The following is a 144,179-nucleotide window of genomic DNA, read 5'->3' as shown; positions in this document are numbered from 1 at the left end:
TGTATTTACAGCCATATATACACACATATAAACACATACAATATATATATACACATATATAAATATATACGAGTGCATTGGAGCCCTTTGCAGTTAAGTAGATGAAAACATGTAAAAGAATATTTATGCAATATTCTTTTTAAATAAAGGATTATACTCACCAAGATTATGAGTTTTGTGTTAGAGGCTATGCGGTGCTAACGAGCAGTTTTGTCTCACCGCTCACTTACCTGCAGCGCTGGTATTATGAGTTTTTTAGAAACCCGGCGTTAAAAGACAAGTGAGCGTTGAGCAAAATTTTGCTCATTACCGCACTCCAATACCAGCGCTGCTTAAGTCAGCGGTGAGCTGGTCATACGTGCTCGTGCACGATTTCTCCATAGGAATCAACGGGGAGAGCCGGCTGAGAAAAAGTCTAACACCTGCCAAAAAGCAGCGTAAAGCTCAGTAACGCAGCCCCATTGATTCCTATGTGGAAATAAAAGTTATGTCTACACCTAACACACTAACATGAACCCCGAGTCTAAACACCCCTAATCTTACACTTATTAACCCCTAATCTGCCGCCCCCGACATCGCCGACACCTGCATTATACTTATTAACCCCTAATCTGCCGTTCCGGACACCGCCGCCACCTACATTATACTTATGAACCCCTAATCTGCTGCCCCCAACATCGCCGCTACCTACATTATATTTATTAACTCCTAATCTGCCGCCCCCAATGTCGCGCAACCTACCTACATTTATTAAACCCTAATCTGACGCCCCCAACGTCGCCGCCACTATAATAAACATATTAACCCCTAAACCGCCGCACTCCCGCCTCGCAAACATTAGTTAAATATTATTAACCCCTAAACTGCCGTCCCTAACATCGCCGCCACCTACCTACATTTATTAACCCCTAATCTGCTGCCCCCAACGTCGCCTTCAATATATTAAAGTTATTAACCCCTAAATCTGAGTCTAACCCTAACACCCCCTAACTTAAATATAATTTAAATAAATCTAAAGAAAATTACTATCATTAACTAAATTATTCCTATTTAAAACTAAATACTTACCTATAAAATAAACCCTAAGCTAGCTGCAATATAACTAATAGTTACATTGTAGCTATCATACAGCTAGATTTGGAGTTTGGCGGTAGATGGGTTGTTAACGCTACGCAGGCTTTTTTCTGGCCGCACCATAAAAATAACTCTGGTATCGAGAGTCCAAAAAAATGCTGCGTTAGGCTCCAAAAAAGGAGCGTAGAGCATTTTTACCGCAAATGCAACTCTCGATACCAGAGTTGCTTACGGACGCAGCCAGCCTCAAAAACGTGCTCGTGCACGATTCCCCCATAGGAAACAATGGGGCTGTTTGAGCTGAAAAAAAACCTAACACCTGCAAAAAAGCAGCGTTCAGCTCCTAACGCAGCCCCATTGTTTCCTATGGGGAAACACTTCCTACGTCTGCACCTAACACTCTAACATGTACCCCGAGTCTAAACACCCCTAACCTTACACTTATTAACCCCTATTCTGCCGCCCCCGCTATCGCTGACCCCTGCATTATATTATTAACCCCTAATCTTCCGCTCCGTAAACCGCCGCAACTTACATTATCCCTATGTACCCCTAATCTGCTGCCCCTAACACCGCCGACCCCTATATTATATTTATTAACCCCTAATCTGCCCCCCTCAACGTCGCCTCCACCTGCCTACACTTATTAACCCCTAATCTGCCGACCGGACCTGAGCGCTACTATAATAAAGTTATTAACCCCTAATCCGCCTCACTAACCCTATCATAAATAGTATTAACCCCTAATCTGCCCTCCCTAACATCGCCGACACCTAACTTCAATTATTAACCCCTAATCTGACGACCGGAGCTCACCGCTACTATAATAAATGGATTAACCCCTAAAGCTAAGTCTAACCCTAACACTAACACCCCCCTAACTTAAATATAATTTACATCTAACGAAATTAATTAACTCTTATTAAATAAATTATTCCTATTTAAAGCTAAATACTTACCTGTAAAATACATCCTAATATAGCTACAATATAAATTATAATTACATTGTAGCTATTTTAGGATTAATATTTATTTTACAGGCAACTTTGTAATTATTTTAACCAGGTACAATAGCTATTAAATAGTTAAGAACTATTTAATAGTTACCTAGTTAAAATAATAACAAAATTACCTGTAAAATAAATCCTACCCTAAGTTATAATTAAACCTAACACTACCCTATCAATAAATTAATTAAATAAAATACCTACAATTACCTACAATAAAACCTAACACTACACTATCAATAAATAAATTAAATACAATTCCTACAAATAACTACAATTACATAAACTAACTAAAGTACAAAAAATAAAAAAGAACTAAGTTACAAAAAATAAAAAAATATTTACAAACATAAGAAAAATATTACAACAATTTTAAACTAATTACACCTACTCTAAGCCCCCTAATAAAATAACAAAGACCCCCAAAATAAAAAAAATGCCCTACCCTATTCTAAATTAATAAAGTTAAAAGCTCTTTTACCTTACCAGCCCTGAACAGGGCCCTTTGCGGGGCATGCCCCAAGAAAATCAGCTCTTTTGCCTGTAAAAAAAAACATACAATACCCCCCCCAACATTACAACCCACCACCCACATACCCCTAATCTAACCCAAACCCCCCTTAAATAAACCTAACACTAAGCCCCTGAATATCTTCCTACCTTGTCTTCACCTCAACAGGTATCACCGATCCGTCCTGGCATCCAGTGCTGAAGAGGTCCAGAAGAGGCTCCAAAGTCTTCCTCCTATCCGGCAAGAAGAGGACATCCGGACCGGCAAACATCTTCATCCAAGTGCATCTTCGATCTTCTTCCATCCGGTGCGGAGCGGGTCCATGTTGAAGCAGCCGACGCGGATCCATCCTCTTCTTTCGGCGTCTCCCGACGAATGACGGTTCCTTTAAGGGACGTCATCCAAGATGGCGTCCCTCGAATTCCGATTGGCTGATAGGATTCTATCAGCCAATCGGAATTAAGGTAGGAATATTCTGATTGACTGATGGAATCAGCCAATCAGAATCAAGTTCAATCCGATTGGCTGATCCAATCAGCCAATCAGATTGAGCTCGCATTCTATTGGCTGTTCCGATCAGCCAATAGAATGCGAGCTCAATTTGATTGGCTGATTGGATCAGCCAATCGGATTGAACTTGATTCTGATTGGCTGATTCCATCAGCCAATCAGAATATTCCTACCTTAATTCCGATTGGCTGATAGAATCCTATCAGCCAATCGGAATTCGAGGGACGCCATCTTGGATGACGTCCCTTAAAGGAACCGTCATTCGTCGGGAGACGCCGAAAGAAGAGGATGGATCCGCGTCGGCTGCTTCAACATGGACCCGCTCCGCACCGGATGGAAGAAGATCGAAGATGCCGCTTGGATGAAGATGTTTGCCAGTCCGGATGTCCTCTTCTTGCCGGATAGGAGGAAGACTTTGGAGCCTCTTCTGGACCTCTTCAGCACCGGATGCCAAGACGGATCGGTGATACCTGTTGAGGTGAAGACAAGGTAGGAAGATCTTCAGGGGCTTAGTGTTAGGTTTATTTAAGGGGGGTTTGGGTTAGATTAGGGGTATGTGGGTGGTGGGTTGTAATGTTGGGGGGGGTATTGTATGTTTTTTTTTACAGGCAAAAGAGCTGATTTTCTTGGGGCATGCCCCGCAAAGGGCCCTGTTCAGGGCTGGTAAGGTAAAAGAGCTTTTAACTTTATTAATTTAGAATAGGGTAGGGCATTTTTTTATTTTGGGGGTCTTTGTTATTTTATTAGGGGGCTTATAGTAGGTGTAATTAGTTTAAAATTGTTGTAATATTTTTCTTATGTTTGTAAATATTTTTTTATTTTTTGTAACTTAGTTCTTTTTTATTTTTTGTACTTTAGTTAGTTTATGTAATTGTAGTTATTTGTAGGAATTGTATTTAATTTATTTATTGATAGTGTAGTGTTAGGTTTTATTGTAGGTAATTGTAGGTATTTTATTTAATTAATTTATTGATAGGGTAGTGTTAGGTTTAATTATAACTTAGGTTAGGATTTATTTTACAGGTAATTTTGTTATTATTTTAACTAGGTAACTATTAAATAGTTCTTAACTATTTAATAGCTATTGTACCTGGTTAAAATAATTACAAAGTTGCCTGTAAAATAAATATTAATCCTAAAATAGCTACAATGTAATTATAATTTATATTGTAGCTATATTAGGATGTATTTTACAGGTAAGTATTTAGCTTTAAATAGGAATAATTTATTTAATAAGAGTTAATTAATTTCGTTAGATGTAAATTATATTTAAGTTAGGGGGGTGTTAGTGTTAGGGTTAGACTTAGCTTTAGGGGTTAATCCATTTATTATAGTAGCGGTGAGCTCCGGTCGTCAGATTAGGGGTTAATAATTGAAGTTAGGTGTCGGCGATGTTAGGGAGGGCAGATTAGGGGTTAATACTATTTATTATAGGGTTAGTGAGGCGGATTAGGGGTTAATAACTTTATTATAGTAGCGCTCAGGTCCGCTCGGCAGATTAGGGGTTAATAAGTGTAGGCAGGTGTCGGCGACGTTGTGGGGGGCAGATTAGGGGTTAATAAATATAATACAGGGGTCGGCGGGGTTAGGGGCAGCAGATTAGGGGTACATAAGTATAACGTAGGTGGCGGTCGGCAGATTAGGGGTTAAAAAAATGAAATCGAGTTGCGGCGATGTGGGGGGACCTCAGTTTAGGGGTACATAGGTAGTTTATGGGTGTTAGTGTACTTTAGGGTACAGTAGTTAAGAGCTTTATGAACCGGCGTTAGCCCAGAAAGCTCTTAACTACTGACTTTTTTTCTGCGGCTGGAGTTTTGTCGTTAGAGCTCTAACGCTCACTTCAGAAACGACTCTAAATACCGGCGTTAGGAAGATCCCATTGAAAAGATAGGATACGCAATTGACGTAAGGGGATCTGCGGTATGGAAAAGTCGCGGCTGAAAAGTGAGCGTTAGACCCTATTTTGAGTGACTCCAAATACCGGCGGTAGCCTAAAACCAGCGTTAGGAGCCTCTAACGCTGGTTTTCACGGCTACCGCCAAACTCTAAATCTAGGCCATAGGATTTATTTTTATTTTACAGGCAAGTTTGTATATATTTTAACTAGGTAGAATAGTTATTAAATAGTTATTAACTATTTAATAACTACCTAGCAAAAATAAATTCAAAAGTACCTGTAAAATAAAACCTAACCTAAATTACAATTACACCTAACACTACACTATAATGAAATAATTTAACTAAATTAAATACAATTACCTAAATTAAATTAAATTAGCTGAAGTACAAAAACAAACAAACACTAAATTACAGAAAATAAAAAACAAATTACAGATATTTAAACTAATTACACCTAATCTAATAGCCCTATCAAAATAAAAAAAAGCCCCCCAAAATAAAAAAAAACCCTAGCCTAAACTAAACTACCAATAGCCCTTAAAAGGGCCTTTTGCGGGACATTGCCCCAAAGTAATCAGCTCTTTTACCTGTAAAAAAAAATTGCAAACAATCCCCCAACAATAAAACCCACCACCCACACAACCAACCCCCCAAATAAAATACTATAAAAAAAAACTAAGTTCCCCATTGCCCTGAAAAGGGCATTTGGATGGGCATTGTCCTTAAAAGGGCAGTTAGCTCTTTTACAGGCCCAAACCCTAACCCAAAAATAAAAGCCACCCAATACACCCTTAAAAAAAACTAACACTAACCCCCTGAAGATCGACTGATTGGAACAGCCAATAGAATGCAAGCTCAATCCTATTGGCTGATTGGATCAGCCAATAGGATTGAACTTCAATCCTATTGGCTGATTGCTTCAGCCAATAGGATTTTTTCTACCTTAATTCCGATTGGCTGATAGAATTATATCAGCCAATCAGAATCTAAGGGATGCCATCTTGGATGCCGTCACTTAAAGGTACCTTCATTCATCTTTACTCGTCGGATGAAGAGGATGCTCCGCGTCGGATGTCTCGAAGATGGACCCGCTCCGCGCGGGATGGATGAAGATAGAAGATGCCGTCTGGATGAAGACTTCTGCACGTCTGGAGGACCACTTTTGCCCGGCTTGGATGAAGACTTCTTCCAGCTTCGCTGAGAACTTCGACAGGCTTGGATGAAGACTTCTCCTGGTAAGTCGATCTTCAGGGGGTTACTGTTAGGTTTTTTTAAGGGTTTATTGGGTGGGTTTAATTTTTAGGTTAGGGTTTGGGCCTGAAAAAGAGCTAACTGCCCTTTTAAGTGCAATGCCCATCCAAATGTCCTTTTTAGGGCAATGGGGAGCTTAGGTTTTTTTATATAGTATTTTATTTGGGGAGTTGGTTGTGTGGGTGGTGGGTTTTACTGTTGGGGGGTTGTTTGTATTTTTTTTTACAGGTAAAAGAGCTGATTACTTTCGGGCAATGCCCCAAAAAAGGCCCTTTTAAGGGCTATTGGTAGTTTTGTTTAGGCTAGGGTTTTTTTTTTATTTTGATAGGGCTATTAGATTAGGTTTAATTAGTTTAAATATCTGTAATTTGTTTATTATTTTCTGTAATTTAGTGTTTGTTTTTTTGTACTTTAGCTAATTTAATTTAGGTAATTGTATTTAATTTAGTTAATTTATTTAATTATAGTGTAGTGTTAGGTGTTAGTGTAACTTAGGTTAGGTTTTATTTTACAGGTACTTTTGTATTTATTTTAGCTACCTAGATATTAAATAGTTAATAACTATTTAATAACTATTCTACCTAGTTAAAATAAATACAAACTTGCCTGTAAAATAAAAATACACCCTAAGATAGATACAATGTAACTATTAGTTATATTGCAGCTAGCTTAGGGTTTACGTATTTAGTTTTAAATAGGAATAATTTAGTTAATGATAGTAATTTTCTTTAGATTTATTTAAATTATATTTAAGTTAGGGGGTGTTAGGGTTAGACTTAGATTTAGGGGTTAATAACTTTAATATAGTGGCCGCGACGTTGGGGACGGCAGATTAGGGGTTCATAAATGTAGGTAGGTGGCGGTGATGTTAGGGACGGCAGATTAGGGGTTAATAATATTTAACTAATGTTTGCGAGGCGGGAGTGCGGTGGTTTAGGGGTTAATATGTTTATTATAGTGGCAGCGACGTTGGGGATGGCAGATTAGGGGTTAATAAGTGTAGGTAGGTTGCGGCGACATTGGGGGCGGCAGATTAGGGGTTAATAACTATAATGTAGGTGTCGGCGATGTGGGGGGCAGCAGATTAGGGGTTCATAAATATAATGTAGGTGACGGCGGTGTCCGGAGCGACAGATTAGGGGTTAAAAATGTTATTATAGTGTTTGCAATGCGGGAGGGCCTCGGTTTAGGGTTTAATAGGTAGCTTATGGGTTTTAGTGTACTTTTTAGCACTTTAGTTATACGTTTTATGTTACGGCGTTGTACCATTAAACTCATATAACTACTGACTTTTAAATGTGTTAAGACTCTTGGAGGAAGAGGGTGTACCGCTCACTTTTTTGCCTCCCAGGACAGACTCGTAATACCGGCGCTATGAAAGTCCCATAGAAAAAAGACTTTACAAAGTTTACATAAGTCGTTTTGCGGTAAGGCCAAAGAATGTGTGCGGTGAGCCTAAACCTTTAAGACTCATAATACCAGCGGGCATAAAAAAGCAGCGTTAGGACCTCTTAACGCTGCTTTTTTACCTAATGCACAACTCGTAATCTAGCCGACTGTTTTTGCTGTAAATATTTCACATTCCAATGTTCTGCACATGGCAGAATATGTTCTATGTATTTGTAAATAAATATTCATATGTATATATATATATATATATATATATATATATATAATATATATATATATATAATATCTATACCTATGTATAATCATTGATATATATACTGTAGGTACAAATATATATTTATGCAAAAAAAATGTTTTGCTACATTTTGTAATTGTAATATTGTAATTGTAAGTTCGTCCTTTTACGCACATCAGGTTAGCGTGCAAGAAAAAATAGTTTTCTTTAAACTCATAATACAAGCGCAACCCGATGCGTGCAAAAAGCTTACTTCCAGAGGTGTAAAACATTCGAATGTGAGCATTAAACAGTGCCCCATTTCTAATCCGGCCTTCATTTTTTAACAATAAAATTATAATGCTATGAAATGCCAACAATTGAAAGATTCAGTGCTAACTGTGACATGAGAACATACAGGAACTAGAACACTTTTTACAAGGAAAATTCAAAATTGAAATGAAAAGAATATGTAATAACAATCATTCACTAGTAATACACTTTTCCCACGACCCTATTGTCTCTTCCCTTCTAACCTTTCACTTCCCACCACTACAACCTTTCTGTACCATCTTATTTTTTTTTCCAACTCACTCATTCTTTTTCAAATCCCTTAGGCTAAAGTACCCAGATTCCTCACACACCTGCTCCATACAAGTTTGTAGTTATTAGTTATCCTTGGAGACTAAGGCCTCTATTTATCAAGCTGTCAACCGCAAATACGCTGGAATTCCGCAGCGTATTTGTGGCGAGCCTGATTTGCCGTAGTTATCAAACCCTACAGACTGGCAAAAGTAGAATTTAGTGACGTAACATACGATCCGCCGGACTCAGTCCGACACAGATCGATGCTTACGTCACTACAGATGTTCCGAACGTAAGTTCGGCACAATCTGACTACTTTTGGTAGTTATCAAAAAACTAGCAGGTACGCTCGCCACTATTCCGGCCCAGCATACCTGGTTTTCAATCCACCGTCCTGGAGGTGGCAGATGCCATAGGAATCAATGGGAGTCTGAAAGCAGCGAAAGCTTATGTTCGCTGCTGCCCGATATCCCATTGATTCCTATGGGAACGTTTACACCTAACACCCTAACATGTATCCTGAGTCTAAACACCCCTAATCTGCCCCCCCTACACTGCCGCCACCTACATTATACTTATCAACCCCTAATCTGCCGCCCCGCCACCGCCGCCACCTTATTACCCCTAAACCGCCGCTCCTGGACCCCGCCGCAACTAAATAAATTGTTTAAACCCTAAACCGCTGCTCCCGGAGCCCACCGCCACCTACTTTATATTTATTAACCCCTAATCTGCCCCCCTACACCGCCGCCACTATATTAAATTTATTAACCCCTAAATGTAAGTCTAACTCTAGCCCTAACACCCCCTGACTTAAATATAATTTAAATAAATCTAAATAAAAATCCTATTAACTAAATTATTCCTATTTAAAACTAAATACTTACCTGTAAAATAAACCCTAAACTAGCTACAATATAACTAATCGTTACATTTGTATCTAGCTTAGGGATTATTTTTATTTTACAGGCAACTTTGTATTTATTTTAACTAGGTACAATAGTTATTAAATAGATCTTAACTATTTAATAACTACCTAGCTAAAATAAATACAAATTTACCTATAAAATAAATCCTAACCTAAGTTACAATTACACCTAACACTACACTATAATTAAATTAATTAAATAAATAAACTACAATGAAATACAATTAATTAAAGTTAAATAAAATTAACTAAAGTACAAAAAACCCCACTAAAAAAAGCCCCGCAAAATAATAAAAATCCCTACCCTATACTAAATTACAAATAGCCCTTAAAAGGGCTTTTTGTGGGGCATTGCCCCAAAGTAATCAGCTCTTTTACCTGTAAAAAAAATTACAATACCCCCCAACATTACAACCCACCACCCACACACCCAACCCTACTCTAAAACCCACCCAATCCCACCTTAATAAAACCTAAAACTAACCCCTTGAAGATAACCCTACCTGGAGACGTCTTCACCCAACCGGGCCTAAGTCCTCAACGAAGCCGGGCGAAGTCTTCATCCAACCGGGCAGAAGAGGTCCTCCAGATGGGCAGAAGTCTTAGAGCATCCATCCAGACTGACGACTACCTGATGAATGACAGTTTCTTTAAATGACATCATCCAAGATGGCGTCCCTTGAATTCTATCAGCCAATCGGAATTAAGGTAGGAAAATTCCTATTGGCTGATGCAATCAGTAAATAGGATTGAAGTTCAATCCTATTGGCTGTTCCAATCAGCCAATAGGATTGAAGTTCAATCCTATTGGCTGATCCAATCAGCCAATAGTATTGAGCTGACATTCTATTGGCTGTTCCAATAAGCCAATATAATGCGAGCTGAATCCTATTGGATGCCAATAGGCCGCCCTAGCAAGTGCAGGTCCCTAGGCAGAATGATAGCGCGGGCCTCTACACAGAACAAAAAATACTTAAAAGAAATGGGGCAATGCACTGTACCACACAAACACAGTGCACAGATATAATACAAACACAGAGATACTTATATAGACATACATCCACAAACACAGACACATACACAGCTGCACAGATATACATACACACAGATACACACACACACACAGACACACACACAGACAGCCAACACACACACACACACACTCAGATAGCCCCCCCACACACAGCCCACACACACAGATATCCCCCCCACACACACACAGAAACCCCACACACACACAGATAGCCCACACACACACACAGCCCACACACACACACACACACACACACACACAGATAGCCCCCTCCACACACACACAGATAGCCCCCCACACACACATACAGACAGCCCATACACATGCTCTCTCTCAAACACATTCTCTCACACACTTTTGCTTTCTTACATACACACAAACATTCTGTCTCACACAAACACACTTTCACTTTGCACACAATGCATTTCAGTGGTGGACACATTTTAGTCAAGGTCTAATTGTCAAATTGAGATCGATAAGTATATAAAAGTAAATTTAATTTATCACAAGAGTGGGATGTATTATTTTTGGATGTCACAGAAATCAAAGCACTTGCCATACTACAAATTAATCGTCCATGCCACAAATGTATCACAAGAAATACAGAAAAAACAGCTTCATTAGCATCAGAAACTCTTTAAACACATATACTGTGTCCCCCCCAAATTACCTTATACAAATTTACTTGAAGATATTGCCAAGATGACATCACAGAGTGCATGCTTGTATTACCCACCTTCTAGTTTTGCATATGTGTATGTATATATACACACATTATATATATACAGTATATATATACAGTATATATATATATATATATATATATATATATATACACACACACACAGTGTATATATATATATATATATATATATATATATAACGTCCACAAAATGCAGGCACTCACTGGTCTTAGTAAAATATAACAATTTTATTTAGAAATCATTAAAATGACATATATAGTATATGTGTGTGTGTGTACTGTAGATGTGTTATAACTAGTGATGTCGGGAACTTAAAGTTTTCCGTTCGTGAACAGCGAACGCGAACGTCCACAAATGTTCACAAACGGGCGAACCGCCATAGACTTCAATAGGCAGGCGAACTTTAAAACCAACAGGGACTCTTTCTGGCCACAATAGTGATGGAAAAGTTGTTTCAAGGGTACTAACATCTGGACTATGGCATGCCGGAGGGGGATCCATGGCAAAACTCCCACGGAAAATTACATAATGCAAAAAAGATATTCCAGAACGAGGTGGTAGAAAAAAATAGTAGATTTTATTCCTTAAAACTGTATGTTTCAGCATACAACAACATGAGGTTAGTGAAGACAAGAAAACTTCTAACCTTATTACCTGGAAAATTACATAGTTGATGCAGAGTCTGGTTTTAATCCATAAAGGGCAGAAATCACCTAACATCCCTAAATTGTTTGGAATAACGTGCTTTAAAACATCAGGTATGATGTTGTATCGATCAGGTAGTGTAAGGGTTACGCCCTCTTCACAGTGACAGACCAAACTCCCCGTTTAACGCACCGCAAACAACTGAAAACAGTCCATTTGCACAACCGCAAACTCCCCATTTGCACAAGGTTGGATACCAAGCTAGCCATGTCCCGTTCCTTGTCCTCACTGATGTCATTGAAGGTCTCTTCCTCCACCCAATAACAAAAATCAATAGTAGTTTGGGAGCGCTAGAAGCTAAATGAGAAAGTCTGGAGACTGAAGGACAATTTAGCAAAAATATTTATTAAAACAATATAAAACAAGTATATAGCTTTTAGAATAGATTGTGGGACGTCTCCCTTTGTAATTTAAGAACAAGTAAAATTTATTGCATAAAAAGAGCACTTTGGTATATTTCTCTAAAAGATTCCACCTAGGTTTTTTCTTTAAATCATTTATCTTTGATTTCCACCTTAATTCTGATTCTGAGTGGCCGCAAGAGATTTCTCAGATATTTTATCGGTTTCAACTTTTATACTGTTACTTTGTATCAGAAGGAAGCAATTTACATATCATAGTCCAATATATTGTTGTTATATACAGTTTAGGTTGTAAACTTTTTGTAGCAATGTCTTTTGGTATGTAATATATATACAAAGTTGGCTGTACTCAGTAAAAATTTATATTTTTTGGTAGGGCTTACCGGCTCTTCTGACACATCTGTGTCTGATGGTATCTCGGTCTCTCTTACCGTTTTTTTTCCTTTTGTGTCTCTCCTTCTTGTATGATGTAGGTATCTCCGATGTCGAGAATGAAAACCTAGACCACGCTCCTGCGTGTATGTTTTTTTTCTCTCTATCGGTTTGAAGCGACTTTGGCCCCTAGGTCAGGATCTCGTTTTCCCGGGCAGCTTCTTGATATAGGTGCACGCCCCAGCGTGTAGATATAATCGTGGACTTGAAATACAAACGGCCGTTTGTTTTTTTGAACTTTCTTTTCCCTCTGTTCCTTTCAATAGGGGATAGGTAAAGTTGTTTGTCCAATAATTAGAAAGCAGGTAACAGCAGGTAACGTCTACGCGTTTCGCCAGCAGGCTTTGTCAAGACGGATACCCAGCCATGTACAACACCAAGGGTCCCCGAAAGGTGACAACAAGCCCCTTGGGACGCCTGCTGTGTTTGGTCTTCCACCTCCTCAAAGCCACCTTCTTCCTCTGACTCCTCTTCTTCAGACTCCTCTCTCTGTATTGCCTCTCTCTGCATTATTATAAGGTGTGTTAAGTAGCACTATTCCTATCAGTTTAATCCCTGTTACGTCCCCTATCAGGGGACGTGTATATGGCATCGATTTTAGGAACCAGGAGATGAAAAAAGATTCTTGGTCGGTCCTCCTACTTCAAATTTGAAGCGTGCAATCATGGCCGGACTTTTAGCCGACGGACATTTGGCAGACCGACATTTGGCCAACGGACGAAACACAAGTGGAAGTCAGATAACAGTCTGGCCAGGAGATAGATAGATTTGATAGATAGATAGATAGATAGATAGATACATAGATTAGATAGATCAATAGATGCAATAAATACATTTGATAGATACGATAGACAGATAGATAGATTTGATAGATAAATAGATAGATTTGATAGATAGATAATTTCCCAGACAGAGAATTACAAGACGTGTGGACTGGGACCCATGGTAAGGTTACTTCCTTTTGCACAATCGAGTACAGGTTGGGGATTGCCTTTTGTGCATTGAAATTTTGGCCGGGTACCTTCCACTGCGGTGTCCCCTATCAGGGGACATGTATATGGCATGGATTTTAGGAACCGGGAGATGGAAAAAGATGCTTGGTCGGTCCTCCTACTTCAAATTTGGTGCACTGCGCGTGCAATCTACTGTGCCACCAGATATGAGTGGTGTGTTAAGTAGTACTATTCTTATCAGTTTAATCCCTGTTACATCCCCTATCAGGGGACGTGTATATGGCATGGATTTTAGGAACCGGGAGATGGAAAAAGATGCTTGGTCGGTCCGGCCATGAGATAGATTTGATAGATACATAGATTAGATAGATCAATAGATGCAATAGATACATTTGATAGATATGATAGATAGATTTGATAGATAGATAAATAGATAGATTTGATAGATAATTTCCCAGACAGAGAATTACAAGACGTGCGTACTGGGAACCATGGTAAGGTTACTTCCTTTTGCACAATCGAGTACAGGTTGGGGATTGCCTTTTGTGCATTGAAATTTTGGCTGGGTACCTTCCACTGCGGTGTCCCCTATCAGGGGACATGTATATGGGATGGATTTTAGGAACCGGGAGATGGAAAAAGATGCTTGGTCAGTCCTTCCACTTCAAATTTGGGGCACTGCGCGTGCAATCTACTGTGCCACCAGATATGAGTGGTGTGTTAAGTAGTACTATTCTTATCAGTTTAATCCCTGTTACGTCCCCTATCAGGGGACGTGTATATGGCATGGATTTTAGGAACCGGGAGATGGAGAAAGATGCTTGGTCGGTCCGGCCACGAGATAGATAGATTTGATAGATAGATAGATAGATAGATAGATAGATACATAGATTAGATAGATAGATAGATAGATCAATAGATGCAATAGATACATTTGATAGATACGATAGATAGATAGATTTGATAGATAAATAGATAGATTTTATAGATAGATAATTTCGCAGACAGAGAATTATAAGACGTGCGGTCTGGGACCCATGGTAAGGTTACTTCCTTTTGCACAATCGAGTACAGGTTGGGGATTGCCTTTTGTGCATTGAAATATCGGCCGGGTACCTTCCACTGCGGTGTCCCCTATCAGGGGACGTGTATATGGCATGAATTTTAGGAACCGGCAGATGGAAAAAGATGCTTGGTCGGTCCGGCCACGAGATAGATAGATTTGATAGATAGATACATAGATTAGATAGATAGATCAATAGATGCAATAGATACATTTGATAGATACGATAGATAGATAGATAGATAGATAGATTTGATAGATAAATAGATAGATTTGATAGATAATTTCCCAGACAGAGAATTACAAGACGTGCGTTCTGGGACCCATGGTAAGGTTCCCAGAGGCAGTTGCGGCGCTAGGGGATGTGTATATGGCATGGATTTTAGGAACCGGGAGATGGAAAATGATGCTTGGTTGGTCCTCCTACTTCAAATTTCGGGCACTGCGCCTGCAATCTAATGCGCCACCAGATAGGAGTAGTGTGTTAAGTAGTACTATTCCTATCAGTTTAATCCCTGTTACGTGCCTTTTTTTTTGGTTTGATTTTTGAAGCCACAGTGCAGCACCAGAGGCCAGAAAAATTTGGCATGTACACAGAAAATTGGATTTTTGTTTCCCAGGCAGAAAGTGCCCTAAAACATTGCGGCTTGAACCCTAGTTGGTGGCAGATAAGTCACGCAAGTCATCCGGCATTCGAAGATAAAATACAGCACCGTGTGGACCATTTTTAGCCCAAGGCAGCTCATCTCATCAGGTCTTTTTTACTCAAATGTATCGCCCAATGTCAGTCCCTTCGGGATCCATCCCTCATTCATCTTAATAAAGGTGAGGTAATCTAGACTTTTTTGACCTAGGCGACTTCTCTTCTCAGTGACAATATCTCCTGCTGCACTGAAGGTCCTTTCTGACAGGACACTTGAAGCGGGGCAGGCCAGAAGTTCTATTGCAAATTGGGATAGCTCAGGCCACAGGTCAAGCTTGCACACCCGATAGTCAAGGGGTTCATCACTCTTCAGAGTGTCGAGATCTGCAGTTAAGGCAAGGTAGTCTGCTACCTGTCAGTCGAGTCGTTCTCTGAGGGTGGACGCAGAAGGGCTGTGGCGATGCATAGGAGTTAAAAAGCTCCGCATGTCCTCCATCAACAACATGTCTGTAAAGCATCCTGTCCTTGCCGGTGTGGTCATGGGAGTCAGAGGATTACGTTCACCTTTTCCCCTGTTAGATTCCCGTTGTGCTGTGACATCACCCTTATACACTGTGTAAAGCATACTTTTTAATTTATTTTGGAACTGCTGCATCCTTTCCGACTTGTGGTAATTCGGTAACATTTCAGGCACTTTATGCTTATACCGGGGGTCTAGTAGCGTGGACACCCAGTACAGGTCGTTCTCCTTCAGCTTTTTTATACAAGGGTCACTCAACAGGCACGACAGCATGAAAGACCCCATTTGCACAAGGTTGGATGCTGAGCTACTCATGTCCCGTTCCTCGTCCTCAGTGATCTCACTGAAGGTATCTTCTTCCCCCCAGCCACGTACAACACCACGGGTACCAGATAGGTGACAACGAGCACCCTGGGATACAAATGGTATGATGGTGCCTTCAGTGCGACTGACTAGGTTTGTCACCTCCTCAAAAGGACGCATGAGCTTACAGGCATTGCGCATGAGCGTCCAGTAACGTGGCAAAAGAATTCCCAGCTCCGCAAAGGCTGTCCTAGCACCCTGGTCATACAAATACTCGTTAACGGCTTTTTCTTGTTGGAGCAGGCGGTCAAACATTAGGAGTGTTGAATTTCAACGTGTCGGGCTGTCGCAAATCAAGCGCCTCACTGGCATGTTTTTTTGCCGCTGGATATCGGAAAAGTGCGCCATGGCCGTGTAGGAACGCCTCAAATGGCCACACACCTTCCTGGCCTGCTTCAGGATATCCTGTAAGCCTGGGTACTTATGCACGGCACATGTGTCAACTTGCCCAATTTCAATACCGCCACCAAATTAGTTCCATTGTCAGAAACCACTTTGCCGATCTCCAGTTGGTGCGGAGTCAGCCACTGATCCACCTGTGCGTTCAGGGCAGACAGGAGTGCTGGTCCTGTCTCTCTGCTTTCAGGCAAGACAACCCCAAGACGGCGTGACACTGCCGTATCCGGGATGTGGAATAGTACCTGCGGAGCTGGGGGGTGCCGTTGATGTGGAGCAAGACGCAGCAGCAGAAGAGGACTCAGCCGAGGAGGTTATGGAAGAGGATGGAGTATGAGGAGTAGAGGAGGTGGCAGCAGGCCTACCTGCAAGTTGTGGCGGTGTCACCAACTCCTCCTCTGCAGAGCCACGCATTCCATGCTTGGCAGTCGTCAGCAGGTTTAACCAATGCGCAGTGTAGGTGATATACCTGCCCTGACCATGCTTTGCAGACCAGCTATCAGTGGTCATATGGACCCTTGCCCCAACACTGTGTGCCAGGCATGCCATTACTTCCTTTTGCACAATCGAGTACAGGTTGGGGATTGCCTTTTGTGCAAAGAAATTTCAGCTGGGTATCTTCCACTGTGGTGTCCCAATTGCTACAAATTTTTTGAACGCCTCAGACTCCACCAGCTTGTATGGTAAAAGCTGGTGGGCTAAGAGTTCAGACAAGCCAGCTGTCAGACGCTGGGCAAGGGGGTGACTTTGTGACATTGGCTTCTTACGCTCAAACATGTCCTTGACAGACACCTGACTGTGGGCAGATGAGCAGGAACTGCTCCGGAAGAGAGACGGAGTGGCGGATGGTTGAGAGGGGGCAAGGAGGACAGCAGTGGCTGAAGTAGCTGGACCAGGAGGAGGATGGCAGCTTTGAGTTTATGTGCTGCTTCTACTCATGTGTTGATCCCATAGGCGTTTCTGATGTGCGATCATGTGCCTTCACAAAGCAGTTGTACCTAGGTGGGTGTTGGACTTCCCACGACGAGTTTCTTTTGGCACAGGTTACAAATGGCATCGCTGTTGTCAGAGGCATACACACAAAAAAAATGCCACACTGCTAAGCTCTGTGATGACGGCATTCTGGTGGTGGCAACAGCATGCGTTGATTGGCGTGCTGTCTGGCTGACCCCGGGTGCCGATGCATACTGTCTGACAGTGCTACTAGCTCCTTGTGACGACCTCCCCCTGCTTCCAACTCGCCTCCTCCTCTCTGTCTCCCCATCTGAACTTTCCCCCTGTTCTTCTTCTCTTCTAGCGGGCACCCACGTGACATCCACGGACGCATCGTCATCATCAACCGCTTCACTTGTATCTGACAAATCAACAAAGGAAGCAGCAGCGGTTACAACATCATCATAATCATCATCACACCGTAGGTCCATGTCTGTAATGCTGCCTGACTGAGACATATCACTGTTATCTACATCCTCTGTCAATGATGGTTGCACATCACTCATTTCTTCCAACTGATGTGTAAAAAACTCCTCTGACAGATCAAGTGAAGTGGCTGTGGTGCTATTGTTGGTGGTGGCGGCAGGCGGGCGAGTGGTAACTTGAGAGGTGCCCGAAGATAAGCTGGAGGAGGATGGTGTGTCAAGGTTCGGAGCGGAAGCTATAGAAGATTGGGTGTCCTGTGTTATAAAGTCAACTATTTCCTCAGAACTTTTCGAGTTCATGGGACGTGGCCTCTGAACACTGGGCATTATTCTAGGGCCAAAGGGAATCACAGCACCACGACCACGACGGCACCTGCGGAGTGACCTGCCTCTGCCTGTCATTTTTTTTTAAATGTACACTTACACTACTATTAAACAAGATATGAGTGGTGGCACTGGGCAAGTGGGCACAGTATACGCTGTGAGCCTGACACAAAAAAGGAGACTGATGTTTCACAGTCCAAAAAGTTTTTTTTGTTTTTAAATGTACACTTACACTGCTATTAAACAAGATATGAGTGGTGGCACTGGGCAAGTGGGCACATTATACGCTGTGAGCATGACACAAAAAAAGCAGACTGATGTTTCACAGTCCAAAAAGTTTTTATTTTTTTAAATGTACACTTACACTACTATTAAACAAGATATGAGTTGTGGCACTGGTCAAGTGGGCACAGTATACGCTGTGAGCCTGACACAAAAAAGCAGACTGATGTTTCACAGTCCAAAAAGTTTTTTTTGTTTTAAATGTACACTTACACTGCTATTAAACAAGATATGAGTGGTGGCACTGGGCAAGTGGGCACATTATACGCTGTGAGCATGACACAAAAAAGCAGACTGATGTTTCACAGTCCAAAAAGTTTTTATTTTTTTAAATGTACACTTACACTACTATTAAACAAGATATGAGTGGTGGTACTGGGCAAGTGGGCATAGTATACGCTGTGAGCCTGACACAAAAAAGCAGACTGATGTTTCACAGTCCAAAAAGTTTTTATTTTTTTAAATGTATACTTACACTACTATTAAACAAGATATGAGTGGTGGCACTGGGCAAGTGGGCCCAGTATAAGCTGTGAGCCTGAAACAAAAAAGCAGACTGATGTTTCACAGTCCAAAAAGTTTTTTTTGTTTTTAAATGTACACTTACACTACTATTAAACAAGATATGAGTGGTGGCACTGGACAAGTGGGCCCAGTATAAGCTGTGAGCCTGAAACAAAAAAGCAGACTGATGTTTCACAGTCAAAAAAGTTTTTATTTTTTTAAATGTACACTTACACTACTATTAAACAAGATATGAGTGGTGGCACTGGGCAAGTGGGCCCAGTATCAGCTGTGAGCCTGAAACAAAAAAGCAGACTGATGTTTCACAGTCCAAAAAGTTTTTTGTTTTTAAATTTACACTACTGTTACACCATATATGAGTGGTGGCACTGGGCAAGTGGGCACATTATACGCTGTGAGCCTGGCACACACGTTGGCAGGCAGGCAACTGCAATTAGATTACACAAGCAGACTGATGTTTCACAGTCAAAAAAGTTTTTTTTTTAAGTTTACACTACTGTTACACCAGATATGAGTGGGGGCACTGGGCAAGTGGGCACAGTATACGCTGTGAGCCTGGCACACACGCTGGCAGGCAGGCAACTGCAATTAGATTACACTAGCACACTGATGTTTCACAGTCGAAAAAGTTTTTTTTTTTTTAAATTTACACTTCTTTTACACCAGATATGAGTGGTGGCACTGGGCAAGTGGGCCTGGCACACTTGCTGGCAGGCAGGCAACTGCAATTAGATTACACTAGCAGACTGATGTTTCACAGTCAATTTTTTTTTTTTTAAATTTACACTACTGTTACACCAGATATGAGTGGTGGCACAGGGCAAGTAGGCCTGGCACACACGCTGGCAGGCAGGCAACTGCAATTAGATTACACAAGCAGACTGATGTTTCACAGTCAAAAAAGTTTTTTTTTTTTAAATTTACACTACTGTTACACCAGATATGAGTGGGGTACTGGGCAAGTGGGCCTGGCACACACGCTGGCAGGCAGGCAACTGCAATTAGATTACACTAGCAGACTGATGTTTCACAGTCAAAAAAGTTTTTTTTTTTTAAATTTACACTACTGTTACACCAGATATGTGTGGGGGCACTGGGCAAGTGGGCCTGGCACACACGCTGGCAGGCAGGCAACTGCAATTAGATTACACTAGCAGACTGATGTTTCACAGTCAAAAAAGTTTTTTTTTTTTTTTTTAATTTACACTACTGTTACACCAGATATGAGTGGTGTGGCACTTGGCAAGTGGGCCTGGCACACATGCTGGCAGGCAGGCAACTGCAATTAGATTACACTAGCAGACTGATGTTTTACAGTCAAATTTTTTTTTTAAATTTACACTACTGTTACACCAGATATGAGTGGGGTACTGTGTCTGCAGACTGTGAGATACAGAGTCAAATTTTACTCAATGATGACGAATAGGGGGCGGATCGAACATTGCATATGTTCGCCCGCCGTGGCGAACGCGAACATGCTATGTTCGCCGGGAACTATTCGCCGGCGAACTATTCGTGACATCACTAGTTATAACAAATAAACATCAAAGCTGTACGCAGAGTTTAATAAATTATGTAAATCAATCTGATGTTTTAAAATTCATCTAAGTGCTTTGTTTTCTCAGTTTAAGTAGGAGGTGCTGTTCTCTCATTCAATCTGCTGCACTGCTATGTCACTATCTGCTGCACATAATCTGCTGCTCACCACATGTATTTAGCACTGCTATGTCACTATATTCTGCACAAGGTACAATACTCTCTCCAGTGTGATGCTCACCACATGTATTTAGCACTGCTATGTCACTATCTGCTGCACATAATCTGCTGCTCACCACATGTTTTTAGCACTGCTATGTCACTATCTGCTGCACAAGGTACAATACTCTCTCCAGTGTGATGCTCACCAATTGTATTTAGCACTGCTATGTCACTATCTGCTGCACAAGGTACAATACTCTCTCCAGTGTGATGCTCACCAATTGTATTTAGTACTGCTATGTCACTATCTGCTGCACATAATGTGCTGCTCACCACATGTATTTAGCACTGCTATGTCACTATCGGCTGCACATAATCTGCTGCTCACCACATGTATTTAGAACTGCTATGTCACTATCTGCTGCACAGTGTACAATACTCTCTTCAATCTGCTGCTCACAACATGTATTTAGCACTGCTATGTCACTATCTGCTGCACAATGTACAATACTTTCTCCAGTGTGCTGCTCACCACATGAATTTAGCACTGCTATGTCAGTATATGCTGCACAATGTACAATACTCTCTCCAGTGTGATGCTCACCACATGTATTTAGCACTGCTATGACACTATCTGCTGCACATAATCTGCTGCTCACCACATGTTTTTAGCACTGCTATGTCACTATCTGCTGCACAAGGTACAATACTCTCTCCAGTGTGATGCTCACCAATTGTATTTAGTACTGCTATGTCACTATCTGCTGCACATAATGTGCTGCTCACCACATGTATTTAGCACTGCTATGTCACTATCGGCTGCACATAATCTGCTGCTCACCACATGTATTTAGAACTGCTATGTCACTATCTGCTGCACAGTGTACAATACTCTCTTCAATCTGCTGCTCACAACATGTATTTAGCACTGCTATGTCACTATTTGCTGCACAATGTACAATACTCTCTCCAGTGTGCTGCTCGCCACATGTATTTAGCACTGCTATGTCAGTATATGCTGCACAATGTACAATACTCTCTTCAATCTTATGCTCACCACTTGTATTTATCGCTTCCATATCACTATCGGCTGCACAATGTACAATACTCTCTCCAGTGTTTGTCACCTCCTCAAAAGGACGCATGAGCTTACAGACATTGCGCATGAGCATCCAGTAACGTGGCAAAAGAATTCCCAGCTCCGCAAAGGCTGTCCTAGCACCCTGGTCATACAAATACTCGTTAACGGCTTTTTCTTGTTGGAGCAGGCGGTCAAACATTAGGAGTGTGGAATTTCAACGTGTCGGGCTGTCGCAAATCAAGCGCCTCACTGGCATGTTGTTTCGCCGCTGGATATCGGAAAAGTGCGCCATGGCCGTGTAGGAACGCCTCAAATGGCCACACACCTTCCTGGCCTGCTTCAGGATATCCTGTAAGCCTGGGTACTTATGCACGGCACATGTGTCAACTTGCCCAATTTCAATGCCGCCACCAAATTAGTTCCATTATCAGAAACCACTTTGCCGATCTCCAGTTGGTGCAGAGTCAGCCACTGATCCACCTGTGTGTTCAGGGCAGACAGGAGTGCTGGTCCTGTCTCTCTGCTTTCAGGCAAGACAACTCCAAGACGGCGTGACACTGCCGTATCCGGGATGTGGAATAGTACCTGCGGAGCTGGGGGGTGCCGTTGATGTGGAGCAAGACGCAGCAGCAGAAGAGGACTCAGCCGAGGAGGTTATGGAAGAGGATGGAGTAGGAGGAGTAGAGGAGGTGGCAGCAGGCCTACCTGCAAGTTGTGGCGGTGTCACCAACTCCTCCTCAGCAGAGCCACGCATTCCATGCTTGGCAGTCGTCAGCAGGTTTAACCAATGCGCAGTGTAGGTGATATACCTGCCCTGACCATGCTTTGCAGACCAGCTATCAGTGGTCATATGGACCCTTGCCCCAACACTGTGTGCCAGGCATGCCATTACTTCCTTTCGCACAATCGAGTACAGGTTGGGGATTGCCTTTTGTGCAAAGAAATTTCAGCTGGGTATCTTCCACTGTGGTGTCCCAATTGCTACAAATTTTTTGAACGCCTCAGACTCCACCAGCTTATATGGTAAAAGCTGGTGGGCTAAGAGTTCAGACAAGCCAGCTGTCAGACGCCGGGCAAGGGGATGACTTTGTGACATTGGCTTCTTACGCTCAAACATGTCCTTGACAGACACCTGACTGTGGGCAGATGAGCAGGAACTGTTCCGGAAGAGAGACGGAGTGGCGGATGGTTGAGAGGGGGCAAGGAGGACAGCAGTGGCTGAAGATGCTGGACCAGGAGGAGGATGGCAGCTTTGAGTTTATGTGCTGCTTCTACTCATGTGTTGATCCCATAGGCGTTTCTGATGTGCGATCATGTGCCTTCGCAAAGCAGTTGTACCTAGGTGGGTGTTGGACTTCCCACGACTCAGTTTCTTTTGGCACAGGTTACAAATGGCATCGCTGTTGTCAGGGGCAGACACACAAAAAAATGCCACACTGCTAAGCTCTGTGATGACGGCATTCTGGTGGTGGCAACAGCATGCGTTGATTGGCGTGCTGTCTGGCTGACCCCGGGTGCCGATGGATACTGTCTGACTGTGCTACTAGCTCCTTGTGACGACCTCCCCCTGCTTCCAACTCACCTCCTCCTCTCTGTCTCCCCATCTGAACTTTCCCCCTGTTCTTCTTCTCTTCTAGCGGGCACCCACGTGACATCCACGGACGCATCGTCATCATCAACCGCTTCACTTGTATCTGACAAATCAACAAAGGAAGCAGCAGCGGGTACAACATCATCATCATCATCATCACACCGTAGGTCCATGTCTGTAATGCTGCCTGACTGAGACATATCACTGTTATCTACATCCTCTGTCAATGATGGTTGCACATCACTCATTTCTTCCAACTGATGTGTAAAAAACTCCTCTGGCAGCTTTGAGTTTATGTGCTGCTTCTACTCATGTGTTGATCCCATAGGCGTTTCTGATGTGCGATCATGTGCCTTCACAAAGCAGTTGTACCTAGGTGGGTGTTGGACTTCCCACAACGAGTTTCTTTTGGCACAGGTTACAAATGGCATCGCTGTTGTCAGAGGCATACACACAAAAAAAATGCCACACTGCTAAGCTCTGTGATGACGGCATTCTGGTGGTGGCAACAGCATGCGTTGATTGGCGTGCTGTCTGGCTGACCCCGGGTGCCGATGCATACTGTCTGACAGTGCTACTAGCTCCTTGTGACGACCTCCCCCTGCTTCCAACTCGCCTCCTCCTCTCTGTCTCCCCATCTGAACTTTCCCCCTGTTCTTCTTCTCTTCTAGCGGGCACCCACGTGACATCCACGGACGCATTGTCATCATCAACCGCTTCACTTGTATCTGACAAATCAACAAAGGAAGCAGCAGCGGGTACAACATCATCATAATCATCATCACACCGTAGGTCCATGTCTGTAATGCTGCCTGACTGAGACATATCACTGTTATCTACATCCTCTGTCAATGATGGTTGCACATCACTCATTTCTTCCAACTGATGTGTAAAAAACTCCTCTGACAGATCAAGTGAAGTGGCTGTGGTGCTATTGTTGGTGGTGGCGGCAGGCGGGCGAGTGGTAACTTGAGAGGTGCACGAAGACAAGCTGGAGGAGGATGGTGTGTCAAGGTTCGGAGCGGAAGCTATAGAAGATTGGGTATCCTGTGTTATAAAGTCAACTATTTCCTCAGAACTTTTCGAGTTCATGGGACGTGGCCTCTGAACACTGGGCATTATTCTAGGGCCAAAGGGAATCACAGCACCACGACCACGACGGCACCTGCGGAGTGACCTGCCTCTGCCTGTCATTTTTTTTTAAATGTACACTTACACTACTCTTAAACAAGATATGAGTGGTGACACTGGGCAAGTGGGCACAGTATACGCTGTGAGCCTGACACAAAAAAAGCAGACTGATGTTTCACAGTCCAAAAAGTTTTTTTTGTTTTTAAATGTACACTTACACTGCTATTAAACAAGATATGAGTGGTGGCACTGGGCAAGTGGGCACATTATACGCTGTGAGCATGACACAAAAAAGCAGACTGATGTTTCACAGTCCAAAAAGTTTTTATTTTTTTAAATGTATACTTACACTACTATTAAACAAGATATGAGTGGTGGCACTGGGCAAGTGGGCCCAGTATAAGCTGTGAGTCTGAAACAAAAAAGCAGACTGATGTTTCACAGTCCAAAAAGTTTTTTTTGTTTTTAAATGTACACTTACACTACTATTAAACAAGATGTGAGTGGTGGCACTGGACAAGTGGGCCCAGTATAAGCTGTGAGCCTGAAACAAAAAAGCAGACTGATGTTCCACAGTCAAAAAAGTTTTTATTTTTTTAAATGTACACTTACACTACTATTAAACAAGATATGAGTGGTGGCACTGGGCAAGTGGGCCCAGTATAAGCTGTGAGCCTGAAACAAAAAAGCAGACTGATGTTTCACAGTCCAAAAAGTTTTTTGTTTTTAAATTTACACTACTGTTACACCATATATGAGTGGTGGCACTGGGCAAGTGGGCACAGTACACGCTGTGAGCCTGGCACACACGCTGGCAGGCAGGCAACTGCAATTAGATTACACAAGCAGACTGATGTTTCACAGTCAAAAAAGTTTTTTTTTTTAAATTTACACTACTGTTACACCAGATATGAGTGGGGGCACTGGGCAAGTGGGCACAGTATACGCTGTGAGCCTGGCACACACGCTGGAAGGCAGGCAACTGCAATTAGATTACACAAGCAGACTGATGTTTCACAGTCAAAAAAGTTTTTTTTTTAAATTTACACTACTGTTACACCAGATATGAGTGGGGGCACTGGGCAAGTGGGCACAGTATACGCTGTGAGCCTGGCACACACGCTGGCAGGCAGGCAACTGCAATTAGATTACACTAGCAGACTGATGTTTCACAGTCAAAAAAGTTTTTTTTTTTTTAAATTTACACTACTGTTACACCAGATATGTGTGGGGGCACTGGGCAAGTGGGCCTGGCACAGACGCTGGCAGGCAGGCAACTGCAATTAGATTACACTAGCAGACTGATGTTTCACAGTCAAAAAAGTGTTTTTTTTTTAAATTTACACTACTATTACACCAGATATGAGTGGTGTGGCACTTGGCAAGTGGGCCTGGCACACATGCTGGCAGGCAGGCAACTGCAATTAGATTACACTAGCAGACTGATGTTTTACAGTCAAATTTTTTTTTTTTTAAATTTACACTACTGTTACACCAGATATGAGTGGGGTACTGTGTCTGCAGACTGTGAGATACAGAGTCAAATTTTACTCAATGATGACGAATAGGGGGCGGATCGAACAAATAAACATCAAAGCTGTACGCAGAGTTTAATAAATTATGTAAATCACTCTGATGTTTTAAAATTCATCTAAGTGCTTTGTTTTCTCAGTTTAAGTAGGAGGTGCTGTTCTCTCATTCAATCTGCTGCACTGCTATGTCACTATCTGCTGCACATAATCTGCTGCTCACCACATGTATTTAGCACTGCTATGTCACTATATTCTGCACAAGGTACAATACTCTCTCCAGTGTGATGCTCACCACATGTATTTAGCACTGCTATGTCACTATCTGCTGCACATAATCTGCTGCTCACCACATGTTTTCAGAACTGCTATGTCACTATCTGCTGCATAAGGTACAATACTCTCTCCAGTGTGATGCTCACCAATTGTATTTAGCACTGCTATGTCACTATCTGCTGCACAAGGTACAATACTTTCTCCAGTGTGATGCTCACCACATGTATTTAGCACTGCTATGTCACTATCTGCTGCACATAATCTGCTGCTCACCACATGTTTTTAGCACTGCTATGTCACTATATTCTGCACAAGGTACAATACTCTCTCCAGTGTGATGCTCACCACATGTATTTAGCACTGCTATGTCACTATCTGCTGCACATAATCTGCTGCTCACCACATGTTTTTAGCACTGCTATGTCACTATCTGCTGCACAAGGTACAATACTCTCTCCAGTGTGATGCTCACCAATTGTATTTAGTACTGCTATGTCACTATCTGCTGCACATAATGTGCTGCTCACCACATGTATTTAGCACTGCTATGTCACTATCGGCTGCACATAATCTGCTGCTCACGACATGTATTTAGAACTGCTATGTCACTATCTGCTGCACAGTGTACAATACTCTCTTCAATCTGCTGCTCACAACATGTATTTAGCACTGCTATGTCACTATCTGCTGCACAATGTACAATACTCTCTCCAGTGTGCTGCTCGCCACATGAATTTAGCACTGCTATGTCAGTATATGCTGCACAATGTACAATACTCTCTTCAATCTTATGCTCACCACTTGTATTTATCGCTGCCATATCACTATCGGCTGCACAATGTACAATACTCTCTCCAGTGTGATGCTCACCACTTGTATTTAGCACTGCTATGTCCCTTTCTGCTGCACAATATACAATACTCTCTCCAGTGTGATGCTCACCACTTGTATTTAGCACTGCTATGCCACTATCTGCTGCACAAAGTATAATACTCTCTCCAGTGTGATGCTCACCACGGGGTCCTTCCGATAAAAATCGTCGCCCGCAAAAGCCGGCGACGCCAATATTTGCGCGGGTTTGGTATCCTATATACGGCGTAACCTAGAAGTTACGCGCGTATATTTCTGCCGTCGCCCGTAGTTTTTTGGGCTATAGGCAGGTATACCAAACCAGCGCAGTTTGGTATCCAATATGCAGCGTAAGGACTTACGTGGCGAAAATGGAGAAAACTTACTCCATTTTCACCTCGCCACAAAAAGCAGCCGTAAGAAGCCTTACGCTGACTATTGGAGCCCCGTAACTCCCTAAACTGGCTGCTAAAATAAACCTAACACCTGACGCATGCGCAATGTCTATCTCCCTGTCAACCGCGATCTTCTAAAATAAACCTAACACCTAACGCATGCGCAATGTCTATCTCCCTGTCAACCGCGATCTTCTAAAATAAACCTAACACCTAACACATGCGCAATGTCTATCTACCTGTCAACCGCGATCCCCCCCCAGAAATCCCTAATAAAGTTATTAACCCCTAAACCGCCGCTCCCGGACCCCGCCGCCATCTACATAAACTTACCCCCTACTGTGAGCCCCTAAAACCGCCACCATCTACCTTATCTATCCCCTAATTAGAACCCCTTACACCGCTGTCATCTACCTTATCTATCCCCTAATCTGACCCCTTACACCGCCGCCACCTATATAAAAATTATTAACCCCTATTCTAATCCCCCTATACCGCCGCCAGCTATATTAATATTATTAACCCCTAATGTAAGCCCCTTACACCGCCGCCATCTCTATTAAAATGATTAACCCCTAATTTAATCTACCTACCCCGCCGCCAGCTATATTATCTATATTAACCCTAAGTATATTATAGTTAATATAGGTATTACATTATATATATTAACTATATTAACCCTAATTATATTAGGGTTAATATAGTTACTATAGTATTTATATTAACTATATTAACTCTATCTAACCCTAACACCCCTAACTAAATTTATATTAAATTAATCTAATTCATTTATAAACTAAAATATTCCTATTTAAATCTAAATACTTACCTATAAAATAAACCCTAAGATAGCTACAATATAATTAACGACCTGATTCGTCGTTCAGTCGTCGGCCGGGATGGATGCTCCGCGGCGGCGGAGCGAAGAAAGAAGATTGAAGATGCCGCCGGAAGAATGAAGACTTTGCTGCCGCTTGGAGGAAGACGTCGCCGGAGGAAGAAATCTTCTTTGCCGCTTGGAGGAAGACATTGCCCGGATCGGATCAGGAGTTCGGCCCGGTGTGGTGAAGACAAGGTAGGGAGATCTTCAGGGGGGTAGTGTTAGGCTTTTTTAAGGGGGGTTTGGGTGGTTTTAGAATAGGGGTATGTGGGTGGTGGGTTGTAATGGGGGGGGTATTGTATTTGTATGCAAAAGAGCTGAATTCTTTGGGGCATGCCCCACAAAAGGCCCTTTTAAGGGCTGGTAAGGTAAAGAGCTTTGAAATTTTATTAATTTAGAATAGGGCAGGGAATTTTTTTTATTTTGGGGGTTTATTATTTTATTAGGGGGCTTAGAATAGGTGTAATTAGCTTAAAAATCTTGTAATCTTTTTTTTATTTTTTGTAATTTAGTGTTTGTTTTTTTTGTAATTTAGTTTAGTTAATTTAATTGTATTTTTAGATAGATGTTTATAGTTTATTTAATTTATTGATAGTGTATGTGTATTTGTAACTTAGGTTAGGATTTATTTTACAGGTAATTGGGTAATTATTTTAACTAGGTAGATATTAAATAGTTAACTATTTAATAGCTATTATACCTAGTTAAAATAATTAACAATTTACCTGTAAAATAAATATTAACCCTAACATAGCTACAATGTAATTATTAATTATATTGTAGCTATCTTAGGGTTTATTTTATAGGTAAGTATTTAGATTTAAATAGGAATATTTTAGTTTATAAATGAATTAGATTAATTTAATATAAATTTAGTTAGGGGTGTTAGGGTTAGATAGAGTTTATATAGTTAATATAAATACTATAGTAACTATATTAACTATATTAACCCTAATATAATTAGGGTTAATATAGTTAATATATATAATGTAATACCTATATTAACTATAATATACTTAGGGTTAATATAGATAATATAGCTGGCGGCGGGGTAGGTAGATTAAATTAGGGGTTAATCATTTTAATAGAGATGGCGGCGGTGTTAGGGGCTTACATTAGGGGTTAATAAATTTAATATAGATGGCGGCGGTGTTAGGGGCTCACTTTAGGGGGTTATAGATATAATATAGCTGGCGGCGGGGTACGGGAGCGACGGTTTAGGGGTTAATAACTTTATTAGGTTGTGGCGGGGTACGGGAGCGGCGGTTTAGGGGTTAATAGCTTTTTTATTGTTAGGATAGTGAGGGGGGATAGCGGATAGAGGGTTAGACGTGTCGGGCTATGTTAGGGAGGCGTGTTAGACGTGTCGGGCTATGTTTAGGAGGCGTGTTAGACAGTGCGGGTGATTTAGACTTAAGTCAGGTTTTATAGGCGCCGGCAGTTTCTAACGTGGCGCAAGTCACTGGCGACTCCAAAAATCTGTACTTACGCAGATTTCTGGACATCGCTGGTTTGTGAGACTTGCGCCACTTTAGCAAGTGACGGCGCCGCATATTGGATGGCTCGAGTTGCGAACTGAAACTGCGGGTGACGTGGGTTCCCTCGCTTGCGCCGCAAACTGCGATCTATATCGGATCGCGCCCCACATGTATTTAGCACTGCTATGTCACTATCTGCTGCAAAAGGTACACCACTCTCTCCAGTGTGATGCTCGACACTTGTATTTAGCACTGCTATGTCATTATATTGTGGAAAAGCCTGTTTGCCGATTGGACTGTTTTGAAGTGGTTTTGATGCCACAAGAGAAAAAGCATATTTCACCAATACAAAAAGGTTTAAAACTACTGACAGATAGTAGTCTTAAACCATTTTGTATTGGTGAAATATGCTTTTCCTCTTGTGGCATCAAAACCACTTCAAAACAGTCCAATAGGCAAACAGGCTTTCCCACAATTTAGCCATATAGCTTGCCTGCATGCATGTAAAATTGGTGCTGCAAAGAAGAATATTAGATTAGAAAAAAATATCTTGCAGCCCTGCCCAATTAGATTGTTTTTTTAATGCAATTTAACACTACTACGCAATATAATTAATAACCCGTCTGGCCCGTCTTAAACTCCCACAGCCAGCCCCACACTCCCACAAGAACTCAAATCAAGAGTAGCACTAGCTCCCTCCAAGGCAGTGCTCCCACTAGTCAGACTCTCTCTGTGACCGGTGACGGTCTCCAACCCCACACCCCATGCACTGCACACTAAACTGGGCCACAGGTACAGGCAGGGCTCCTAACCAGAATCCACTGCGATGGTCTGCTGCCTGCTGCTCACTGACTGAAGTCGGACTCGTGACAGGCAGGCTTGCTCCGCCCTCTGGTGCCATGCTCCACCTCCTCCCCTGACCCTCTCAGTAACAGCACCGAATGATTGGAGAATAAAAGTTTATATCCTCCAATCATTCAGATGCTGTCACCTGGCTGTGCCGTGTGCTCACTGCTACCTACTGTCTGTCTCGTGGCCTCCCTCTCTACCCTGCCTAAAAAAAAGAAAAATAATCTGACTAAACTTGCGCAAAAAAATAAAAATATAATTTAAAAAAAATATTAAACTTTGGGGGGAAAAAATATACAATTTAAAAAAAACATGAAACTTTGGAAAAAAATATTAAACTTTTGGGAAACAATTTTTTTAAAAATTTTTTTTAAATTACTGGGGCCCGAGACGGCTGACTCGCTCGCCTTGCCCAAAGGCAGGCCCTGCACCCATTGTAATTTAAAATGCAACAACTTTCTTTCATGTAATTGGCAAGAGTCCATGAGTTAGTGACGTATGGGATATACAAGCCTACCAGGAGGGACAAAGTTTCCCAAACCTTCCAGAAATAGATCTGATGGCTTCCCATTTAAACAAGAAACTTCCCAGGTACTTGTCCAGGTCCAGGGATCCTCAGGCGGAGTCGGTGGATGCGTTAGCAGTTACTTGATTTTACTATCCTGTTTATATCTTCCCGCCTTTAGTTCTTCTTCCAAGAGTGATCTCCAAGATCATCATAAAACAATTGTTTGTGCTTCTGGTAGCACCAGCATGGCCTCACAGTTTCTGGTATGCGAATCTTGTCCGGATGTCCAGTTGCCAACCTTGGCCACTTCCTTTAAGACCAGACCTTCTGTCTCAAGGACCGTTTTTCCATCAGGATCTCAAATCGTTAAATTTGAAGGTACGGAAATTGAACGTTTAATGTTTAGTCATAAAGGTTTCTCTGACTCAGTGATTGATACTATGTTACAGGCTCGTAAATCTGTTTCTAGGAAGATTTATTATTGAGTTTGGAAGACTTATATTTCATGGTGCTCTTCTCATAAATTCTCCTGGCATTCTTTTAGAATTCCTAGAATTTTACAGTTTCTTCAGGATGGCTTGGATAAAGGTTTATCTGCAAGTTCCTTGAAGGGACAAATCTCTGCTCTTTCTGTTTTATTTCACAGAAAGATTGCTAAGCTTCCTGATATTCACTGTTTTGTGCAGGCTTTGGTCCATATCAAGCCTGTCATTAAATCAGTCTCTCCTACTTGGAGTCTTAATTTGGTTTTGAAGGCTTTACAGGCTCCTCCTTTTGAGCCTATGCATTCTTTGGATATTAAACTACGTTCTTGGAAAGTGTTGTTCCTTTTGGCTATCTCTTCTGCTAGAAGAGTTTCCGAATTATCTGCTCTTTCTTGTGAGTCTCCTTTTCTGATTTTCCATCAGGATAAGGCAGTTTTGCGGACTTCATTTAAGTTTTTACCTAAAGTTGTGAATTCGAACAACATTAATAGGGAAATTGTTGTTCCTTCTTTGTGTCCTAATCCTAAGAATTCTTTGGTGAGATCCTTACATTCTCTGGATATTGTAAGAGCTTTACATTATTATGTTGAAGCTACTAAAGATTTCAGGAAGACTTCTAGTCTATTTGCTGTCTTTTCTGGTCCTAGGAAAGGTAAGAAAGCTTCTGCCATTTCCTTGGCATCCTGGTTAAAGCTTTTGATTCATCAGGCTAATTTGGAGTCGGGTCAGGCCCCGCCTCAGAGAATCACAGCTTATTTTACTAGATCAGTTTCCCCTTTGTGGGCTTTTAAGAATGGAGCTTCAGTTGATCAGATTTGCAAAGCAGCAACTTCATTGCATACATTTACTAAATTCTACCGTTTTGATGTATTTACCTCTTCGGAAGCAGTTTTTGGTAGAAACTTTGTTCAGGCAGCTGTTTCAGTTTGATTCCTCTGCTTATGTTTTAAGTTTTTTCTTTTCAATTATGAGAAAAACTTATTTTTTTGGATGTGGATTTATTTTGTTCAGCAGAAAATTGCTGTTTTTATTTTTATCCCTCCCTCTCTAGTGACTCTTCTGTGGAGTACCACATCTTGGGTATTACTATCCCATACGTCACTAGCTCATGGACTCTTGCCAATTGCATGAAAGAAAACATAATTTATGTACGAACTTCCCTGATAAATTCATTTCTTTCATATTGGCAAGAGTCCATGAGACCTACCCTTTTTATGGTGGTTATGTTTTTTTTGTATAAAGCACAATTATATTTCCAGTTCCTTTTTTTATGCTTTTTACTCCTTTTTCTATCACCCCACTACTTGGCAATTCGTTAAACTGAATTGTGGGTGTGGTGAGGGGTGGATTTATAGGCATTTTGAGGTTTGAGAAACTTTGCCCTTCCTGGTAGAGTTGTATATCTCATACGTCACTAGCTCATGGACTCTTGCCAATATGAGAGAAATAAATTTATCAGGTAAGTTATTACATAAATTATGTTTTTTAATACTAAACAATTATAGAAAAATGATAAATTTCTGCTCTGAAGAGTAAAACAATTAATAATACTGTAATGTGCTGTTAAATTGTGATTTACTTACTGTAAAGAAAAAAACTGAAAAATTAAAACTTTTTTTCTTTTTTATATTCTCAATACATATATAAATATAATTATATCTAATAATAATCTTTGCCTATATGTACAGCATATATGTATGATAATGGTATATACATCTTTGACCTATATAAAACATATAATTATATTGGATTTGTTTGTAAATCTATATGTTCTAGCAAAATAATAGAATCAAATATTTATGTTATGTCACTTTAAATTAAAGGGATATTCTATTCACAATTATACATTCAGGGATCCGATAAAGCATCCAATTCCTATCAACTTACATATGTACTCATATTATATATAATATATACTCATTAAATGTTCAGCACCTGTGTTGCACTTGCTGATTATTGGCTACATTTACCCAATAATCATCAAGCACTCCCCTTGTACAGAATCAAAATGGGTAGATTCCTAAGTACATTCCTGCTTTACAAAATTACAGATGATAATGAAGTTAAATTGTTAATATGAGTACATATTTAAGTATATTAATACTGCATGCTCTGATTCATGAATATAATTTTGAACAGACTATCCCTTTAAGAAATATGTAAAATCCTCATTTTAAAGAGACAAATACAGATATAATAAATAAACATACATTATCAATACATACAATCCCCTGAGATTGCATGCTTGAATTGCATGGTTACTTGATATATAGAAAAATAAGTCAAAGGAAATAATTTGTTTATCATGAAGATGAGTTTTATTATTACAGATTTACCCTCATTCATATGTAATTTTCAATGTAAAAATCATTGAACATATTCAATACAAAAACGATGACACATTAAAGTATAGTGTGGCATAATACTAATATTTATAAAATATGTTATATCATGTCTGCTAAAGCAGAGAATACATTTGCAATATTTAGAATATTAACCAAAATATATAAGTGCTAAATATTACATACAAATTTTAAGTATTGTCTTTAACATGGAGTTAGTTATAGAAACAATTTAAAAGTGCATTGTGCATTGGTTCAAGGGAGAGTCTGTGTCTGTTCAAACGTCAATTAAAATGGATTAATCACCTCTATATTATGGCAATCACATATATGTTGTGCATACATCAGTGCTTAAATATCATAGAAATGCATTTCTCTAATTAGTCTAAATATGTAATAATATTCTTGACAAAAGGAGTGCATTAGTCATAATAGGTATAGTTTTCAGATATTACATTCCACTCATGAAAATATTGGCGAACAGACTTAAGACAATAATACCACAACTAGTTCATCCCAATCAGGTGGGGTTTGTCACCGATAGAGAAGCCCCGGACAATGTTAGAAGGATGGTGGTACTGGCGGATTATCTGGTGGGAATGGGGACGCCTTCTCTGCTTCTGTCTCTGGATGCGGAGAAGGTGTTCGACAGAGTGGATTGGAGATACATGATTAGAGTGTTGGAGGGAATGGGATTTGAGGGGTCCTTCATGAGAGCTATTAGGGGACTATACTCAACACCGACTGCTACGATTGGGGTGGCGGACTTTCAATCTAGATCCATAGATATTCTCAACGGGACGCGACAAGGGTGTCCGTTATCCCCATTGCTATTTGCTCTATGTATAGAACCTCTGGCCTCCTGTATCAGAGAGTCGCCGGACATATCAGGAGTAATCATAAAAGATGCTGAGTTTAAGCTATCTCTATTCGCTGATGATGTGTTATTGACACTTACTAAGCCCTTAATCTCCCTCCCTAATTTATATAGGATTTTACAAGAATTCTCAGACATATCGGGATACAAAATTAATCACGAGAAATGCGAGGCTTTACCTCTAGCTATTCCTCCACACACGAAGAAGCTTATAGAAGCTAATTTCGAGTTTGCTTGGGCAAAACAATCCCTAACATATTTAGGAGTTAAACTGGCAGACTCTTTTACAAAACTTTATAGTTTGAACTATCTCCCTCTGTATAAGACAATTAGGCGAGACCTCAAAAATTGGAAGAGGGGCTCGTTCTCTTGGTACGGGCGCCTATCAGCTATAAAAATGAATGTATTACCTAGAATCCTTTATCTTTTTAGAGAACTCCCACTCAAAGTCCCTGCTTCAGATTTGCAGAAATTGCAATCGGAACTACATTCCTTTCTGAGGGGGGATACAAAGGCGAGAATAGCTTCTCATATATTGACAGTTGGGGGGAGTGGGGGTACCCAACCTTACAGCTTACTACCATGCAGCTAGATTAGCCCAGGCCACATTGCTAACTAAACCAGCTCACTATGTTATATGGGCAAAAATAGAGACTGATCTAAAGCATAATGACAGACCAGAAGACATACTTTGGACAAAGGGACTCAAGAGGGAAGCACCGCTCTACAAATCTCCTGTCACTATAGAAACTATACACATCTGGAAATCCCTAGTAGAACAAAAAAATGTAATACCTACTAATACCAAAATTAGACCCATAAGCTCCATCATACCTCCGGAATTGCATAGACTAATAGGTAAATCGGAAAATAAAGGACTCTATAGAGTAGCAGACTTTACTGAAAGGGGACGACTAATGACCTTCACACAACTGCAAACCAAAATACAACCACTGAAACTACAATGGTTCCTTTACCTTCAATTGACATCGGCGATTCACAAATATGGAATAAATTTCGACACAGCCCCATACACCGCATTGAAACATATGTGTAAATCCCTAGGCAGAGGCAAGCGTACTATAGCTACATTATATTTATTGATACAGGATATCAAATACAAGTCCAAGTCAAGCTTGAATGAAAAATGGGAAGCGGATCTGGAAGTGCTTCTCCCAAAGAAGGAATGGGATCAGATCCTATATGAAGCTGGTAAGGGTTTAATTAGTGCTGACCTCAGGGAAAACTGCATTAAAACCACATTTAGGTGGTACCTGACTCCCATAAGGACCTCTCACTTCACACCAGCCGGTACAAACCTGTGCTATAGGGGATGTGGGAACGTACTTACATATGTGGTGGGAGTGTTCTGGGGTCCGAGATATCTGGGTTCAGCTATCTGACTTTATAGGTAAACTACTTAATTAGCCTGTCTCACTCTCGGCATCTCAGGCCCTTCTCAATCAAAAAAATTCAAAGTATAATACTCAGATTAATAGGTTCATTAAAATATTATGCACAGCGACCAGAGTCTGCATTGCCAGGCACTGGAAAGAGGGAACCCTAAACTGGAAGGAAATTCTAGATAAAATACAACATATCTATAACATGACAGATATTATAGCTTGGACTAAAGGCACCACTGATGAATTCCACAAAACTTGGTTCTACTGGATAGCAAATGGGAATATTTGAGGGAGACCAGGGGATTCTACGGGGATTCTATAGAGGGTGGAGCAGGTACCCCTACTAAATCTCCCATATAGATGGACTTGACACTTAGTTGTAAATTGGAGACCCTTCTCGGCCAGGTGACATATGGAAATCGAGACTTTATTCTATGACCATGGAATTTTTTTTTTTTTTGTGTTTTTTTTTTTGTTTTTTAATTGTTTTTTGAGTTAATTTATTTAGTTCATTGAAGATGTTGTTCAATTTAACATTTTGGTGTTTACGTAAAAGGTTAAAAATATTTGGTTTCACTCTTACATCAGTGATCTAACAGGGCGTTTAAGATCAGTGTTGGCATGAGCCAGTAAGGTTGCTCTACAAATGAATAGATATACTGGACTATATCCCACAAAGATACTTGGAAACGAATGCTGAATTAATACTCTTGATTTGTTAATACATGGGATATCAACACAAGAAATGGGTGGAGCCGTAAAATATGATAGATTTTAATTGTGAGACTTAACACATGACCAACTTTATGTTTAAAATATCCAAATGTAATCTGTGAGATTTACTGTTCTATGCTATTGCCATCATGGTATTGTTGTAACCAATAAAAATGATTTTATCATAAACAGTTATTAACTATTTAAGAGCTACCTAGTTAAAATAATTACAAAATTACATGTAAAATAAATCCTAACCTAAGTTACAATTAAATCTAACACTACACTATCACTACACTAAATTAATTAAATAAGTTACCTACAATTAGCTAAACTAAAAAACAATTAAATAAACTAATCTATAATACAAAAACAAACAAACACTAAATTACAAAAAATAAAAAAATATTACAAGAATTTTAATCTAATTACACCTAATTTAAGCCCCCCATTAAAATAAAAAAGCCCCCCAAAATAAAAAAATTCCATACCCTATTCTAAATTACAAAAGTAATCAGCTCTATTACCAGCCCTTAAAAGGGCTTTTTGCAGGGCATTGCCCCAAAGTAATCAGCTGTTTTACCTGTAAAAGAAAATACAATACCCCCCCAACATTACAACCCACCACCCACATACCCCTACTCTAAGCCACCCAAACCCCCTTAAAAAAACCACTAACCCCCTGAAGATCTCCCTACCTTGAGCCGTCTTCACTCAGCCGAGCCAAAGGCTTCATTCAATCCGGGCGATGTGGTCCTCCATCCGGTAAAAGACTTGATCCAAGCTGCAAAGAAGAGGTCTTCCATCCGGGCGATGTCTTCTTCCAAGCGGCACCTTCTATCTTCTGTCTTCCGGATCCATCTTCATCCCGCCGACGCGGAACATCCTCCTTCCCAGAATGAAGGTTCCTTTAAGGGACATCATCCAAGATGGCGTCCCTCGAATTCGATTGGCTAATAGGATTCTATCAGTCAATTGGAATTAAGGTAGGAAAAATCTGATTGGCTGATTTAATCAGCCAATCAGATTGAAGTTCAATCTGATTGGCTGATCCAATCAGCCAATCAGATTGAGCTCGCATTCTATTGGCTGTTCCGATCAGCCAATAGAATGCAAGCTCAATCTGATTGGCTGATTGAATCAGCCAATCAGATTTTTCCTACCTTAATTCCGATTGGCTGATAGAATCCTATCAGCCAATCGGAATTCGAGGGACGCCATCTTGGATGACGTCCCTTAAAGGAACCTTCATTCGTCGTTAATCCGTCGGGGAAGGCGGATGTTCCGCGTCAGCGGGATGAAGATGGATCCGGGAGACAGAAGATAGAAGATGCGCTTGGAAAAAGACATCACCCAGATGAAAGACCTCTTCTTTGCCGCTTGGATCAAGACTTCAACCCGATGGAGGACCTCTTCTTTGCCGCTTGGGTCAAGACTTCTACCGGATGGAGGACCACATCTGCCGGATTGCATGAAGACTTCGGCTCGTCTGAGTGAAGACGACTCAAGGAAGGGAGATCTTCAGGGGGTTAGTGATAGGTTTTTTTAAGGTGGGTTTGGGTGGGTTAGAATAGGGGTATGTGGGTGGTGGGTTGTAATGTTGGGGGGGGCATTGTATTTTCTTTTACAGGTAAAAGAGCTGATTACTTTTGCGGCAATGCCCCGCAAAAAGCCCCTTTAAGGGCTGGTAATAGAGCTGATTACTTTTGTAATTTAGAATAGGGTAGGGAATTTTATTATTTTGGGTGGCTTTTTATTTTATTAGGGGGCTTAGATTAGGTGTAATTAGATTAAAATTCTTGTAATATTTTTTTATTTTTTGTAATTTAGTGTTTGTTTATTTTTGTATTATAGATTAGTTTATTTAAATGTATTTTAGTTAAGCTAATTGTAGGTAATTTATTTAATTAATTTAATGATAGTGTAGTGTTAGGTTTAATTGTAACTTAGGTTAGGATTTATTTTACATGTAATTTTGTAATTATTTGAACTAGGTAGCTATTAAATAGTTAATAACTATTTAATAGCTATTGTACCTAGTTAAAATAAATACAAAGTTACCTGTAAAATAAATATAAATCCTAAAATAGATACAATGTAATTATTATTTATATTGTAGCTATATTAGGGTTTATTTTATAGGTAAGTATTTAGTTTTAAATAGGATGAATTTATTTAATAATAGGAATATTATTTCATTTAATTTAAATTATATTTATGTTAGGGGGTGTTAGGGGTAGGGTTAGACCTAGGTTTAGGGGTTAATAACTTTATTATAGTAGCGGCGACGTTGGGGGCGGGAGATTGGGGTTAATAATTGTAGGTAGGTGGTGGCGATGTTAGGGAGGGCAGATTAGGGGTTAATAATATTTATTATAGTGTTTGCGAGGCGGGAGTGCGGCAGTTTAGGGGTTTATACATTAATTATAGTGGCGGCGAGGTCCGGTCGGCAGATTAGGGGTAATAAGTGTAGTTAGGTTGCGGCGACGTTGGGGGGGCAGATTAGGGGGTAATAAATATAATATAGGGTTCGGCATTGTTAGGGACAGCAGATTAGGGGTTCATAGGGATAATGTAGGTGGCGGCGGTGTCTGGTCGGCAGATTAGGGGTTAATAATAAAATGCAGGTGTCAAAGATAGCGGGGGCGGCAGATTAGGGGTTAATAAGTATAAGGTTAGGGGTGTTTAGACTCGGGGTTCATGTTAGGGTGTTAGGTGCAGACTTAGAGAGTGTTTCCCCATAGGAAACAATGGGGCTGTGTTAGGAGTTGAACGCTGCTTTTTTGCAGGTGTTAGGTTTTTTTTCAGCCCAAACTGCCCTATTGTTTCCTATGGGGATATCGTGCATGAGCACGTTTTTCCAGTTTACCGCTACCGTAAACAGCGCTGTTATTGAGGGTTGAAGTGGAGCTAAATTATGCTCAACGCTCCCTTTTCTGAGCCTAACGCAGCCACTCAGACAACTCTCAATACCAGTGTTGTTTAAAGGGTGCACTGGGAAAAAAAGCAGCGTTAGCTACGCAGGTCTTTACGGACAAAACTATAAATCTAGCCATTTGTGTTTAAGTTGGATGAGACTAATGGACAACAGTGGCTTGCTATCTAATAATATCCATTTTAATATATGGATCTAGGAGCAATTGCATGTCTTGTTGCTCCCTGATGCATATCATACCATTGTTGTTTTTCAGAATAGCTGAACCTATGTAGGTGTTAGGATATACATGAGTATACTAAAAAAGGGGACATCCTAAAAACATTTAATGTGAAAATGGCTTAATGTAGCTTAATGAGTAAAAAAAGTGGCCAAATGTTAATCAATTGCTGCATAATTTTGCACAACCCAAGATTTCCACTATCCAAGCCTATCCGAGAAGTTTCATGGATTTTGGAATTCCACAAGGCAAATGAGTGACATTAAGCTTGTTTTTTGGGGAGCTTAATGTGGCTTAACGTACAAAATTGAACTTAGATGTTAACCAATTTCCACTAAACTTACCACAATACATTAATCTATGGATTCAAACATATTCTGAAAATTTCAGAACATTTGATAAAACATACCAAAAGTTATTCCCATTTAACAATTTTTTTACAATCCTAAAACATTTAATGTGAGCAGCTTAATGTAAAAAGAGCTTAATGTACCAAAATTCACCTAAACATCGATCAATTGCCTTGAAACTTGGCACAAACTCAGTTTGTCACTTTCCAAACCTATCCTAGAAGTTTCATGGTATTTGGTTTCCCATAAGGCAAATGAGTGACATTAAACTTGTTTTTTGGGGAGCTTAATGTGGCTTAACGTACAAAATTGAACTTAGATCTTAACCAATTTCCCCCAAACTTCTCACAATATATTAATCTATCTATTCAAACATATTTTGAAAATTTCAGGAAATTTGATAAAACATACCAAAAGTTATTTGCATTTAACAATTTTTTTACAATCCTAAAATATTTACAGGCCCATTTATCAAGCTCCGTATGGAGCTTGAAGGGCCGTGTTTCTGGCGAGTCTTCAGACTCGCCAGAAACACAACTTATGAAGCAGCGGTCTAAAGACCGCTGCTCCATAACCCTGTCCGCCTGCTCTGAACAGGCGGACAGGAATCGCCAGACATCAACCCGATCGAATACGATCGGGTTGATTGACAGCTCCCTGCTGGCGGCCGATTGGCTGCGAGTCAGCAGGGGGCGGCGTTGCACCAGCAGCTCTTGTGAGCTGCTGGTGCAATGTTAAATGCGGAGAGCGTATTGCTCTCCGCATTTAGCGAGGTCTTGCGGACCTGATCCGCAGTGTCGGATCAGGTCCGCAAGCCCTTTGATAAATGGGCCTGTTAATGTGAGCAGCTTAATGTAAAAAGAGCTTAATGTACCAAAATTCTCCAAAACTTCAACCAATTGCCTTGAAACTTGGCACAAACTCAGTTTTTCACTTTCCGAACCTATCCTAGAAGTTTCATGGATTTTGGTTTCCCACAAGGCAAATGAGTGATATTAAGCTTGTTTTTTGGGGAGCTTAATGTGGCTTAATGAGTAAAAAAGTGGCCAAATGTTAATCAATTGCTGCATAATTTTGCACAACCCAAGATTTTCACTATCCAAGCCTATCCTAGAAGTTTCATGGATTTTGGAATTCCACAAGGGAAATGAGTGACTTTAAGCTTGTTTTTTGGGGTACTTAATGTGGCTTAACGTACAAAATTGAACTTAGATCTTAACCAATTTCCCCCAAACTTACCACAATACATTAATCTATCTATTCAAACATATTCTGAAAATTTCAGAACATTTGATAAAACATACCAAAAGTTATTCGAATTTAACAATTTTTTTACAATCCTAAAACATTTAGGCCTAGATTTGGAGTTCGGCGGTAAAAGGGCTGTTAACGCTCCGCGGGCTTTTTTCTGGCCGCACCATAAAATTAACTCTGATATCGAGAGTTCAAACAAATGCTGCGTTAGGCTCCAAAAAAGGAGCGTAGAGCATTTTTACCGCAAATACAACTCTCGATACCAGAGTTGCTTACGGACGCGGCCGGCCTCAAAAACGTGCTCGTGCACGATTCCCCCATAGGAAACAATGGGGCTGTTTGAGCTGAAAAAAAACCTAACACCTGCAAAAAAGCAGCGTTCAGCTCCTAACGCAGCCCCATTGTTTCCTATGGGGAAACACTTCCTACGTCTGCACCTAACACTCTAACATGTACCCCGAGTCTAAACACCCCTAGCCTTACACTTATTAACCCCTAATCTGCCGCCCCCGCTATCGCTGACCCCTGCATATTTTTTTAAACCCCTAATCTGCCGCTCCGTAAACCGCCGCCACCTACGTTATCCCTATGTACCCCTAATCTGCTACCCCTAACACCGCCGACCCCTATATTATATTTATTAACCCCTAATCTGCCCCCCACAACGTCGCCGACACCTGCCTACACTTATTAACCCCTAATCTGCCGAGCGGACCTGAGCGCTACTATAATAAAGTTATTAACCCCTAATCCGCCTCACTAACCCTATCATAAATAGTATTAACCCCTAATCTGCCCTCCCTAACATCGCCGACACCTAACTTCAATTATTAACCCCTAATCTTCCGATCGGAGCTCACCGCTATTCTAATAAATGGATTAACCCCTAAAGCTAAGTCTAACCCTAACACTAACACCCCCCTAAGTTAAATATAATATTTATCTAACGAAATAAATTAACTCTTATTAAATAACTTATTTCTATTTAAAGCTAAATACTTACCTGTAAAATAAATCCTAATATAGCTACAATATAAATTATAATTATATTATAGCTATTTTAGGATTAATATTTATTTTACAGGCAACTTTGAAATTATTTTAACCAGGTACAATAGCTATTAAATAGTTAAGAACTATTTAATAGTTACCTAGTTAAAATAATAACAAATTTACCTGTAAAATAAATCCTACCCTAAGTTATAATTAAACCTAACACTACCCTATCAATAAAATAATTAAATAAACTACCTACAATTACCTACAATTAACCTAACACTACACTATCAATAAATTAATTAAACACAATTCCTACAAATAAATACAATTAAATAAACTAGCTAAAGTACAAAAAATAAAAAAGAACTAAGTTACAGAAAATAAAAAAATATTTACAAACATAAGAAAAATATTACAACAATTTTAAACTAATTACACCTACTCTAAGCCCCCTAATAAAATAACAAAGCCCCCCAAAATAAAAAATTCCCTACCCTATTCTAAATTAAAAAAGTTACAAGCTCTTTTACCTTACCAGCCCTGAACAGGGCCCTTTGCGGGGCATGCCCCAAGAATTTCAGCTCTTTTGCCTGTAAAAAAAAACATACAATACCCCCCCCCCCAACATTACAACCCACCACCCACATACCCCTAATCTAACCCAAACCCCCTTAAAGAAACCTAACACTAAGCCCCTGAAGATCTTCCTACCTTGTCTTCACCATACCAGGTTCACCGATCCGTCCTGGCTCCAACATCTTCATCCAACCCAAGCGGGGGTTGGCGATCCATAATCCGGTCCAGAAGAGGCTCCAAAGTCTTCCTCCTATCCGGCAAGAAGAGGACATCCGGACCGGCAAACATCTTCTCCAAGCGGCATCTTCGATCTTCTTCCATCCGGAGCGAAGCGGCAGGATCCTGAAGACATCCAGCGCGGAACATCCATCCGGACCGACGACTGAACGACGAATGACTGTTCCTTTAAGGGACGTCATCCAAGATGGCGTCCCTCGAATTCCGATTGGCTGATAGGATTCTATCAGCCAATCGGAATTAAGGTAGGAATTTTCTGATTGGCTGATGGAATCAGCCAATCAGAATCTAGTTCAATCCGATTGGCCGATCCAATCAGCCAATCAGATTGAGCTCGCATTCTATTGGCTGATCGGAACAGCCAATAGAATGCGAGCTCAATCTGATTGGCTGATTGGATCAGCCAATCGGATTGAACTTGATTCTGATTGGCTGATTCCATCAGCAAATCAGAAAATTCCTACCTTAATTCCGATTGGCTGATAGAATCCTATCAGCCAATCGGAATTCGAGGGACGCCATCTTGGATGACGTCCCTTAAAGGAACAGTCATTCGTCGTTCAGTCGTCGGTCCGGATGGATGTTCCACGCTGGATGTCTTCAGGATCCTGCCGCTTCGCTCCGGATGGAAGAAGATCGAAGATGCCGCTTGGAGAAGATGTTTGCCGGTCCGGATGTCCTCTTCTTGCCGGATAGGAGGAAGACTTTGGAGCCTCTTCTGGACCGGATTATGGATCGCCAACCCCCGCTTGGGTTGGATGAAGATGTTGGAGCCAGGACGGATCGGTGAACCTGGTATGGTGAAGACAAGGTAGGAAGATCTTCAGGGGCTTAGTGTTAGGTTTCTTTAAGGGGGTTTGGGTTAGATTAGGGGTATGTGGGTGGTGGGTTGTAATGTTGGGGGGGGGGGTATTGTATGTTTTTTTTTACAGGCAAAAGAGCTGAAATTCTTGGGGCATGCCCCGCAAAGGGCCCTGTTCAGGGCTGGTAAGGTAAAAGAGCTTGTAACTTTTTTAATTTAGAATAGGGTAGGGAATTTTTTATTTTGGGGGGCTTTGTTATTTTATTAGGGGGCTTAGAGTAGGTGTAATTAGTTTAAAATTGTTGTAATATTTTTCTTATGTTTGTAAATATTTTTTTATTTTCTGTAACTTAGTTCTTTTTTATTTTTTGTACTTTAGCTAGTTTATTTAATTGTATTTATTTGTAGGAATTGTGTTTAATTAATTTATTGATAGTGTAGTGTTAGGTTAATTGTAGGTAATTGTAGGTAGTTTATTTAATTATTTTATTGATAGGGTAGTGTTAGGTTTAATTATAACTTAGGGTAGGATTTATTTTACAGGTAAATTTGTTATTATTTTAACTAGGTAACTATTAAATAGTTCTTAACTATTTAATAGCTATTGTACCTGGTTAAAATAATTTCAAAGTTGCCTGTAAAATAAAAATTAATCCTAAAATAGCTATAATATAATTATAATTTATATTGTAGCTATATTAGGATTTATTTTACAGGTAAGTATTTAGCTTTAAATAGGAATAATTTATTTAATAAGAGTTAATTTATTTCGTTAGATTTAAATTATATTTAACTTAGGGGGGTGTTAGTGTTAGGGTTAGACTTAGCTTTAGGGGTTAATACATTTATTAGAATAGCGGCGAGATTGGGTCGGAAGATTAGGGGTTAATAATTGAAGTTAGGTGTCGGCGATGTTAGGGAGGGCAGATTAGGGGTTAATACTATTTATGATAGGGTTAGTGAGGCGGATTAGGGGTTAATACATTTATTATAGTAGCGCTCAGGTCCGCTCGGCAGATTAGGGGTTAATAAGTGTAGGCAGGTGTTGGCGACGTTGAGGGGGGCAGATTAGGGGTTAATAAATATAATATAGGGGTCGGCGATGTTAGGGGCAGCAGATTAGGGGTACATAGGGATAACGTAGGTGGCGGCGCTTTGCGGTCGGAAGATTAGGGGTTAATTATTTTAAGTAGCTGGCGGCGACGTTGTGGGGGGCAAGTTAGGGGTTAATAAATGTAATACAGGGGTCGGCGGGGTTAGGGGCAGCAGATTAGGGGTACATAAATATAACGTAGGTGGCGGTCGGCAGATTAGGGGTTAAAAATTTAAATTGAGTGGCGGCGGTGTGGGGGGACCTCGGTTTAGGGGTACATAGGTAGTTTATGGGTGTTAGTGTACTTTAGGGTACAGTAGTTAAGAGCTTTATGAACCGGCGTTAGCCAGAAAGCTCTTAACTCCTGCTATTTTCAGGCGGCTGGAGTTTTGTCGTTAGAGCTCTAACGCTCACTTCAGAAACGACTCTAAATACCAGCGTTAGAAAGATCCCATTGAAAATATAGGATACGCAAATGGCGTAGGGGGATCTGCGGTATGGAAAAGTCGCGGCTGTAAAGTGAGCGTTAGACCCTTTAATCACTGACTCCAAATACCAGCGGGCGGCCAAAACCAGCGTTAGGAGCCTCTAACGCTGGTTTTGACGGCTACCGCCGAACTCCAAATCTAGGCCTTAATGTGAGCAGCTTAATGTAAAAAGAGCTTAATGTACCAAAATTCACCTAAACATCGATCAATTGCCTTGAAACTTGGCACAAACTCAGTTTGTCACTTTCCAAACCTATCCTAGAAGTTTCATGGTATTTGGTTTCCCACAAGGCAAATGAGTGACATTAAACTTGTTTTTTGGGGAGCTTAATGTGGCTTAACGTACAAAATTGAACTTAGATCTTAACCAATTTCCCCCAAACTTCTCACAATATATTAATCTATCTATTCAAACATATTTTGAAAATTTCAGGAAATTTGATAAAACATACCAAAAGTTATTTGCATTTAACAATTTTTTTACAATCCTAAAACATTTAATGTGAGCAGCTTAATGTAAAAAGAGCTTAATGTACCAAAATTCTCCAAAACTTCAACCAATTGCCTTGAAACTTGGCACAAACTCAGTTTTTCACTTTCTGAACCTATCCTAGAAGTTTCATGGATTTTGGTTTCCCACAAGGCAAATGAGTGATATTAAGCTTGTTTTTTGGGGAGCTTAATGTGGCTTAATGAGTAAAAAAGTGGCCAAATGTTAATCAATTGCTGCATAATTTTGCACAACCCAAGATTTTCACTATCCAAGCCTATCCTAGAAGTTTCATGGATTTTGGAATTCCACAAGGGAAATGAGTGACTTTAAGCTTGTTTTTTGGGGTACTTAATGTGGCTTAACGTACAAAATTGAACTTAGATCTTAACCAATTTCCCCCAAACTTACCACAATACATTAATCTATCTATTCAAACATATTCTGAAAATTTCAGAACATTTGATAAAACATACCAAAAGTTATTTGAATTTAACAATTTTTGTACAATCCTAAAACATTTAATGTGAGCAGCTTAATGTAAAAAGAGCTTAATGTACCAAAATTCACCTAAACATCGATCAAATGCCTTGAAACTTGGCACAAACTCAGTTTGTCACTTTCCAAACCTATCCTAGAAGTTTCATGGTATTTGGTTTCCCACAAGGCAAATGAGTGACATTAAGCTTGTTTTTTGGGGAGCTTAATGTGGCTTAACGTACAAAATTGAACTTAGATCTTAACCAATTTCCCCCAAACTTCTCACAATATATTAATCTATCTATTCAAACATATTCTGAAAATTTCAGGAAATTTGATAAAACATACCAAAAGTTATTCGCATTTAACAATTTTTTTACAATCCTAAAACATTTAGGGGGGTAGTTATCAAGCAGTCTACTTTTCTGCCTTCGCCGGCCCAATACGCCCGCCTAAGCTCGCCTACCTTCGCCGCCGCGGACCTTGAATACGTTCGCCTAAGTTATCAAAAAAAGCTGTCAAAAAGCAGCGGGGCGATGAGCAGCGGACTGTGAGAGTTATCACTCATCCGATCTCGCTGCCCTTCGGCTTTTTCCCAGCTTTATTGCTAGCCTGTCACTAAGCACTCAAACTAAACTACGCTGTTCTATCCCTATACCGGCGCCCCCGGAGCCCCCCACAACTAAATAAAGTTACTAACCCCTAAACCGCCGCTCCTAGACCCTGCCGCAACTCTTATAAATGTATTAACCCCTAAACCGCCGCTCCTAGACCCTGCCGCAACTCTTATAAATGTATTAACCCCTAAACCGCCGCTCCCGGACACCGCTGCCACCTACATTATACCTAGTATCCCTATCCTTCCCCTCCCTACACCGTCGCCCTCTATAATAAAGTTATTAACCCCTCTCTTGCTGATCCCGCACCTCTCCGCAACTAAATAAATAGTTTAACCCCTAAACCGCCGCTCCCTGAACCCGCCGCAACCTATATTAAACCTATTAACCCCTATCCTGCCCCCCCTACACCGTCGCCACCTATAATAAATTTATTAACCCCTATCCTGCCCCCCACTACGCCGCCGCCACTGTAATAAAATTATTAACCCCTAAACCTAAGTCTAACCCTAACGCCCCCCTAACTTAAATATTAATTAAATAAATCTAAATAATATTTTTATTATTAACTAAATTAATCCTATTTAAAACTAAATACTTACCTATAAAATAAACCCTAATATAGCTACAATATAAACAATAATTATATTCTAGCTATCTTAGGATTTATTTTTATTTTACAGGTACCTTTCAATTTATTTTAACTAGGTACAATAGCTATTAAATAGTTATTAACTATTTAATAGCTTACCTAGCTAAAATAAACAGAAATTTACCTGTAAAATAAATCCTAACCTAAGTTACAATTACACCTAACACTACACTATACTTTAATAAATTATTCCTATTTAAAACTAAATACTTACCTGTAAAATAAACCCTAATATAGCTACAATATAAATAATAATTATATTGTAGCTATCTTAGTATTTATATTTATTTTACAGGTAACTTTGTATTTATTTTAGCTAGTTTGAATAGTTATTAAATAGTTATTAACTATTTAATAACTACCTAGCTAAAAGAAATACAAAATTACCTGTAAAATAAATCCTAACCTAAGTTACAATTAAACCTAATACTACACTATCATTAAATTAATTAAATAAATTACCTACAAATAACTACAATTAAATACAATTACATAAACTAACTAAAGTACAAAAAATAAAAAAGCTAAGTTACAAAAAATAAAAAAATAAGTTACAAACATTTTAAAAATATTACAACATTTTTAAGCTACTTACACCTAATCTAAGCCCCCTAATAAAATAACAAACCCCCCAACATAAAAAATGCCCTACCCTATTCTAAATTAAATAAAGTTCAAAGCTCTTTTACCTTACCAGCCCTTAAAAGGGCCATTTGTGGGGGCATGCCCCCAAAAGTTCAGCTCTTTTGCCTGTAAAAGAAAAATACAACCCCCCCCAACATTAAAACCCACCACCCACATACCCCTAATCTAACCCAAACCCCCCTTACAAAAACCTAACACTAATCCCCTGAAGATCATCCTACCTTGTCTTCACTCAGCCGAGCACCGATGGAACCGAAGTGGACATCCGGAGCAGAAGAAGTTAATCCTCCAAGCGGCACTGAAGAAATCTTCCATCCGATGAAGTCATCATCCAGGCGGCGCTGAAGAAGTCTTTGATCCGGCCGATGTCATCTTCCAAGAGGCGCTGAAGAGGTCTTCTATCCGGGCGATGTCATCTTCCAAGCCGGGTCTTGAATCTTCCTCCCGCCGACGCGGAACCTCCTTCTTCACCGACGGACTGCGACGAATGAAGGCTCCTTTAAGGGACGTCATCCAAGATGGCGTCCCCTCAATTCCGATTGGCTGATAGGATTCTATCAGCCAATCGGAATTAAGATAGGAAAAATCTGATTGGCTGATGGAATCAGCCAATCAGATTGAGCTCGCATTCTATTGGCTGTTCCGATCAGCCAATAGAATGCAAGCTCAATCTGATTGGGTGATTGGATCAGCCAATCGGATTGAACTCTATTCTGATTGGCTGATTCCATCAGCCAATCAGAATATTCCTACCTTAATTCCGATTGGCTGATAGAATCCTATCAGCCAATCAGAATTCGAGGGACGCCATCTTGGATGACGTCCCTTAAAGGAACCGTCATTCTGCAGTTGGACGTCACCGGAAGAAGATGGGTCCGCGGTGCAGGTCTTCAGGATGGAGCCGGTCGTCATCGGATGAAGATAGAAGATGCCGCTTGGATCAAGATGGTTGCCGGTCCGGATCGCCTCTTCTTCCCGGATAGGATGAAGACTTTGGAGCCTCTTCTGGACCTCTTCAGGCACCGGATGATGGATCGCCAACCCCCGCTTGGGTTGGATGAAGATTTTGGAGCCAGGACGGATCGGTGATACCTGGTGAGGTGAAGACAAGGTAGGATGATCTTCAGGGGCTTAGTGTTAGGTTTATTTAAGGGGGGTTTGGGTTAGATTAGGGGTATGTGGGTGGTGGGTTGTAATGTTGGGGGGGGGTATTGTATTTTTTTTTTTTTACAGGCAAAAGAGCTGAACTTCTTGGGGCATGCCCCGCAAAGGGCCCTGTTCAGGGCTGGTAAGGTAAAAGAGCTTTTAACTTTAGTAATTTAGAATAGGGTAGGAGATTTTTTATTTTGCGGGGCTTTGTTGTTTTATTAGGGGGCTTAGAGTAGGTAAAATTAGTTTAAAATTGTTGTAATATTTTTCTTATGTTTGTAGATATTTTTTTATTTTTTGTAACTTAGTTCTTTTTTATTTTTTGTACTTTAGCAAGTTTATTTATGTGTATTTATTTGTAGGAATTGTATTTAATTAATTTATTGATAGTGTAGTGTTAGGTTAATTGTAGGTAATTGAAGGTATTTTATTTAATTAATTTATTGATAGTATAGTGTTAGTTTTAATTGTAACTTAGGTTAGGATTTATTTTACAGGTAAATTTGTAATTATTTTAACTATTTTAGCTATTAAATAGTTCTTAACTATTTAATAGCTATTGTACCTGGTTAAAATAAATACAAAGTTACCTGTAAAATAAATATTAATCCTAAAATAGCTATAATATAAATATAATTTATATTGTAGCTATATTAGGATTTATTTTACAGGTAAGTATTTAGCTTTAAATAGGAATAATTTATTTAATAAGAGTTAATTTATTTCGTTAGATTTAAATTATATTTAACTTAGGGGGGTGTTAGTGTTAGGGTTAGATTTAGCTTTAGGGGTTAATCCATTTATTAGAATAGCGGTGAGCTCCGGTCGGCAGATTAGGGGTTAATAATTGAAGTTAGGTGTCGGCGATGTTAGGGAGGGCAGATTAGGGGTTAATACTATTTAATATAGGGTTAGTGAGGCAGATTAGGGGTTAATAACTTTATTATAGTAGCGCTCAGGTCCGGTCGGCAGATTAGGGGTTAATAAGTGTAGGCAGGTGGATGTGACGTTGTGGGGGGCAGATTAGGGGTTAATAAATATAATACAGGGGTCGGCGATGTTAGGGAACCAGATTAGGGGTACATAGGGATAATGTAAGTAGCGGCGGTTTACGGAGCGGCAGATTAGGGGTTAAAAATAATATGCAGGGGTCAGCGATAGCGGGGGCGGCAGATTAGGGGTTAATAAGTGTAAGGTTAGGGGTGTTTAGACTCGGGGTACATGTTAGAGTGTTAAGTGCAGACGTAGGAAGGGTTACCGCATAGCAAACAATGGGGCTGCGTTAGGAGCTGAACGCGGCTTTTTTGCAGGTGTTAGGTTTTTTTTCAGCTCAAACAGCCCCATTGTTTCCTATGGGAGAATCGTGCACGAGCACGTTTTTGAGGCTGGCCGCGTCCGTAAGCAACTCTGGTATTGAGAGTTGAAGCTGCGTTAAAAATGCTCTACGCTCCTTTTTGGAGCCTAACGCAGCCTTTATGTGGACTCTCGATACCAGAGTTATTTTTATGGTGCGTCCAGAAAAAAGCCGGCGTTAGTTTTTCGGGTCGTTACCGACAAAACTCCAAATCTAGGCATAAATGTTTTAGGATTGTAAAAAAATAGTTAAATGTGAATAACTTTTGGTATGTTTTATCAAATTTTCTTAAATTTTCAGAATATGTTTGAATCCGTAGATTAATGTATTTTGGTAAATTTGGTTGAAATTGGTTAACATCTAAGTTCAATTTTGTACGTTAAGCCACATTAAGCTCCCCAAAAAACAAGCTTAATGTCACTCATTTGCCTTGTGGAATTCCAAAATCCATGAAACTTCTAGGATAGGCTTGGATAGTGGAAATCTTGGGTTGTGCAAAATTATGCAGCAATTGATTAACATTTGGCCACTTTTTTACTCATTAAGCTACATTAAGCCATTTTCACATTAAATGTTTTAGGATGTCCCCTAAAAAAGGACTAAGAGTCTATAGAAGATGTGCTACCTCAAAGTTGGCACTTAAGCCTTTTCGGGTATAGACTGTCCAGTTAAAAAAATCCATTTGTATTCGTCTTTAAGTAGCTTTTTTTCAAAGTTACCTCCCCTCCAATTTTTTTCCACTATTTGCAATCCCATATATTTCATCGCTCTTACATCTCCATTGTGTTTTTCTGCAAAGTGTTTATAGTGGGGGACATCTAAATTCTTATCTTCAATTTTGAGGAGATGTTCCCTGATTCGATCTGGTAAGGGTCTACTGGTTTGTCCTATGTACTGTAGACCACAGGTGCATTCGAAGAGGTAAATGACACCTCTATCTTTACATCTTATCATCTGGTTGACTCTGAATTTTTCTTTTGAGACGAAAGATTGGAGAGAGTCTTTCTTAAGGCCATGCTTACAGGCCTTATACTTGAAGCATGGAAATAAGCCTTTCAAAAATCCCCTTGCACTCCTGTTACTATACTGGCTTTCTTATTTTTCATGGCACTTGGTGCCAGGATTGTTTTCAGATTTTGCGATCTTCTATAGATGAAGTGTGTTTTTTTGCTTATCTTCTCCCCTATGATGTTATTTTCTCTTAAAACGTCCCAATGTCTCCTTATTATCCTTTCAATTTTATGTTTGTCTTGACTATATTCTGCGATAAAGGGAACATCCAGAATGTTTGAGTCGACAGATGTTTCTTTTATCTTATAGTTGAGTAGTGACTTCCTGTCAATTTTCTCAACTTCTTCTAAGGTTTTATTAACCTCACTCATATTATAACCTTTTTCTTTAAAACATTCTAATAGAAGTTTAGATTGTTTATTCCAGTCTTCCATTTCGTAGCAGTTTTTTTCATGTGAGCATAATTTCATATATGCCCAGACTAGATGTTTTAGTTTGCTATAGCTCTTTTTCACTTTCTTTACAGGTTTTTTATATGCTTCAATGCTATTTTTGAAAAGAAGTTTAACGCTGTTTAGCCCTCTGGATCCCCAAGGCATTCCGTCTACTATAGCGCATCCTCGACTGACCATTGACCCTTATCAGACATACCAGCCCGAGTTTTTCACTGAATCAGGTGAGCATATTTTCATATATGCCCAGACTAGATGTTTTTGTTTGCTATAGCTCTTTTTAGCTTTCTTTACAGGTTTTTATATGCTTCAACACTATTTTTGAAAAGAAGTTCAACGCTGTTTAGCCATCTGGATCCCCAAGGCATTTCACCTACTATAGCGCATCCTCGTTCTAAAGATATTGTTTATATCAAAGACTCTTTTTTTCCGGTGTACACCATATGTTGATAATATTATCACTACTATCTTCGATACCTATGTCACTTTTTATCGATGACCCATGATATATGCTATGTGAAGAATATTGTTTATTTGTTCATACACCTATTGTAACATACATAGTAGATAAGGTTGAAAAAAAGACTGAAGTCCATCGAGTTCAACCTATACAAATCTAAAATACTTACAAAAAGCTCCAGTTAAGCTTAAATAACCCCATTAAAATGTGACCCATTTAATACTAGCAATCATATCCATGAATTTTGTTAGTATACAGAAACTTATCCAGACTATTTTTAAATGTATCTATGGTATTGGCATTCACTACCTCCTTTGGTAATGAGTTCCACAATTTTATTGCTCTCACAGTGAAAAAACGTTTCCGTTGCAGGAGATTAAATCTCCTTTCCTCCAACCTTAAATTATGACCTCTTGTCAGAAACAATTTTCTTGGAATAAACAGAGCTTCTGCCATCTCTGTATATGGGCCTTGAATATATTTATATAAAGTAATCATGTCACCTCTCAAGCGCCTTTTTTCTAAAGAAAACAGACCCAGTTTGGCTAGCCTCTCCTCATAGGTTAATTTCTCCAATCCCCTTATTAGCTTTGTGGCCCTTCTCTGAACTTTTTCTAGTTCTGCAATATCTTTTTTAGCAATTGGTCCCCAGAACTGCACTCCAAACTCAAGGTGAGGTCTTACCAGGGCTTTATATAATGACAGAATTATGCTTTCCTCCCTTGAATCAATACCTCTTTTAATACATGCTAGTATCTTATTAGCCTTTGAAGCCGCTGCCCTGCATTGTGCACCCATCTTTAGCTTGTTATCTATTACTACTCCCAAATCCCTTTCCTCCTGTGTTTGGCTAAGTCTTGTCCCATTTAAAAAATACGTAGCCTGCTTATTTTTACTTCCAAAATGTAGAACCTTGCATTTTTCCGTATTAAATCTCATTTTCCATTCACTTGCCCATAGTTCTAATTTTAGCAAATCCCTTTGTAAAGACAGTTCGTCCTGCTCTGACCTTATGACCTTACTTAACTTAGTATCATCTGCAAAAATAGAGATGTCGCTATTTAATCCTTGCTCCAAGTCATTTATAAAAATATTAAAAAGAACAGGGCCCAGTACTGATCCCTGGGGGACGCCACTGATTACCTTTGTCCAATCTGAGTATGATCCATTTACTACTACTCGTTGCTCCCTATCTTTTATCCAGTTATTTATCCATGAGCTAACATTTTCAGCTATTCCCAGTCCCTTAATTTTGTGCATTAATCTCTCATGTGGCACTGTATCAAATGCCTTTGCAAAATCTAAGTATATCACATCCACTGATTCCCCTTTATCTATATTTTGACTTACTTCCTCGTAGAATCTAATCAGATTAGTTTGACATGATCTATTTCTCCTAAAGCCATGCTGATTAGAACTCATAATCTTGTTTACACGAATATGCTCATCAATATAATCCCTTATAATCCCTTCAAATATCTTCCCCACTATTGATGTCAGACTAACTGGTCTATAGCTTCCTGGATCATCCCTGCTTCCCTTTTTGAAGAGTGGCACCACATCAGCTTTACGCCAATCCTGGGGTACCATGCCTGAGGATAATGAGTCTTGAAAAATTAAGAGTAAAGGTTTGTCTATAACAGTGCTAAGTTCCCTCAACACCCTTGGGTGTATTCCATCTGGGCCTGGAGTTTTATTTACCTTAATATTTTCCAGTTTTTTCCTGATATCCTCTAAACAAAACCCAGTTAGTGGTATGGACTGGCATGTTCTATTATGTTCAAAAGTATCATTCAATGGTTCTTCTCTTGTGTATACTGAAGAAAAAAACTGGTTTAGTACCTCAGCCTTCTCCCTGTCATTATTTATCATGCTACCCTCCACACATTTTAATGTACCTATATTATCCTTCTTAGATTTTTTGCTATTTATGTACTTAAAGAACCTTTTAGGGTTAGACTTAGAATCCTTAGCAATTAATTTTTCATTTTCAATTTTGGCTAATTTGATTGCTTTTTTGCATGCTTTGTTACATTCCTTATAAATATTGTATGCTGAGTCTGTACTATTTTCTTTTAATAATTTAAATGCCCTACGTTTTTTCCTAATTTCTCTTAACACATTTTTATTTAGCCATAATGGCTTTGTTTTTTTATTTTTACTTTTATAACCATATGGTATGTGTTGATATGTATATTTATTTAACACATTTTTAAATATTATCCATTTATTCTCTGTATTTTTATTAGAAAATACATTGTCCCAATTTATATTATTTAATGATTTCCTTAAATCGTTGAATTTTGCTTTCTTGAAATTAAAAGTCTTAGTTAAGCCTTTAAAACACTGCATTTGAAAATAGATTTCAAATGTGACCATGTTATGATCACTGTTACCCAAATGTTCTTTAACTTCTATGTTTGATATTATATCTGTATTGTTTGATAGCACTAAATCCAATATAGCTTTACTCCTAGTTGGCTCCTCTATTAATTGTGACAAGAAGTTATCCCTGAGAACATTTAAAAATCTATCCCCCTTAGCTGAATTACTAGTTTCATTGGCCCAGTTTATATCAGGGTAGTTAAAATCTCCCATAATTACAGCACTGTTATTAGCAGCCTTACCTATTTGGATAAGTAGTTGAGTTTCCTCCGGGTCACTAATGTTGGGAGGCTTGTAGCATGTTCCTAGTAATATTTTTTTAGGATTTTTCCCCCCACTCTTTATTTCAACCCACAGGGTCTCTACATTGTCACTTGTATCATAAATATCTTCCCTTATTGTAGGTTTAAGGTTAGGTTTAATATACATGCAGATTCCTCCACCCCTTTTATTATTCCTGTCCCTCCTAAATAATGTATACCCCTCTAAGTTAACTGCCCAGTCATGTGAATCATCCCACCAAGTTTCAGTTATACTGATAACATCATAGTCCTCTTCTGCAACTAAGAGCGTCAGCTCCCCCATTTTACCTGTCATGCTTCTTGCATTTGTTGTCATACATTTAATTTTCATGTGCTTTCTGCTGCTACTTGGTGTGCTTTCCTTTATATTTTCTAATGTGACATTTCTTAAGTCATCCCTTCCTTGAGATATTAAGGGATTGTCATATTCACAGACTGATCTCTCTGTTCTATTTTGTTCTAACTGACCCTCCCCCCCTTTGCCTAGTTTAAAAGGTTCTCTAAACGTGCTACCATCCTTTCCCCCAACACACCTGCACCCATGTCATTCAGGTGCAATCCATCCTTACTGTACAAATTGTACCCTAGTGAAAAATCAGCCCAGTGTTCTAAAAAGTCAAACCCCTCATTTTTACACCATGTCTTTAGCCATGAATTAACAGACCTTAACTCCTTCTGCCTTACTGAATTAGCACACGGCACTGGTAATATCTCAGAAAATATTACTTTGGAGGTCCTTGCTTTAAGCTTGCTACCTAACTCCCTGAAGTCATTTTTTAGGACTCTCCATCTCCCACCGATTCCTTCATTAGTACCAATATGCACCATGACTGCAGGATCAGACCCACATCCCTCTAACAATCTATCAATACGCTCCACAATATGCCTAACACGAGCCCCTGGAAGACAGCAAACTGTTCTATGTAAAGGGTCTGGATGACAAATTACCCTATCAACCTTCCTAATAATAGAGTCTCCTACCACCAACATCTGCCTCTGGCCCTGACTTGTATGCCCCTCTTCCATGACTGAAGGACTGCCCACCATAGTATGCTCCTCTTCTACAGCTAAAGGACTGTTCACTATACTAGGCAACACAGCCCTCTCTGACACTGCCACCCCTGAACTGATATCCCCAACATCTTCACTTAATCTTGCAAATCTATTGGGGTGTACCAGCTCAGAACTGGCCTGTCTCTTCCGCTTACTTCGCCCTCTTACTGTGACCCAGCTACATCCTGGAGTCTCCTCATCTGAATCCTCCCCATTCCCACTGCTGGAACCATTAACAACCAGCTCAGTCCTATCCATTTCCCTTTCAAGTGTCTGAATTTCATGTAGTGTTGCAATTCGTTCCTCCAGATCCCCAATACGAGTTTCTAAAGAGACAATATGCTCGCACTTGCCACAAACATATAATCCCAGAAGCGGCTGCTCCAGTGATGCAAACATGTGGCAAGCTGTACACTGAATGAGATTCTCACACATTCTTAATAAAAGGTTTAACTTAAAAGTATAAAATATATTTCCCCTTGATTACCCCAAAACCTTGTTTGCCTAACTACCTTGGTTAGCTAACTATAATACTTAAACAGACAATCTTACTTTAACAGAGAATCAATACAGCAACCCTTAAAGAGCAAGCTCCCAGAGTAAATGTGCTAAATTTATAATCTAGCTAGGCCCAAACAGCTGCAGTCGGTTTAAATTTTAAATGTTATGCCTAAATATTCAGCTGAATATTAGCAGCATATTAGATTCTCTTAGATTGGCCAATCCATTTCTCTTTTTGTATACAACGTATATTGCACCTTCAGATTTACCTATGTGTTTATCCGAACATATGTTCATTCTAGCATCGATTTGATTTTAAAGTATTTTAGATTCAGATCCCCAGGTTAACACAACGAATACTTACATTGCCTCAAAACTTTTTTTTTTTAACTTAACACTTTAGGATATATCCGCCTGGTATATCACTTTTGACTATTTCTTCTTCTTTTTTTAGCACACTTACCACACAAACTCTAGATAAAGTTCTAGTCTAAAACAAACTGTTCTCTCCAGCGCTTTTTTAACTGATCACTTACAACGTGTCGCATTTACACTTATCCGCAAACAACTATATTAACAGCTCCAAGTGTAATAACACTACAGCCCGTTTATTCAAGCCCAACAGCTGCACCACTAGTTATCGTTTAACAGCTGTCATGCCAGCTTACCATACTATTATCTCTCCAGACATATACATTATATAGTCACATCCTCTAGTAGACTAGAAGTAGTAGTAGTCCTCTTGAGTACACAACACTGTTCTGTTCTCCAGCAGACACTTTATTTATTCTAGTACACATATCCTGAAACAATACTGTTTCCTTTTCTCTTCTTTTGCAACATTAGTTGCAACATTTTTCATTATAATAACAAAACGACCATTTGCTATAAATGCAATCCATCTGATACATACAAAACAGTCCTATTTGTGAATATATTCGTCTAGATTACGAGTTGTGCGTTAGGGTAAAAAAGCAGGTCCTAACACTGCTTTTTTACTACCGCTGCTATTACGAGTCTTGAAAGTTTAGGGGCACCGCACACTTCTTTGGCCTTACCGCAAATGACTTACGTAAACTTCGTAAAGTCTTTTTTCTATGGGACTTCCATAGTGCTGATATTACGAGTCTGTCCTGGGAGGCCAAAAAGTGAGCGGTACACCCTACCCTGTCAAGAGTGCTAACGCATTTAAAAGTCAGTAGTTATGAGTTTTACATTGCAATTCCGTAACATAAAACTCATAACTAAAGTGCTAAAAAGTACACTAACACCCATAAACTACCTATTAACCCCTAAACTGAGGCATCACAAACACTAAAATAAAATTATTAACCCCTAATCTGCCGCTCCAGACACCGCCACCACCTACATTATATGTATGAACTCCTAATCTGCTGACCCCAACATAGCCGACACCTACCTTATATTTATTAACCCCTAATCTGCCGCCCCCAATGTTGCCGCCACCTACCTACACTTATTTACCCCTAATCTGCCGCCCCCAACGTCGCCGCCACTATAATAAACATATTAACCCCTAAACCGACGCACTCCCGCCTCGCAAACATTAGTTAAATATCATTAACCACTAATCTGACGGCCCTAACATCGCCGCCACTTACCTACATTTATTAACCCCTAATCTACCGCCCCCAATGTCGCTGTCACTATATTAAAGTTATTAACCCCTAAACCTAAGTCTAACCCTAAACCTAACACACCCTAACTTAAATATAATTTAAATAAATCTAAATAAATATTCCTATCATTAAATAAATTATTCCTATTTAAAACTAAATACTTACCTATAAAATAAACCCTAAGGCCTAGATTTAGAGTTGGGCGGTAGCCGTCAAAACCAGCGTTTTTACCGGCTCCTAACGCTGGTTTTTACCGCCCTATGGTATTTGGAGTCAGTCATTAAAGGGTCTAACGCTCACTTTTCAGCCGTGACTTTTCCATACCGCAGATCCTCTTACGTCAATTGCGTATCCTATCTTTTCAATGGGATCTTTCTAACTCTGGTATTTAGAGTCGTGGCTGAAGTGAGCATTAGAAATCTAACGACAAAACTCCAGCCGCAGAAAAAAGTCAGTAGTTAAGAGCTTTCTGGGCTAACGCCGGTTTATAAAGCTCTTAACTACTGTGCTCTAAAGTACACTAACACCCATAAACTACCTATGTACCCCTAAACCAAGGTCCCCCCACATCGCCGCCACTCGATTAAATATTTTTAACCCCTAATCTGCCGACCGCCACCTACGTTATACTTATGTACCCCTAATCTGCTGCCCCTATCACCGCCGACCCCTATATTATATTTATTAACCCCTAACCTGCCCCCCATAACGTTGCCACCAGCTACCTACAATAATTAACCCCTAATCTGCCGCTCCGTAAACCGCCGCTACCTACATTATCCCTATGTACCCCTAATCTGCTGCCCCTAACACCGCCGACCCCTATATTATATTTATTAACCCCTAATCTGCCCCCCTCAACGTTGCCTCCACCTGCCTACACTTATTAACCCCTAATCTGCCGAGCGGACCGAACCACTACTATAATAAAGTTATTAACCCCTAATCCGCCTCACTCCCGCCTCAATAACCCTATAATAAATAGTATTAACCCCTAATCTGCCCTCCCTAACATCGCCGACACCTAACTTCAATTATTAACCCCTAATCTGCCGACTGAATCTCGCCGCTACTGTAATAAATGGATTAACCCCTAAAGCTAAGTCTAACCCTAACCCTAACACCCCCCTAAGTTAAATATAATTTAAATCTAACGAAATAAATTAACTCTTATTAAATAAATTATTCCTATTTAAAGCTAAATACTTACCTGTAAAATAAACCCTAATATAGCTACAATATAAATTATAATTATATTATAGCTATTTTAGGATTTATATTTATTTTACAGGTAACTTTGTATTTATTTTAACCAGGTACAATAGCTATTAAATAGTTAAGAACTGGGGGCGTGTCTGGGCCGGGGCTGAAGATGGCCGCAAAAACTGGTAGCTCTAGCTGAAACATTTACATTCCACCGTGTAACTACTAAATTCTAAGCCATCCAACTTGAATTTGTACCCTAACAAGCAGGGGATATTTCACTGGATTAGAGGAGACCACTCTCTGTGTGTTACAGGGCTATCCAGACCGGACCGCTGGGGACCTTGGTGGCCCTGCTCAAGGGATAGGCCTCAGCACCCTCCCCGGGGTACCGGGTAAATAGTAGATAATCTTACATCCACTCTCACTAACTTATCATGGAGGCATTCTACCTTGCTGTCAAGGCTCTAATGGACGAGCGGGAAAAACAAATTTGTCAGAGAATTGACCAAATCCTTTTACAGCAGCCCGCACTACTCTCGAGTAATGATGCAGCTCCACATAGTGAAACATTGCTAAGAGATATGCGTCTTCCTATATCCCATGGATTGAATTTAAAGAACTGCCCGGCTGAGATGGAAACTGGGGAACTAGTGAGAGGTTCACCCACTGCTGACTCCTCTACTAGGGCCACGGAGGATCATGATCTTGAGCTGTTTGTTCAGGTTGGGGGAGATGGTGGTCCCACTGCCGTTGCCTGTCCCGTGGGCTGCCTGTTACCTACCTGGGGACATGCGGCCGGCCTCCCCGGGTGGGGGATGGGGCCTCCCGGAGCAAGATTTTCCAAGGACAGCAGTGGCCTAGCTTGGGGGGGGGGGCGCCAGCTTACCGATGCCTGTGCTTGGGTGAACATTGATGTCCGGGCTGGAATCGGATAAATTTGGGAACTTTGCCTTGCCTCCGGGTGGGGACTGCATTCCTGTGATATCCTCGTTTTTCCCTGCATATGCTAATGATGGCCTCTGGGTCTGATATGCCATTTAAAAGAGACTTGCAGTTTCACCTGGACTACAGGATCTTAATCATCGGTCCCACGCAACTGGCTTTAATTGCTATGCATATAGTTTGTAACAAGCCTTGTATATGTTCCTTTTACATGTTAATATCTACAAGTATGTGCTTACACCAGGATCAGGTTTAAATTTAATTTCAGTTCATTGAATAGCTTGGCGCTATATACCTTGAACAGTTTAATGATACAAGCTACAGATATATGTCAGCGTCATATATATTTTTCTGATTACTATTTTTGCCATAAAAACCTGAATGTGAAGTGTTTCAGTTAATTCAGCATATTATGGGCCACTTGTAGGGTACATGAGGCTAGAGTTTTAGGTTCTAGATTATTTACTAAAAGGAGTTGTGTGCAATACTTTTGTGTGAGAGATGGCTAACTTAGACTCCTAGCCGTTGCCTACGGGATAGTCACTTCCGGCTCTTCCCTGCTACTCCACATCACATATTATAATGTTAAGACAGCCTATCCATGGCTTCATAAATAGAACCAGCTGTATTATGATTATCAGACCTGATAAGTTACCAGTGTGCATAATCCTGTGTAAGATTTTTTTTTAATTTTTTTTTTTGTGTGCAAATGCCCCTGTTTATGTATACCACATAAGTTATGATGCTCAAGCTAAAGTCAGCCGCATGTATACTTTATGATTAATTGATGTTGTGTAGCACTTCTAAATATAGCTTAATCATAAGGTCTAATATGCTCCACAGCCATGTAATACTATTATAACTGCATTTACCATAGAATAGACAACTCACAGTTCGTATGTGCTGTATAGTGGCACAGGTACGCAGTTTATGCTTACTTGGTTACATGCATGCCCCTGAAAATTGCTTAGAAGATTAATACTCTTTGTGCATATATGTCCTGATGTGAATGTTACGAACACTCGAAGGCCTATTTTTCATTTAGAACCCTATATGACAGCCAGGCCGTTTGACTATTATTGTTAATCCACTTAATGGTGTTCTAGTTAACATGTACTTATATTGTGCATATATGTTCTGTTGTGTATGATATGGACACCTAAAGGCCTACTTTTTATTTAGTATCCTACATGAAAGTTAGGCCGTTTGACTACTACTTGTAAATCTACTTAAAGATGTTCAAGCTAATATGTACTTATATTAAAAAAAAAAGAGGTGCCACTCATGGCTTGTTATATCTTCCTACTGGTTAGGATCTAATATTGTTTATGGTCACTAGGACATGTCTTCTGTATTTGATACATGAGATTCAATGTTGATGATAGGCATGTTGCCATGACAAATATAAATGTTTGTATTTGTTTACCATTGCTACCTCAATAAAAAATATTTAAAAAAAAAAATAGTTAAGAACTATTTAATAGCTAAAATATTTAAAATAATTACAAAATTACCTGTAAAATAAATCCTAACCTAAGTTACAATTAAACCTAACACTACACTATCAATAAATAAATTAAATAAAATACCTACAATTACCTACAATTAAACCTAACACTACACTATCAATACATTAATTAAATACAATACCTACAAATAACTACAATTAAATAAACTAACTAAAGTACAAAAAATAAAAAAGAACTAAGTTACAAAAAATAATAAAATATTTACAAACATTAGAAAAATATTACAACAATTTTAAACTAATTACACCTACTCTAAGCCCCCTAATAAAATTACAAAGCCCCCCAAAATAAAAAAATGCCCTACCCTATTCTAAATTAAAAAAGTTCAAAGCTCTTTCACCTTACCAGCCCTGAACAGGGCCCTTTGTGGGGCATGCCCCAAGAAATTCAGCTCTTTTGCCTGTAAAAAAACACATACAATACCCCCCCCCAACATTACAACCCACCACCCACATACCCCTAATCTAACCCAAACCCCCCTTAAATAAACCTAACACTAAGCCCCTGAAGATCTTCCTACCTTATCTTCACCTCACCGGGCATCACCGATCGGTCCTGGCTCCAAAATCTTCATCCAACCCAAGCAGGGGCTGGCGATCCATAATCCTGCGGCTGAAGAGGTCCAGAAGAGGCTCCAAAGTCTTCATCCTATCCGGGAAGAAAAGGCGATCCAGACCGGCAACCATCTTGATCCAAGTGGCATCTTCTATCTTCATCCGATGAGGAACGGCTCCATCGTGAAGACCTCCAGCGCGGATCAATCTTCTTCCGATGACGTCCAACTGAAGAATGACGGTTCCTTTAAGGGACGTCTTCCAAGATGGCATCCCTCAAATTCCGATTGGCTGATTCTATCAGCCAATCGGAATTAAGGTAGGAAAATTCTGATTGGCTGATGGAATCAGCCAATCAGAATCAAGTTCAATCCGATTGGCTGATCCGATCAGCCAATCAGATTGAGCTCGCATTCTATTGGCTGATCAGAACAGCCAATAGAATGCAAGCTCAATCTGATTGGCTGATCGGATCAGCCAATCGGATTGAACTTGATTCTGATTGGCTGATTCCATCAGCCAATCAGAATTTTCCTACCTTAATTCCGATTGGCTGATAGAATCCTATCAGCTAATCGGAATTCGAGGGACGCCATCTTGGAAGACGTCCCTTAAAGGAACCGTCATTCTTCAGTTGGACGTCGGAGGAAGAAGATTGATCCGCGCTGGAGGTCTTCACGATGGAGCCGTTCCTCATCGGATGAAGATAGAAGATGCCGCTTGGATCAAGATGGTTGCCGGTCTGGATCGCCTCTTCTTCCCGGATAGGATGAAGACTTTGGAGCCTCTTCTGGACCTCTTCAGCTGCAGGATTATGGATCGCCAGCCCCCGCTTGGGTTGGATGAAGATTTTGGAGCCAGGACCGATCGGTGATACCCGGTGAGGTGAAGATAAGGTAGAAAGATCTTCAGGGGCTTAGTGTTAGGTTTATTTAAGGGGGGTTTGGGTTAGATTAGGGGTATGTGGGTGGTGGGTTGTAATGTTGGGGGGGGAGGTATTGTATGTGTTTTTTTTACAGGCAAAAGAGCTGAATTCTTTGGGGCATGCCCCGCAAAGGGCCCTTTTCAAGGCTGGTAAGGTAAAAGAGCTTTGAACTTTTTTAATTTAGAATAGGGTAGGGCATTTTTTTATTTTTGGGGTCTTTGTTATTTTATTAGGGGGCTTAGAGTAGGTGTAATTAGTTTAAAATTGTTGTAATATTTTTCTAATGTTTGTAAATATTTTATTATTTTTTGTAACTTAGTTCTTTTTTATTTTTTGTACTTTAGTTAGTTTATTTAATTGTAGTTATTTGTAGGTATTGTATTTAATTAATGTATTGATAGTGTAGTGTTAGGTTTAATTGTAGATAATTGTAGGTAGTTTATTTAATTTATTTATTGATAGTGTAGTGTTAGGTTTAATTGTAACTTAGGTTAGGATTTATTTTACAGGTAATTTTGTAATTATTTTAACTATTTTAGCTATTAAATAGTTCTTAACTGTTTAATAGCTATTGTTCCTGGTTAAAATAAATACAAAGTTACCTGTAAAATAAATATAAATCCTAAAATAGCTATAATATAATTATAATTTATATTGTAGCTATATTAGGGTTTATTTTACAGGTAAGTATTTAGCTTTAAATAGGAATAATTTATTTAATAAGAGTTAATTTATTTCGCTAGATTTAAATTATATTTAATTTAGGGGTGTGTTAGGGTTAAAGTTAGACTTAGCTTTAGGGGTTAATAAATTTATTAGAGTAGCGGTGAGCTCCTGTCGGCAGATTAGGGGTTAATACTTGCAGTTAGGTGTCGGCAATGTTAGGGAGGGCAGATTAGGGGTTAATACTATTTATTATAGGGTTATTGAGGCGGGAGTGAGGCGGATGTATTGGGTGTATTGGGTGAGAGCTAACTGCCGTTTTAAGGGTAATGCCCATCCAAATGCCCTTTTCAGGGCAATGGGGAGCTTAGGTTTTTATTAGCTAGCATTTTATTTGGGGGGTTGGTTGTGTGGGTGGTAGGTTTTACTGTTGGGGGTGTTGTTTGTATTTTGTTCAGGTAAAAGAGCTGATTACTTTGGGGCAATGCCCCGCAAAAGGCCGTTTTAAGGGCTATTGGTAGTTTAGTTTAGTTTAGGCTAGGGTTTTTTTATTTTGGGGGGGCTTTTTTTATTTTGATAGGGCTATTAGATTAGGTTTAATTAGTTTAAATTTCTGTAATTAGTTTATTATTTTCTGTAATTTAGTGTTTTTTTGTTTTTGTACTTTAGCTAATTTAATTTAATGTAGGTAATTGTATTTAATTTAGCTAATTTATTTAATTATAGTGTAGTGTTAGGTGTTAGTGTAACTTAGGTTAGGTTTTATTTTACAGGTAAATTTGTCTTTATTTTAACTAGGTAGTTATTAAATAGTTAATAACTATTTAATAACTATTCTACCTAGTTAAAATAAATACAAACTTGGCTGTAAAATAAAAATAAATCCTAAGATTGCTGCAAAGTAACTATTAGTTATATTGTAGCTAGCTTAGGGTTTATTTTATAGGTAAGTATTTAGTTTTAAATAGGAATAATTTATTTAATGATAGGAATATTTATTTAGTTTTATTTAAATTATATTTAATTATATTTAAGTTAGGGGGTGTTAGATTTAGGGTTAGACTTAGGTTTAGGGGTTAATAACTTTAATATAGTGGCAGCGACGTTGGGGGCGGCAGATTAGGGGTTAATAAATGTAGGTAGGTGGCGGTGATGTTAGGGCCAGCAGATTAGGGGTTAATAATATTTAACTAATGTTTGCAAGGCGGGAGTGCAGCGGTTTAGGGGTTAATATGTTTATTATAGTGGCGGCGACATTGGGGGTGGCAGATTAGGGGTCAATTAATGTAGGTAGGTGGTGGCGACATTGGGGGCGGCAGATTAGGGGTTAATACATATAATGTAGGTGTCAGCGATGTTGGGGGCAGCAGATTAGGGGTTCATAAGTATAATGTCGATGGCGGCGGTGTCCGGAGCGGCAGATTAGGGGTTAATAAGTATAATGTAGGTTGCAGCGATGTTGGGGGCAGCAGATTAGGGGTTAATAAGTGGAAGATTAGGGGTGTTTAGACTCGGGTTCATGTTAGGGTGCTTTTTTTCAGCCGGCTCTCCCCGTTTATTGCTTTGGGGAAATCGTGCATGAGCACGTAAAACCAGCTCACCGCTGACTTAAGCATCACTGGTATTGGAGTGTGTTAATAAGCAAAATTTTGCTCAAAACTCACTTCTTGCCTTTTAACGATGGGTTTCTGAAAACTCGTAATACCAGCGCTGCATGTAAGTGAGCGGCGAGACGAAACTGCTCGTTAGCACCGCATAGCCTCTAACGCAAAACACATAATCTAGATGATAGTTTTTATTGTTTTTATAACTAGTAAAATTTTTATGTACTATTTCTATGTACTATTTTTTTTCCCCAACATTCGTCATATAAAAAGTGCTAGACACTTTCACACTTTTTAAGCTTATGTGTATAATCTGTTAGTACATTCGCAGTAAACCTGTTACAATATATTTCTGTTCTGTACATTTGTATATATGTTTGATATGCACTATTTCTAAATTTAAAAATAAATACCTATAAAAGATCAATTATTTCACAGTATTTAGCCCCTACCACATTTTCACTACTACATTTCATCTCTTTAGATAAACACAAGTACATAGATTGTGCCCACAATCTAGGGCATTGAAAGTCTTTTTCAAACTATATAACCACGCACATATTTTGTGTTTAGTTACTTCAACCCTAAATTATAGACAAATATTATCTATATATCCTATAACGTACTGCAGCCCCTCAAGAGGTGCTCCTTCTACCCCTCCTTTTAGACCAAATCAGACTTTGCACCATGTAAAGCATTACTTGTCCTCAACCTACCTAGGTATGTTTTCCACTGATGTTTGAAAACAATTGATTACTAACCATATGTAAAATAGGAACATTCTATATTCTGTATTACACATGTGCATGATTACATTGATATTTCTAGCAAAAAGCCTATGTATATTTCTGATGTTAACATATATTTGTTACAAATAAAACATTTATTACATATGATATTTAATATTCACCTTCATGGAACTCTTCAGCTGGCACTGATGTGTCCATTGTCCCTTTGCATCCCAGGACAGCTTCACCAGAGATGACATTAGAGAGCATCTTGTCCTATGATTACAGATGAATCTGCTGTCTAGGACCACCACCTGTCCCACGTGCATATTTAGCCTGCTGTGCCATCTTCGCCTTGGTTTCCCTCCTGCAGTCATAATAACAATGTTTTATGCTACCAGTAGAACGATTGCGTCCTAAGTTGCTAACTGCCACTCGTATCTCCTCACATGACTTATTCCTGACACTTTTCTCCAGCTGAGCTGCCATCTCCAAGTAGACCTCAACCAGAGCCTCCTTCTCCTCCTTGGAGTACCTCTCCTCTCTTAGCCTGCCCTTCACACCTGAAGGGCCAGCAGACACAGACTTTCCCTCCTGTGACTGGGGACCAGCCCTCTCTCCCTCCTCTGTCCCTGCAGGCTGTGACAGGCTACCACCAGTCCCACCCCCACTTGTCACAGTCTGCCCACTCTCCCTCTTCTTTGTGGGCCTAGTTGAGGCTGACTCCACTCTTCCACCCTCTCTCCTTCCCTCCTCTGCCAGGGTTTAAGGAAGGACAAATCCTCTACCCAAACCTCGGCCACTAGACTGCCCATACTACTCCCTATTTCCCCCTCTCCCTCCCTCTATCCCCCCTCTACACTGCCCTTCCCCTTCCCAACTCCAGTAGGCCTATCCATCCTTTTCTCCTTCCTCCCTAACACTAAGCTTACCTACCTACACTAATTCCTAAATAAACCCTAAATTAAAAATCCCCATAACTAACTACCTAACCTATCTAGACCCTAACTATCTCTATTCTATATCCAAACAAAAAAAAATGTGGGGGTGAAATTAAACAAAGGGATGTAAATGAAAAAAGGAATGGGCTAAATAGTAAAAAAAAATAGGATTCGAAAAAAATTAAAGCAAAATAATAAGGGATGTAAATGATAAAAGGGATGGGCTAAACAGTCAAATGAATAAATAAAATATAGGAAATATATGAGATTAGAAAAAAAATACAAAAAAAATATCGGATGTAAATCAAAAAAGGGATGGGCGAAATATATAAAATTAAAATAAAGTTATATAGTGGGTAAGGAAAGGGTAGTTAAAGGGGAGATGGGAAGTTGGATAGGGGGTTAATGAAAGGGGTAATAAAGGAAGATGGGGTATGAGGGGTTAATGAAATTAAAAAAAATTGTGAATGTGTTTGTATCAAATAATAGTGTGTGTGTGTGTGTGTGTGTGTTTAAACTAATGTGTGTTAATTAACTAATGTATGGATGTGTGTGTTCCTAATATTATATGAGGCCTACAATAAGAATATATGAAAATGAAATATCAAATCTCCACTAACTCTCAAGCAACTCTCAAAACCACCAAACTCCTACCAGCGCAACTAGCTCCCTTGTCTTTCTCTCTAGAGGCGATCACAGGTAAAGAGTGCAGACGCAAACTGTTATTCTTATAGATAGATGTCGGGTTACCATGGCAATGCACTTGTTATGGTGCACTTTTCGTCTAATCCAACATCGGTTGGCAGCGCAAACTTATGTACGGTCAAAAAGAGCAACTGCGCTCAACACACTATCCTTTTGAAACCTGGTACTAAAATGGAGCTGTAAATTACTTTTAGCTGTCGACCACTTTGGTAGCTTACGGCTCCATGTTTAACGGCTCAATGGAAGCGAGCCCAATTATAGGAGCCCTAACAGTCCGAGCAATGCCCTCACTGAAAGAAAATTAGAAATTTCTGGTCCTCAGAGTTAAAAATAATGTAGTATGAGAAGGTGCACTGCACTGGAAGAAAAATCTGATTCTGCACACAAAAAAACCCACAAAAAAACAAAACAATATACACACATAAATAGCTGCGGGGCACACACACCTGCACTGATCAAACCCTGAGGGGAAAGTAATTAAAAATGGCTGTTTTTCACTTAGACTACAACCTCCATAACTAGGTTAAAATAGATTAGACAAGCATATTTGGCAGTTAATGCTCTGTCAGGAACTTTGTACACATGAATGGTCAGACCCCCTGTAGATTACTGTAAACGAATGAGCTGATTTGTCAAAGGATCTCAGCTCCATCCCCGTTTCCAGGATTTTCTGTCCCCCCCTTGTTTGGTGCCAAAAGCACCAAGCAAAAAAATAAACAAATGCAACTAACAAACTTAAAAAATGTAATTAGTCCCCAATTTCAGTCCCCTGTCCATTTGTCTATGCATTATGCGGATGAATGAACGGGCCAAAATTCATACATATTCACCTGAAGACAAATGCACACATCTAAATATTAATAATACTTGCATATAGATTGCATACTTTATTCTAATATTACTTTATTTACCATCATGTTAAAGCCTTTTGAATCAGAAATGTCCTATTATAAGAAAAGATGCTGGAAATGTTTTTAGACTACAGAATTATTTCAGTGTAAGGTATAAGTGAGTTTACACAGTGGGAAGCCACTCAAAGACCACATAATACAATACCCAGCCATTTTAAGGACTAAAATGACCTTACATAGAAAAAAAACAACAACTTGTGTATTATTATTATTATTATTATTATTATTATTATTATTATTATGTTATTTGTAGAGTGCCAACAGATTCCTCAGCATGTGTAGCAGAAAGCACAGCTCTTTTAATTAATTGGATTATACCCCATATAAATAAATAATCTTTTTTCCACTTATAACACCATATACTGTAATACAATGTTTTAAAGTTGCTAGTTTTTTTTTATTCCTACTATTCCATTAAACAGAATGTTCCATGCTCTGTTACTAATAATGAAACACAATTGCTTGTTTATACTTTCTCAGCCCGAGGACATAATATAGCTACTTTCTATTCCAGTGCAAAGTAAATGTTTGTAAGTCTGATTTTTCCTCTATTTAACCACTGCAAACATGTAATTTACATTTAAATTATTTAGTTTGAACCCTGAGCTGAGCTAATGGGTTTAAAGTGAAGGTAAACTTTGATAAATGAAAGCCCGTTTTTTTAAAAAAAAAATACTATTGAAAACAGAGGCACTTTCATTCATCAAAGTTTACAAAGCAGCCGTTTTGACTAAAAACGTAACCTTTTTTTCTTTTCACAGCCAGAACAGTTTCCCCCTCCTGGAAATCCTCTCTTCACACGTCAGCAATGACTAATCCGGCTTCCTCCAATCACAGCTTGGCCTCAGGCAATGACTACCCTGGGGGGAAAGCATATTGGTGTAAAACAGACATTTTTAAAATATGTAAAACTGATTTTTTTTTAGCACTAAGATTTTAACTGCCCATGAGCTGTGACTGTGGTCTTGATATTTAAAACATTGTCATATATTCTAAAAAAGTGGGCTGAGCCTCATTTTACTCATGAATGGTGATGTGTATCCCAAAGGATATCATGGGGAACACAACTTCAGCAAATTTTAACAAAAGCCTGCCAACATCGCCACTGGGCTGCAATGTAGGCGGCAGTGTGTGTGGGGTCTTTAAAGCCTGTTCACACAAACTAGACTGTGCAATCGCAAAACATAAAATGTTTTCTGTGTAGTAACACTTCAATTTATGCATATGTATATTCAGTTTCACTGCACATTCACTAGATTTATCACACTGGGAAATATTGCCACTGAAAAGCAGGCGAGACTGATATGGCCGAAAAACACGTTTGCTGCAGTACAATTGCAATATTATAAGTAAAACATGATCGTGCAGTTGTGATCACAATATTAGGAAATGTGAATATTGTGAAATTGCATTCACAATATAAGTAAAAAAATATGCCTAAGGAAACAATAGAACATTTGCAACAGAAATTAAACAGGTATGGGCAGCGCTTGCAGTAAGGGTGGATGGGTTCTCTAAAATGTTATCCTTATAATAAATAGCATAAAGCAATATATCAAATTCTAAAAATTAAATTTTACTTCATAAACTGTCATAAAAATATATTAAACATCCTAAACATCCAATATATATGAAATAAGTTAAGTTGTGGCCAAAACATAAAACATAAAATCTAATCAAATCAAATGTTCCTTAGTTCATAGTCCTCCAAGTGTATAAACTTCTGAGTTGTAAGCACAGGACTAAGTGAGTAGCTGACACTTTCATTTGTCTCTATATTTCTCCTCTGGATGCTCTGAGCCGTTGACGCGGCAGTGGATGTTAAAAAATTGGATCCTCTGAACAGCAGTAAGTGAGGTTTCCTTTTTTTAAAAACATTGCTCACATACGGCTAGATTACGAGTCTTGCGTTAGGGTTAAAAAGCAGTGTTGAGAGGTCCCAACGCTGCTTTTTAATACCCACTGGTATTACGAGTCTGGCAGGTACAGGTGTACCGCTCACTTTTTTTCCGCGACTCGAGCATACCGCAAATCCACTTACGTCAATTGCGTATCCTATCTTTTTAATGGGATTTGCCTAATGCCGGTATTACGAGTCTTGGAAAAAGTGAGCGGTAGACCCTCTCCTGTCAAGAATCCTACCGCATTTAAAAGTCAGTAGTTAAGTATTTTTATGGGCTAACGCCGTAACATAAAACTCTTAACTAAAGTTCTAAAAAGTACAATAACACCCATAAACTACCTATTAACCCCTAAACTGAGCACCCCCCCCCCACATCGCAAACACTTAAATACATTTTAACCCCTAATCTGCCGACCGGACATCGCCGCCATTTCAATAAATATATTAACCCCTAAACCGCCACACTCCAGCCTCGCAAACATTAGTTACATTTTATTAACCCCTAATCTGCGGTCCCTAACATCGCAGACACCTACCTACATTTATTAAACCCTAATGTGCCGCCCCCATTATCGCCACAACTATATTAAATTTATTAGCCCCAAAATCTAAGTCTAACCCTAACACCCCCCTAACTTAAATATAATTTAAATACATTTAAATAAAATTACTATTATTAACTAAATAATTACTATTTAAAACTAAATACTTACCTATAAAATAAACCCTAAAATAGCTACAATATATCTAATAGTTGCATTGTAGCCATTTTAGGATTTATTTTTATTTTACAGGCAAGTTTGTATTTATTTTAACTAGGTACAATAGTTATTAACTATTTAATAACTTCCTAGTTAAAATAAGTACACCTAACACTACACTATAATTAAATTAATTACCTAAACTAACAACAATTAATTACAATTAAATTAAATTAAATAAACTAAAGTAGGAAAAAAAACACTAAATTACAGAAAATAATAAAATAATTACAATTTTTTAAACTAATTACACCTTATCTAATCCCCCTAATAAAATAAAAGCCCCCCAAAATAAAAATAAAAATCCTACCCTATACTAAATTACAAATAGCCCTTAAAAGGGCCTTTTGCTGGGCATTGCCCCAAAGTAATCAGCTCTTTTACCTGGAAAAAAAAGACAATACCCCCCCAACATTACAACCCACCACCTACACACCCAACCCTACTCTAAAACCCACCCAATCCCCCCTTAATCAAACCTAACACTAACCCCTTGAAGATCACCCTATCTTGAGACGTCTTCACCCAACCGGGCAGAAGTGGTCCTCCAGACGGCCAGAAGTCTTCACCCGATCCGGGTAGAAGAGGACCTCCAGACGGCCAGTAATCTTCATCCAGGTGGCATCTTCTATCTTCTTCCATCCGGAGTGGAGTGGGTCCTTCTTCAAGCCATCCGATGTGGAGCATCCTCTTCCATCCGACGACTAACACTAAATGACGGTACCTTTAAGTGACGTCATCCAAGATGGTGTCCCTTCAATTCCGATTGGCTGATAGAATTCTATCAGCCAATCGGAATTAAGGTAGAAAAAATCCTATTGGCTGAGGCACAATCCTATTGGCTGATCCAATCAGCCAATAGGATTGAGCTTGCATTCTATTAGCTGATTGGAATAGCCAATAGAATGCAAGCTCAGTCCTATTGGCTGATTGGATCAGCCAATAGGATTTTTCTACCTTAAATCCGATTGGCTGACGTCACTTAAAGGTACCGTCATTTAGTGTTAGTTGTCGGATGGAAGAGGATGCTCCGCGTCGGAAGGCTTGAAGATAGAAGATGCCGCCTGGATGAAGACTTCTGGCCATCTGGAGGACCACTTCTGCCCGGTTGGGTGAAGACGTCTCAAGGTAGGGTGATCTTCAAGGGGTTAGTGTTAGGTTTTATTAAGGGGGGATTGGGTGGGATTTAGAGTAGGGTTGGGTGTGTGGGTTGTAATGTGGGGGTTATTGTGGGGTTTTTTTACAGGTAAAAAAGCTGATTACTTTGGGTCAATGCCCCGCAAAAGGCCCTTTTAAGGGCTATTTGTAATTTAGTATAGGGTAGGGTTTTTTTTTTATTTTGGGGGGCTTTTTTATTTTATTAGCGGGATTAGATTAGGTGTAATTAATTTAAAAAAATTGTAATTATTTTATTATTTGCTGTAATTTAGTGTTTGTTTTTTTCGTACTTTAGTTTATTTAATTTAATTGTAATTAATTGTAGTTAGTTTAGGAAATTTATTTAATTATAGTGTAGTGTAAGGTGTAATTGTAACTTAGGTTAGGGTTTTTTTTACAGGTAAATTTGTACTTATTTTAACTAGGAAGTTATTAAATAGTTAATAACTATTTAATAACTATTGTACCTAGTTAAAATAAATACAAAGTTGCCTGTAAAATAAAAATAAACCCTGAGATAGCTACAATGTAACTATTAGTTATATTGTAGCTATTTTAGGGTTTATTTTATAGGTAAGTATTTAGTTTTAAATAGGAATTTTTTAGTTAATAATAGTAATTTTATTTAGATGTATTTAAATTATATTTAAGTTAGGGGGTGTTAGGGTTAGGGTTAGACTTAGATTTAGGGGTTAATAACTTTTTTATAGTGGCTGTGACGTTGGCGGCGGCAGATTAGGGGTTAATGAGTGTAGTTAGGTGGCGGCGACATTGGGGCGGCAGATTAGGGGTTAATAAATAAAAAGTAGGTGTCGGCGATGTTGGGGGCAGCAGATTAGGGGTTCATAGGTATATTGTAGGTGGCGGCGGTGTCCAGAGTGGCAGATTAGGGGTTAATAATATAATGCAGGTGTCGGGGCGGCAGATTAGGGGTTAATAAGTATAAGATTAGGGGTGTTTAGACTCAGGGTTCATGTTAGGGTGTTAGGGGTAGACATAAAAAGTATTTTCCCATAGGAATCAATGGGGCTGCGTTAGGAGCTGAATGCTGCTTTTTTGCAAGTGTTAGGTTTTTTTTCAGCCGGCTCTGCCCCATTGATTCCTAAGGGGAAATCGTGCACGAGCATGTTTAGCCAGCTCACCGCTACCGTAAGCAGTGCTGGTATTGAGGTGAGATGTGGAGCTAAATTCTGCTCTACGATCACCTTTTTGTGGCTAATGCCGGGTTTAAAAGAACCTGTAATACCAGCGTTAATTTAGGTGAGCGGTGAGGGAAAACTGTGCGTTAGTCACGCACACCATTACCGATAAAAACTCGTAATCTAGCCGATAGAAAGTTAAATTGTTTCATAGTACAATAGTAAACTCCTTAATTCTATATAATACTTTCTTTATTTCATTTCTAAGAAATTTTCTCAAATCACAGTACAATTCATAAACTGTTATGAACAATCAGGTTTTTTTTATTTTTTATTTTTTTATTTTATAAAATATTTTTTACATAGAAAATAGGAAATATCATAAAATATCATAACAATATCATAACAATATCCTAAAAAAAAACCATCAATGAAATGAAATACATAAGAGAGGTACATAAGAATTTCTATTTAATGTTATATTTATTCTGTAGTACACATCAGGTTATTATATAAACGCATTTAGATCAAACTCAGCATTTAGACCGTTGGGTACTAATGAGTTGAAATTAAAGATTAGCTGTGCTTCAGTGTATAGTAGGTCTCTTTCCATATCACCACCCCTATTTGTTGACAATTTCTTAAGGCCCCAAAATTTCATACCAGCTGAATCCTTATTATGTTTTTCTAGGAAGTGTTTTGAGAGGTGATGTTTAATATTACCCCATTTTATACTTAAAATATGTTCTCTAATCCTGTTTCTAAGTGGGTGGCTTGTTTGTCCCAAATATTGAAAATCACTGCATTGCTATCTATACATCTTAGGTTTTCTTTTATAATATACTCATAATCATTTTTAGTTGACTTTACTTTCTTCCCTTTTTTTCAAAATGGACATGCTGATCAGCTAATGCAAGGATAAAAACCTTGTAGTTCATTTCCCATAAGACCTTGATCTTTATTCTCTTTCTTCCTAAATTGACTTGGAGCAAGGATATTCTTTAAATTTCTAGCCTTTTTTAATATTATAGATGGGGAATCCTCCAAAACATCACACAACAAGGGATCCTTTTTCACAATGTGCCAATGTTTATCAATGATTTTCCTAATCAGTCTATATTTCCCACTGTAGTTTGTAATAAATGACTGGCCCCTATTGTCACTGAAGGTTTATGGTGAAATTTTTATTTCTAATAATTCTTCTCTTTCTATGTTCCCTACAATTTCCTTAGCTCTTTTCACATAGGCTTCATTATATCCTTTGTCTTTAAATTTATTTTCTAATATTTCTGCTAAAACTAATTAAAAATGATGTAGAGTACACTATAAAAGAAACCATCAGATGTACAGATAGCAATGTAGTTTATTTAATACAGTGTCTCTGGGATTTTCAATATTTGGGACAAACAAGCCGCCCACTTAGAAACAGGATTAGAGAACATATTTTAAATATAAAATGGGGTAATATTAAACATCACCTCTCAAAACACTTCCTAGAAAAACTTAATAAGGATTCAGCTGGTATGAAATTTTTGGGCCTTAAGAAATTGTCAACAAATAGGGGTGGTGATATGGAAAGAGACCTACTATACACTGAAGCACACTAATCTTTAATTTCAACTCATTAGTACCCAACGGTCTAAATGCTGAGTTTGATCTAAATCCGTTTATATAATAACCTGATGTGTACTACAGAATAAATATAACATTAAATTAAAATTCTTATGTATCTCTCTTATGTATTTCATTTCATTGATGTATTTTTTACGATATTTTTATATTTTATGATATTTCCTATTTTCTATGTAAATTAAAAAACAAACAAAAAAAACTGATTGTTCATAAAAGTTTATGAATTGGACTGTGATTTGAGAAAATTTCTTATAAAGAAAATAAGAAAGTATTATACAGAATTAAGGAGTTTACTATTGAACTATGAAACATTTTTAACAGCTAGACTACGAGTTGTGAGCGCTATAGAAAAACAAACGCAACAAAAGTTAGGTTATTTCATTTCCTATAGCGCTACTATTTCAAGTTTTCAAACATACGCCTTTTGCGTGCAATATGGTTGCATTGAGCTCCATACCGCACGCAATCAGAGCGCTGCTGAGACGGCGATGCTGGGGGCAGCAGATTAGGGGTGTTTAGACGTAGGGTTTATGTTAGGAAGAAAATCTAAGTCTAACCCTAACACCCCCCTAACTTAAATATAATTTAAATACATTTAAATAAAATTACTATTATTAACTAAATTATTCCTATTTAAAACTAAATACCTATAAAATAAACCCTAAAATAGCTACAATATAACTAATAGTTACATTGTAGCCATCGTAGGATTTATTTTTATTTTACAGGCAAGTTTGTATTTATTTTAACTAGGTACAATAGTAATTAACTATTTAATAACTTCCTAGTTAAAATAAGTACAAATTTACCTGTAAAATAAACCCTAACCTAAGTTAGAATTACACCTAACACTACACTATAATTAAATTAATTACCTAAACTAACTACAATTAATTACAATTAAATGAAATAAACTAAAGTAGGAAAAAAAACACTAAATTACAGAAAATATTAAAATAATTAAAAAAAATTAAAACTAATTACACCTAATCTAATCCCCCTAATAAAATAAAAAAGCCCCCCAAAATAAAAAAAAACCCCTACCCTATACTAAATTACAAATAGGGCCTTTTGCGGGGCATTGCCCCAAAGTAATCAGCTCTTTTATCTGGAAAAAAAGACAATAACCCCCCAACATTACAACCCACCACCCACACACCCAACCCTACTCTAAAACCCACCCAATCCCCCCTTAATAAAACCTAACACTAACCCCTTGGTTTAAACAGTATTTTTATTTCCCCATGGACATGGGGATAGCTGGCCAAAAAAAAAACTTAACACCTGCAATCGCAGATCCAAAGTTCCGTAACGCAGCCCCATTGATGTCTATGGGGAAATAAAAATACTGTTTAAACCTAACACCCTAACATAAACCCTACGTCTAAACACCTCTAATCTGCTGCCCCCAACATCGCCAATGCCTGCCTACAGTTATTAACCCCTAATCTGCCACTCCCGATATCGCTGCTACCTAAATAAAATAATTAACCCCCTAATCTGCCATTCCCGATATCGCCGCCACTATACTACATTTATTAACCCCTAAACCGCCAGCCCCCCACATTGCAACAAGCTACATTAAACTATATTAACCCCTAAACCTAACCCTAACATAACCCTAACATAACCCTAAACCTAACACCCCCTAGCTTTAACATTATTAAAATATAGCTAAATTAAATTTACAATTATTAACTAAATAAACCTATTAGCCCCTAAACCGACCACCCCCACATTACAACAAGCTAAATTAAACTATATTAACCTCTAACCCTAATCCTAACGTAACCCTAATGTAACCCTAACCCTAACAACCCTAACTTTAACATAATAAAAATATAGCTAAATTAAATTTACAATTATTAACTAATTAACCTATTAACCTCTAAACCGCCAGCCCCCCACATCACAACAAGCTAAATAAAACTATATTAACCCCTAAACCTAACCCTAACACTAAACCTAGATCTAACCCCCCTAACTTTAACATAATTAAATTAGATCTAAATTAAATTTACAATTATTAACTAACGGCTAGATTACAAGTTTTTGTCGGTAATGGTGTGCGGGGCTAACGAACAAAAAAGTAAGCGGAGAGCAAAATTTAGCTCCACATCTCACTGTAATACCAGCGCTGCTTACGGTAGCAGTGAGCTGGCTAAACGTGCTCATGCACGATTTCCCCATAGGAATCAATGGGGGAGAATCGGCTGAAAAAAAACTAACAATTACAAAAAAGCAGAGTTCAGCTTCTAACGCAGCCCCATTGATTCCTATGGGAAAATACTTTTTATGTCTACACCTAACACCCTAACATTAACCCCGAATCTAAACACCCCAAACACTTATTAACCCCTAATCTGCCGCCCCTGACATCGCCGACACCTGCATTATATTATTAACCCATAATCTGCCGCTCCGGACACCGCCGCCACCTACATTATCCCTATGAACCCATAATCTGCTGCCCCCAACATCGCTGACACCTACTTTTTATTTATTAACCCCTACTCTGTCGCCCCCAATGTCGCCGCCACCTAACTACACTTATTAAACCCTAATCTGCCGCCGCCAATGTCGCCGCCAACGTCGCCACCACTATAATAAAGTTATTAACCCCTAAATCTAAGTCTAACCCTAACACCCCCTAACTTAAATATAATTTAAATATATCTAAATAAAATTACTATTATTAACTAAATAATTCCTATTTAAAACAAAATACTTACCTATAAAATAAACCCTAAGATAGCTACAATATAACTAATAATTACATTGTAGCTATATCAGGGTTTATTTTTATTTTACAGGCAACTTTGTATTTATTTTAACTAGGTACAATAGTTATTAAATAGTTATTAACTATTTAATAACTTCCTAGTTAGAATAAGTACAAATTAACCTGTAAAATAAACCCTAACCTAAGTTACAATTATACCTAACACTACACTATAATTAAATAAATTACCTAAATTAACTACAATTAATTACAATTAAATAAAATAAACTAAAGTACGAAAAAAACAAACACTAAATTACAGAAAATAATAAAATATTACAAGAATTTTAAACTAATTACACCTAATCTAATCCCCCTAATAAAATAAAAAGACCCCCAAAATAATAAAAATCCCTGCCCTATACTAAATTACAAATAGCCCTTAAAAGGGCCTTTTGCGGGGCATTGACCCAAACTAATCAGCTCTTTTACCTGTAAAAAAATACAATGCCCCCCCCAACATTAAAACCCACCACCCACACACCCAACCCTACTCTAAAACCCAACCAATCCTTTTTACTTTTTATTACTTTAGTTAAGAGTTTTATGTTATGGTGTTAGCCCATAAAGAGTTTTGAAAGGACAGGGTCTACCGCTCACTTTTTCCAAGACTCGTAATACCGGCGTAAGGAAAATCCCATTGAAAAGATAGGATAAAAAGTGAGCAGTACACCTGTACCTGCCAGAATCGTAATACCAGCGGGCGTTATAAAGCAGCGTTGGGACCGCTCAGCGCTACTTTTTAACCCTAACGCAAGACTCGTAATCTGGGCAAATATAATTCCTATTTAAAACTTAATACATACTTACCTGTGAAATAAAACCTAAGCTAGCTACAATATAACTAATAGTTACATTGTAGCTAGCTTAGTTTTTATTTTTATTTCACAGGTAAGTTTGTAATTATTTTAACTATATAGACTAATTAGTAAATAGTTATTAACTATTTACTAACACCTAGTTAAAATAAATACAAACTTACCTGTGAAACAAAACCTAAGCTGCCTTACAATAACACCTAACATTACCAAAAATAAAAAAACCTACCATTACAAAAAATAAAAAAATGAAATGTTCTAAAAAAAATAAGATTAATCCTATTCTAATACCCTTAAAAAACAAAAAACAACAAAATAAAAAGCCCTACTCTAGAATAAACTACCAAGGGCCCTTAAAGGGACCTTTTGTAGGGCATTGTGTTGAGATAAACAGCTCTTTTACTTTAAAAAGAATACAAACACCCCCTAACACTATACAAACCCCAACCCCCCAAACTACCAAGGGCCCTTAAAAGGACCTTTTGGGGGCCCCTTAAAAGGGCCTGTTGTAGGGCATTGCCCTGAGATAAACAGCTCTTTTACTTAAAAAAAAACACCCCCTAAAAATATACATTACACAAAATAACAAAAAAATTATCCAAAATAAAAAAGAATTACACCTAATCGTATAGCCCTATTAAAATAAAAAAGCCCACCCAAAATAAAAAAACCCTAGCCTAAAATAAACTACTAATGGCCCTTAAAAGGGCCTTTTGTGGGGCATTGCCCCAAAGATATCAGCTCTTTTATCTGTAAAAAGATACAAACACCCCCCAACAGTAAAACCCACCACCCAACCAACCCCCAAATAAAAAAACTATCTAAAATAACCTAAGCTAACCATTGCCCTGAAAAGAGCATTTAGCTCTTTTACTGCCCAGACCCTAAACTAAAAAAAGCCCCACCCAAAAAAACTCTTAAAATAGGATTTAAGCAGCTCTCATTCTATTGGTTAATTTGAATTGGCCAATAGAATGAGAGCTGTTTAAATCCTATTTAATACTGATTTGAATAGCCAATAGGATTTTAGTAGCCCTAATTCCTTTTGGCCGATTCAAAATTTTCAGCCAATAGGAATGCAAGGGATGCCATCTTGAATTGCGTCCCTTGCATTGAAGATTCAGTGTACGGCGGAGACCGTATGAAGAGGATGCTCCACTCTGGATGTCTTCAGGATGGACCCGCTCCACGCTGACTGGATGAAGATTGAAGAGGCCGTCTGGATGAAGACTTCTTGCCACATTGATGAGGACTTCGCTGGCTGGATGAAGATAGAAGAGGCTGTCTGGATGAAGACTTCTTGCCGCATGGATGAGGACTAAGTCGGCTGGATGGATCCTTCAAGTAGGACTTCAACAACTGTAAGTGGATCGTCGGGGGTTAGTATTAGTTTATCTTAAGGTTTTTTTGAGTGGGTTTTTTTTTTTTAGTTTAGGGTCTGGGCAGTAAAAGAGCTAAAGGCCCTTTCATTGTAGACTAGGGTTTTTTTATTTTGGGTGGGCTTTTTTATTTTGATAGGGCTATTTGATTAGGTGTAATTCTTTTTTATTTTGGATAATTTGTTTGTTATTTTTTGCAATTTAGTGGGGGGTTTTGTAATTTAGAGTAGTGTTAGGATTTTTTTTATTGGTAGTTTAGTTTTTTTAATTGGTAGTTAGTTTAATTGTTAGTTTAAAATTATTATTTTTTTATTTGAAAGGTAAATTTTAGTTTCATTTAATCTATGGAAATTGTAATTTTAATATAAAGTTAGGTGGTCGTTAGGTTTAGGGGTTACTAGTTTAAATTTGTTTATTTCATTGTGGGGGGCTTTTGGTTTAGGGGTTAATAGTTTATTTTAGTATATTTTGTTGTGGGGGGCTTGCGGTTTAGGGGTTAATAGGTTTATTATAGCGACAGTGTGGGTAGACGGCAGATTAGGGGTTAATAATATTTAAATAGTGTTTTTGATGCAGGAGGGCAGCGGTTTAGGGGTTAATAACTTTAGTATAATGGTGACGATGTTTGGGAGCGGCGAAATAGGGGTTAAAAAGTTTATTATAGTGTTTGCGATGTGGGAGGGCCTCGGTTTATGGGTTAATAGGTAGTTTATGGGTGTTTAGTGTACTGTGTAACAGTTTAGTTATGAGCTTTATGTTACAGTTTTGTAGCGTAAAACTCATAACTACTTACTTTAGATTGCGATACAGATCTTGTCGTTTTAGACTGTAACACTCGCTTTTTAGCCTCATTGCAAAACTCGTAATACCGGCGCTATGAGTATCCCATGAAAAAATGTAATTTTTATGTGTGCGGGACTGACGTTGCTGTACAGGCTAAAAGGTGTGCGGTACAGCTATACTAACAACACTTGTAATAGCTGCAGTGTTGTTTAAACGCTGAAAATGCCATATTTTCAGCATTACAAGCCGCAACGCAAAACCTGTAATTTTGCTGTAATTGAGCAGTGTTTTAAAAAAACCTGACACCTTACACCTGCAAAGGAAACCAAGGGGCGGGATCCAAAAGGATTACAAGCCACCCACAGCCACCTAACTCTTGATATAGGCACAGAAATAGAGCCAAAACACGTAGCATTTGATCTGGAACAACGGTGGCTAAAACGTATGTGAACATTCACAAACTGCTGTTCAGAAGACCCGCTTTTTGAACATCCACTGCCGCTTCAACAGCTCAGAGCTTCCAGAGGAGAGGAATTGAGTATCGGACCTTAAAATTGGTGTAAAACGGGGGCGGAGCCAACTGCCGAAGCATCCAGACGTCTACCTGTTGAGCTCTCACTATAAACCTTGCTACTTTTACTAATAGAAACTTTATTCTACTAAAATTATGCTAAAAATATAATCTCAGAAGCACTCTCACTATATCGAGAGATTCAGTGCCGCTTTACTTTGAGAAAAAACAGCCGACAAATGTCTTATAATAAGGCCATGCGGTAAGACCTAACATCTTCCCTACAGTCCTGGACTATAAAACTCTTGTCCTGAGAATCTTGGATCCAGAGGCAGTCGCTTGCATATTATTTCCAGAAGAAGATTTGGGACTACAATTGCCTTCCTAAATCTAGGCGACTGAAAAACATCCAATCTCTAACGACGCCGCCATTATGGAGGCTATGGAGGCATGGGAACAGCGTACCCTACAACTCATAGATAGTCACCACCAGAGCCTCAAAGAGGACTTCACAGCCATACTGTCTTCATTAATATCCTCACTACAGCATGTGGATAACCAAACCAACTCAGGACAAGAGGTTATTACTCACAGCCACACCATCTCGCTACACAAACCCATGGAGAGATCGGACACTCCCATGGGCAGACTTGAGCTGAATCCTCCATGCTGCAGGCCTAGAGAGACACCCGACACAGATTTTTTATTGCCGATAACTATGGAGGCGGAGCTGGGAGCGGAGGATATATCGAGCGCTGCTTCTTCTTATATGCGGGATGTCCCCTGTACACTGCGTGACCCTCCTCATCTAACCCAGCACCCAGATACTGTCACAGAGTTTGGGAAATGCTTGAAGGCGTCTGTGCAGCCTTTATACCCAGACATGGGTAGCAATGGAAGTGATGTCTGGACTCCAGTATATGCTAAGGGATACAAATCTCTAGGGTTCCTAATGTATTTCTCAACTGCGGCTCTTGTGGGGCCTGAGCTGTTGTTACCTTCACATGGTGAGGTCCAGTCACTAGACTTGAACTTTCCTGATGCCCTCCATTTAAGGGGACATTTTTGGGACAACACTAAGCCACTGGGAAAGCGCCAAAAGGGTATAGGATAACTTTCTCTTTATTTGTAGCAGAACTTAACAAAACTGGCACTGAAATCCTTTGCAGAGTTCCTTCTTATTGCATCTGCTCTCCACAGTCTGGCATCCATTGGCTTACAAGCCTTATTTTTCATTAGCTGTTAATTTGCATTAGTTTTATCGTTAATGTGTTATATCTTTAGATTTGTGGTTACTGCCCCCCATGTACTATATTGCCCTCAATGTTTTACAGCCTTATTCCTGAATTAGTCTGACATTGACTTATTTGTGCTCACCGCTATTTACATAGGCAGCGTTATATGTATTGATACTGTTTAATCACAGAGAGTCTCCTAATAAGGGTTAAATACCCATCCCACACTGCAAAGCAGGTATCCTACCTATATGTAACTAGGCTGAGCTTTAGAGATATATGTCTAGACTGTAACCCTATTTTCCCAAATCAAGGTCAATTTTACTACATCATTATTTCAACCAGGCTATTCGATTTTCACATGCTGTGGGTTGTTACATAAATATTTCTGAATAGAGTTCAGTGTTTAGGTCCTATCCCCATAATACTTAGTCACTAATATGGAGTTGACACACCTTATTATTAAGCACTGCACAACATAGCTACTCCAAGACAGCATCCTCATAACTATAACCAGTATATATAAGCTAGCAGCTTTAGTAGCTCATTTTAAACTCTACAATAACAAAGTCTATATGGTTATGTTCAGCTTGTACAAAACCCGCTAAATGTTTTATGATGGTTTTGCTATCTACTGACATATACTTGGTGTATCCTTGTTGAATTTAACTGTTACTATGCTGTCTCACAAAATCTATCATTTTTGCAGTTAGCATGTAGACGTGCATACCACATACCACCTGGTTCTATTGGGGTTAAACTAGGTTTAAACCTCCATACAATAACAGTTCAGCTTCTAATACAGCTCTACAGGTTCTTGCAGCCAGAGTGGACTCACTCCAGCATTTAGATTTCCTGTCCAAAATACTATTGCATCGTAGAGGGGACTTCACTTTTAAAGCCTCACTATCAACATACATTTAATATGTTTCCATACCACTATATTTGATATTACAATAGTAAACTCTGATGCATAATTTTATCTTGATAGGACATAGTTACCTGTAGCCCCACAATTTGCCAATATTTCTGCAATACGCTGATATTACATATGCTAACTATCTCTATCTCTAGCTGTAACAATATAGAGGGTTCCTGGTTGTGAGGTTATGAATGTTTCTTGTCTATGATTGTATATAGTTGTATCCATATGCTACGGGGATTATGGTGGAAAGTGTTCTGTCATCTTGCATTACATTAGAATATTGCTCCCAGAGACCCTGGCACATCTTGGCATCCTTCCGCACTGCCAGCAGCCGAGGCAGTGTGGCATGCTAAGAATTTTCCTCATGTTACTTGGAGTGATTTCATTCACATGGCATGTTAGTGCAGACTCTCCATGATCCTCAGTGGAGTTCCTTAAGCATATAAATTGGTACTGTCATCATGGATATATCATAGGATGACATGCTTGTTAGAAAATATATACATCATAGGTACTGCCTACGCTCCCCACACCTTGTTACTGTCAAGCCCTCTCCTTCCTTTCCCGCCGGTACTGGTTGTCTGCGGGTCATACCCCTTCTCCTTTTTCCCGCATCGTCTATAGCTGACATTTCCCCAGGAGAGGAGCTCACACAGAAACCCCTTATATCCCATACATACTAATACACCCCCCCCTCCCACATACCCTCTTGAGACCTACCCTTATCTATCTTATTGATTGCCCCCCAACTAGGCATATAAATTACTATACCCTGAGCAACTTCTGCCTATAATCCCGACATACTAATTGGCTCCGCCCCCCCATCCCCCCCTACTCTATTCTGAGCGGCTCTTGCCCGCTGCTTCCTCCCCTGCCCCATAAAAATATAGAGCTATCTCCTCCCTAGCCCTAACCTGAGTTGATTAGATACATTAATCTGTTTCTTACATAGCTGGGAGGGGACCATTACTGTTCATTTTACACTTCTCTTACTCTATAATAAAACTGAAGTCTTATTGTGAATTAGCCCACGTTGTATAGCAACACTTGAGATATGTGAATGTGTTCTGTCGCTAACTATACTGCGTATATATTGATGTATAAATGTTTTGGGGCTTACCCCATACTCTGTATCTTTTTATGACTTCAATAAAAATTATTTAAAAAAAAAAAAAAAAAATTGGTGTAAAACAAACACGTGATAGAGGAACACGTGTGGGAGTGTTCCACCGCAGTGACTGGAAGATGCCAAGACCACACGGAGGGTAATATTTTACTCGTGGTAGCTCAATGCAAGGTTGCTTGGCGGTTGAAGGGTTCACCACTCACCTGAATCACGTACACCCAGAAGGTCTCGTTTGATTCCCCGGGGAAACCAGGCTGAAAAACAAGCTCTCAATACAAAATATAGAGACAATTGAAAGTGTCAGCTACTCACTTAGTCCTGCGCTTACAACTCAGAAGTTTATACACTTGGAGGACTATGAACTAAGGAACATTTATTGCTTTGATTAGATTTTATGTATTACGTTGTGTCCACAACTTAACTTATTTTATATATATATATTGGATGTTTAGGATGTTTAATATATTTAAAAAAAAAATTTTATGACAGTTTATGAAGTAAAATTTAATTTTTTTTGAATATGATATATTGCTTTATGCTATTTTATTATAAGGATAACATTTTAGAGAACCCATCCACCCTTGCTGCAAGCGCTGCCCATACCTGTTTAATTTCTGTTGTAAACCTTTCTATATAGTGGTATTGGGAGCTATAGGGATAGAGGTATTAGAATAGACTATAACTATTTTTTGCTTATACAGTAGAAGATTTGTACAATCAGGAGTACAGTTTACATACATACTCTAACATTATATTATACAATACAAATACATAAAAAAAATGGAAATACATACAAAAAACAATGGAGTTTATTGAAAATAGCAATAAACAAAATAATTAACAATAATAGGGAAATCCAGAACATAGTTGGTACCAAGCCAGAGATCAGTTGCCAAAGAGGAAAGTCAGCTGAGCCAGGTCAGGTAACACAGAGAGCAGGAACAACAGGAACAAAATCCGGAGTCAGAAACCAGGTAATCAGTCAGCAAAAGCCAGGGTCATACACGGAGAACAGAATCAAAATACAGGTATGCACTTGGTAGGTCTGGACTCACGCAAGGGCGGAGACAAAGTAGACTGGGTGATGGTTATATAGTAAACTGGTATTACATTATCACTGGTGGACCGGCAGCTGCAGCGTGCACCACTCCGGGTGAGCAGCAGAGGAGAGCACAGTCAGTCACTACATTCATCAAAATCATCATAGGTGAATGAGACTGTGAGACTGAGCGGCCCTGCTTATTGGGCACAGCGAGTTTGAGTTGTGACACACATCATCATGATGACACAGCCAGAGCCAGGCTGCAGTCAGATTCACTCGAGTCGAATCAAACAGCTGGCAGCAGCTGATCTCACTTGCTCAGGATGCGGCAGTGCTGTGCAGTGTCGCTGCGGCTCACGGCTGTTTAGTGCTCCAGCTACAAATATGATGATGATATTTGCCTCTTTGATTCCTTTTCTATGGTTGTGTCGGATCCTAACTTTAATCTCGCCTGTAGTTGGTGATGTCACCAGAGTGAGCCGCTTGCTGCTTGCTGCTTCCTCTCTGTCTGCAGCCTTGGTCTCTTGTCTGTCAGTTTCCAACTCACTTGTTAAGCTTCCCCACTAATATCTCCTCATCCTCAGGGATATTCAGATTGCAGTAAGCCACATTCTATATTTATGGGAATCCCTTTTCAAACAGTTTCTTGTATTGTGCACATGCATCACCAAATACTGTTTTCACTGCAGTTTTGGTTTGTTCCTGAAACGCTGTTTCTCACTTCACTTCTGGAGCTGCGTTACCAACAATTACTAGTTGTAGTGTTTGTGACTGTAACAAATGGTATACTAATGTCTATTTACATCTGAATATAAATTATGTTCATCTGAGTATTCATTTTATATTCTCTTGTCTCAAGCAACATTAGAAACTATAGGCTCTGCAGTTGTGGTTCAAAATAGTAGAATACCTGTTCTTAACTTATTTATGTTATAACTTCATATGCTACAACTTATTCTCTATTGGGAGCTGATTTGTTTGAAAAGTAAGAACTGTCATCACATAAACAGGGAGGCTGCACCACCTGGCCCTGCAAGTTTTAAGATTTAATAAAAGATTATTAACCCCCGGCGGTAATAAGGAATGTAGCATGGGTAAAGCAAGCTAAAAACGATTTGTCCTCCCCTGCTATTGGCACCCTTAACCAGTGCCATTATGCTAGCATAGTCATATCATGGAGAAGTGCACTGTCTCCCAGAGTGATGTCATCAGCTGCGGCTGGCTGACACGCTAGTGACCGTGACCGGAGGGAGCTTACCACAAAGCGGTCCTCCTCGAATTGGCAGCACAGGATTTTGATTGCCAAGCCAGGCAGAGATGAACAGCCAGCAGTGAGTACTATGACAGATGACTTAACACATGTTCTGCTGACAGTGCACTATAGGTTCAAAGCAGCAGGTTTGTTAGGCTGCACCTCTCCCTATTTTTAAATGCTGTCTTTGCATTAAGTACAAAAATAAAAGGCAAATAAGTCTTGTAGCAGTATCTTCTATTTTTTGTATATTTAGTGTATGGATCACCCCAGGATCTGCTACATAAATGCTTAGGGGGCATGATAACAGGTAAATAGCAATTCGGTAGGTAAATAGTTTTCCTAGAATGAGAGACAGATAGTGAATAGGTACATTAAAGATGGAATGTGGTAAAATACACTACAGATATTTATATATATAATTTATTCACTTGAAATATGTATGCTAAATGCATATCAGGAATATGAATACATGGAAACCTAGTTAATTCCGTATATCCCTTTTTTATTTTTTCTTAACTAATATAATTATGTCTGAAAAAATGATTGGTGGGAAGGAGTACCTCAGTATTCCCTTTGAGAAAAATGGGAGTGTGCATTCTACAAACTCAACGGAAAGGGATAGGGCTGGTCTTTACATTTTTCCAGGGCTGCTTTTTGGTCCCAGTCCGGCCCTGACCTTGACACCAATTTTGTCGTCCAGTAAAATGTATGGTAAAACGCCTCTTGACAATGCTGCCTTTAGACAGTACTGTAAGCCCTTTGGAATATTTTGCCAGCTTTCTCGACATCACAAAGGATCCCTGCCAGGGATGTTGGTAATTATATCATAAAATTGTAATCTTTACCTTAATGTCTGAATGAATTACAAAAGTAAAATCATATAAAAGTGGGTATTTTATAATATTTGTTTTTATGATTGAAATGTGTCAATAAAGCAGTGGGTGTTCTACTGATCAGCCAGTTAGCATTAGGGACCAATTGTACACAGACATGCACTTCATGCTAGGTTTAAAATAGAAAAAAAATCAGCTTTAACTTGCTCTTTAATAATCATGATGGGAATTTTTACAAGTGTTTAGATATTTTAAAAATGACTTATCTCCCTTTCATTCTTGCTTCTTCATTAGTGATGTCGCAAACTTAAAATTTTCCGTTTGCGAACGCTGAACGCGAACTTCTGCAAATGTTCGCGAATGGGCAAACCGGGCGAACCGCCATTGACTTCAATAGGCAGGCGAATTTTAAAAACCACAGAGACTCTTTCTGGCCACAATAGTGATGGAAAAGTTGTTTCAAGGGTACTAACACCTGGACTGTGGCATGCCGGAGGGGGATCCATGGCAAAACTCCCACGTAAAATTACATAGTTGATGCAGAGTCTGGTTTTAATCCATAAAGGGCATAAATCACCTAACATTCCTAAATTGTTTGGAATAATGTGCTTTAAAACATCAGGTATGATGTTGTATCTATCAGGTAGTGTAAGGGTTACGCCCGCTTCACAGTGACAGACCAAACTCCCCATTTAACGCACCGCAAACAGTCCATTTGCACAACTGCAAACTCCCCATTTGTACAGGTTGGATACCAAGCTAGCCATGTCCCATTCCTTGTCCTCACTGATGTCATTGAAGGTCTCTTTCTCCACCCAGCCACGTACAACATCAAGGGTCCCAAAAGGTGACAACAAGCCCCCTGGGACTCCTGCTGTGTTTGGTCTTCCACCTCCTCAAAGCCACCTTCCTCCTCTGACTCCTCTTCTTCAGACTCCTCTCTCTGCGTTGCCTCTCTCTGCATTATTATAAGGTGTGTTAAGTAGTACTATTCCTATCAGTTTAATCCCTGTTCCGTCCCCTATCAGGGGACGTGTATATGGCATGGATTTTAGGAACTGGGAGATGGAAAAACATGCTTGGTCGGTCCTCCTAGTTCGTGCCTGGACTTTTAGCCGACAGACATTTGGCAGACGGACATTTGGCCAAAACACAAGTGGCTGTCAGATAACAGTCCAGCCACGAGATTGATAGATTTGATAGATAGATAGATAGATTAGATAGATAGATCAATAGATGCAATAGATACATTTGATAGATACGATAGATAGATAGATTTGATAGATAAATAGATAGATTTGATAGATAGATTATTTCCCAGACAGAGAATTACAAGACATGCGGTCTGCGACCCATGGTAAGGTTCCCAGAGGCAGTTGCGGCACCAGGGGACGTGTATATGGCATGGATTTTAGGAACCGGGAGATGGAAAAAGATGCTTGGTCGGTCCTCCTACTTTAAATTTCGGTCACTGCGTGTGCAATCTACTGTGCCACCAGATATGAGTGGTGTGTTAAGTAGTACTATTCTTATCAGTTTAATCCCTGTTATGTCCCCTATCAGGGGACGTGTATATGGCATGGATTTTAGGAACTGGGAGATGGAAAAAGATGCTTGGTCGGTCCTCCTACTTCGTGCCCGGACTTTTAGCCAACGGACATTTGGCAGATGGACATTTGGCCGACGGACATTTGGCCGACGGACATTTGGCCAACGGACATTTGGCCGATGGACATTTGGCCAAAATACAAGTGGCTGTCAGATAACAGTCCGGCCACGAGATAGATAGATTTGATAGATAGATACATAGATTAGATAGATAAGTCAATAGATGCAATAGATACATTTGATATATACAATAGATTTGATGGATAAATAGATAGATTTTATAGATAGATAATTTCCCAAACAGAGAATTACAAGACGTGTGGTATGGGCAGTTGCGGCGCCAGGGGACGTGTATATGGCATGGATTTTAGTAACCGGGAGATGGAAAAAGATGCTTGGTCGGTCCTCCTACTTCAAATTTGGGGCACTGCGCATGCAATCTACTGTGCCACCAGATATGAGTGGTGTGTTAAGTAGTACTATTCTTATCAGTTTAATCCCTGTTACGTCCCCTATCAGGGGACGTGTATATGGCATGGATTTTAGGAACCGGGAGATGGAAAAAGATGCTTGGTCGGACCTCCTACTTCAAATTTGGGGCACTGCATGTGCAATCTACTGTGCCACCAGATATGAGTGGTGTGTTAAGTAGTACTATTCTTATCAGATTAATCCCTGTTACGTCCCCTATCAGGGGACGTGTATATGGCATGAATTTTAGGAACCGGGAGATGGAAAAATATGCTTGGTCGGTCCTCCTACTTCAAATTTGAGGCACTGCGTGTGCAATCGTGGCCGGACATTTAGCCAACGGACATTTGGCAGACGGACATTTGGCCGATGGACATTTGTCCGAAACACAAGTGGCTGTCAGATAACAGTCCGGACACAAGATAAATAGATTTGATAGATAGATAGATACATAGATTAGAAAGATAGATCAATAGATGCAATAGGTACATTTGATAGTAACGAAAGATAGATAGATTTGATAGATAAATAGATAGATTTGATAGATAGATAGATAATTTCCCAGACAGAGAATTACAAGACATGCGGTCTGTGACCCATTTTAAGGTTCCCAGAGGCAGTTGCGGCGCCAGGGGACGTGTATATGGCATGGATTTTAGGAACCGGGAGATGGAAAAAGATGCTTGGTCCTACTTCAAATTTGGGGCACTGCGCGTGCAATCTACTGTGCCACCAGATATGAGTGGTGTGTTAAGTAGTACTATTCTTATCAGTTTAATCCCTGTTACGTCCCCTATCAGGGGACGTGTATATGGCATGGATTTTAGGAACCGGGAGATGGAAAAAGATGCTTGGTCGGACCTCCTACTTCAAATTTGGGGCACTGCACGTGCAATCTACTGTGCCACCAGATATGAGTGGTGTGTTAAGTAGTACTATTCTTATCAGATTAATCCCTGTTACGTCCCCTATCAGGGGACGTGTATATGACATGGATTTTAGGAACTGGGAGATGGAAAAAGATGCTTGGTCGATCCTCCTACTTCGTGCCCGGACTTTTAGCTGACGGACATTTAGCAGACGGACATTTGGCCGACGGACATTTGGCCAAAATACAAGTTGCTGTCAGATAACAGTCCGGCCACAAGATAGATAGATTTGATCGATAGATAGATACATAGATTAGATAGATAGGTCAATAGATGCAATAGATACATTTGATAGATACGATAGATAGATTTGATAGATAAATAGATAGATTTGATAGATAGATAATTTCCCAGACAGAGAATTACAAGACGTGCGGTCTGGGACCCATGGTAAGGTTCCCAGAGGCAGTTGCGGCGCCAGGGGACGTGTATATGGCATGGATTTTAGGAACCGGGAGATGGAAAAAGATGCTTGGTCAGTCCTCCTACTTCAAATTTGGGGCACTGCGCGTGCAATCTACTGTGCCACCAGATATGAGTGGTGTGTTAAGTAGTACTATTCTTATCAGTTTAATCCCTGTTACGTCCCCTATCAGGGGACATGTATATGGCATGGATTTTAGGAACCGGGAGATGGAAAAAGATGCTTGGTCGGTCCTCCTACTTCAAATTTGGGGCACTGCGTGTGCAATCGTGGCCAGACTTTTAGCCAACGGACATTTGGCAGACGGACATTTGGCCGATGGACATTTGGCCGAAACACAAGTGGCTGTCAGATAACAGTCCGGCCACGAGATAGATAGATTTGATAGATAGATAGATAAATAGATAGATAGATTAGAAAGATAGATCAATAGATGCAATAGGTACATTTGATAGATACGATAGATAGATTTGATAGATAAATAGATAGATTTTATAGATAGATAATTTCCCAGACAGAGAATTACAAGATGTGCGGTCTGTGACCCATGGTAAGGTTCCCAGAGGCAGTTGCGGTGCTAGGGGACGTGTATATGGCATGGATTTTAGGAACCGGGAGATGGAAAAAGATTCTTGGTCGGTCCTCCTACTTCAAATTTGGGGCACTGCTCGTGCAATCTAATGTGCCACCAGATAGGAGTGGTGTGTTAAGTAGTACTATTCCTATCAGTTTAATCCCTGTTACGTGCCTTTTTTTTGGTTTGGTTTTTGAAGCCACAGTGCAGCACCAGAGGCCAGAAAAATTTGGCATGTAAACATGCCTTAAAAATTAGGTATTGTTTTAGCCGCTGCTGTAGCAGCGGCCAGAAAAATTGATGTTTGTTTCCCAGACAGAAAGTGCCCTAAAACATTGCGGCTTGAACCCTAGTTGGTGGCGCATAAGTCACGCAAGTCATCCGGCATTCGAAGATAAAATACAGCAGCATGTGGACCATTTTTAGCCCAAGGCAGCTCATCTCATCAGGCCTTTTTTACTCGAATGTATCGCCCAATGTCAGTCCCTTCAGGATCCATCCCTCATTCATCTTAATAAAGGGGAGGTAATCTAGACTTTTTTTACCTAGGCGACTTCTCTTCTCAGTGACAATACCTCCTGCTGCACTGAAGGTCCTTTCTGACAGGACACTTGAAGTGGGGAAGCCAGAAGTTCTATTGCAAATTGGGATAGCTCAGGCCACAGGTCAAGCCTGCACACCCAGTAGTAAAGGGGTTCATCGCTCCTCAGAGTGTCGAGATCTGCAGTTAAGGCGAGGTAGTCTGCTACCCGTCGGTCGAGTCGTTCTCTAAGGGTGGACCCCGAAGGGCTGTGGCGATGCATAGGAGTTAAAAAGCTCTGCATGTCCTCCATCAACAACACGTCTGTAAAGCATCCTGTCCTTACCGGCGTGTTCATGGGAGTCGGAGGATTACTTTCACATCTTCCCCTGTTAGATTCCCAATGTGCTGTGACATCACCCTTATACGCTGTGTAAAGCATACTTTTTAATTTATTTTGGAACTGCTGCATCCTTTCCGACTTGTGGTAATTCGGTAACATTTCAGGCACTTTATGCTTATACTGGGGGTTTAGGAGCATGGACACCCAGTACAGGTCGTTCTCCTTCAGCTTTTTTATACGAGGGTCCCTCAACAGGCATGACAGCATGAAAGACCCCATTTGCACAAGGTTGGATGCCGAGCTACTCATGTCCCATTCCTCGTCCTCAGTAATCTCGCTGAAGGTATCTTCCTCCCAGCCACGTACAACACCACGGGTACCATATAGGTGACAACGAGCACCCTGGGATGACTGTTGTGGTTGGTCTTCCTCCTCCTCCTCAAAGCCACATTCTTCCTTTGACTCCTCTTCCTCAAAATCCTCTTCCAGCGTTGCCGCTGGTCCAGCAAGCGATGCTGATAAGGCTGTTTCTGGTGGTGATGGTGACCACAACTCTTCCTCTTCCTCTTCATGCTCATCTATGGCCTGATCCAGCACTCTTCGCAGGGCACGGTCCAGGTATGATGTCGCTGATGGTGCCTTCGGTGCGACTGACTGGGTTTGTCACCTCCTCAAAAGGACGCATGAGCCTACAGGCATTGCGCATGAGCGTCCAGTAACGTGGCAAAAAAAATTCCCAGCTCCTCAGAGGCTGTCCTAGCACCCCGGTCATACAAATACTCGTTAACGGCTTTTTCTTGTTGGAGCAGGCGGTCGAACATTAGGAGTGTTGAATTCCAATGTGTCGAACTGTCACAAATCAAGCGCCTCACTGGCATGTTGTTTCGCTGCTGAATATCTGAAAAGTGTGCCATGGCCTTGTAGGAATGCCTGAAATGGCCACATACCTTCCTGGCCTGCTTCAGGATGTCCTGTAAGCCTGGGTACTTATGCACAAAGCGTTGTACGATCAGATTACACACATGAGCCATGCACGGCACATGTGTCAACTTGCCCAATTTCAATGCCGCCACCAAATTACTTCCGTTGTCAGAAACCACTTTGCTGATCTCCAGTTGGTTCAGAGTCAGCCACTGATCCACCTGTGCGTTCAGGGCAGACAGGAATGCTGGTCCGGTGTGACTCTCTGCTTTCAGGCAAGTCAACCTCAAGATGGCGTGACACTGCAGTATCCGGGATGTGTAATAGTACCTGGGGAGCTGGGGGTGTGCCGTTGATGTGGAGCAAGACGCAGCAGCAGAAGAGGACTCAGCTGAGGAGGTTATGGAAGAGGATGGAGTAGGAGGAGTAGAGGAGGTGGCAGCAGGCCTGCCTGCAAGTCGTGGTGGTGTCACCAACTCCTCTGCAGAGCCATGCATTCCATGCTTGGCAGCCGTCAGAAGGTTTACCCAATGCACAGTGTAGGTGATATACCTGCCCTGACCATGCTTTGCAGACAAGCTATCAGTGGTCAGATGGACCCTTGCCCCAACACTGTGTGCCAAACATGCCATTACTTCCTTTCGCACAATCGAGTACAGGTTGGGGATTGCCTTTTGTGCAAATAAATTTTGACCAGGTGCCTTCCACTGCGGTGTCCCAATAGCTACAACTTTTTTTGAACTCCTCAGACTCCACCAGCTTGTATGGTAAAATCTTGTGGGCTAAAAGTTCAGACAAGCCAGCTGTCAGGCGCCGGGCAAGGGGATGACTTTGTGACATTGGCTTCTTACTCTCAAACATGTACTTGACAGACACCTGACTGTGGGCAGATGAGCAGGAACTGCTCCGGAAGAGAGACGGAGTGGCGGATGGTTGAGAGGGTGAAAGGAGGACAGCAGCGGTTGATGTGGCTGAAGATGCTGGACCAGGAGGTGGATAGCGGCTTTGAGTTTGTGTGCTGCTTCTAATCATGTGTTGATCCCATAGGCATTTGTGATGTGCGATCATGTGCCTTCGCAAAGCAGTTGTACCTAGGTGGGTGTTGGACCTCCCAAGACTCAGTTTCTTTTGGCACAGGTTGCAAATGGCATCGCTGTTGTCAGAGGCAGACACACAAAAAAATGCCACACTGCTGAGCTCTGCGATGATGGCATTCTGGTGGTGGCAACAGCATGCGTTGATTGGTGTGCTGTCTGGCTGACCCCGGGTGCCGATGCATGCTGTCTGACTGTGCCACTAGCTCCTTGTGACGACCTCCCCCTGCTACCAACTCGTCTCCTCCTCTCTGTCTCCCCATCTGAACTTTCCCCCTGTTCTTCTTCTCTTCTAGCGGGCACCCACGTGACATCCACGGACGCATCGTCATCATCAACCGCTTCACTTGTATCTGACAAATCAACAAAGGAAGCAGCAGCGGGTACAACATCATCATCATCACACCATACGTCCATGTCTGTAATGCTGCCTGACTGAGACATATCACTGTTATCTATATACTCTGTCAATGATGGTTGCGCATCACTCATTTCTTCCAACTGATGTGTAAATAACTCCTCTGACAGATCAAGTGAAGCGGCTGTGGTGCTAGTGTTGGTGGTGGTGGCAGGCGGGCGAGTGATAACTTGAGAAGTGCCCGAAGATAAGCTGGAGGAGGATGGTGCGCCAAGGTTCGGAGCGGAAGATATAAAAGATTGGGTGTCCTGTGTTAAAAAGTCAACTATGTCCTCAGATCTTTTTGAGTTCATGGGACGTGGCCTCTGAACACTGGGCATTATTCTAGGGCTAAAGGGAATCACAGCACCACGACCACAACGGCACCTGCGGGGTGGCCTGCCTCTGCCTGTCATTTTTTTTTAAATGTACACTTACACTACTATTAAACAAGATATGAGTGGTGCCACTGGGCAAGTGGGCACAGTATACGCTGTGAGCCTGACACAAAAAAGCAGACTGATGTTTCACAGTCCAAAAAGTTTTTTTTGTTTTAAATGTACACTTACACTACTATTAAACAAGATATGAGTGGTGCCACTGGGCAAGTGGGCACAGTATACGCTGTGAGCCTGACACAAAAAAACAGACTGATGTTTTACAGTCCAAAAAGTTTTTATTTATTTAAATGTACACTTACACTATTATTAAACAAGATATGAGTGGTGGCACTGGGCAAGTGGGCACAGTATACGCTGTGAGCCTGACATAAAAAAGCAGACTGATGTTTCACAGTCCAAAAAGTTTTTATTTTTTTAAATGTACACTTACACTACTATTAAACAAGATATGAGTGGTGGCACTGGGCAAGTGGGCACAGTATACGCTGTGAGCCTGACACAAAAAAGCAGACTGATGTTTCACAGTCCAAAAAGTTTTTTTTGTTTTAAATGTACACTTACACTACTATTAAACAAGATATGAGTGGTGGCACTGGGCAAGTGGGCACAGTATACGCTGTGAGCCTGACACAAAAAAGCAGACTGATGTTTCACAGTCCAAAAAGTTTTTAATTTTTTAAATGTACACTTACACTACTATTAAACAAGATATGAGTGGTGGCACTGGGCAAGTGGGCACAGTATACGCTGTGAGCCTGACACAAAAAAGCAGACTGATGTTTCACAGTCCAAAAAGTTTTTATTTTTTTTAAATGTACACTTACACTACTATTAAACAAGATATGAGTGGTGGCACTGGGCAAGTTGGCACAGTATGCGCTGTGAGCCTGACACAAAAAAGCAGACTGATGTTTCACAGTCCAAAAAGTTTTTATTTTTTTAAATGTACACTTACACTACTATTAAACAAGATATGAGTGGTGGCACTGGGCAAGTGGGCACAGTATACGCTGTGAGCCTGACACAGAAAAGCAGACTGATGTTTCACAGTCCAAAAAGTTTTTATTTTTTTAAATGTACACTTACACTACTATTAAACAAGATATGAGTGGTGGCACTGGGCAAGTGGGCACAGTATACGCTGTGAGCCTGACACAAAAAAGCAGACTGATGTTTCACAGTCCAAAAAGTTTTTTTTGTTTTAAATGTACACTTACACTACTATTAAACAAGATATAAGTGGTGGCACTGGGCAAGTGGGCACAGTATACGCTGTGAGTCTGACACAAAAAAGCAGACTGATGTTTCACAGTCAAAAAAGTTTTTATTTTTTTAAATGTACACTTACACTACTATTAAACAAGATATGAGTGGTGGCACTTGGCAATTGGGCACAGTATACGCTGTGAGCCTGACACAAAAAAGCAGACTGATGTTTCACAGTCCAAAAAGTTTTTATTTTTTTAAATGTACACTTACACTACTATTAAACAAGATATGAGTGGTGTCACTGGTCAATTGGGCACAGTATACACTGTGAGCCTGACACAAAAAAGCAGACTGATGTTTCACAGTCCAAAAACTTTTTTTTTTAAATGTACACTTACACTACTATTAAACAAGATATGAGTGGTGCCACTGGGCAAGTGGACACAGTATACGCTGTGAGCCTGACACAAAAAAGCAGACTGATGTTTCACAGTCCAATTTTTTTTTTTTTAAATTTACACTACTGTTACACCAGATATGAGTGGTGGCACTGGGCAAGTGGGCCTGGCACGCACGCTGGCAGGCAGGCAGGCAGGCAGGCAACTGCAATTAGATTACACTAGCAGACTGATGTTTCACAGTCAAAAAAGTGTTTTTTTTTTTAAATTTACACTACTGTTACACCAGATATGAGTGGTGGCACTGGGCAAGTGGGCACAGTATACGCTGTGAGCCTGGAACACAGGCTGGCAGGCAGGCAACTGCAATTAGATTACACAAGCAGATTGATGTTTCACAGTCAAAAAAAGTTTTTTTTTTTAAATCTACACTACTGTTACACCAGATATGAGTGGTGGCACTGGGCAAGTGGGCCTGGCACACACACGCTGGCAGGCAGGCAACTGCAATTAGATTACACTAGCAGACTGATGTTTCACAGTCAAAAAAGTTTTTTTTTTTAAATTTACACTACTGTTACACCAGATATTAGTGGTGGCACTGGGCAAGTGGGCCTGGAACACACGCTGGCAGGCAGGCAGGCAGGCAGGCAGGCAACTGCAATTAGATTACACTAGCAGACTGATGTTTCACAGTCAAAAAAGTTTTTTTTTTAAATTTACACTACTGTTTCACCAGATATGATTGGTGGCACTGGGCAAGTGGCTTGGCAGGCAGGCAACTGCAATTAGATTACACAGGAAAAAAAAAAGCAGACTGATGTTCTAGCCCTAAAAGGGGCTTTTTGGGGCGCTGTCCTTACAGCAGAGATCAGATGAGTCCTTCAGGACTGTAGTGGACACTGAATACACTAGCCTAGCTATAGATTTCCCTATTAAATCAGCAGCAGCTACACTGTCCCTCCTCTCACTAACAATGCAGCTTCCGAATGAATCTAAAATGGCTGCTGCCCAGGAGCTGGGAGGGTCTGGGAGGGAGGGTCTGCTGCTGATTGGCTGGAATGTGTCTGCAGACTGTGAGATACAGGGTCAAAGTTTACTCAATGATGACGAATAGGGGGCGGATCGAACATCGCATATGTTTGCCTGCCGTTTTGAACGCGAACAAGCTATGTTCGCCGGTGAACAATTTGCGACATCACTATTCTTCATTTCCTCTCCTCTGCTTTTCAATGTCAGCCTATCTGTTCTCTCCCTTCCCTCTCGTTTTAATTTTACTTACTATTACAAGTCGCATGTCTTTTTCTACTGTGCTCACTTTGTATCTCTTTAGCCTCTCTTTTTCTGTCTCTTTCCCAGTCTACCTATCCTTTTTCTCACTTATATATCTATTAAATTCTTCATTTCCTATTTCTCTTTTCTTTACTAGTCCAATGTTTCTCTCCTCTATCATTTACAGATATGGTCCATATTGTCAGTGCTACTCCTATGTGAACCCATACTGGCAGGAAGAGGTGTACAAAAAAACAGTTGCTATCAATATTCATTATCAATAGCACATGTGTGAATTTTGAACAGTGCAACAACTGGCAAGTTATAGGAGTGACAATTACTTTCTATGGGAACCAATGCCAGTAACAGTGACAGTATTATATCACTGAGACTGTGCTGCTGACCAGTCATCCATAAAAAGTCAGATGATGAGTCATTCAGATGCTTTAATGCTATTCAAATATTTTCTAGGTAGAGAAAGCATTGAAGTAAATACAAAAAATATCTTAAGTGAGATAACTTCACAAAAACACTGTTTATCCATTTATTCAACGCAAATAAACATAACAATGCCACAACACAAGTTCTCCCAAAACCCCAAACATTAACTAATAATGCTGTCTCATATCCCCAGCAAACTGTACTGACCCACACTCTAACATCAATGACCCGCTCCTGTTACCCTAACCTTCCTCCTCAGCTATTGCCAATAATTCATTTCTCCCCAAGACAAATAACGTTATCCAAAAACCCCTAAACATTAGCTATAATAGTTCACCCTTCACCCAGACCAACTTCACTGCAATAAACCCTAACCGCAAACTTCATCCAGGGCAAACTTTTCCACTTATCACTAAGTCAATCACAAAACCCCCAACTTCAACAAAAAGATTTTTAGTAATTTTGAAAAACTTGATTAGGCTGTAATTAAAAGAGCATGGGGGATATCAGTAAAATAAATGTAAATATTAAGTGGGAGATTTAATTAGCAGCGGATGCTGCTTTCTCCGCCCGATGTTTCCGGCTCGCCAAAAAACATCAGTTAAGAAGCAGCGGCCGCAAGATACGATCGGGATGATTGACACGCCCTGCTAGCGGGCGATTGGCTGCGAATGGGCAGGGGGCGGCATTGCACAAGCATTTCTTGTGAAATGCTTGTGCAATGTTAATGACAGCGTATGCTGTCGGCATTTAGTGATGCAGGGCTTACGTGATTCGCTATAGCAAATCATGTCTGCCCAAGGTTTAATAAATTGACCCCTAAGCCTTTTACTGGTTGCATCAGTGGTGCACCTCGTCTATACCAAGTTAATTCTTCACTCTCAAAACCTATGGTATATATTTCATAAAATGGTGCTCTTTATACCTTGTCATTTGGAAGAGTTTGGGTTAAAATTGAATTCTGGTAAAACATTTTGTTCTCAGCATGAGGACTTAATGTTATCTGTTTTTTCAATAACATCAAGTTTGTTAACATAGTGTTATGGTATATATTTTTCTTTGAAATCATATTTAGAATCTGGTGCATAATATACCTTCTGCAGGAAATATATGATTATCCTAACAAATAACTGTTTAAGCAATTAAGCTGGTCAGTGTAGAAAAATGCATTTTGTCCTTTGGAAAACTAAACCCAGAAAAGGATTTTTACAAAATGAAACTCATGCTCATGCTATTGGGGTCAAATTTTAACACCCTGTAGGACAATTTCTAGTCTGTTTTCCATTGACAGATGCTTAAAACTCCCTTTAGAGTATTTATACTTTTCAGCTTGTTTCCATATGAATTTAACATCTTATATATGTAGTTTTAAGCCTTTTGCATGCAGACATTTTAAAAATTATATTTTGCTTACCACCTTTTTAAATAAAAAAAAGTAGGCATCAGCCAATCACAGGATAGGATAATATATTTACATATTGCTTATGTAGGGTTAGATTACAAGTGGCGCACTGTGTTGTGCGCAAGCGAAAAGGGCTTTATTTGCAGCTCTTTGCATGTGTAGGAACTAGTGTGCGAATTACAGGTTGAAAGTAAACATGTTCGCTTGAGCGCAATTTAATTTAATGCGTGTCAGGATAGCGCAACCTCAGAGCTCTGGTTAACTGTTACACTTGACTAAAAAGTTGCACAAAACACATCAAAAATACATCTAAAAGTACAGTTACACTCATAATAATAATACTTTTTTTAAATTGAATTGTAAAAAGTTATAAGGGCTCAAAGATATGAGGTCTCAGGTGTTAGAAAAAATAAGGTCTGCAAAGGGCTTCTACATAGAGTTACATAAACATGTCTAAATATGTATGTGTATATGTCTATATATGTTTACATATGTATTTATTTTTTAATATTTGTAAATATGTATTTACAGACATATATACAGACATATATACAGACATATATACAGACATATATACAGACATATATATATATATATATATATATGCATTGGAGCCCTTTGCAGTCAAGTAGCTGAACAATCATATTCATGCAATATTCATATTTAATAAAGTGTTTAACTATGTATTTACTTTCAATATTTCACATTCCAATGTTCTTCACATACGAGGAATATGTTCTAAGTATTTTTAAATAGATACTCCTCTAAATAGGTTGTAGAAGGAGGCACTGAATCATTGGGGATTCCTGGAAATTCCACTCTGTATTCCATGGTTCCTCCAAAAAGACTGAGTCTGTGTCTGGTAGAAAATATCACATTGGCGTAGTGTTTCCAAACACCTTACAAACAAGAGTAAAATAATCACAGAATAGTGTTGAATAAATGGCTCCACAAAGTGTCAGATTCCACTCCATATTCCACGATTCTTCCAAAAGGACTGTATCTGTGTCTGTTAGAAAATATTACATTGGCGTAGTGTTTCCAAACACCTTACAAACAAGTGTAAAATACTTAGATATCTATATAGAAATATGCATTTATGAATAAACAGAACATATTCTGCTATGTTAAGAACATTGTAATGTGAAATAGTAATATTTAATTTAGGGCACTTGGTTAAACTCGATCTGGTTTGCACGTGAGTAAGGTTTCCCCCCACACACACTTTTCTCGCTCCATTGAAGTCAATGGGGGAATATGTTAACACGGTCAAAACATTTTTAGTTTGGCTTTTTGTACATGTCGGGTTAGCGCTCGGACGCAAAATTTTTACTTTTCAACTTGTAACATGCACGCTACCTGACATGCACAAAAAGCTTACTTCTAGCGGAGTTATTGCGCGAGTTGGATCGCAAAATAGCCGCCCAACTCATAATCTAGCCCTTAACTTTGGAATATAGGAATCATTTTGGCCAGTGAGAGACTTTATTTTGATTGTCTCAAATTCTGGATAAATCCAATCTAGGAGGTTGTTCAAGTGGTCCGTTCCTGGCTTTCCTGCTCTGTGCTAATGGTAGATGTTTTCTATTTAAAACCTATTCAACATCATTGTAATTGTATGTAAAAAATAAACACTATGGGGTAGATTTATCATAGTGCGAGCAGACATGATACGATGTAGTGTATCATATGAGATGCACATCGATAAATGCCGGCATCATACGCTGTTGGCATTTTCACTGGTGCAATGCCGCCCCCTGCAGATTGGAGCCCTTTGCTCCAATCGGGTTGATTTATGTCCAATCGGGTTGATTTATGTCCGTGGCCTCAGAGCAGGTGGACAATTTATGGAGCAGCAGTCCACGAGCTTGAAGGCTCGTGCCGAAACAGTGGCATCGGCCCCTATGACATCCTTTTACCATACATCATACTTATACAGATATTGTATAAGCATTTATATTCATTCAACAGTATGTTAACTTATATAACCAATTTTGTTTTAATAAGCTATGCAAAGAAATCTCCTGTGCTCACATACCAGTCCATCAGCAATCCCACGCACCCATTTCAATCTGTTTCAATCTGTTTAAAAACTTGTCAAGGCTTTTAGAATGTGTTACGACAGTGTTTCTCAACGTGGTCCTCAGGCCAGGTTTTAATTATAGCTCAACTAGAGCACAGGTGAAATAATCAGCTGATCAGTAACAATGGTTACTAACCTGCTGTCACCCATCAGCTGATTCTTTCACCTGTGCTCTATTTCAGCTATAATGAAAATCTGGCTTTTTAGCAGTACTTGAGGACCGTGGTTGAGAAACTCTGTGTTACAATCAGGGGCGAAACTACAGGGGGTGCAGAGGTCGCAATTGCGACTGGGCCCCCAAGGGTAGGGGCCCAGCTTAAAAAAAAAAAAAGCTTTACAGTAAAAAACGCTGACCTACCACTGCCTGCACTGATATCATGTGAGTGTGACCTGATGCTTCACTAGTGTCTCTGACTACAGGGGTTACTGTTTCTGTTTTACCCATTGGTGTTTATGTGTGTGTGTATATGTATGTGACTGTGTGTGTATTTATGCATGTATGTGTGTATGTGTGTGTGTGTATTTATGTATGTGACTGTGTGTGTATTTATGCATGTATGTGTGTGTATGTATGTTTGTGGAACCAGTAAATTACAGACCTTGTTACTACAGCATGGGGGGGCGGGGCGTAAACAGTGTCACTATACAGTACCACTAAATACAGTATGGGGGGGGGCTGGACCATGTCACAGACTACTGTGGTCACTTTCTAAATAGGGATGGGCGAATGTTTCGCAACATTCGAAAAACGGAACGAATTTTAACACATTCGTTTGTTCGAATCGAATTTCGAATGTTTACATAACATTCTAACATTCGATTTTCGAATGTTCGGTTTCGAATTTTACGATTACATTCGAAAATATTCTTTTCAAAAAATTCGAATTTAGATTGTAATAGTATTTCTAAAGCTTTTTCTTTAAATGTAATATTCGAATTATGCAATATTCGAATTCGAAAAATTCGAATTTAGATTGTAATAGTATTTCTAATGCTTTTTCTTTAAATGTAATATTCGAATTATGCAATACGTGTATTCGAATTCGAAAAATTCGAATTTAGATTGTAAAAGTATTTCTAATGCTTTTTCTTTAAATGTAATATTCGAATTATGCAATATTCGAATTCGAAAAATTCAAATTTAGATTGTAATAGTATTTCTAATGCTTTTTCTTTAAATGTAAAATTCTAATTATGCAATACGTGTATTCAAATTCGAAAAATTCGAATTTAGATTGTAATAGTATTTCTAATGCTTTTTCTTTAAATGTAATATTCGAATTATGCAATATTCAAATTCGAAAAATTCAAATTTATATTCAAATTCGAAAAATTCGAATTTATATTCGAATTCGAAAAATTCGAATTTATATGTTTGTAATAGTATTTATAATGCTTTCTTTAAATGTAATATTCGAATTATGCAATATTCTATATGGAAACATTCGAAATGATATATTTGTATCTATTATGTATCAATTTACTAGATTCCTGCCCTACCACATGAACTATTGAACTTCTGAATAGTATTTGTTAAATAGAATGTTAAATTCGAAATTTCAAATGTGGACATTCGATATAATTATAAACATTCAAATTCGAAAGTGACATTTGAAAACTGTAAATAACATTCGATTTTAGAATTTTTAAGAATATTCGTTCTTATCGACATTCGGATTTAGAATTTGAATTTCGGTAATAACATTCGTTCTACATTCGAAATTTGAAAATGTACACATTCGCCCATCCCTATTTATAAAGTACTAGGGCGGGTAGGGTCAGGCCAGCCATCTCACCGGCAGATTACAGACTGTGTCACTGACTCACTATATATAGTACTGGTGGGTTAAACAGTGTCACTATATACAGTATACAGTAATAGGGGATCAGACCATCTCACAGACTGTGGGCACAGGGTACCTCCTTTTGCAGACATGTAATTTGATTCACAAATTTTTTTTGTAAAATGTAAAATGTAAAAAAAAATGTAAAAAAAAAAGGAAAAAAAAAAAAAAAAAAAAGAAGATATGTATCAAATTCACTTTTTGTTTTGGGGGGGCCCTTCTTAGATTCTTGCACATGGGCCCTGTGGTTTATAGTTACGTCTCTGGCTACAATATCACTATACATTGCAAGTAAACAGTTCCGGTATCATAGTCCTACAGAAAACACTTTTTTTACACAAGATTTTAAACTTTTAAAAAACATGTTACCCATATCCTTAAAGGGCCACTAAACCCAAAATCTTTCTTTCATGATTCAGATAGAGAATAGAAATTTAAACAACATTACAATTTACTTCCATTATTTATTTTGCTTCATTTTTTAAATATCCTTAGTTGAAGAAAAAGCAATGCACATGGTGAGCCAATCACACAAGGCTTCTATGTGCAGCAACCAATCAGCAGCTAGTGAGCATATCTAGATATGTTTTTCATCAAAAGAATATCAGGAGAATAAAACAAATGAGATAATATAAGTAAATTAGAAAGATGTTTAAAATTGCATTCTCTTTCTAAATCATAAAAGAAAAAATGTGGCTGGCATGTCCCTTTAATCCCTTAAAAATGATGCAACATATCTATAAAAAGCCGACAAGAAAATATCATTTGACCATCCGATTGTAGAACTTTACACCTTCAAAATGAAATGATTTTTCTGGGACTAGCAAAGTAGCATCGGGCATGTGCAGGCACATTCACTCTCTTTTCAGCCACAGTTTTTTGGCTGATAAATGTCATAAGATGCTGCTCATTTTTTTGCCATACAGATGAAAGAGAAAATAGAAGCTGAAGGGTAACTGCTCACAGAATCATGAAAGTTGTACTTTACTGTGCCTTTAATTATAGAAAAACTATTTTCCACCTCCAGTATAGCCCAGTAAATATGTGAGGCTATGTATTTAGGTCTGTCATTCATTAGGCTAAGGGATTTACTATGTATTGTCAAACTGTTGAGAGTTTTGGGGTAGTTGTGTATGCTAATAGGCAAGTGAACTGTGATAACTAAGGGCCAGACTATAATTGGTGCACTATCATTAGAGCTAGGAGCATAAACACGCTGAAAGTTTGCGTAAACAGTTGGGCTGGAGGACAAATGTGTACTAAACTACTCTATTAACTCCTGAACTACCACATAGACCCCCACAAAGTACCCCTCTACACTATTAACCCCTAAACCACCACACACCCACATAGTAAAGTACCCACTATACTATTAACTCCCAAACCGTCACACCCCCACATCGCAACGCACACACTGCACTATTAACCCCTTAGGGGTGTTAGGTGGGTTTTAGCTGTTAAGGGGGTTTAGAGGTTAGTGGGTAATTTACGATGGGGGTTATGATGGTTTAGGAGTTAATACTGTAGCAGGTACTTTGATATGTAGCAGTTTAGAGTTTAATAGTGTAAAACATTGCTTTGCTATGTGGGAGTGTGGCAGTTTAGCGGTTAATAGTGTAGAGGGATACTTTGCAATGTGTGGGTATGGTGGTTTAAGGGTTAATAGTGTAATGGGTACTTTGTGATGTGGGGGTGTGGTGGTTTAGGGTGAAATAGTGTAGAGGGGTACTTTGCAATGTGAGGATGTGGCGGTTTAGTGGTTAATAGTGTACTGGGGAGTTTGAGGTGGGCTATGTGGCGATTCAGGTTAGCTCCCGAGTATGAGTGTTAGTTTTGTTCCGCTTTCCTTGCTCCTTTGAAGTCTATGGTGGAGTACGTTAATGCAGTGGCAGTAATCTAACTTTGGCTGTTTTTGTACTTCAGGTTAACGTGCAAGTAAAAATATTTTACTTTCGACTTGTAATACGCACTCTACCCGAAGTGCGCAAAGACCTGAAGTTGAGCATAGTTCGAGCGGGAGCAGGAGCAATAAATAATGCTCCACTTGCAATCTAGCCCTAAAAAGTAATTTATTCAAGTGTCAGATAAATAGAAGAGAAATAATTTGCTTAGAACTCTTTAAAGGAACATAATACTCATATGCTAAATCACTTGAAAGTGATGCAGCATAACTGTAAAATATCACCTGAACATCTCTATGTAAAAAAGGAAGATATATTACTTCAAAATTTCCTCAGCTCATCAGAGTAAGTGCTGTGTAAAACGTTATACTTCAGTCACTGCCCAGCTGCAGGTTTAAAAAAAAAGGAAGAAATGAGCAACAACCAATCAGCATCAACACTGCGGAGGTCATGAACTCTTTTACTGTGATCACATTAGATTTCACTTAACTCTCATAAGATTTCATAGTAACTTCCTTAATGAAAATAGGGAAATAACGCGAGTGTGCATGAGGCTCACTCCCTTGCCTGTCCCGGGACAGACATACTGATTTGCTGCTTAAAGCCCTTTACAATGGGGTTTGAATACTTAGGGCATTTTAAGGTAAAATATCTTCCCTTTTTACATAGAGATGTTCAGGTGATATTTTCTAGTCAGCTTTTTACAGCTATGATGCATCACTTTCACGTGTTTCATGGCCCTTTAAGAATCTGTACATGGTTAGTGTAACTGAAATTAAATATATTTAAGGTCTGTGTCATTGAAAACCCCCCAAAATAAATCATGGCAGCTTTTTAGGTGGTGATAAAATAGGCCCCTATTCAGTTAAATGAAACCTAAGACTAGACTTTTATTCTTGTTGGACAGGAGCATTATTTCATAAGAAGTAAACTCATGGTTCTTTTGACCTGCATTTAAAAAAACATTTTGTATGAATCTTAAACTGTTCAGTCTGAGAAGCTTCTGTTTTACATCATGGCTGACAATTTGTTAAGGAAAAAAAATGTAAAAAAGTTAATTTTTCCAGGAAGAAATATTGCTTTTTTATTAAAGGCCTTGTCCTTGGATATCATAAATATGGCAGTTAACTGTCATAACTGACAAGCTTGCAACTGAGATCCAAAAATTGTGTTCTGGGAAGTTTCTCATCTTAGTTGTGATAATCTTTGACAAGATGGATTAACATAGGACCAGAATACCTCCCATCATGCTCCAATGTGAATGTCTGCTATATTAAAGTCAAGTCTATCCACTCTTACTAAACAAAGGGATAGAAGATTTTCAGATTTAGAGATAAAATCATATAGGTGTGCATATAACCATAACACTTCTAATGATTGGTAGAAACTAGTGTGTAATAGAGATGCTATGGCAAAAAAAAAAAAAAAAAAATGTAGATTCTGGCCTAGATTTAGAGTTGGGCGGTAGCCGTCAAAACCAGCGTTAGAGGCTACTAACGCTGGTTTTTACCGCCCTCTGGTATTTGGAGCCAGTCATTAAAGGGTCTAACGCTCATTTTCCAGCCGCGACTTTTCCATACCGCAGATCCCCTTACGTCATTTGCGTATCCTATCTTTTCAATGGGATCTTTCTAACGCCGGTATTTAGAGTCGTGGCTGAAGTGAGCGTTAGAAATCTAACGACAAAACTCCAGCCGCAGAAAAAAGTCAGTAGTTAAGAGCTTTCTGGGCTAACGCCGGTTAATAAAGCTCTTAACTACTGTGCTCTAAAGTACACTAACACCCATAAACTACCTATGTACCCCTAAACCCGAGGTCCCCCCACATCTCCGCCACTCTATTACATTTTTTAACCCCTAATCTGCCGCTCCGTACACCGCCGCCAGCTAAATTATCCCTATGTACCCCTAATCTGCTGCCCCTAATACCGCCAACCCCTATATTATATTTATTAACCCCTAATCTGCCACCCCCGCTATCGCTGACCCCTGCATATTATTATTAACCCCTAATCTGCCGACCGCATGCCGCTGCCACCTACGTTATCCCTATGAACCCCTAATCTGCTGCCCCTAATACCGCCGACCCCTATATTATATTTATTAACCCCTAATCTGCCCCCCTCAACGTCGCCTCCACCTGCCTACACTTATTAACCCCTAATCTGCCGACCGGACTGCGCCGCTACTATAATAAAGTTATTAACCCCTAATCCGCCTCACTCCCGCCTCAATAACCCTATAATAAATAGTATTAACCCCTAATCTGCCCTCCCTAACATCGCCGACACCTAACTTCAAACATTAACCCCTAATCTGCCGACTGGAGCTCACCGCTATTCTAATAAATGTATTAACCCCTAAAGCTAAGTCTAACCCTAACCCTAACACCCCCCTAAGTTAAATATAATTTTTATCTAACGAAATAAATTAACTCTTATTAAATAAATTATTCCTATTTAAAGCTAAATACTTGCCTGTAAAATAAACCCTAATATAGCTACAATATAAATTATAATTATATTATAGCTATTTTAGGATTAATATTTATTTTACAGGCAACTTTGTATTTATTTTAACCAGGTACAATAGCTATTAAATAGTTAAGAACTATTTAATAGCTAAAATAGTTAAAATAATTACAAAATTACCTGTAAAATAAATCCTAACCTAAGTTACAATTAAACCTAACACTACACTATCAATAAATTAATTAAATAAAATACCTACAATTATCTACAATTAAACCTAACACTACACTATCAATAAATTAATTAAATAAAATACCTACAAATAAATACAATTAAATAAACTAAGGCCTAGATTTAGAGTTCGGCGGTAGCCATCAAAACCAGCGTTAGAGGCTCCTAACGCTGGTTTTGGCCGCCCGCTGGTATTTGGAGTCAGTGATTAAAGGGTCTAACGCTCACTTTACAGCCGCGACTTTTCCATACCGCAGATCCCCCTACGCCATTTGCGTAGCCTATCTTTTCAATGGGATCTTCCTAACGCCGGTATTTAGAGTCGTTTCTGCAGTGAGCGTTAGAGCTCTAACGACAAGATTCCAGCCGCCTGAAAATAGCAGGAGTTAAGAGCTTTCTGGCTAACGCCGGTTTATAAAGCTCTTAACTACTGTACCCTAAAGTACACTAACACCCATAAACTACCTATGTACCCCTAAACCGAGGTCCCCCCACATTGCCGCCACTCGATTAAAATTTTTAACCCCTAATCTGCCGACCGCCACCTACGTTATACTTATGTACCCCTAATCTGCTGCCCCTAACACCGCCGACCCCTGTATTATATCTATTAACCCCTAACTTGCCCCCCACAACGTCGCCGCAAGCTACTTAAAATAATTAACCCCTAATCTTCCGACCGCAAATCGCCGCCACCTACGTTATCCCTATGTACCCCTAATCTGCTACCCCTAACATCGCCGACCCCTATGTTATATTTATTAACCCCTAATCTGCCCCCCTCAACGTCGCCGACACCTACCTACACTTATTAACCCCTAATCTGCCGAGCGGACCTGAGCGCTACTATAATAAAGTTATTAACCCCTAATCCGCCTCACTAACCCTATCATAAATAGTATTAACCCCTAATCTGCCCTCCCTAACATCGCCGACACCTACCTTCAATTATTAACCCCTAATCTGCCGACCGGAGCTCACCGCTATTCTAATAAATGTATTAACCCCTAAAGCTAAGTCTAACCCTAACACTAACACCCCCCTAAGTTAAATATAATTTTTATCTAACGAAATAAATTAACTCTTATTAAATAAATAATTCCTATTTAAAGCTAAATACTTACCTGTAAAATACATCCTAATATAGCTACAATATAAATTATAATTATATTATAGCTATTTTAGGATTAATATTTATTTTACAGGCAACTTTGTAATTATTTTAACCAGGTACAATAGCTATTAAATAGTTAAGAACTATTTAATAGTTACCTAGTTAAAATAATAACAAATTTACCTGTAAAATAAATCCTAACCTAAGATATAATTAAACCTAACACTACCCTATCAATAAAATAATTAAATAAACTACCTACAATTACCTACAATTAACCTAACACTACACTATCAATAAATTAATTAAACACAATTGCTACAAATAAATACAATTAAATAAACTATCTAAAGTACAAAAAATAAAAAAGAACTAAGTTACAGAAAATAATAAAATATTTACAAACATAAGAAAAATATTACAACAATTTTAAACTAATTACACCTACTCTAAGCCCCCTAATAAAATAACAAAGCCCCCCAAAATAAAAAATTCCCTACCCTATTCTAAAATACAAATATTACAAGCTCTTTTACCTTACCAGCCCTGAACAGGGCCCTTTGCGGGGCATGCCCCAAGAATTTCAGCTCTTTTGCCTGTAAAAAAAAACATACAATACCCCCCCCCCCAACATTACAACCCACCACCCACATACCCCTAATCTAACCCAAACCCCCCTTAAATAAACCTAACACTACCACCCTGATGATCTTCCTACCTTGTCTTCACCATGCCAGGTTCACCGATCCGTCCTGGCTCCAAGATCTTCATCCAACCCAAGCGGGGGCTAGACATCCACTGAAGAAGTCCAGAAGAGGGTCCAAAGTCTTCCTCCTATCCGGCAAGAAGAGGACATCCGGACCGGCAAACATCTTCTCCAAGCGGCATCTTCTATCTTCTTCCATCCGATGACGACCGGCTCCATCTTGAAGACCTCCAGCGCGGATCCATCCTCTTCTTCCGACGACTAGACGACGAATGACGGTTCCTTTAAGGGACGTCATCCAAGATGGCGTCCCTCGAATTCCGATTGGCTGATAGGATTCTATCAGCCAATCGGAATTAAGGTAGGAATTTTCTGATTGGCTGATGGAATCAGCCAATCAGAATATAGTTCAATCCGATTGGCTGATCCAATCAGCCAATCAGATTGAGCTCGCATTCTATTGGCTGATCGGAACAGCCAATAGAATGCGAGCTCAATCTGATTGGCTGATTGGATCAGCCAATCGGATTGAACTATATTCTGATTGGCTGATTCCATCAGCCAATCAGAAAATTCCTACCTTAATTCCGATTGGCTGATAGAATCCTATCAGCCAATCGGAATTCGAGGGACGCCATCTTGGATGACGTCCCTTAAAGGAACCGTCATTCGTCGTCTAGTCGTCGGAAGAAGAGGATGGATCCGCGCTGGAGGTCTTCAAGATGGAGCCGGTCGTCATCGGATGGAAGAAGATAGAAGATGCCGCTTGGAGAAGATGTTTGCCGGTCCGGATGTCCTCTTCTTGCCGGATAGGAGGAAGACTTTGGACCCTCTTCTGGACTTCTTCAGTGGATGTCTAGCCCCCGCTTGGGTTGGATGAAGATCTTGGAGCCAGGACGGATCGGTGAACCTGGCATGGTGAAGACAAGGTAGGAAGATCATCAGGGTGGTAGTGTTAGGTTTATTTAAGGGGGGTTTGGGTTAGATTAGGGGTATGTGGGTGGTGGGTTGTAATGTTGGGGGGGGGGGTATTGTATGTTTTTTTTTACAGGCAAAAGAGCTGAAATTCTTGGGGCATGCCCCGCAAAGGGCCCTGTTCAGGGCTGGTAAGGTAAAAGAGCTTGTAATATTTGTATTTTAGAATAGGGTAGGGAATTTTTTATTTTGGGGGGCTTTGTTATTTTATTAGGGGGCTTAGAGTAGGTGTAATTAGTTTAAAATTGTTGTAATATTTTTCTTATGTTTGTAAATATTTTATTATTTTCTGTAACTTAGTTCTTTTTTATTTTTTGTACTTTAGATAGTTTATTTAATTGTATTTATTTGTAGCAATTGTGTTTAATTAATTTATTGATAGTGTAGTGTTAGGTTAATTGTAGGTAATTGTAGGTAGTTTATTTAATTATTTTATTGATAGGGTAGTGTTAGGTTTAATTATATCTTAGGTTAGGATTTATTTTACAGGTAAATTTGTTATTATTTTAACTAGGTAACTATTAAATAGTTCTTAACTATTTAATAGCTATTGTACCTGGTTAAAATAATTACAAAGTTGCCTGTAAAATAAATATTAATCCTAAAATAGCTATAATATAATTATAATTTATATTGTAGCTATATTAGGATTTATTTTACAGGTAAGTATTTAGCTTTAAATAGGAATCATTTATTTAATAAGAGTTAATTTATTTTGTTAGATAAAAATTATATTTAACTTAGGGGGGTGTTAGTGTTAGGGTTAGACTTAGCTTTAGGGGTTAATACATTTATTAGAATAGCGGTGAGCTCCGGTCGGCAGATTAGGGGTTAATAATTGAAGGTAGGTGTCGGCGATGTTAGGGAGGGCAGATTAGGGGTTAATACTATTTATGATAGGGTTAGTGAGGCGGATTAGGGGTTAATAACTTTATTATAGTAGCGCTCAGGTCCGCTCGGCAGATTAGGGGTTAATAAGTGTAGGCAGGTGTCGGCGACGTTGTGGGGGGCAGATTAGGGGTTAATAAATATAACATAGGGGTCGGCGATGTTAGGGCAGCAGATTAGGGGTACATAGGGATAACGTAGGTGGCGGCGGTTTACGGAGCGGCAGATTAGGGGTTAAAAGTGTAATGCAGGGGTCAGCGATAGCGGGGGCGGCAGATTAGGGGTTAATAAGTGTAAGGTTAGGGGTGTTTAGACTCGGGGTACATGTTAGAGTGTTAGGTGCAGACGTAGGAAGTGTTTCCCCATAGGAAACAATGGGGCTGCGTTAAGAGCTGAACGCTGCTTTTTTGCAGGTGTTAGGTTTTTTTTCAGCTCAAACTGCCCCATTGTTTCCTATGGGAGAATCGTGCACGAGCACGTTTTTGATGCCGGCCGCGTCCGTAAGCAACTCTGGTATCGAGAGTTGCATTTGCGGTAAATATGCTCTACGCTCCTTTTTTGGAGCCTAACGCAGCATTTGTTTGAACTCTCGATACCAGAGTTAAATTTATGGTGCGGCCAGAAAAAAACCCGCGGAGCGTTAACAGCCCTTTTACCGCCGAACTCCAAATCTAGGCCTAACTAAAGTACAAAAAATAAAAAAGAACTAAGTTACAAAAAATAAAAAAATATTTACAAACATTAGAAAAATATTACAACAATTTTAAACTAATTACACCTACTCTAAGCCCCCTAATAAAATAACAAAGCCCCCCAAAATAAAAAAATGCCCTACCCTATTCTAAATTAAAAAAGTTCAAAGCTCTTTTACCTTACCAGCCCTGAAAAGGGCCATTTGCGGGGCATGCCCCAAAGAATTCAGCTCTTTTGCCTGTAAAAAAAAACATACAATACCCCCCCCCCAACATTACAACCCACCACCCACATACCCCTAATCTAACCCAAACCCCCTTAAATAAACCTAACACTAAGCCCCTGAAAATCTCCCTACCTTGTCTTCACCTCACCAGGTCCCGATCTGTCCAGAAGAGGGTCCGAAGTCTTGATCCAAGCCCAAGCAGGGGGCTGAAGAGTGACGTCCATCCTCTGGCTGAAGTCTGGATCCAAGCGGCGGCTGAAGAAATCCATCATCGGGCTGAAGTCGGAAGTCCATCATCGGGATGAAGTCTTCTATCAAGCCGCATCTTCAAACTTCTTTGTTCCGGAGCGGAGCGGAGCCATCTTCTTCCCAGCCGACGCGGATCCAAACTCTTCAAGCAACGCCTACTAGCCGAATGACGGTTCCTTTAAATGACGTCATCCAAGATGGCGTCCCTTGAATTCCGATTGGCTGATAGGATTCTATCAGCCAATCGGAATTAAGGTAGGAAAATTCTGATTGGCTGATGGAATCAGCCAATCAGAATCAAGTTCAATCCGATTGGCTAAATCAATCAGCCAATCAGATTGAGCTCGCATTCTATTGGCTGATCGGAACATTGACTGATCGGATTGAACTTGATTCTGATTGGCTGATTCCATCAGCCAATCAGAATTTTCCTACCTTAATTCCGATTGGCTGATAGAATCCTATCAGCCAATCGGAATTCAAGGGACGCCATCTTGGATGACGTCATTTAACGGAACCGTCATTCAGCTAGTAGGCGTCGCTTGAAGAGGTTGGATCCGCGTCGGCTGGGAAGAAGATGGCTCTGCTCCGCTCCGGAACAAAGAAGATTGAAGATGCGGCTTGATAGAAGACTTCATCCTGATGATGGACTTTCGACTTCAGCCCGATGATGGATTTCTTCAGCCGCCGCTTGGATCCAGACTTCAGCCCGAGGATGGACGTCACTCTTCAGCCCCCCGCTTGGGCTTGGATCAAGACTTCGTACCCTCTTCTGGACAGATCGGGACCCAGTGAGGTGAAGACAAGGTAGGGAGATCTTCAGGGGCTTAGTGTTAGGTTTATTTAAGGGGGTTTGGGTTAGATTAGGGGTATGTGGGTGGTGGGTTGTAATGTTGGGGGGGTATTGTATGTTTTTTTTACAGGCAAAAGAGCTGAATTCTTTGGGGCATGCCCCGCAAATGGCCCTTTTCAGGGCTGGTAAGGTAAAAGAGCTTTGAACTTTTTAAATTTAGAATAGGGTAGGGCATTTTTTTATTTTGGGGGGCTTTGTTATTTTATTAGGGGGCTTAGAGTAGGTGTAATTAGTTTAAAATTGTTGTAATATTTTTCAAATGTTTGTAAATATTTTTTTATTTTTTGTAACTTAGTTCTTTTTTATTTTTTGTACTTTAGTTAGTTTATTTAATTGTATTTATTTGTAGGTATTTTATTTAATTAATTTATTGATAGTGTAGTGTTAGGTTTAATTGTAGATAATTGTAGGTATTTTATTTAATTAATTTATTGATAGTGTAGTGTTAGGTTTAATTGTAACTTAGGTTAGGATTTATTTTACAGGTAATTTTGTAATTATTTTAACTATTTTAGCTATTAAATAGTTCTTAACTATTTAATAGCTATTGTACCTGGTTAAAATAAATACAAAGTTGCCTGTAAAATAAATATTAATCCTAAAATAGCTATAATATAATTATAATTTATATTATAGCTATATTAGGGTTTATTTTACAGGTAAGTATTTAGCTTTAAATAGGAATAATTTATTTAATAAGAGTTAATTTATTTCGTTAGATAAAAATTATATTTAACTTAGGGGGGTGTTAGTGTTAGGGTTAGACTTAGCTTTAGGGGTTAATCCATTTATTACAGTAGCGGCGAGATTCGGTCGGCAGATTAGGGGTTAATAATTGAAGTTAGGTGTTGGCGATGTTAGGGAGGGCAGATTAGGGGTTAATACTATTTATTATAGGGTTATTGAGGCGGGAGTGAGGCGGATTAGGGGTTAATAACTTTATTATAGTAGCGGTGCGGTCCGCTCGGCAGATTAGGGGTTAATAAGTGTAGGCAGGTGGAGGTGACGTTGTGGGGGGCAGATTAGGGGTTAATAAATATAATATAGGGGTCGGCGGTGTTATGGGCAGCAGATTAGGGGTACATAGGGATAATGTAGGTAGCGGCGGTTTACGGAGCGGCAGATTAGGGGTTAAAAAAAATATGCAGGTCTCAGCGATAGCGGGGGCGGCAGAATAGGGGTTAATAAGTGTAAGGTTAGGGGTGTTTAGACTCGGGGTACATGTTAGAGTGTTAGGTGCAGACGTAGGAAGTGTTTCCCCATAGAAAACAATGGGGCTGTGTTAGGAGCTGAACGCTGCTTTTTTGCAGGTGTTAGGTTTTTTTCAGCTCAAACTGCCCCATTGTTTTCTATGGGGATATCGTGCACGAGCACGTTTTTTAAGCTGGCCGCGTCCGTAAGCACCGCTGGTATCTAGAGTTGCAGTGGCGTTAAATTATGCTCTACGCTCCCTTTTTGGAGCCTAACGCACTGAAAACCCAGCCATTCTGTGAACTCTAAATACCAGCGGTATTTAAAAGGTGCGGGGGAAAAAAGCACGCGTAGCTAACGCACCCCTTTGGCCGCCAAACTCTAAATCTAGCCGTTAGTGTATTCATTGTAAATGGATATTGAAGGTTTATCAAACATTAGACACTTGTTTTTGCCAAAAAAATACAATCTTAAGCAATTTTCTAATTTACTCCTATTATTATTTTTTTCTTGGTTCTCTTGCTATCTTTATTTAAAAAGCAGGAATGTAAAGCTTAAAGGGTCATGAAACCCGCATTTTTTATCTCTTGATTTAGAAAAATCATGTAATTTTAAGCAACTTTCTAATTTACTTCTATTATCCAATTTGCTTCATCGTCTTGATATCCTTTGCTGAAAAGCATATCTAGATAGGCTCAGTAGCTGCTGATTGGTGGCTGAACACAGATGCCTCCTGTGATTGGCTCACCCATGGGGATTGCTATTTCTTCAACAAAGGATATCTAAAGAATGAAGTAAATTAGATAATAGAAGTAAATAGAAGCAATTTGGAATACTGTTTAAAATAGTATTCTCTACCTGAATTGTGAAATATTTTTTTGGGGGGTTAATGTCCATTTAAGAGCCGGCCCATTTTTGGTTGAGAACCTGGGTTATTATTAGTTTGCTGAATGTGGCCACCAATAAGCAAGCACTATTGAGGGTGCTGAACCTAAAATGGGCTGGCTCCTAATCTTTAAATTCCTGCTTTTTAAAGAAAGATAGAAAGAGATTGAAATAAAAAATAAAGTAGGATTAAATTAGAAAGCTGCTTAAAATTGCTTGCTTTATCTGAATCATTACAGAAAATATTTGGGTTTAGTATCTGTATAAATATCAAAATACAAGCATTGGTCATCATAGACATCAATGTAAGTCTATAGAAATAAATATTCAAATGTAATGTTCAAATGCCAAATTCAAATATATGGATGTTACATTTGGTATTTGAATATTAACATTTAGAGGCCTATTTATCATAGGTCTTGTGGACCTGATCCCACAGTGTGGATCAGGTCCGCAAGACCTCGCTAAATGCGGAGAGCAATACTCTCTCCGTATTCAGCATTGCACCAGCAGCTCACATAATTTACATTACATTCTACATAATTTAAACATTTTAAATACCTATAAGCATAGAATTGAGGTTATTTCACACCACCCGATAGTAATGGGGTCAGGTTGAAATCTAGCTTTCACTGCATTCCAGTGGTGACACACTTGCACATGAGCAGCAACTCTTTCAGATACCTGCAGTGAAACCTAGGTTCCGTAATTGCAGCATCCATATAAAGAGGGAGATGGGTCCAGATTACAAGTGGTGCACAAATTATTATTTTTGCTTGTGCGCTAACTAAAGTCAAATGTTGCTTATATTGATGATTCACAGATATTAAAAAAATAGATTAAGGTTCTACATAAAATTTACAAATTTCAAGGATTACTTTAATTCAAGGAAGAATATTGCATTTTGAATATTAAGCTTTCCAATCTTTTTCCTGTATATTGACAAATGTTGAATGAATATGTTTCAATATAACTATACATTGTAGTGTCATATTAGGTACATAACAAAAATGTTATCATTACACTGTGTATCTCTAATGTGCAGGAATTTAAGAAACTCATACTCACAGAAATTGGAGTCTAACAACAGCCTTGACTATGTGATAGAATTACAATAGAGAACTCAATAGAATAAGCAATTTAAAGGGATAGTAAAGTCCAAATTAAACTTTCATGATTCAGATAGTGTATGTAATTTTAAACAACTTTATATTTTATGTTTAGCATCAAATTTGATTTGTTCTCTTAGTATTCTTATTTGAAAGCTAAACCTAGGTGGAATCATATGCTAATTTCTATGCCCTTGAAGGCCGCCTCTTATATGAATTAATTTGACATTTTTATACAGCTAGAGGGCATTAGTTCATGTGTTTCATATAGATAACATTGTGCTCACGCACGTGGAGTTTTTTAAGAGTTAGCACTGTCAAAAGATCTGAAATACCATGGTGCAGCAGGTGCAGTGCAACCAGAGCACAGCTGCTGAGGGGGCTCATAGTAGCCAGTCTAGAAGCTCCATTTATAATCCAATGGCGGACAGGGGTCTACATATTCTCCCTTGTCTGCCTGACCTCCTCTGACAGGCAGCAATCGCATTTGCCATTGCACACAATCACTCCCGTGCGCTCGTGTTGAACCCTGCCCCCTTGCCCATGTACAGCCAATCACGCACGAACAGGAGCTGTCAATCACTCCTGACGGATGAGACAGCGGAGATTGAAATTCTCCACCTAAGAGGTGGAGAAAATGGCAGGGAAGCAGCAGTCTTATGACCGCTGCTTGATAAATCCTGATTGCAAGTTTGCTTGTGCAAAGTCAAAGGGGAGAGAAGGGCTTGATAAATCAAGCCCTTTATATAGGCATGTACAGAATTTGTACAATCCTTATGCAGGGGTAGGGGAGACTTTTATAGTGCAAGTTGCAAATCTATCTTATCTGTTTATCTATACTTAAAATACCTATACAGAGCAGCATATATAGTATTACTATCCCTTACTAGTGAGTTCCTGCTGGGGGGCCCAAAACGTTTTTGCACCGGAGCCCTCTGTTGTTGGTCTCCTCTGTGAAACTCTTCATTGCCAAGATCTTCAAATATAGAAACACTTTTCCTTCCATGCAGGTATTTTAAAAAAAATAATCCATTCTGAAATATACCATGATTTTAGATCAATGGTTATTACTATGTTATTTCCTACGCAGTATCACTTATTGTCATATAATTAATTGCGCTTATTACTAAGTATAGTTCGCTAACAAAAATGACAGTTGGTATTAACAAAGTTACAATAAAATGCATATTATATTTTTATTTCTTAGTTAATTATTTTATTGAGAAAATGCAAACTTTTATGTACACACATTAAAAATAGCATTTACGTTGAAGTGCTGATTAAATTGAATTGTTTTTCTTCTAAATAAAGACATGTACTCAAGATAACTCATAAGACAGTTTCTGTCCTAGCAGTGTATGCTGTCGTTTTGTTTTCAAAGTCTTTCGTAAAAAAAAAAGAAAAAGAAAAAAAGCAGCTAAAAGCATTTTTTTCTCAGGACTCACATGTTATCGGAAACATGGAAAAAATGATTGCAAGACATTCCCAAAGTGAAAACGAGTTGGGATAAACACATTTGATTACTGACAGACGTGTGGAAAATAGTTCTTTTATCCTGCTCAGAGGGGGGAAAAAAAAAGAAAGAAAGAGATTACAGCTGCCAGGTGACTGCTTTTAGTGATCTTGTGTAATATTGTTGGGTAAATCTAAAGAGATCACAATGCTGTTTATAGACACAAGAAGACTTGGCTATAATATCTGTACAGATATGTCAAACTAACAAGAACAAGAGACTGGCCAGATCTGCAATACCTGCGGATATTAGGGAATATTCCTTCCTCTAGGTATTCAGACGATCTGGCAGTTCATTTTTCATTTTTCTAACCAGACATTTGCTCTGTTGCAGGTTAGGATAAGCAATAATTTACCTCTGGGCCTATGAGAAACAAATGCATAGGCCTACACACAGGTCAAGTGTAAGTTTTTAGTCAGTGACCTTTGGTATTTGTATAACAAATCTCCTATGGTATTTTAACCCTTTAAACAACATAAAAAATTCACACGTGTCTAGCATCATATCATAGATTGCAATTTTATGAATGATTTCCACATTTTCTATTTTTGGAAGGCCAACCTTCTTTTCACAATAAATCTGACTGTCTCTGCTCATTTATTGGTAGGGGGAAAAAGAAAATGGAAATGTATCTCTCAGCTATGATGGCATTCAACTGCTTATGTGTGGTAGCTTGTTTTTTGTGTTACAACGGAGAAAAGACATTACAGGTGCCTGTTCTACAGTGCATATGTGTAATAATTAGAGTGCAAAATGTACAAACGTACATTCTCGACACTGAACTACAGCTTCCATATAGATAGCAAAAGACAAAAACTGCACCAGCAGGCATCATTAATCTATCGCTGATTATGCAAGGAAACAATGCAAAGCAAATGCACTGACTATATTTTAAATAACAAAACGTTTGCAAAGGTCTATCTTCTACTGGATCCACCCAGGTATCTTCCTTTTAACACTGATAAATGCTTCAGAACCCGACTACCACCATAACCATTAATGCTGTAATAATCAACTCCCAATCAAATACAGACTCTAATATTTCAAACACAGATTTTTAGAGTGAATAGTAGAGTCAGTAGAACCTACAATAGACTTTCTAGTAAATTTGTGTCTGGAAACATTGTTGTTAATCACAATCATTTAGAAAAATGCTACAAATGATTTCTCTACAAAAGTTGTTTTCAATTGTGAAGAATCCCAATGTGTGTAGACTGGCTGTATATTATTTTGGTACCAACATTGTGTATCTATCTATTTAGAGTGGCAAAATAAGTAAAATTTATGTTGCTGAAATCATGAAATGCTAATGCAGGAAGGTATATATACAGTATATATATTCAGAGCATAGTCACTACTTTTTTAGTATTATAGAATCCCAGTCTCACTTAAAATCATTGCAGCCACTGACACAATAGTTCAGTAATCAAAAGCTGCTCCAGAGATTGTGTTAGTTATGAGTTTTTGACTTTGTTTTATTTTTTTATTTATTTTCTTCTACGTACAATAGGGTATCATTTAAAAAAAAATGTCACATGCCTTTTTAACATTATTTGGATGAATGGAAAAAAGAATACCAGCCCATAGCAAAACATATCAAAAACATATTCTGATTTTCCTAAGGCTGGAAATATTAATGCAATATTTTGGTTTGAACAGTTGCTACCTTGAAATGGCATAGTGAACAGAGAGTCAAATAATACAAGATGTTGTCACGCACTTTAGTGTGGGCTACCTGTTTCATAACAGCAACTCTGGTTCCAGTTTCATTCATTTGGCAATAGCTTGTGGTATAAATACTTCGCTCTTCAAAGTAGGAGAAATGGATAAAATATCTCAGCTATAAAATGTCATGCAGCTTTCCAACACAGCTCCAATCTAAAACCACATCAAGAACAGTGTCTGAAAAGACAATCACAACCCAGCCTGATCGGATGTCTTTCTTTTAGAGAATGTAACGTGGCTGGAATGTTCCGGGTTATTACGTGGCTGTACCCCAGAATTCTACACAACTATGTTTTTCATGCCATGCCTTGTTTATTTTTCATACTATTTTTGTAAAATTTAATAAACCATATTTATGGATTCTTTTTTATAAACTTTTTTTTCAAAAATTTGACTAAGCTATTTTTTTTTTGGTTAAAAACACTAGCTGGAAAAGAAATGATTAAATCTAACAGATTGTCAACTAAAAATCAAATATGTAAATGTCTCAATCAGTATTACATTTTACATCCATTAATCATTCAGACTGGGTGAGCTTGATTGTGACAGTGAGTCATCCATGTTCAATATCATTAACCAATCAAAATTGAAGCCACTTAGATTTCATATAAGAGCCTTTTGCTGATAGCTATAAGGATGCTAAAATGAAATAAAATAATTTTTAGTGGTACCTCAAGTAAGGATATTTGAATAGACTTTTTTTGTAGTTCAGATGATTCAGTGTTAGGGGAGGTAGTAGTGATGGGGGTCATGGAGTGGTGTTGGATTTATTGTTGGTATATTTACAATGAGGATATCAAAGTGGGGTTACAAATGGAGGGATTGTATAGGTGTGGAGAACTGGAGATGTGTGCAGTCGTGGGAGTTGCAGAAGAGAAAACCAAATCAGCAAGTTTATTTTTAATTACAGGTGGCAGAGTAACATTTTAATGATAGGGACTGAAACATTGTTAGGGTTAATTGCAGCTTGGAAAAACCAGGTCAGCTGTAGTTCTGGTTTTTTTTTTGGTGCAGCTAAATTTACTTAAAGGGACAGTCTAGTCAAAATTAAACTTTCATAATTCAGATATGGCATGTAATTCTAAACAATTTTTCAATTTACTTTTATCAACAAATTTGCTTTGCTCTTTTGGTATTCTTTGAGGAAAGCTAAACCTAGGTAGACTCATATGCTAATTTCTAAGCCATTGAACTGCCTCTTATCTCAGTGCATTTTGACAGTTTTTGACTGCTAGTTCATGTGTTTCATATATATATATATATATATATATATATATATATATAACATTGTGCTCACTCTCATGGAGTTATATAAGAGCATTGATTGGCTAAAATGCAAGTCTGTCAAAAGAACTGAGAAAATAGTGCAGTCTACAGAAGCTTAGATACAAGGTAATCACAGAGGTAGAACGTATATTACTATAGCAGAGTTGGTTATGCAAAACTGGGGAATGGGTAATAAAGGGATTATCTATCTTTTAAAAAAATAAAAATTCTGACGTAGACACCCCCTTTAATGAATAGGATAATGTATTACTTTTGATCCTCTGTATTGCATTTTCTTTGCAAAATTTTGGGATATAAAACTAAAGCAGTTGTGCAACTGCTTATTTGTGTCACAAAAATAAATGTAGGTTCGCTGCACCTAAGTATGTTGTTATTAATATTATTTTACTATTTTGCCTATACATGTCGACACCATTTCCTAAAATTACAAAAACAATTCTAATGATTAACGCATTAGAGACACAATAGGTTTAAGTAACTGTTTTATACATACAGATAATAACAGAAGTGCAATAGCTAATGAAATTTCCTTGTGTCAAAATCTGATTTGGAGGAAGCAAACATGAGTCTTTGTGGGTGGCTGAGAACCATTCCATGGATACATTTTAGCATGCAACTTTGTACTTTTTATTTTATTTTATTTTTTTAAATGAGAGGAAAATCAGACTGTAAAAGTACATAAGGTAATTAAAAGCTCACAATGCAGTCGAAAGCACCAAGGACAGGGTAATAGCAGGCAATATGCTTTGATTTTAAGAACACAGCTATATTCTGTAATCAGATATTCTCCAGAGACGAACACCTTTTCCACAGACAAGGACTGGTATTTCGGACACAGCTGGAAGCAATATAATCTCATTCTCCAAAATATTGTATTTGTCATTTGCAGCTTGGAAATATGGGAAGTATTAATAGGATATATATATATATTTTTTCCAATTGAGGTTGAAGGCAGTGAGTGATGGAACGTAGCCAATGATATTACAGTACATTTGCTGATTCAAAAAAGCTTCACCATAAATTACAGGTTAGTCTAGAAAGTAAAGTCTACAACTGATAAGGTGAAAAGCTAGACGTTTATACAGCGTATTGTTGGTGAGGCTTTATGAAACTTTTCTCTTGATTAATATTGTAACCCTGCATCTTATTTAGAAGTTTTTTTAAGAGAAAATGATTCAATCATATTAAATTGCGCTGACTGCAGAGAATTACCAAAGATCATATTTTGATAAATAAGATTTTTAGTGTATCTTAGTTGCCTTAGTTTTTCATTAATTAATAGAATTATAGTGAATAGGCCATAGAAAGTTTAAATGCAATTAGTACTTAAAGGGACATAACTTGCCTGGCCTTTGCATACTTCTGTAGAACACTTTGCAAAATTAAAGGGACATGAAACCAAAATGTATTTCATGATTCAAATAGAGCATGCAATTTGTAATAACATTGCATTCGTTCTCTTGGTATCTTTTGTTCAAATGCAAGGATATAAGCTTATGGTTATGCACGTGTCTGCAGCAGTATATGGCAGCAGTTTTGCAAGAATGTTACCCATTAGAAAGGGCACAAGATGGCAGATCTAGGTATCTCTTTAACTAAGAATACCATTGAAATGAAGCAAATCTGATAATTGAAGTAAATTGGAAAAAAAAATTAAAATTGTATGTTCTCTCTGAATCACAAAAAAAAAATGTTGGGGTTTCATGTCCCTTTATTTCAATATTCTGACTGTATCCTAAATGTCATATATAATGAACAGGAAGAATGACAATCTGTGTACCATATAGAGTTGCCACCCAGCAATTTTACCCACGTGGCCGGTATTTTTATGGCTCAGGTCAAAGTTAAATATAAAGATTAAATATAGAAATAAAGATGCTATCATGGTCAAACCTATTATACATGTATTGGAATGTAATTATACACAAATGATTATTTGAAATCAGAAGCTTAGTTCCTGATTTATGCTCTGACATTATTTATGCAACTGTATGCTAATGATTATGGCCGGTGTTCTTTTCTAGCAAAGGTGTAACCCTAGTGCAAAACTATAAACATGTTTAAGAGAGATAAACTAAGTGTGTGTTATTATCTCTGTATCCATTAAAGGGAAAGTCAATCCTAGAGCTTGTGAAATGCTAGGATTGACCATTGAAACCAATAAAGGGGACTTTCATTCATGAAGTATAAAACACTTCATGCTGAAAGCTCCTTTTTTTTGTTTCAAGCGTTGCCACACTGAACTGCTCAGGCAGCCGACGGCAGAACGCTATTTTGCTGAGAGGTGACGTTTCTACCTCTTAGCAAATAGCGTGCAGGAAATCCGGCACCACAGGAAGACAAGCCGTATTTCCTGCACGGATATTTACTAACAGGTGGAAACGTCACCTCGCAAGTAAAACAGTGTTCTGCCGCAGGCTGCCTGAGCAGCTCAGTGCGTCAACGCTTGAAACAAATAAAGGAGCTTTCAGCATGAAGTATTTTATACTTAATGAATGAAAGTCCCCTTTATTTGTTTCAATGTTTAATCCTAGCATTTTACAAACGCTAGGATTGACTTTCACTTTAACTTAAATGAAAAACATAGGTGATATGTGTTTGAAACTGGTACACTTACAGCTACAGCATGGGCATATAGAGCCAGATGATATGTGTTTGAAACTGGCACACTTACTGCTACAGTATGGGCACATAGAGGCAGGTGATATGGGTTTGGGGTTGGAGTATTTACAGCTACAGTAAGAGCATATAGAGGCAGGTGATATGGGTTTGGGGTTGGAGTATTTATAGCACAGCATGGGCATATCAAGGCAGGTAATATGGGTTTGAAACTGGCACACTTACAGCTACAGAATGGGCATATAGAGGCAGCTGATATGGATTTGAGGTTGGAGTATTTACAGCTACAGTATGGGCATATAGAGGCAGCTGATATGGATTTGGGGTTGGAGTATTTACAGCTACAGTATGGGCATATAGAGGCAGGTGATATGGGTTTGGGGTTTTAGTATTTATAGCTACAGCATGGGCATATAGAAGCAGGTACTATGGGTTTGAAACTGGCACACTTACAGCTACAGCATGTGCATATAGAGGCAACTGATATGAGTTTGGGGTTGGAGTATTTATAGTTACAGCATGGGCATATAGAGGCAGCTGATATGGGTTTGGGGTTGGTGTATTTATAGTTACAGCATGGGCATATAGAGGCAGGTGATATGGGATTTGGGTTGGAGTATTTATAGTTACAGCATGGACATATAGAGGCAGGTGATATGGGTCTGGGGTTGGAGTATTTATAGCTACAGCATGGACTGGCATACAGAGGCGCATGACAACCAATGATAACTGGATCCAATGATGTGACCTCATGAAAAACACATGGACCAGAGAGAATACTCAGCTTGCTATGTAAACTTTTAAAGCAATGTTGGTGAACTAACCTGTGTTTGTCAAGATGTTTTTGATGAAGAAAGAACTTATTATGAAAAGTTATAGCTCTAAAAAATATATTATAGCAGCTCTTCTTCTTTATTTTAAAGTAAGGATAACATAAGTTTTAATTATTGGCTTTCATTGAAGGTAAACAATTTTCACATGCCATTATAAATTACACATTTTAAACAATTTCTTTATATCTATCTATCTATCATCTATCTATCTATCTATCTATCTATCTATCTATCTATCTATCTATCTATCTATCTATCTATCTATTTATTTATTTATTTATTTAATTTTTTTTCTTTCATGCAGGTTAGTTTAGCACAGACAATTTTTTTGGTGCACTTCTACTAAGTAATGCATACTTAAACAAATTGAAACTTCAATTCCACACAGTACAGTTTCAGAAACATCACTACTATAAATTAACAATACATTTGGCTAACAATAATGCTTCAAAGTAGGATGTATGCCTTTTTTAAATGATTTACTGGATGATTATATAAACAAAAATATTATAGCTTCCAGTTTGGAGAGATAGGCCCCTTCTAGTGAGATAATGAAGAAAAAAAGAAAGAAGAAATGCATTTGTATCCTACAAATAGTGATGTCGCGAACATAAAATTTTGCGTTCGCGAACCGTGAACGCGAACTACCGCAAAAGTTCGCGAACGGGCTAACCGGGCGAACCATCATTGACTTCAATGGACAGGCAAATTTTAAAACCCACAGGGACTCTTTCTGGCCACAATAGTGATGGAGAAGTTGTTTCAAGGGGACTAACACCTGGACTGTGGCATGCTGGAGGGGGATCCATGGCAAAACTCCCACGGAAAATTACATAGTTGAGCCTGACACAAAAAAGCAGACTAATGTTTCACAGTCCAAAAAGGTTTTTTTTTTTTAAATGTACACTTACACTACTATTAAACAAGATATGAGTGGTGGCACTGGGCAAGTGGGCACAGTATACGCTGTGAGCCTGACACAAAAAAGCAGACTGATGTTTCACAGTCCAAAAAGTTTTTTTTTTTTTAAATGTACACTTACACTACTATTAAACAAGATATGAGTGGTGTCACTGGGCAAGTGGGCACAGTATACGCTGTGATCCTGACACAAAAAAGCAGACTGATGTTTCAAAGTCAAAAAAGTTTTTTTTTTTTTTAAATGTATACTTATACTACTATTAAACAAGATATGAGTGGTGGCACTGGGCAAGTGGGCACAGTATACCCTGTGAGCCTGACACAAAAAAGCAGACTTATGTTTCACAGTCCAAAAAGTTTTTTTTTTTTTTAAATGTACACTTACACTACTATTAAACAAGATATGAGTGGTGGCACTGGGTAAGTGGGCACAGTATATGCTGTGAGCCTGACACAAAAAAGCAGACTGATGTTTCACAGTCAAAAAAGTTTTTTTTTTTTTAAATGTACACTTACACTACTATTTAACAAGATATGAGTGGTGCCACTGGGCAAGTGGGCACAGTATACGCTGTGAGCCTGACACACACGCTAGCAGGCAGGCAACTGCAATTAGATTACACAAGCAGACTGATGTTTCACTGTTAAAAAAGTTTTTTTTTTTTTAAATTTACACTACTGTTACACCAGATATGAGTGGTGGCACTGGACAAGTGGCCACAGTATACACTGTGAGCCTGACACACACGCTGGCAGGCAGGCAACTGCAATTAGATTACACAGGAAAAAAAAAACAGACTGATGTTCTAGCCCTAAAAAGGGCTTTTTGGGGTGCTGTCCTTACAGCAGAGATCAGATGAGTCCTTCAGGACTGTAGTGGACACGAAATACATTAGCCTAGCTATCAATTTCCCTATTCAATCAGCAGCAGCTACACTGTCCCTCCTCTCCCTAAGTATGCAGCTTCCGAATGAATCTAAAATGGATGCTGTCCAGGAGGTAGGAGGGTCTGGGAGGGAGGGTCTGCTGCTGATTGGCTGGAATGTGCCTGCTGACTGTGAGGTACAGGGTCAAAGTATTACTCTATGATGATGAATAGGGGGCGGATAGAACATTGCATATGTTCGCCCGCTACGGCGAACGCTAACATGCTATGTTCGCCGGGAACTATTCGCCGGAGAACTATTCGCGACATCACTACCTACAAATCTACGGATTTTTTTCTTTGGACAACCAGAACTATTGCTTACTATTTAAAAAAGGTGATTCTGAAATATTTATTTTTTATTGCCAAAATAATGCTATAGTCCTACTAAACCAAATTGAATTTGAAACATGTGACTTTTTTACGTCACAAAGTATATTCTGGTACAAATGTTTGTCTCTTTCCTGGCACTGGCAGGGTTAATATTGTATTTTTCTTCTTGGTTTGGAATTTAAGGAGTGGCACCAAACTCCTGCTAAGGAAATTGTTGTCATTTATAGAATTCTTGACACCAGAGAATTTTTTTTTTCCAGGACTTAAAATAGTAGAACCTTTCCAAAGTTCTGCCCTAGGGGTGTTCAAGACTCAGCCATGTGGCTGGCTGTTAACTCGATCAATAAAAATTCAATGAGAATTTCCGTTCCCCAAACTAGTACTTAAGTTCCATGAAATACCTGAAAATTGCAGAGTCTTATAAATAGACCATCAGCTTCCGAAATCACACATAGTTCCCTTCCTAAGCTGACACTCCCAGACCTTTTTTTCAAATAAATGGAAGTTTGATGCCAAACTCTACTTTTGGCATGAGTACTGTACAAGGGATTTCACTCTCTTCTGAACCATGTAAATGATTTTGCTCAGCAATGGAAGGTTAAAAAGTGACTTTCATTTTGCTCATGATATCCCCAATGAGGTAATAAATGTCATTTATAACTTAAAGTACAATTTAATACAAAGCACAGATTTTTTTTATGTAATTATAACTGTTTCACAATAGTTGGTTTACCATCATAAAGTAGCACACGGTAAAGTAATGCATGGAAAGTGGCAATGTTAGATCATGACAGTTGACAGTACCTTTGATGGCAGGCTGAATGTGACCTTGGGCACAATATACATTATAAACATTCTTTCTAGAACATTGTACACTACACATTTAAGAACCTTAGATATTTTTATTTTGCATAAATGTGTTGTAGATGATCCATTTATATAGCCCATTAGGTAGTGTTTTTGAAAAATATATAGTTTTGATTATTTTATAATAACATTGTGCTGATTTTAAGACTCCTAACCAAGCCCCACATCAGATCAGATGTATACATGTGTTTACAGACTCCTGCTATTTATGTTATCTGCCATTTTATATGCAGGGAAGGGGGGATTTTTAGATCAGTATCTGTGCATATTCTTCTTTATAATAGTCTCTATTACATACAGTTATATGAAAATTGGTATATACTGTTCCTTTAAAGGAGTATGGAAGTACATTTTCAAAATTCAGATAGAGCATACACTTTAAAAAAAAAAAAAACTTTCTAATTTACTTCTTTAAAGGAACACTAAAGTCAAAATTAAACTTTCATGATATGTTAGAGCATGACATTTTTACCAATTTTCTATTTCACTTCCATTATCAAAATATACAAAATCTTTTTAAATGCACACTTTCTGAGGCATCAGTAAGGATAGGCGAGTGCGGTTAAAGTGCAATTTGCTTGGTAGAACGAATAGACCTGTGGACATTTGTCTTGAACAATCGAAAGTTGATAAAAACAAAAATCCACTTATATTCGGTAATCAAATGTTATTTCTGGTTTTTCAATGTTACCTTTGTTTTTGATTGTTCATAATTAGATTGAATATCCACATTTGAAATTTTGAACATAATATTCGATTTAACAAATACTATTCAGAAGTTCAATATTTCATGTGTGTACAGAAGAAAGAGAAGAAAAAGAGAGGTGCTTGTGTGTACCAATAAAAACATTTTAGTAGAGTACTCAGACAGTGCTATTAGGCGCAGACTGGGTACTCAACAGCAACCCAGCTTGCTGAACAGTCCAGCGTGTATACAGGAACACCTTTGGCTCTCTCCTCCCAGAGCTAGAATGTCAGCTGCCAACCAGAGCAGCTCCACAAGTCAGGGCAGGTGTTGATGATGCAACCAGGGACTCCCACATAAAGCAGAATCAGTCCTAATGTAGATGATTGGTAGACGGTGGTGAAATTAGTAGTAATGATCAGTAGCAGTTCCAATGTCAAATAAAAATCGCATTTATTAAAACATTAAAAGTAATAAAAACAGGAACCATAAGGTAGGGCATACAGTCACCCTCCTTATTTACATGTGACGCGTTTCTCAGCTACAGTGCTGTTTCATCAGGCATTTATGGCATATACTTCGCATTTATTTAAAAAATATATATGCACTTAATCTCAAATGTAGTTCTAAAGAGTAGAGAAAAAATATACTAATTATGTAAAATATAGTTTGCTGATGCTCCGGTAAGAGCCCTTTGTCTGAACTCAAACTGGTTTCTGGCAAATCAGAAGTAAATAACCTAATAGATAAACGCAATATAAGGATCAATGTATGCAATCGATGTGGTGTCTTACAACTGTGTCAGGGTAGATTAAAACTAATATTAAAGATGGAGACTGATTACAATAGCTATTAAATAGTACAATAGCTATTAAATAGTTATTAACTATTTAATAGCTACCTAGTTAAAATAAAGACAAATTTACCTGTAAAATAAAAACTAACCTAAGTTAAAATTACACCTATCACTACACTATCATTAAATAAATTTTTCCTATTTAAAACTAAATACTTACCTGTAAAATAAACCCTAAGATAGCTGCAATGTAATTAATAATTACATTGTAGCTATTTTAGGATTTATATGTATTTTACAGGCAACTTTGTATTTATTTTAGCTAGTTAGAATAGTTATTAAATAGTTATTAACTATTTAATAACTACCTAGCTAAAAGAAATACAAAATTACCTGTAAAATAAATCCTAAGCTAGGTTACAATTAAACCTAACACTACACTATCATTAAATTAATAAAATAAATTACCTACAAATAACTACAATTAAATACAATTAAATAAACTAACTAAAGTACAAAAAAAAAAAAATAAGTTACAAAAAATAAAAAAAATAAGTTACAAACATTTAAAAAATATTACAACAATTTTAAGCTACTTACACCTAATCTAAGCCCCCTAATAAAATAACAAAGCCCCCCAAAATAAAAAAAATGCCCTACCCTATTCTACATTAAAAAGTTAACAGCTCTATTACCTTACCAGCCCTTAAAAGGGCCGTTTGCGGGGCATGCCCCAAAGAATTCAGCTCTTTTGCCTGTAAAAAAAAATTACAACCCCCCCAACATTAAAACCCACCACCCACATACCCCTAATCTAACCCAAACCCCCCTTAAATAAACCTAACACTAACTCCCTGAAGATCATCCTACCTTTAGCCGTCTTGCAGCCAGCCGACCACCGATGGAACAGAAGAGGAGATCCGCAGCGGCCGAAGTCTTCATCCAAGGGGCGCTGAAGAAGTCTTCCATCCGACTGAAGTCATCATCCTAGGGGCGCTGAAGAAGTCTTCCATCCGATTGAAGTCATCATCCAAGGGGCGCTGAAGAAGTCTTCCATCCGATTGAAGTCATCATCCAGGCGGCGTCTTCAATCTTCATCCATCCGGAGCGGAGCGGAGCCATCTTCAGACGAGCCGACGTGGAGCCATCTTCTTTCACCGATGACTGAACGATGAATGACGGTTCCTTTAAGTGACGTCATCCAAGATGGCGTTCCTCGAATTCCGATTGGCTGATAGGATTCTATCAGCCAATCGGAATTAAGGTAGGAAAAATCTGATTGGCTGATTAAATCAGCCAATCAGATTGAAGTTCAATCGGATTGGCTATTCCAATCAGCCAATCAGATTGAGCTTGCATTCTATTGGTTGTTCCGATCAGCCAATAGAATGCGAGCTCATTCTGATTGGCTGATTTTTTATTTTTTTGTACTTTAGTTAGTTTATTTAATTGTATTTAATTGTAGTTATTTGTAGATTTGTAATTTTTTTTTTTTACAGGCAAAAGAGCTGAATTCTTTGGGGCATGCCCCGCAAAAGGCCCTTTTAAGGACTGGTAAGGTAATAGAGCTAAAGAAGCAGAAAAACAGCAGCACCTTGTAAATGCAAAAATTCTTCCTTTATTGGTTTAACATCATGGCAGACAAGAGATACAACGTTTCGGTCATACACTGACCTTAATCATGTTCTAAATAACATCATAACTGCTCACACTTTATACCCTTACTCAGAGGGGAGGGGCTCAATTACCTGGTTCAGGTGTAATCAAGTACATTCCTAACCTACATACTCCCTCTAGTGGTTGTTAGCAGAGAGATCATTCTTCTTTAACCCTCAAAGACCTGTAAATACATACAACCTAAGTTAAAAACAATATATAGCATATTTATATATATTAAAATTCCCAGAATCACATATATTGTCTAGTGTAAGTACATAGCCCACAAGGTACCTTTTTATGGTTCAAGGAGAGACATGTATATTAAAGGGTTATCCCCCAATCTATTTCTTTATTCATCCCTATAGGGGCCAAAGATTGTAGGGTATATATCCAAAATGTTTCCCTACTTTTCAACATTTTAACCCTATCACCCCCTCGCCTAGGTCTTTTAACATGTTCAATAATTTGAAACCTAAGTTGCGAGATTAAGTGACCAGCCTGAAGAAAATGGCCTGATACCGGGGCATCAAGGTTTTTTGTACGAATATTGGATTTATGTTCATTTATGCGATCCCTGGCCCTGCGTGCTGACTCCCCTACATAGATTTTAGAGCAGGGGCATTTAATCAGATAAATAATAAAATCTGTATTGCAAGTATAGTATCCAGAGATATTATATCTCTTACCTGTTAGGGGGTGTAGAAATACCCCACCTTTGATCATGCTGTTGCAGTTGCAGCATCCTAAACAAGGATAGCAACCCATCCGGGGACTACTAATATGTGTCTGTCTCAGACCCTTCTCTGGGCCAATGTCAGCTTTGACCAAAGTGTCCCTCTGTTCTGTGCTAAAAGATGTAAGCCTATTACAGAACAGAGGTACACTGAATAAAAGCAAAATCAAGCCTAATTTTACATCAGCAGAGTTTAAGGCATTAAAAGATCTTAGCAGTAACAAACATATAATATGCAAGCCGGCTGATAAGGGCGGGGCCACTGTGATACTCGACAGGGACTACTATATACAGGAGATTAAGACTCAGCTTCAGGATGGGGACGTTTACTTGCCACTGGATAGGGATCCTTCATTTGAGGTTAAAAAAGAACTTGAGAAATGTTTATCTAAGGCAATGTGTAATGGTCTAATTACTGGAAATGAGAAAAGCTTTTTGATTCCAGATAAATTCTCCATACCAGTCTTTTACACATTGCCGAAGATACACAAGAATCTTGATAAACCGCCGGGCCGTCCAATAGTGGCAAGTACCAACTCCATCCTTACTAATGTATCTATATATCTGGATAGGATATTAAGACCATTGGTCACTACAGCCATATCCTATATTAAAGACACAGGGGATTTCCTTCAAAAATTACAGGATGTAGTTTTACAGAGTGATAAATTTATTCTCTATACACTGGATGTGAGTAGCCTATATACTTCTATCACACATAATAGTGGTTTAGATGCTACTAAGCAGGCTATCACATCCAGTGGTTTATTAACTACCCTTGAGAGGGAATTTGTTATGGAGTTACTACAACTAGTTCTTTATTGTAACTATTTCCTGTTTCAGAGTCAGTTTTATATCCAATGTCAGGGGACTGCTATGGGGTCAAATGTCGCCCCCACATATGCCAACATCTATATGAACATGTATGAAGAAAAGTTTGTATACACTAATGGCATGTTCCAGGAATATTGACTTTGCTGGTTTCTTTACATAGATGACGTGTTTGGCATATGGGGGGGCGACATTGACTCCTTATATGAATTTGTAGCAGATTTAAATATTTCAACAAGATTTATAAAATTCCAATTGAACCTGAGCGAGGAATTGGTCCCTTTCTTGGACACACTGATAATCAAGGATGGTAGGTCTTTAAAAACTGATTTGTACAAAAAAATGAGTGATAGAAACAGCCTATTGAGGTTTGATAGTGCACACTCTCCATCCTTGATTAGAAGTTTGCCCAAAAGCCAGCTCCTACGTGTGAAGCGAATAGTCTCAGATGAGGATAAGATGACCTCTAGACTCAAAGAGATGGGCAATTGTTTTCTCAAAAGGGGTTTTCCTAAATCCCTGATTGGCAGTCAAATTAAAGAAATTGAGGCTCCCAATAGGGAACTAATTCCTAAGGGAAATAATGTAAATAGGAAATTTCAGAAAAAGGAGAGACTTGTATTTGTATCTGAGTTTAACCCACTTAGTAATAAAATAAATGGTATCATCAGGAAACATTGGCCAATGATAAAGGATTTAAACAAGCACATTAAAGAATTCCAAGAGCCCCCTATGCCAGCCTATAGGAGATGTAGAAATATTAGGGACACTTTGGTCAAAGCTGACATTGGCCCAGAGAAGGGTCTGAGACAGACACATATTAGTAGTCCCCGGATGGGTTGCTATCCTTGTTTAGGATGCTGCAACTGCAACAGCATGATCAAAGGTGGGGTATTTCTACACCCCCTAACAGGTAAGAGATATAATATCTCTGGATACTATACTTGCAATACAGATTTTATTATTTATCTGATTAAATGCCCCTGCTCTAAAATCTATGTAGGGGAGTCAACACGCAGGGCCAGGGATCGCATAAATGAACATAAATCCAATATTCGTACAAAAAACCTTGATGCCCCGGTGTCAGGCCATTTTCTTCAGGCTGGTCACTCAATCTCGCAACTTAGGTTTCAAATTATTGAACATGTTAAAAGACCTAGGCAAGGGGGTGATAGGGTTAAAATGTTGAAAAGTAGGGAAACATTTTGGATATATACCCTACAATCTTTGGCCCCTATAGGGATGAATAAAGAAATAGATTGGGGGATAACCCTTTAATATACATGTCTCTCCTTGAACCATAAAAAGGTACCTTGTGGGCTATGTACTTACACTAGACAATATATGTGATTCTGTGAATTTTACATTTTTTGCTAGTTTCAAGTATTTTTAATTTTAATATATATAAATATGCTATATATTGTTTTTAACTTAGGTTGTATGTATTTACAGGTCTTTGAGGGTTAAAGAAGAATGATCTCTCTGCTAACAACCACTAGAGGGAGTATGTAGGTTAGGAATGTACTTGATTACACCTGAACCAGGTAATTGAGCCCCTCCCCTCTGAGTAAGGGTATAAAGTGTGAGCAGTTATGATGTTATTTAGAACATGATTAAGGTCAGTGCATGACCGAAACGTTGTATCTCTTGTCTGCCATGATGTTAAACCAATAAAGGAAGAATTTTTGCATTTACAAGGTGCTGCTGTTTTTCTGCTTCTTTGGATTTTACAAGGGACTAGTGCAGGGTCCCTACAGCGTGCACCTACTTGCCTGGGTACTAGTGCTGGGCCTTGTACACTGTAAGGTAATAGAGCTGGTAACTTTTTAATTTAGAATAGGGTAGGGCATTTTTTTTATTTTGGGGGGCTTTGTTATTTTATTAGGGGGCTTAGATTAGGTGTAAGTAGCTTAAAGTTTTCGTAATATTTTTTAAATGTTTGTAACTTATTTTTTTATTTTTTGTAACTTTTTTTATTTTTTTGTACTTTAGTTAGTTTATTTGTATTTAATTGTAGTTATTTGTAGGTAATTTATTTTATTAATTTAATGATAGTGTAGTGTTAGGTTTAATTGTAACTTAGCTTAGGATTTATTTTACATGTAAATTTGTATTTCTTTTAGCTAGGTAGTTATTAAATAGTTAATAACTATTTAATAACTATTCTAACTAGCTAAAATAAATACAAAGTTAGCTGTAAAATAAATATAAATCCTAAAATAGCAACAATGTAATTATTAATTACATTTTAGCTATCTTAGGGTTTATTTTACAGGTAAGTATTTAGTTTTAAATATGATTAATTTAGTTAATAAGAGTTATAATATTTATATGTATTTAATTAATATTTAAGTTATGGGGGTGTTAGGGTTAGACTTAGATTTAGGGGTTAATCATTTTATTATAGTTGCGGCAGTGTAGGGGGGGCAGGATAGGGGTTAATACATTTATTATAGGTGGCGACGGTGTGGGGGGGCAGATTAGGGGTTAATACGTTTAATATAGGTGGTGGCGGAGTCCGGGAGTGGCAGTTTAGGGGTTAATCAGTTTATTAGAGTGGTGGTGGGCTCCGGGAGCGGCGGTTTAGGGGTTAACATATTTATTATAGTGGCGGTGGTCTCCGGGAGCGGCGGTTTAGGGGGTAATGCATTTATTTAGTTGTGGCAGTGTAGGGGGGGACAGATTAGGGGTGTTTAGACTCTGGGTACATGTTAGGGTGTTAGGTGTAGACATCTCCCATAGGAATCAATGGGATATCTGGCAGCAGCAAACATGAAATTTCGCTATGGTCAGACTCCCATTGATTACTATGGGATCTGCCGCCTCTAGGGCGGCAGATTGAAAACCAGGTACGCTGGGTCGGAAAAGTGCTGAGCGTACCTGCTAGTTTTTTGATAACTAACAAAAGTAGTCAGATTGTGCCGAACTTGCGTTCAGAACATCTGGAGTGACGTAAGAATCGATCTGTGTCGGACTGAGTCTGGCGGATCGAAGCTTACGTTACTAAATTCTACTTTTGCCGGTGTGTAGAGCTTGATAACTTAGGCGAATCAGCCTAAGTTATTCCAGCATATTTGAGGTTGACGGCTTGATAACTAGAGGCCAAAGGATCATGTGACTATGTGACAACGTCATACGTTAAAAAGTGGAAGTAAAGGTGTGTGTACGTATTCGTGAGATACCTATTGTTTCTATCTGTTTATTACCTGTATAGGTTATATAGGGGTGCAGCATCTGTGTATATTTATATTTATCTGTATAATTTATATTCTACTTATTCACTTGTATACATTTATACAAAATGTCGTCTACTTTAGAAAGGACAGCAAGAAGAAATTCTACGGCCACCAATGGCAATCCTCCATTGCAGGCTAAATCTATAGAAAATCTGTTTTCCAAATTGGAGGATTTGTTAAAATTAGAACATCGCCATTGGTGGGACATAGACTCACTAACAAAGTACAAAGACAAAAAACAAATACCTAGGGGTCTTAGAGTATTTAAGAACTGTTCTTTTAAGAATGATAATGATTTATTGGAGAAATGGCAGAATATTCTAAATTATTGTTCTTTCAGTTTGATTGAACTTTTGATAAAACATCGACAAACATTGTTAGATAAAATTGGCAAAGATAATTGGCTCCAAAAGATCTCAAAACCATGAAAGAACATCCTGAATATGTGAAATTGAATATACAAACAATTGAAGCTTCTGATATTTACCAAAATGAAATAATTAAGACCAAACAGGTTAAAATGAAAAGAGATGAGGAAGATTATGAGAAAGGTGAAGTCTACTCTTTCAATAGAAATAAGTCGAATAAGAATAATAAATGGACTTTAGTACAACATAAAAATAAAAATAATAATAAAAATAATAATAAAAATAAAAACTACAATTCTCATCACAAGAATTCCGATACTACTTCTTATAAACCCCACATGCAGACAGGGAATTATTTGAATAACCAGTCTTATAAAGTGGGAAAAGAAGAACACAGCGCATCCATGATTCACAGCAGCGTTTATTTACAAATTCGACAACACATAAAATGCACACTTACAAGATGTCAGTGAAAAGTAAGCACTTAACCCACTGGCTTGATGGAATCGGCCTGTAGCAGTTCCTAACGAGATCACCTCGGACACCGACCAGCAGCACCTGGAGTCTCACTTCCTACTACGGCAAACAGGTAACAAACTTTGCACTGGAATTAGCAGTCCTTATGATTCTTGGTAGGTACCTATAACCCTACGCGTTTCTTCTGTTCACAGGCAGACTTTTTCAAGGGGTGTATTGACATAGAATATCATGACCTACATTAAGGACTGCTTTAAATACTCTAACATCCTCTAATCTCATTGGAGAATGTCCATCAGTCTACCATATATCTTCTATTAAAATAACATCAGACACGATGCTTAGATTAGACGGGCACTCGAATACTTACTTGCAATAACTAGATACAATAAATTCATAATTACAATAACATCATAAAATAAAAATATGCATCAAATATTCAGAATTCATAAAAATATACATATACATATATGCACAAGTTAAAATATGGAGTATAAAATTATTATTGTTGTACAGAATTGATGAAAATAATAATTCTAAAATTATTCTTCAAAAGAACCTTAACGTATAATTGATTTCAAAACTGGGCTTATTTGACCAGTGTAGCGCTGTGCATTATTGTTTCAACCAGTCTCATAGATACAATAATCCCCAATACTCTAATCATGAAAATAGACATTACCAGATGCCCACTAATATGAACTCTAGCCATTATGGAAATTCACCAACACAGAATTCACAATTCTATGCCAATCCCAATGACATACCAATCACAAACAGATATCTGCCACTCCAGAATAGTAGATCTAATAGAGAACCATCCAATGTTTTTTTATTTTTTTTTATAAATTTTTTATTGAGGTTTTTCACAAACATGAAAATACAAAGCAGGTGCTATAACATATATAACAACTTTTTCTTGAAGCATGCTACATTGGTATAGTTTATAGAAAAATACAAAATACAAAATGAATACTAAAATGTGGACATCTGAAACCTCCATTTTTTCATTTTCTAAATAGCTTTTGCGGGACTAATGAGCTGGTCGCTTTTGGACCAATTGCTTTAGGTGGCACTGACAAACTTACGCCTAGATTTAGAGTTCTGCAGTAGCCGTCAAAAGCAGCGTTAAGGGCTCCTAACGCTGCTTTTGGCCGCCCGCTGGTATTTAGAGTCAGGCAGGAAAGGGTCTACCGCTCACTTTCCAGCCGCGACTTTTCCATACCGCAGATCCCCTTACGCCAATTGTGTATCCTATCTTTTCAATGGGATCTTCCTAACGCCGGTATTTAGAGTCTTGGCTGAAGTGAGCAGGACACCCTCTACCGTCAAGACTCCAGCCGCAGAAAAAAGTCAGTAGTTAAGAGCTTTATGGGCTAACGCCGGTTTATAAAGCTCTTAACTACTGTTCTCTAAAGTACACTAACACCCATAAACTACCTATGTACCCCTAAACCGAGGTCCCCACACATCGCCGCCACTATAATAAATATTTTTAACCCTTAATCTGCCGACCGCACACCGCCGCCACCTACATTATCCCTTTGAACCCCTAATCTACTGCCCCTAACATCGCCGACACCTACATAATATTTATTAACCCCTAATCTGCCCCCTCAATGTCGCCGCTACCTTACCTACACTTATTAACCCCTAATCTGCCGACCGGACCTCGCCGCTACTCTAATAAATGATGTATGGCTTGTGGAGAAACAGTGCAACGCGTTTCTCAGATATACTGTTTCCTCAGGCATCCTGCCTGAGGAAACAGTATATCTGAGAAACGCGTCGCACTGTTTCTCCATAAGCCATACATCATTTGGCACTAAGATGAGTGGTAAACTTTTTTTTATAGTTTTGAATAAAAATGTTTTTATGTAAATCCACTCTGAGTGCTGTGTATGGTATTCTGCTATGCTATTTGTAGAGTGATAAGGCTCTGACACCCACACATTGTCATTGGACCATAGACCAGCCAGCTGGATTGCTGTTGAAATCCAGCCCGTCTCTATAGGCATAAGTGATTGCCTACAATACATGTGAGTACCCTGTATATCACTGGTTAATATCTTTCTCAAACCACCATTGATCTGCACCATTGGCGCCTCCATCTATTGCTTTTATTTCTAGATGCCCCAAAGAAATTAGCTCTTTTGCCTGTAAAAAAAAAAACACAATACCACACCCCATCATTACAACCCACCACCCACATACCCCTACTCTAACCCAAACCCCCCTTAAATAAACCTAACACTACTCCCCTGAAGATCTCCCTACCTTGAACCGTGTTCACCCAGCCGGGCACGGATGGACCAAAAGAGGGCATCCGGAGCGGCAGAAGTCTTCATCCTATCCGGGCAGAAGAGGACATCCGGACTGGTAGACATCTTCATCCAAGCGGCATCTTCTATCTTCATCCATCTGGAGCAGAGCCATCTTCTTCCAGCCGACACGGATCCATCCTTCTTCCATGACGCCTACTCGCCGAATGAAGGTTCCTTTAAATGATCATCCAAGATGGCGTCCCTCGAATTCTGATTGGCTGATAGGTAGTGATTCTATCAGCCAATCGGAATTAAGGTAGGAAAAATCTGATTGGCTGATTGAATCAGCCAATCAGATTCAAGTTCAATCGGATTGGCTGATCCAATCAGCCAATCAGATTGAGCTCATATTCGATTGGCTGATCGGCCCAAACTGCCCCATTGTTTCCTATGGGGGAATCGTGCACGAGCACTGTACGCTCCCTTTTTGGAGCCTAACACAGCCCTTCAGAGAACTCTAAATACCAGCGTTGTTTAGAAGCAGCGCTAGAAAAAAAAGACGCGTAGCTAACGCACCCCTTTGGCCGCAAAACTCTAAATCTAGGTTTATGTTAGACCAATTTGTGACCTTCTCAGGTCTATAAAAACATATTGCATCAGGGTGGGTCAAGTTATGGACCCTAGCATATGATTATAATATGGGATCTTATATAGTATAACAGCGGGTAAGCACCGCTAATCCTTGCAATAAGGAAAGTAAGGGAGGGGGAGGGGTTCAAAATATAGCATAACACACAATAACATAACACACAATAAAAGCTCCTGTTGTAATTTATGCAGGCTGGGTATAAATGTATACAAAGATCTGGGAATAGGGAAAGAGAGCAATGCAACAGTCACTAACTGATAAAATAGTAAGGTATCATGGCAACCCATCTCATGAGAATAGCTACCTGGGGCTAATATATACTATTGTCAAGACCATATATCTAGACGCATGCCTAATTAGAGATAAAGCAAAACTATATAATATATATCAAGCCACAGCCATCAAGTCTTTAATGCACTGACCTAAGATCCCCCAGAATATAGATAGTCAGCAAACCGCAGAAGACACATATTGAAAATACAGGTTACCTGATCAGAAGGGAGGTCCACTACTCGAGTATAAATCCCATTAGTGCTGCTATAGGTCAATAAAGCTCAAAATGCAGTAGAATATATTTGTGCTCAACAGAAAGCTGCATAACAACGATTCATGTAACTAAGCTACCTTCAATTAATAAATTACTGAACATATTATGGTTTAAGGCATGAAATACAACAGATATGTAACACTTTTTGTAACTAAGCTACTATCAAATCCATCCAATTTTTTTAATCCTCAACCCCTATATCCTGTTGGGCCTCAATTAAATCATTACCCCAATGACAGATTTGAGACTCAAAGAAGAGACGATGTTCTCTCTACCTCTAATGGGTCTTTTTAGGGAACACCAGTTGGCACCCTTGTGGAGACGGAACCATGACCAACCAAAAACAATGGAAAAAGACCATTCCCAAACGGGGACGAAGGGGTAGAGGTAACACCGTCAAAAAGGAAAAACTCTCAAAATTAAAAGAAGGAATTTTTAACCTCTCATCTCATGTACTCACGGATGATGAGGTTAGAATTCTGGGTAGGGGCCATTATTTTTGTCCCCCCAACTCTCACAATATATTTGATCTATTCGTAGATCTGAATAGGTATACAAGGAAACTATCCCTACAAAAATATTTTTCTTGTAAAAATATGAAGAGAAATAAATTTGAGGGTCCACAAATTTTGTTGGATTCTGATAGCTCTCGCTCATCTATCACTTATTATCTTAGTCCTGACGATCTGAGCCATGACCTTTTCGAGTCTAGCATACACACACATCTTAAACCCCCTTCCTCTTTTAACCCCCCCAAACCAGAGGTCACTTATGTTGATTTATTCCAACAATTGGTAATGAATGACTTTGAAAAGATACCATCTAAGACATTTAGTAAGTCCAAATTATGGCCTAATGAACAACAAGCTATTAAAAGCCTAATGAATAATAAAAATCTGGTCATACGCCAAGCCGATAAAGGGGGCGGGATCGTTCTTCAGGATTATAGTGACTATGTTGCTGAGGCAGTTAGGATACTGTGTGACAAAAAGTTTTACTGTAAACTTCATACAGATCCTACTGATCAATTTTGCAAATTGCTCATTGGGATTTTGGAAGATGGTGGTAGAAAGGGGATCCTTAATAAAAAATAAAAAAGTTATCTAATGCCTAATCATCCAAGTGTACCTTTCTACTACCATCTCCCGAAGATCCATAAAGAAAGTAAAAACCCCCCCGGAAGACCCATTATTACGGGGATCAATGGTGTCACTGACAGACTTTCTGAATATATAGACATATTTTTACAAAAATATGTTATCCATTTATCTTCATATATTCGGGACACCACTGACCTCCTCAATAAATTGAGTACGTTTATCTGCAGGGGGTCATATATTTGGCTCACCTGCGATGTAGGAGCTTTATATTCTAATATCTCCCATTAAATTGGAATTTGAGTGATACAATCCTTTCTTAATGATGACATATATATGCCACCGTTGCAGAAAGAATTCTTGATAATGTTAATAGAATTCATTCTTAAGCACAACTATTTTCAGTTAATTGACAATTTTTATTTGCAGGTTAGGGGACGGCCATGGGCACCAGGTTCGCGCTCAGTTTCTGGTGTTCTATGCCGCTACATTGATGACCTGCTTTTTATTTGGGATGGAACCTCACAGGAAGCTGAACTATTCATAAAACATTTAAATAATAATGATATGGGCCTCACATTTACATGTAACATTAAGCCACAGAAAATTTAATTTTTGTATGGTCTTCTACAGTGGGGACCTGAAGGTAGTGTCTG

The sequence above is a fragment of the Bombina bombina genome, chromosome 1, assembly GCF_027579735.1.
Source record: "Bombina bombina isolate aBomBom1 chromosome 1, aBomBom1.pri, whole genome shotgun sequence".
Taxonomy (NCBI): Eukaryota; Metazoa; Chordata; class Amphibia; order Anura; family Bombinatoridae; genus Bombina; species Bombina bombina.
The sequence above is the reverse complement of the archived record's forward strand: the minus strand, read 5'-3'. Positions refer to the sequence as shown.